The sequence below is a fragment of the Ranitomeya variabilis genome, chromosome 2 (assembly GCF_051348905.1).
Source record: "Ranitomeya variabilis isolate aRanVar5 chromosome 2, aRanVar5.hap1, whole genome shotgun sequence".
NCBI lineage: Eukaryota > Metazoa > Chordata > Amphibia > Anura > Dendrobatidae > Ranitomeya > Ranitomeya variabilis.
In genome coordinates, this window is record NC_135233.1 from 219,483,624 (window position 1) to 219,627,802 (window position 144,179).

Sequence of the window (144,179 nt, forward strand, 5' to 3'; positions counted from 1 at the left end):
TATCATATAAATAAAGGGCAAAGGTTTCTACCAAGGAAATATATGCAAGCATCAGATCAGATTTGTGTCATTCTTATCTTCTGCTTTTGTTGATGTTGTCCCAGCCACAGAAACCCAATAAATTACCACCCCAAAATATAAATACAGACTGTGAGGTCAGTCCCCTGCAGGACGTAGTATTATTAACCTATTACTGTACACTATCCTCTATAAACACAGATACCTCTAGGGTGACAAATGCCTCTTAATTTATTGACTATGGTCTTCCTGACAAGTCACTTAAGTCCCATCTTGAGATTAATTTACAACCTATAGGAGATATTCTACTCTCCAAGAAAGGCACCCAGACCAGAACCCTATCCAGTGTAATGTGAGAGCCTCTTAAAATTCCTCATCCCTAAAGTGAAAGGAAGGCTTGTCGAAAAGGTTTGGCGTCTTTTTAGGCTGATGTGTGAACTGTATATAAGTTCCTGTAACAGAACAGAATAGTTTTATCTGACTGAACATTTTAGATTTTTTGGGGAAATACTAAAACTGTAATCTGATGCATAGTCATATTTGTCAACTCTCCCGGAATTTCTCTGAGGCTCCCAGAAATAGGCGAAACCTCCCAGACCCCCAGAGAAGAAGGCTAAACTCCTGGAGAGAGAGCCGTTTCAATTTTATCCCATTCCTCAGGAAGCATATAAAAATATAATGGAGCAGAGTTATTGGCTTCGTGCTCTGTCACTTACTCTGAGAAGCTGCAGGCAGCATTAGCTCTCCGGCTCCATCCTACGACAGGTTGACAGAAACGGAGGACATCAGATGGAGCAAACATCAATTCACTGGGGGCAGAAGAGGCATTAATACTGTGATGGCACAGAGGAGACACTGCTTCTCTGTGGTCGCACAGAGGGAACATTGTTACTGTGTGCGGTCTTCAAAGGGACAATATTTTGTGGGGTCATAGAAGGGCAATATTACTGTGTGGGGTCATGGAGGGGACATTATTACAGTGTGGTGTCATTGAAGGGACATTATTACTGTGTGGTGTGATAGATGGGACATTATTACTGTGTTGGTTCAGGGAGGGAACATTACTACTGTGTGGGGTCTTGGAGGGAACATTATTACTGTGTGGGGTCAGGGAGGGGACATTATTACTGTACGGAGTTATAGAGGGGACATTATTACAGTGTGGTGTCATTGAAGGGACATAATTACTGTGTGGGGTCATAGATGGGACATTATTACTGTGTTGGTTCAGGGAGGGGACATTACTACTGTGTGGGGTCTTAGAGGGAACATTATTACTGTGTGGGGTCAGGGAGGGGACATTATTACTGTACGGAGTTAGAGAGGAGACATTATTACTGTGTGGGGTCATGGAGGGGACATTATTACTGTGTGGGTTTAGGGAGGGGACATTATTACTGTGTGGGGTCAGGGAGGCAACATTGTTACTGTGTGAGCTTAGGGAGGGGAAATTATTGCTGTGTGGGCTCACGGAGGGACATTATTACTGTGCAGGGTTAGGAAGTGACATTATTACTGTGTGTGGTCATAGATGGGACATTATTAATGTGCAGGGTCATTGAAGGGACATTATTGCTGTGTGTGGGTTCAGGGAGGGGATATTATTACTGTATGGGGTCAGGAAGGGGATATTATTACTGTATGGGGTCAGGGAGGGGATATTATTACTGTGCGGGGTTAGGGAGGGGACATTATTACTGTATGGGGTCAGGGAGTTGATATTATTACTGTGCGGGGTTAGGGAAGGGACATTATTACTGTGTTGGGTCAGGGAGGGATATTATTACTGTGTTGGGATAGGGAGGGGACATTATTACTGTGTGGGGTCAGAGAGGGACATTATTACTGTGTGGAGTCAGGGAGGGATATTATTACTGTGTTGGGATAGGGAGGGGACATTATTACTGTGTGGGGTCAGAGAGGGACATTATTACTGTGTGGGGTCAGGGAGGAACATTATTACTGTGTGGGGTTAGGGAGGGGACATTATTACTGTGTGGAGTCAGGGAGGGATATTATTACTGTGTTGGGTTAGGGAGGGGACATTATTACTGTGTGGGGTCAGAGAGGGACATTATTACTGTGTGGAGTCAGGGAGGAACATTATTACTGTGTGGGGTTAGGGAGGGGACATTATTACTGTGTGGGGTTAGGGAGGGGACATTATTACTTTGTGGGGTAAGGAGGGACATTATTACTGTGAGGGGTTAGGGAGGGGACATTATTACTGTGTGGGCTCAGGGAGGAACATTATTACTGTGTGGGGTCAGGAAGGAACATTATTACTGTGTGGGGTCAGGGAGGGGACATTATTACAGTTTTGAACCCCAGAGGGAACACCATTACTGTCTGGAGGCACAGAGGATACACTATTACCATAAGGGGTACAGAGGGAGCTCTATTATTTTGTGGATGCACATGAGGAGCCCTGTTACTGTATGGAGGCACAGAAAAGACATTATTATTTTACGGTGGCAAAGAGATGGCGCTATTATCAGTTGGATGCACAGATTGGACATTATAATTGTGTGGAGATACAAAGGGGAGCCTATTACTGTGCAGAGGCACAGAGGAGGAGCTATTACTGTATAGGGCACAGAAGGGTCACTATTATCTATGGTGACACAGAGGGGCACTATTATTGTGTAGAGACACAGAGGGGGCATATGTCCATGTAATATAAGGACTCCAAAGTCTCTAAAGTCAGATTCAATACATTATTGAAACATAGGAGCAAACCCTTTGTATCTGCAGCGCCCCAGAGTCCTGGTTGCTGCAGTAATGATATTACGTCTGATGGCACTAAAGGAGTTCATCTTTCCAGGTATCACGGCATCACAACACACTTCACACTCCAGACCACCAGGGGGAGCCATGCTCCTATCTAGTAGGGCACTCCTCACAGAAGGGTAAAACTGGTGGTTTGGATAGAAAGTTAGGGAGAAGCTGGCTGGGCTTTGCCCAGGCAACACCTGTCAGGCAGACAGGGGGCAAGGGGGAACATCTGAGCTGCAGACAGAGGGTCCCTGTCAGGGGCGGGATCCTGACAGAGGCCTAGCACGAGACAGAAAGACACGGAGATGCGCCTGCCCCACGTGCGGCAGCCTCCTAAGAAAGGACACAAAGAGAAGTGTATTGTAGAGAGTGAGAAACGAAGTCACAGCACAAGGAGAAAACACCGGGAGGAGTTCTGCCCCGAGACAGGCAGCCTCCTTCTGAGGCGCGTAGCCGGTGGCCGGAACACCGAGGGAGTAATTGACTCTACGCATTACTTCAGAGACCGGCAGGACAGTCAATTCCAAGTTGGCTGCCCGACCTTAATACCTAAGAAGACACGGTGGTGAATTGTGGGGGTCGGGGCGTCTCTAGGGTCCCTATAAACAAGCCTCAGGCAATCCCAGTCAAACGGGTTTGTCCTATCCATACCATCTGGGGGACAGAAAGGAAGACATAACATCTAGAAGATCTACAAAGGTTGTGAGGACTATCCCGTGGTGCTCAGCAGGGAAGTACTACAACACACAGACGCTAGTAGGAAGGCTACTGATTTCTACCTGGTTAAGAGAACTCTGGATTTGCCTTCTGACCGGCCGGACTCTGCCTGCCCTGTGAACGGTACTCTGGACTGTGGACGCTGAAGTCTTCAGTAAAAGGTAAAGAGACTGCAACCTTTGTGTCCTCGTTATTCATTGCGCCTTACACCGTCCACTATCACCACCTACACATCTGGGAAGCCCTGGGGACATACTTCACCTGTGGGAAGGTATGCCATCTGGCTGCCATTCCATCACCCCAGCGGACCCCTAAGCAGTGTCGGTCACCCTGACCGAACACCACAGGTGGCGTCACGAACACCAGACAAACTACACTTTTAATTGGACGCCCCTCAAAAGGGCCACGGACCGGGTCAGGCCACCGTGACATCCCCCGAACCGCCCTACTCTGGGGGCGATCCATTTTCACAACACAACCATCGGGTGGCCCCATATAGGCACCTAGACAACAAACATCTCTTGACTAAGTATCATACATTTTTTTTTTCAAAACTGGTAATATTGATCCATTCTTCTCATGATATATAGCGTCAATACAAAAAGGTACACACCAAGTCTCATGACTCACAAGTGCTTTATCCCTCGCCTTCCTGTAACAGAAAAGCATTCGTACTGATACAAATTATGCAGGGAGAACTACAAGTTCCACAAACTTACAAACAGACAGTAGTATAATAATTAAGCAGCTGGGGTTGCCATCAGTTTAATGTATAAACCCCCTGACCCCCATTTTCTTGATAATTGATTGTAAACCTCACAGTCAGAGACTCCATAAGTGGCCGATGCTGTGAGCAAAAGGAAGACAAGGGTTACACGGTCACAGATTGTGTCCCCAGAGAGGACTTGGCCATTGAGACGTTATTTAGAGTATGCCAGGACCGGGGGCCACAATAACATGACATTATCTGGCAGAGGATTAGATACTGCATATGAAGTCTGTTTTTTGCCAGGGTTTATTTTTCTGTGCAGGAATGGTTTATTTTTATATATATATATATATATATATATATATATATATATATATATATATATATACAGTATATATATATATATATATATATATATATATATATATATAAAGTGGGGCAAAAAAGTATTTAGTCAGTCAGCAATAGTGCAAGTTCCACCACTTAAAAAGATGAGAGGCGTCTGTAATTTACATCATAGGTAGACCTCAACTATGGGAGACAAACTGAGAACAAAATATCCAGAAAATCACATTGTCTGTTTTTTTTATCATTTTATTTGCATATTATGGTGGAAAATAAGTATTTGGTCAGAAACAAAATTTCATCTCAATACTTTGTAATATATCCTTTGTTGGCAATGACAGAGGTCAAACGTTTTCTTAAGTCTTCACAAGGTTGCCACACACTGTTGTTGGTATGTTGGCCCATTCCTCCATGCAGATCTCCTCTAGAGCAGTGATGTTTTTGGCTTTTCGCTTGGCAACACGGACTTTCAACTCCCTCCAAAGGTTTTCTATAGGTTTGAGATCTGGAGACTGGCTAGGCCACTCCAGGACCTTGAAATGCTTCTTACGAAGCCACTCCTTCGTTGCCCTGGCGGTGTGCTTTGGATCATTGTCATGTTGAAAGACCCAGCCACGTTTCATCTTCAATGCCCTTGCTGATGGAAGGAGGTTTGCACTCAAAATCTCACGATACATGGCCCCATTCATTCTTTCATGTACCCGGATCAGTCGTCCTGGCCCCTTTGCAGAGAAACAGCCCCAAAGCATGATGTTTCCACCACCATGCTTTACAGTAGGTATGGTGTTTGATGGATGCAACTCAGTATTCTTTTTCCTCCAAACACGACAAGTTGTGTTTCTACCAAACAGTTCCAGTTTGGTTTCATCAGACCATAGGACATTCTCCCAAAACTCCTCTGGATCATCCAAATGCTCTCTAGCAAACTTCAGACGGGCCCGGACATGTACTGGCTTAAGCAGTGGGACACGTCTGGGACTGCAGGATCTGAGTCCATGGTGGCGTAGTGTGTTACTTATGGTAGGCCTTGTTACATTGGTCCCAGCTCTCTGCAGTTCATTCACTAGGTCCCCCCGCGTGGTTCGGGGATTTTTGCTCACCGTTCTTGTGATCATTCTGACCCCACGGGGTGGGATTTTGCGTGGAGCCCCAGATCGAGGGAGATTATCAGTGGTCTCGAATGTCTTCCATTTTCTAATTATTGCTCCCACTGTTGATTTCTTCACTCCAAGCTGGTTGGCTATTGCAGATTCAGTCTTCCCAGCCTGGTGCAGGGCTACAATTTTGTTTCTGGTGTCCTTTGACAGCTCTTTGGTCTTCACCATAGTGGAGTTTGGAGTCAGACTGTTTGAGGGTGTGCACAGGTGTCTTTTTATACTGATAACAAGTTTAAACAGGTGCCATTACTACAGGTAATGAGTGGAGGAAAGAGGAGACTCTTAAAGAAGAAGTTACAGGTCTGTGAGAGCCAGAAATCTTGATTGTTTGTTTCTGACCAAATACTTATTTTCCACCATAATATGCAAATAAAATGATAAAAAAACAGACAATGTGATTTTCTGGATTTTTTTTTCTCAGTTTGTCTCCCATAGTTGAGGTCTACCTATGATGTAAATTACAGACGCCTCTCATCTTTTTAAGTGGTGGAACTTGCACTATTGCTGACTGACTAAATACTTTTTTGCCCCACTGTATATATATATATATATATTAAGCAAACAATTTTCAAGGTACGTGAACGGCACCAAGCTGTAATGTGCAATTTTTAATGGAAACACTGGATCCTATATGGGCTCATAGAGCAAGCATTTCTGCTACAATCAACGGTGGTGCTCAACATGGAAAAAATGAGCAATGTCCAAGAAAAATAAAAAGAAAATGTGGCACTCACCCAAGCAGAATGTTCAATTAGTTTCCTTTATTCGTCATACGGTAAAAAAACACATACCGATTGGAGAGGCGGCTGGGAACGGGCAAAGGTGCGGGGGGTGAAGGAGAGGACGACGGCCGTTTCGCGCCGATGCGCTTCCACGGGTCCAGGTGACCCGTGATCTCTCCAACCGGTGTGGGAAAGCCATCGTCAGAGATGTCCACTCCCCGGAGGCCTGCAGGTCACTCTTGCATCTCCGGGATTCTACGCCACCATTCCACCACGGTAAACCATACTACTGTGTTCCATCTCCTTTGGTTTGCCTTCCGAGCTGCTGGGCACGAGGGACCCCTTTTCCAAACTCCGCCCTTCTGGCTGCTCCGCCCCTACAGTTTCAACCTCCTCCGTTCTTCTGGGACCCGCATCAACAGGCGGTGTTTCTTCTTTCTTTGCCATGCCGACTGTGGGCACTGCTTACAGGGGGCTGTAACCTGGGCACAGGCCAACACCCATAAAAGATTAATTGTTTTTCTATCAGGACGTCTAAAATGGATCGAACTTTCTCCAGCTTCTGCCCCATCATCTGCCTATCTTGACCACTTCAGGGGTTCCTCTGCTTTCTCCACACGAGAACACTAAATCCTGCGCCAAGTTGTAAGGGGCGCAGGGCAGTAGTCATGGGCAAGGGGATGCTGTGTTCCCACACCCTAGCACCCCACAAGTAGATAGTGCCCCGTTCCCCTTGTGCTTTCTGCACGATCCCAGATCCAGAAACTGCTGCACATTAAACTGGAGACATTTGATCCTTTTCAAACAAATGACATTTACTGAACAAGAGTCCAAGCTCCATATTTGTCATAGCACAGTATGATGTTACATTCACATTTCTTTCAGCCTGAGTTATCCCTTTCTTGTCTGGCACTCTTGGCCCCTGAGATACTTTGTCCCGTTCCGCAGCTCTCATGGGTTCCGAACCGCCTATCTGATACGGTTCCCTGTCTGGCTTTCCCTTCTAGAAAGTGATGAAGGCACACTCCTCTGTACCTAATTTGACCAGTAGGCCCCAGACATCCAGGGAAGGTCCGCTAAAGTTAATGGCGGCCCTCTGCATGCTGTCCAAAAGTTCATACTCTCTTTCTGTGCTTTCCAGACCTCTGGCCTTGGACTTATCACACTTTCTATCTAATCGTTTCATCTAATCTGAAGCAGGAAGTGTTATCTTTTTTATAATCTAGCCCCCTCCCATTGGTTATTCTGGTCCCAACCACTTAACTGTTCCTAAACTGTGTAACTTACTTCCTAAATTTCTTGTACCAAAATCTGCACTATCCCATTCCTAAACCTATGACCTACCGTAATTTTTTACCCTAATACTTTCTCTATTCTTAGTACATTATGAGTTCCACATCATTAATTTTTAAAACATTCTATAAAATTGTTCATATTACATCCATAATATAACCAACATAAATTTGTTCACATTAGTGCCCGTGATATTCTATTCACTTGAAATATTTTGACACGCAAAAGTGCACCTGTTTTATTAGAGAGGAAAAAGAGCATGATTGTCCCTGACACACTCTTACATTCCTCCAGCCTAAAACATGGTCATCCCCGACCATGCGGAACTTGTAACACACCAAAACATTTCGATGCATACCTAAAACAGAGATGAAAAAGAGCTTGATTGCCCCTGACACACTTTTACATTTACTTGTTACTAAAAATCCTGTCCAGCCTCAAGACCTGGAGGAATTTTAATCTTATCAAGTACTGCTTGATGCCTAAATTACCAACCACCTCTTTCAGTGGAGGCTGATTTCCCAGACAAGAAGCACAGTGCTTACAAGCTATTTTCTATAGATCTTGAAAGTGCTACTCTGATGCTGGCCAGATTACTAGATCTGTCCAGCTTTAATGCTTCTGCGCTCTTCTACTTGCAGCATCAGAGAGGGCACAATATGAGCCAGGGGCGTAATGATGCCACTGGTCCGAAAAGTCAGTTTCCCAGGAGAACACCATTCCCTGCAATTAGGAAGCCGGGAGGCTGGGGAATGGAGCACTTCTAAAGACAGAATATGAGAAGATTGTTCACTACTATATTGCTGATCTATCATTATAATCAGAGCTAATTTGCTGTTCTCAGCAGTGACGGAGAGGTAGTTTCCTGCTCTGTATACCGTTTACATCCAGCTGCTGTCGGAGTTGATAATACCTATCAGTGGGTGGGCCGGGTGTCAGACCCCGCTGTATATAATATTGATGACCTGTTGTAAGGATTGGTCATGTATATAATAGTTACAAAACCCCCACATAGGCTAAGTTCACACTGGGAAGTTTTTGCAGCGTTTTATTGTTCTTTTTTATACTAATTTTCAGCTGCATTTTACAGTACCATCAAAGTCTATGAGATTTCAGAAACCTCATGCACACAGATTGGTTTCTTTGTCATCAGGATTTTGTGCTTTGCATTTTTTTTTTTGCACAGTGGAGTATGTCACTTCTTTCAGTGTTTTTTCATTTTTTCACCCATTGAAATGATTGGGTGGTAAAAAAACACACCAAAAACTATAGGAGTTTTTTTGATCACTAAACTTTATCAGCATGCACAAGAGACAAATCTAGCACGCCAAAAACGCGTCTATTGAATGCAGGTGAATCCGCATATGTTCATTGAACCGTACAGATTCACCCTGTCCAATGCATTCTTTGGGTGAAATTCCTCTTGCGGAGATTTGTGGTCTGGAAAGATGCGCCGCGTGTCAGTCTGTGGACGCACAGTGGGCATGGGATTATCCGCTATGCTGTAACATCTGCCCGCTGCAGGTCGGACGCTACATAATACGCAGCAATTACTGATCGTGGGCACATACCCTCAGCGTTTTTCCCCCATAATAATGAGTGAGGAAAAATCTGCACCAAAAACGTATGTAAAAAAAAAAAGCGCAACAAAAACGTGCCTATTATACGCAGCGTGCTTCCTGCCATCACATCGCTGCACAATTTTCCGGTGCAGATCCTGACTGTGTGCACAGAGCCTAATAATCAGGTCTAAAGAACAATCAGACATTTTTTTGTTGCCAAAAACGCTCGGAGCCGAGAAAGCGAGTGCTGAGATTTAGTGATGTGTGTGCCAGCCCCTGTGTGTGATACACCCTGTCCTCCTCCTCCTCCTCCTCCTCCTCCTCCCTGCAGCTCCCAGTGCACAAGTAACAGCTCCTGTCAGCCACACAAGTGCAGCAGTCCAGCTACATGCAGCCCTGCACTCCACACTCGCCCCTTCTAAATGGCCCTGCTCTGGAGCTAGAAGACCCTCTACACAAGCTCTTTAGGATTTTAAGCTCTCTGAACAGGAGTTGTCCTGTGCTTGGACTAATACAGCAACTGACAGATGCCAGGATAGAAGGGGGGCTACCTTACCAGCACCCATCTCAAGGTAAGGGGAGCGCCTAATTGTGTACTCAGAAATGGCTTATAGAAAACCCTAAAGCTTTGGCGGTGTTGGGGAAAATTATCCCCTATCCATTACAATCATTGCACCTAAAATAATGTAAAGTATTATTATTATTTATTTTATGTATTATTATGATTATTTTATTTATTATTATTATTATTATTATTATTATTATTATTACTAGTATTATTATGTATTTATTTTATTATTATTTAGTATTTTATTATTATTATTATTATTGAATTTATTTTAGTTTGTAATTTATTATTATTATATTTATTTTAATATTTATTTATTGTCATATTATTTATTTATTTTAATATTATTTATTATTTTTAATTATTGTATTATTATTATTATTATTATCGTATTTATTATTAGTAGTAGTATTTATGTATCTATTTTCTTAATTTACTATTATTGCATATTATCCTAATTGTTTTTATCTTTATTATTCTTATTTTAATTACCAATGTTAATAGTAGCCTTGTGCATTTCTTTATTGCGCATTATTATTTCAATTATTCATCTATTTATTATTATTTTACTATGATTACTATCGCTGTTATTATATGTTAAGTAGCATAATGCAATAATATGAAATAGTCTAATTTTTTTTTTTTATTATTGCATTATTATTGTATTTTTTTTATTAGCTCTAATAGCAGTGTCTTTATTATTTATCATTATTTTTATTATTTTCTGCTACCTCTGATATTGGTGTAATTATTATTATTTCATCAGCTCTAATATTATTGCACTTAAGTAATGCGTCGTTCTTCATGGTGCGGCACAAGACTCAATGTTTTTTTACAGCAAAAATAATATTGTCTGCAGCATTTTTTATTTTTTTTTGCACATTTACAGTATCAGAACCAAGACGGATCCCAATTAAAGTCATTTGGGTCCATAGGAATTCACCAGTATTCAGTTACAAAACAGAGCTGGCATAAACACCCATCATAGTGTGAACATAATAATATAACGATACAATTGACAACCAAGACAGCTTATGATCTAAAACAAATATATATGTACGTGCATTCATCATTTTGGAACTATTTGGCATATTTAGGGAATTGCACGATGAGCAATTGCCTATTGAATACCTAGAAAACCCCCTTAATGGGTCAGAAATGGATGAAAAATGGATGGAACATGGATGTACAAGGTCTGGCTTTCATTTTTTATCCATGTTTAATGGCCGAGTCTGATCTGCAAAAACAGATGAGGATATGGTTGTGTGTATGGATCAATGAAACTCTATGGGTCCATGTGCCGTCCGAGAAAAAAGTGGACAACACATGGATGTGTCTCACGGATGTGTGAATGTAGCCTTACAGTGATACAAATCTGCTCCGGAGGCTGGAAAAGATGGATGACCCCTGGTGTGCTTATTGCATAACGCAGTAATATTTGCTGTTACATATTGCACTGCATATGTTCATTTCCCAGGCTGCTCCCATGGGGGGAAATAATCTGATTTTCTTAATTTTTTTTTATCTCGCTGGGACCCTTGGAGATATAATCCTTCCATGTTGCGCTCAGCTGTATTTTTCCTGAACAGATCCGAAAATCTAAGTGGAAAACTTTTTCAAAAACTTTGGCTGATATTAACTTGCGGTTGCCCTTGTCATAGTGCTATAACATGGAAGCATCAAGGCTTAGCAATGCGTCCGGGGGCGGTATGGTGCCTCATTGCTTCTCAAGGAGCAGTAATAGGAACCCTTGCAGGGGTTGTGCTCTAAGGTGCTGACTTCATCTGTGCCCTGTTTCCTAAAACTTGGCATCTTTATAGAATAAGCTAAAAAAATGTTGTCAATGTTCTTCAGTTTGGCACAAATCGGCATTTGTCTGCGCCTTCTTTTACGGCTGTTTTCTATGACCTAATAATAGTTATAGAAGCATCATCTTCTTTTCCTTTTCTCTTTACTGTCATTCCTCCTCCTTATTATTATTTTCTTCTCATTATTCTTCTTTTCCTTCTTCATTCTTTTCTTCTCCTTTTTCTTCCTTGTATTATTATTCCTCTTCGTTTTCTTCTTCTTCCTCCCTTTTTCCTCTTCTTCTTATTCCTTTCTTATTCTCCTCTTCCTTCTTATCTTCTGCTTATCCTTTTTCCCCTTCTTCCTCTTCTTCATTTTCTGCATCTTCTCCTTCTTCGTTTTCTCCTTATTCGTATTATTATTCCTCCTCTTCTTCTTCCTCCTTTTTTCCTCTTCTTATTCTTCTTCTACTTCTCATTATTATTTTCTTCTCATTCTTCATCTTATCCTCCTCCTTCTTCTTCCTCTTTTCATTTTCATCTTCTCCCTTTTTAATATTTCATATTATTCCTCTTCTTCTGTTTCTTCTTTTTCCTTTCCTTATTCTTATTATTCCTGTTCTTCTACTTCTTCTTCATCTTTTTCTTCTCCTCTGAGTTTTTCTACTTATTATTGTGATTATTATTACTATTTTTACCAGTTTAGTATTTGTTATTTGCGCACAAAATACAGTGTATTATTCTGGGTCTTTTTGTGTTGACTTCTGGTGGAATTATTTTCATATTCCTTTTATTTAAAGAAATAAAGGTTAAAATCTGGTCCATCTTGAGTTGGAATTATGGCAGAATCCCCGCTACTGGTGTCTGGTTTGCACATGACATAAGGGCTGTCACGTTTGGATAAGTGGCTTGTAGACTGAAGCACGTATTGCCCAGAAATCTGAATATCACCTCCAGTTTTGAATATTTTGACTTGATCTCTAAAGCCCATGTGAGAATTATAATCAGTTTTATTAGCTTTGTAGCTAACCTATAGGTCTTGCAACTTGAAACTATAGGCAGTAAATCGGCTTTGTTTATATATGTTAAAAGCCCTATTAAAATGGCTCTTTGGCCTCATTGAGATGATGAGTTTCTAGGTGGCGTGCCACAATTTAGATTCCGCCTGTCCAAATTAGGATCGAGTATTGGCCAGGGTCACCGCTCCATGGTGAGGAGATGCTTCTGAATGTCAGTGGTGTGCCTCTCTACCTTATATAGGGCATTTAGAGACAGGGCTCGGACAGAAAACTGAATCTTTTCCAGAAGTCAAGAAATATGACCACAGAAGAACTATGGTCAGATAAGTATATTGATAAGAAGCACAACATCCAAGAAGAAGAAGGTATGGAGGGGGTAGAAGTAGAAGAGGGTAGAAGTAGAAGGGGGTATGCAGGGGGTAGAGGTAGAAAGGGTATGAAGGGGTTAGAACGTGAAGAGTGTATGGAGGGGTAGAAGAGGGTATAAGTAGAAAGGGTATGAAGGGAGTAGAAGAAGGTATGAAGGAGTAGAAGTAGAAGAGGGTACTAAGGGGGTAGAAGTCAAAAGGGGTACGAAGGTGGTATGAAGAAGGTAGAAATAGAAAGGGTATGAAGGGGTAGAAGTAGCAAAGGTATGAACGGGCAGACGTAGAAGAGGGTACAAGGCTATGAATGAGGTAGAAGTAGACGAGAGTATGAATGTAAACACCTTTTACTGTTCAGATGTATGCTCAGCTGTCAATAAGCTAAGCATAAGGTATCATAAGATAAAGTGAAGCTCTTGTTTGGAGCCTCTTCAGATTAGTCTTCATCTAGATAAGTTTAAAGGGGTTTACCACTTGCGTAATTACAATACCATTAAAAAGTTTAGGGTCGCCCAGACAATTTTGTGTTTTCCATGAAAACTCATACTTTTATTAATCAAATGAGTTGCCAAATGAATGGAAAATCTAGTCCGGACATTGACAAGGTTCGAAAAAAAGATTTTTATTTGAAATAATAATTTTCTCCTTCAAACTTTGCTTTCGTCAAAGAATGCTCCCTTTGCAGCAATTCCAGCATTGCAGACCTTTGGCATTCTAGCAGTTAATTTGCTGAGGTAATCTGGAGAAATTTCCCCCCATGCTTCCAGAAGCCCCTCCCACAAGTTGGTTTGGCTTGATGAGCACTTTTTGCACCATACGGCCAAGCTGCTCCCACAACAGCTCAATGGGGTTGAGATCTGGTGACTGCACTGGCCACTCCATTACAGAAAGAATACCAGCTGCCTGCTTCTTCCCTAAATAGTTCTTCATAGATTGGAGGTGTGCTTTGGGTCATTGTCCTGTTGTAGGGTGAAATTGGCTCCAATCAAGCGCTGTCCACAGGGTATGGCATGGCGTTGCAAAATGGAGTGATAGCCTTCCTTATTCAAAATCCCTTTTACCTTGTACAAATCTCCCACTTTACCAGCACCAAAGCAACCCCAGACCATCACATTGCCTCCACCATGCTTGACAGATGGCGTCAGACACTCTTCCAGCATCTTTTCAGTTGTTCTGTGTCTCATAAATGTTCTTCTGTGTGATCCAAGCACCTCAAACTTGGATTCGTCTGCCCATAACACTTTTTTCCAATCTTCCTCTGTCCAATGTCTGTGTTCTTTTGCCCATATTAATCTTTTCCTTTTATTAGCCAGTCTCAGATATGGCTTTTTCTTTGCCACTCTGCCCTGAAGGCCAGCATCCCGGAGTCGCCTCTTCACTGTAGACGTTGACACTGGCGTTTTGCATATACTATTTAATGAAGCTGCCAGTTGAAGACCTATGAGGCATCAATTTCTCCCACTTCTCTTTCTACTCTGGTTAGAGCCTGTTTGTGCTCTCCTCTGAAGGGAGTAGTACACACCATTGTAGGAAATCTTCAGTTGTTGGAAATTTCTCTCATGGAATAGCCTTCATTTCTAAGAACAAGAATAGACTGTCGACTTTCACATGAACGTTCTTTTTTTCTGGCCATTTTGAAAGTTTAATGGAACCAGCAAATGTAATGCTCCAGATTCTCAACTAGCTCAAAGGAAGGTCAGGTTTATAGGTTCTTTAATCAGCCAAGCTGTTTTCAGCTGTGCTAACATACTTGCTTAAGGGTTTTCAAGGGTATTCTAACCATCCATTAGCCTTCTTACACAGTTAGCAAACACAAAGTACCATAAGAACACTGGAGTGATGGTTGTTGGAAATGGGCCACTATACACCTATGAGGATATTGCATTACAAACCAGACGTTTGCGGCTAAAATAGTCATTTACCACATTAACAATGTAAAGAGTGTATTTCTGAATCATTTAATGTTAGCTTCATTGGAAAAAACTGTGCTTTTCTTTCAAAAATAAGGAAATTTCTAAGTGGCCCTAAACTTTTTAACGGTAGTGTATATTCTTTAAACATGTGCTCATTTTTATTTTTTTATTTCTTTTTAAAGTGATGACTGAATAAATATCAATTATGGTTTTGTGCCCTTTCCACCATTTTTTTTTTACAAAAAATCCAATGAGGACAACCCTCTCATCATGTGCTTGTCTGATGGCTGTAAGTTGAAGATGTGTCCAGGCATGGTAACCATCTCGTATATCTATCATTGACTTTGATAGAGAGCCAGAGTTCTCCATCTGGGATGAGTAGGGATCCAACCAATTCTACCTTTTGGCATATCTATATTCTCTATATTTATTAAATTAGGAAACTGTATTAAGCAATTGCTTAAAAAGGGCCTGGCACTTGATCAAATAATGGAGTTAAATACCTTGTCAAAATCCCTGAGCTCCCCTGATTCTGTCACTGTTTTCTATTTTATTCTGTGTCACTCCATTATTGAGATATTCACATGAGTTTCTTCTATGTGAAATCTCTGCTTACAGACCAACTGAGTGTTTCTTCAGAGTCTTCTCTGGGGGCATGCACCTTCATTCCTCCCTCCCAAATGCCTCCAATCACAGTTCGGCAGCTGATCTAGCAGTCTTAGAGGTTGCTGAGCTGTGATTGGCACCATTTAGGAGGGAGGGATGAAAGCACCCCCCTTCCCCAGAGAAGACTCTGAAGAAATGTCCAGTTGTGTTTCAAGCAGAGATTTCACATTCTGCCCACCAAAAGTAACAAATGTGAATATCTCTGCAAAGGAGCGATTCAGAAGAAAACGGGGAATCAGGAGAGCTCAGGGGTTTTTACAAAATAGCTAACTCATTTATTTAGATAGTGACATGTCCTCTTTAAAATAATAGTATTATAGGGGGTCTCTTCTTTTCCCCGCTTTGCAGAGAATGTCATCTGCGTGTATTCAGTACCTGGGGTGCCCATCTATTTTATTCTGTGTCGCTCCATTAATGAGATATTCACATGAGTTTTTTCTATTTAAAATCTCTGCTTACAGACCAACTGAGTGTTTCTTCAGAGTCTTCTCTGGGGGCATGCACCTTCACTCCTCCTTTCCAGATGCCTCCAATCACAGCTCTACAGCTGATCTAGCAAGTCTTAGAGGTTGCTGAGCTGTGATTGGCACCATTTAGGAGGGAGGGATGAAAGCACATGCCCCCAGAGAAGACTCTGAAGAAGCGTCCAGTTGTGTTCCAAGCAGAGATTTCACATTCTGCCCTCCAATAGTAACAAGTGTGAATATCTCTGCAAAGGAGCGATGCAGAAGAAAACTGAAAAGAGCAACAGAATCAGGAGAGCTCAGGGGTTTTTACAAAATAGCTAACTCTTTTATTTAGATAGTGACATGTCCTCTTTAAAGTATTAGCATTATAGGGATCTCTTCTTTTACCCACTTTGCAGAGAATGGCATCTGCGTGTATTCAGTACCTGGGGTGCCCCTCTGCCTTGGTCAGTGTATTTCAGTTTCGATACTGAAGTTTTACCCCAGGTGATGAAAGCCTAGCCACAAATCTGCTTTGCAGAGCTATTCTTGAGACAGTGAGCCTGCAGGTCCTGGACCAAGCAAATGCTCTGCAGACGCCATTATTGACAGCCTGGATTTATTGATTGGGGATAATACAGGGAATATTCTATGCGCCAACAGATTTGATAATGATAATGCTGCGTTATAGAATCGCTTATAGTGCAATTCCCTAATATATGAATTGGCCCATATCAGGGCCTCAATGGAATAAACCAGTCAGTGCTCACAGTAATGCGCAGGGCTGATACCAATATACTTTTTCTAGCCACCTGCCAAGTTATAGCATTAGTTCTCCACTTAAATCAATGGCGTACAACACCCTTGTGGCGATGCAGTCTATTCCATCTGCGTTTGCAGCCTTTAATCCTATACTTTTTCATTGCTGAAGTGTAAGAAAGGAACATGGTATGCGGTTTGCAAAGACAGAAATACTTACAGTCTAAAATAACCAGAATATAGGGAAAGACTTTGTCCAGTCACCACCATGGGGTGGTGGGGCAAAAGGGTCCGGGTATGACTTCTATGACTGCACCCCTGCCTATCTGAGCTAAGTCAATGCTTTTGGATAATTTCATGGCTGCTGTCACACTCAGATTCTTGCACTTGTCCAGCATGTCGATCCCGATCCCGCTAGGGGGTTTGCAAAGACTAGAGGTCAGGACGAAAAGGTGCTGCAGATGCCGCTTCAACTTTCAGCAATGTAATCTCTTTTCTAGCCTTAAAGGCATTTTCCTCTTTTATATAAATAAAGTTTAAAGGGATATTCCCATCTTGTTTATTTATGGCGCATTCCTAGGAAACAACATATATGTGATAGAGGCAGGTTACACAACTCAAGAACCAAACCTGATGTGCGCCAAACGGGAAATGAGATATGGCTACAAATTATTTGTAAAGGAAGAAGTTTGAAGAGTTGCTTACAAAGCTGGGGTCCGGAGTTCAAATCCCACCAATGACAACATCTGCAAGAAGTATTTATTATCGTGCCATTAATTCCATGGCACTTTACATGTGAGGAGGGGTATACATAATAAAAACAAGTACAATAATCTTGAACAGAACAAGTCAGTGATTGGTACGTAAGGAGAGAGGACCCTGCCCGCGAGGGCTCACAATCTACAAGGGATGAGTGAGGATACAGTAGGTGACGGAGAGCTGGTAGTGCAACGCTTTGGTGGAATGAGGGTTACTGCAGGTTGTAGGCTTGTCGGAAGAGGTGGGTGTTCAGGTTCTTTTTGAAGGTTTCGATGGTAGGTGAGAGTCTGATATGTTGTGGTAGAGAGTTCCAGAGTAGGGAAAAAGCTTGTATGTAATTGTGAGAAGAGATAAGAGAAGAGTAGAGAAGGAGATCTTGTGAGGATCCGAGGTTGCGTGTAGGTAAGTTCCGGGAGACGAGGTCACAGATGTATGGAGGAGACAGGTTGTGGATGGATTTGTATGTCATGGTTATGGTTTTGTACTGGAGTCTCTGGGCAATAGGGAGCCAGTGAAGGGATTGACAGAGGGGAGAGGCTGGGGAATAGCGGGGGGACAGGTGGATTAGTCGGGCAGCAGAGTTTAGAATAGATTGGAGGGGTGCGAGAGTGTTTGAGGTGAGGCCACAGAGCAGGAGGTTGCAGTACTCAAGGTGGGAGATGATGAGGGCATGGGCTAGGGTTTTTGTAGATTCTTGGTTGAGAAATGTATGTAATTGAGAAATATTTTTGAGTTGGAGTCGGCAGGAAGTGGAAAGAGCTTGGATATGTGGTTTGAAGGAGAGGTCAGAGTCAAGGTTTACCCCAAGGCAGCGAGCTTGTGGGACTGGGGAGAGTGAGCAGCCATTGACTTTAATGGATAGGTCTGTTGGGAGAGTCGAGTGAGATGGGGGAAAGATGATGAATTCTGTTTTGTCTATGTTAAGTTTTAGAAATCTAGCAGAGAAAAAGGATGAAATAGGGGACAGACATTGTGGGATTCTGGTTATTAGGGAGGTGATATCATGTCCAGAGAGGTAGATCTGTGTATCATCAGCATAGAGGTGGTACTGAAAGCCGTAGGACTCTATGAGCTGCCCCTGGCCAAAGATGTCGATGGAGAAGAGCAGGGGTCCTAAAACTGAACCTTGGGGGACACCGACAGATAGGGGGCGAGGTGAAAAGGTGGTGTGTGAGTGGGAGACGCTGAGTATCCGGTCTGTAAGGTATGACGAGATCCAAGATAGGGCCGAGTCTGATGTCAAGAGATGAGAGGGTCTGTAGTAATAGGGGGTGGTCAACTGTGTCAAAGGCAGAGGACAGGTCTAAGAGGAGGAGGACAGAGTAGCGTCACTTGGTGACTTTAGTAAGGGCAGTTTCAGTAGAAACCAGATTGTAAGTGGTCGAAGAGGGAGCAGGAAGAGAGGTGAGAGGACAGTTCGAAACGGACGTGTTGTTCCAGTAGTTTTGAGGCATAGGGGAGAAGTGAGATGGGGCGATAGGTAGACACAGAAGATGGGTCAAGAGAGGGCTTTTTGAGGATGGGTGTAATTGGAGCATGTTTAAAGCATGAGGGGAAGACGCCAGTTGTTAGTGATAGGCTGAAGAGATGGGTTAAGATTAGGATGAAGACTAGTAAGGTTTGGGATGAGTGGGGACTGGAGTTTGTATGTTCTCCCTGTGTTTTCGTGGGTTTCTTCTTGATTCTCCTCTTTCCTCCCACACTACAAAAACATACTGATAGGGACAGTGCCGATAATGTCTGTGGTATTAATATTATTATTATTATTTATTTATATAGCACCATTGATTCCATGATGCTGTACATGAGAACGGGTTACATACAAATTACAGATATCACTTACAGTAAGCAAACTAATAATGAGAGACTGATATAGAGGGGCGAGGACCCTGCCCTTGCGGGCTTACATTCTGCAGGATGGTGGGGATGGAGACAATAGGTTGAGGGTTGTAGAAGCATCGGTGTTGGTGAGGCGGTAGCTTCAGTAGTGGTGAGGAGGCAGCGGTGTCTGTGCAGGCTGTAGGCTTTCCTGAAGAGGTGGGTTTTCAGGTTCTGTCTGAAGGATCCGAATGTGGTTGATAGTCGGATGTTTTGGGGCAAAGAATACCAGAAGATGGGGGATATTCTGGAGAAGTCTTGTAGGCGGTTGGATGAGGAGCGGATAAGTGTGGAGGAGAGAAGGAGGTCTTGGGAGGACCGGAGATTACGTGAGGGAAGATATCGGGAGATTAGTTCAGAGATATATGGAGGAGACAGGTTATGGATGGCTTTGTAGGTCAGTATTAGTAATTTGAACTGGATACACTGAGGGAATGGGAGCCAGTGAAGAGATTTGCAGAGAGGGGAAGTGGAGGCGTAGCGAGGAGAGAGATGATGTTGCAGTAGTCAAGGAGGGAGATGATGAGGGCATGCACAAGCATTTTAGTAGATTGATGGTTGAGGAAAGGACAGATTCTGGAGATATTTTTGAGCTGGAGGTGACAGGAGGTGGAGAGAGCTTTGGATGTGCTGTGTGAAGGACAGGGCAGAGTCAAGGGTTACTCCGAGGCAGCGGACTTCCGGTACGGGGGAAAGCGTGATGTCATTAATTGCGATAGATAGGTCAGATATGAAAGATCTATGAGATGGAGGAAAGATGATGAGTTCAGATTTGTCCACATTGAGTTTGAGAAAGCGAGAGGGGAAGAAGGAGGATATGGCTGATAGACACTCTGGGATTCTAATAGAGCTATGTACAGTATGTGAGTAAAGTAAGTGGGTTTGACAATTTTCAGAACTCCTGAACAAATGAATTTACAGTGGTGCGCAATGGAGCCCAGTTCTTGAGAGAAATGCAGTGGGATACCGTTTAATCATCATATAGAATTCTGCAACTTTCTAATATGCGTTGAGCATCCGTTTCTCACAATTTTATCGGTGTCTGTTTGCTTTTAATGAATATAAAGGGATTGTGCAGGACTTAACAGTTGATGACGTATCAGTGGGATAAGTTATCTGTATGAGATCATTGGGGTCTGATACTAGAAAACTGCTTTGGCGGGACACCGCAGCCCCTTACGATGCTTTGTGCCTGCTGCCATCTACAGCCCTTTTTTTCCTATTCAGGGGGCAGGTGTGAGACCCCCTCCACCAATCCAAGACTTAGCACTTGATGACTTATCCCGGGGACCTGGATAACGCCTATAATATTGTTTCCATCCAGAACATACCTAATAGTATGAGAGCTGGGGCTGATACATCTTACTTGCACTGAATTCTCGGGGTAGGAAAGCGTGAACTGTTGCAGATTTATTTCGCCCAATGTGTTTAGCATTATGCTTAAACTGGATACAATAGAATCATTCTCTGGATTGTGAGAAGTATTAGGTCTGTGTGCAATTTCACCCTCGAATAAGAAAGTCCTATCCTTGATCTGCGCTTGTTTCTATTAATTTATCTTCCCGTGCGATAGTGCCCTGGGGTACAACGTGCGATGTGGATGATTAATTCCGTCTCTCTGGTGGGTTTAACCTTTCATTTCCGACTCACTCCATTATTAGGCGTTTTATTAAGCTGACTAATCCCATTTGGTAAATGCTATCACTGCGGTCAAACAAGACCAAATAATGATTTTATTATGCCAACTGGAAACAGATCGACACGAAGGTAACATAATCCTCCTATCGTGACGATCCATTATTCCAGCACTTATTGAGTCAATGTCAGTTGGCGGTAAGCCTACGTCATCTCTGCCGGGAGCATAGATATCATGTCTGTATAGAAACATGTCTATATACAAGCATATACAGCCTTTCATTGTTATATGCGTTTTCAGGCAAATCCTACATAAATTATCTTCTAATACTAAATCTCACTAATATCATCCTATTTACCCAAGTGAGCCTTTCTTCCATTAGCCTCTCCATTTTAGACCCCCGACAGTCTCACTTTTATTCTTCAGCTTTCAGTGTATGAAAGGCTCTGGTCGCTCCATTTTCTGCCCCAACTGCCTTATTTTTGATTTTGTCCTTGCAGTGTGTGAAGAAAGCCAGCTGACTGCTGCAGCCAAGCCAGCCCCCTTCTCTACCTATTAGAGAAAGAGTCCTGCTCTTATTTAAGGAAAAAAGGAGTCAGTCAGCCCCCTTCTCTATCTATTAGAGAAAGAGTCCTGCTCTTATCTAAGGAAAAAATGAGTCACACAGCCCCCTTCTCTATCTATTAGAGAAAGAGTCCTGCTCTTATCTAAGGAAAAAAGGAGTCAGCCAGCCCCCTTCTCTACCTGATAGAAAAAAAGTCCTGCTCTTATCTAAGGAAAAAAGGAGTCAACCCAGCCCCTTTCACATACAACTCCAGCTCTCCTCTCTTTTTCTATATTGGAGAAGGGGGCCAGCTTTAGTACTGAATTAAGCAGTCAGCCTGCCCCCTGTATGCACAGTTCCAGCTACTTAATTTTAGGCGAGACTGCCTTACTATTGATCTTGTGCTTGCAGTGTGTGAAGACAGCTAGCTCACTGCTGCAGCTAAGCCAGCCCCCTTCTCTGTCTAATGGAGAAGTCCTGCTTATCTAATGAAAAAAGGAGTCAGCCAACCTACTCTGTTTATCTCTTTAACTAAAGAGAAAAGGAGTCCAGAACCCCCCCTTCACATACAACTCTTGCCGAACAAGCTTCACTTTTAGTACTACGATTGCAGTGTGCAAAGGGTACTGGCTGGCTGCTTATTTAAGTACATGAGAACCCCCCTACACATAGGAAAAGGAGGGCTTCCCTACCTGTTCAAATAAGGAGCCAGATAGCCTTCTTTACACACAGCCCCAATCACGTACCTGTATGGGAAACACTGTCCGGTGTCGAGCAGAGCACAGACGTTGGCCAGTGGTGGTGTAACGTGCAGCTCGTAGGGCCCAATGCAAAATCTCCATCAAGTGCCCCCAATTATTGCAGGTCTTTAATATTAATGGTCTTCATATGGACGGAAAGGACCTTTTAGGACCCCCTTAGGCTCAGGGGCGCCGATGCAATTGCAACCACTGCACATATTCTAGTTACGTCCCTGGTGGCCATAAAATCATTAAAGAGAATTAGATAGACACTTACATGTGTAAATCAGACAGCACTTGTCCTGAGCAATGACCTAATAATAGATTGGCACAGGGCCAATTCACAGGAGAAAATCGTGGCTTGCACTACTTTGCTTTAAGTCTGAGACGAGTTTCCATTAAAAAAAATAGAACGCAACCGGAAACAAACCTGATCCAACTCCGATGGAACCTTCTACTGGTGAAGTTACATTTTCTTTGTCTGTATTTCCGTAATAAAAATGGCCCCAGCACCAGGAACATTACATTGCTGATGTTTTCTGACTTGACCCCTTAAAAAAACAATAGTAACAATTAATCATACAACCATGAAGAGTTTCCGATTCATTCCCAGGTCATGAGAATTACATTGTAGAAATCACCTACTTCTCCTTATAGAGCAAGCTCAAGCTACACGTCCCGTGTCATACACAAAAATCATTGTATCTCCATTACAAGGATGCCGGCTATAAAAGAAAAATGATCCCCGACCTCTGTCATTCCACACTGTTTACTTGTGCAGAAATGTGTTTATTCTTGATGGAAGATAAGCTCATATTACTGAAGTTATGTGACCATTTCTGGGATGGAGCGTTCCAGCGAGCCACAGGTTAATTTAGGACTGAGTGACTTACAGAGCGAATAAAATGAAAAGATATGGAGTTGGAATAACACATTACTGTCACTGCCCATAAAAATGAGCATGAGATTCAATTTAGAGTTTTACGTCCTTCCTATAAAGAACGAGAACAGATATTTGGCACTCTACAAACAGCGGCGCTCCTGTCTGTCTCCTATTCTGCACTCACCTACAGAGTAAAATGCTCAAGAAATGATCATCCGAAAATGACCTGTTGTTTAAATTAGGTTTTTGTGTTAAATGGATTTATTCATGACATTTTTTTCTGTTTTTATATATCACAATCTGTATCAAAAATAAAAATATATACATGTTGCAACTTTCCCGCTTGCCACTGTGCTTTTTTTAGTCTATAACTGTTTCCTGTTTCAGGAAACAACACATGTACCTAGCCTCAATAGTCAGACCTTGACCCTATGTTGTGTATTGAAGTATGTAATGAGCGAATGTATTTGGCAATTTTTTTTATGTTTACATATCTCATTTTGAATTCAAAGGTAAAAAAAATTAAATCTTGCAATTTTCCCACCTACCACTGAGGCTTTTCAGACTATCTATTTTTCAGGAAACAACACATGTACATAGTCATGATGGTCAGACCCTGAGCCTATCTTTTGTATTGAAGTATCTAATCAGCATGTGCAGAGGTCATTGTGAAGAGAAGGGGAGCAGGGTTGGCTGTATTGAAGTATCTAATGAGCGTGTGCAGAGGTCATTATGAAGAGAAGTGGAGCAGGGTCAGCTGTATTGAAGTATCTCATGAGCATTTTTTTCACATATCTCAATATGAGTTAAAAAGTAAAACAAATAGAAATCTTGCAACTTTCCCACCAGCCACTGTGGCTTTTTTTTACACTAACTTTATTGTTTCAGGAAACAATACATGTATATAGCCACAATGGTTAGACCCTAACCTTCCCTTGTATTGAAGTATCTAATGAGCATGTGCAGATGTCATTGTGAAGAGAGGGGGAGCTGTGACGTCACCTATTGCGATTGGTGGATCATGTGTTATCATCTGTGTACAGAGGTGTTCCCTGTCAGAGTAATCCTGCCTCTTATGATAATGAACCTGCTGAAAACTTTTTCTCAAAGGACAGGAAGTATGAGCCTAAACAACTTTAGTGGCCAGTGTGAAAATTGAAAAATTGCTAATTTTGTTTTTTTTTTTAAATGATATTAAAAATGCAATTTTTTAACAATATAACACAAAAACTTGAGGTTATTATTTTCTGATGATAGCTTCCCTTTAAGTATGACAACCATCTCCCAAAATGTATGGTGAAAAAGAGTCATGGTAAAGTCATTAGTGGTATCCAGTAAATTATGAAAATCCATCATAATGACCAAAGCTAACAAATAAAGTAGCCATTACTTTTTCAGTGGAGTAGAGGACACACTTCTCATTTTACCATAATTGAAACCTATTCCAACTTGCTATGAGCCTACCACAAAAGTTTGAAATCTTTTTTTAAAGTTTAACGTTCAATTTTATAGTTTTAAATAGAAAAGTTTTAAATTATTTAAAGTGTTAAGGTTTCCACACACATAAAAATAAAGTTTGCCAAGCCTACCGATTCAGTGGAACCATAGAATCTGTATAAAGGACTCCAACTTTCCCCTTATAGATGATGCAGAAGAAAGGTGTGATTGGGCATATTGAATTTATTCTGGTGGATAAGTCAGCAACAGATGTGTCTAGTAGCACCTTACTACATTTTCCTTATCACACACATGCACGCACCTTCCAACCAAACCTTCATACATGTGATTGGGTCGGGAGGAAAAGATGGGAGCCAAATGATCGTTTCGGGGACAGTCACCTTTGTAATATTTCTTCTGAAACTTCCTTATGTCTTTACAAAAAAATAACCCAGTCGAATTACTTCACAAAAATATTTTTAAGTTTGGCCTTAAGTCAAAATTTTCAAGAAGAATATTTATATGTGGTCAGACAGGCTGGACTGCTCCGTCTATGAACAACCATAAATATCTGGATTTTCAACAAGTTTTAGAGCCAAGCCCGGATTATGTAATGCTTTAATTTTAATATGGAATTTACATGATCTGTCAGCCTATGCAAAAATATTGGACTAAAATAACTGAGGCCTACATCTTCTAAAATCCCATTATATGTAATTACATTAATGAGGGATTTAATCTAAAGGCCCGTTATGTTCCACATCCTGTTAATCTGACGCTGTGAAAATCAATTTGTTGCTCCACAAAAGTATTTATTGTGGTAGCTCTGAAACCATAATGACAGTATTGGTCTCTTCTAATGTGGTAGAAGAGTCTTAAAGGGAACCTGTCACCACGTTTTTGGAAGATGGGATAAAAATAGCGTTAAATAGGGGCAGAGGTGGGCGTTACATTAGTGTGTGTGTTATGCGTTTATTACCCACCTAAGTTGCCGAAATAACTTTGCAAAGTCTCCGTTTTCGCCTGTCAATCAGGCTGGTCAGGTCGCATGGGCGTGGTGTCTTCACCCAGATTTGGCGTAGTTTTCCGTTGGTGGCGTAGTGGTGTGCGCATGCCCAAGGTCCCGAATCCCCTTCCAGGGGATTTAAAATAGCGCGGTGTTCGTTATTGCATTGGTGATCGGTGGGCGCGGCCATCTTCCTTTGGCCGCGCGTGCGCAGAAGCGGCGCTCTGCTGGCCGCGGCTTCAGGAAAATGGCCGCCGCGATGCCGCGCTTGCGCAGATGGATATCGCGGCGGCCATTTTCCTGAAGCCGCGGCCAGCAGAGCGCCGCTTCTGCGCACGCGCGGCCAAAGGAAGATGGCCGCGCCCACCGATCACCAATGCAATAACGAACACCGCGCTATTTTAAATCCCCTGGAAGAGGATTCGGGACCTTGGGCATGCGCACACCACTACGCCACCAACGGAAAACTACGCCAAATCTGGGTGAAGACACCACGCCCATGCGACCTGACCAGCCTGATTGACAGGCGAAAACGGAGACTTTGCAAAGTTATTTCGGCAACTTAGGTGGGTAATAAACGCATAACACACACACTAATGTAACGCCCACCTCTGCCCCTATTTAACGCTATTTTTATCCCATCTTCCAAAAACGTGGTGACAGGTTCCCTTTAAGAGATCAGAGCTGTTGGACAAACAATAGTTTGGCCAGTCATTCGTGCTACAATGTTCACTTGCAGCGCCCCAGAGTCCTGGTCGTTGCAGTACTGTGGTTCCGCCACTAAGGGGAGCTATAGTACATCTGATGGCACTGAAGGAGTTCATCTGGACAGGTATCACAGACACCAATGAATTTCACAGCCGGGCCACCAGGGGGAGCTAAGGGTTCTATTCATTAGGCCACTCCCCACCATTGTGGGTAAACTGGGGGTCAGGCAGGAAGTTAGATCAGAAAGCTGACTGGGTTGGAACCAGGCAACACCTTGTGGCAGAGGGTGTTGCGGGAGAAGATTCGGTAGGGTCCCTGTCAGGGGTGGGATCCTGACAGAGGCTTGGCAACTTGAGCGAACGTAACGGGACCGTGCCTGCTCAGTATAGCGGCGGTACCCAAGGAGGGACTGGAAGCGAGATAGATTGTGCTGAGTGAGAAACGAGATCAAAGCAACAAGGAGAATACCAGTAGGAGTCGTGCTGTAAGACCGAGGCAACATCCTACTGAGGCGCACAACCGGCGGCCGGAACGCCGAGGGAGTATTACAATATTCAGCTTCAAGCAATACTCTAAACCAATGGCAGGACAGTCAGTCTAAGGCGGGCTGTCTCATCTAAATCACCTATGCAGTCTTGGGGGGCAACTTGTGGAGAGGGGCGACTCTAGGGTCCCGGAAGAGCTCCGAGCCTACCCGTCATACGGGTGCCGTCCTAACCGTAACATCAGGGAGGGACGGAGGATTAGCAGAACATCATCTAATCGAGTTGTGAGGGAACTTAAGAAACGGACACAACAGTTGTGGGGACTTTCCGTAAGCACAGCAGGGAAGGACCACAACACATAGCGCTAGCAGGAAGGCGCAGATTTCCACCTGTTAAGAGAACTCTGGAGGTGCCATTGGACCGGCCGGACTTGCACAGCCTGGTTATCCGGACTCCGGACTGAGGACCCAGAGATCTTCAGTAAAGAGGTAAAGAGACTGCAACCTGGTGTCCTCGTTATTTACTGCACCGCACCACTACAGCATCACCACCACCATCATCTATACACATCTATTACTGTACGCCCCTCAGCAGGGTGACGGACCGGGTCTAGCCACCGTGACAACCTCAGAGCAGAGACTCGGAGGCCCGGTACCGGGTACCCCTCGGCCCTGCGGCAGTGGGGGCGCTACACACTCCCGACTCCTCCAAACACAGGAACGCTCACTTTGCCGAGCCCTCCTATGTTCTTTACGAGAGGGTCACGGTCAGACTTATTTACAAGTGGTTTATCTCACCAAAAACAAAAGGATCTGTGGTCCAAAATCAGATATGATATCATCAGTCCATACACATTTGAGCGTTGTCCGAACCCGCCAATATCAGTGGGTTCAGCTGGCGTTAGTCTTATTGGTATTAGAGCTGTCACACAGATCGCTCTCCAGCGACCAACGATGCCGAGGTCCCCGGGTAACCAGGGTAAACATCGGGTTACTAAGCGCAGGGCCGCGCTTAGTAACCCGATGTTTACCCTGGTTACCAGCGTAAAATGTAAAAAAAACAAACACTACATACTTACACTCACGTCCCCCGGCGTCCGCTTCCTGCACTGACTGAGCACCGGCCCTAACAGCAGAGCGGTGACGTCACCGCTGTGCTGTACTTTCACTTTCACTTTACGGCGCTCAGTCAGTGTGGGAAGCGGACGCCGGGGGACGCGAAGGTGAGTATGTAGTTTGTTTTTTTTACATTTTACACTGGTAACCAGGGTAAACATCGGGTTACTAAGCGCGGCCCTGCGCTTAGTAACCCGATGTTTACCCTGGTTACCAGTGTAAAACATCGCTGGTATCGTTGCTTTTGGTGTCAAACACGACGATACACGCCGGTCTGACGACCAAATAAAGTTCTGATTGAACTTTGTTCAACGACCAGCGATATCACAGCAGGATCCTGATCGCTGCTGCGTGTCAAACTAAACGATATCGCTAGCCAGGACGCTGCAACGTCACGGATCGCTAGCGATATCGTTTAGTGTGAAGGTACCTTAAGTCCTACATTGTCCTCTCCAGACCACACTAAAGGTAGCTAGATAAAACTAGACTTGAGTTGACCAAACCCAAAGATTCTAATGGGACTCTCTTACCATGGTAATTTGTGTAGGGCCTCCTATCCTAATAGATGCTTGAAGGATGAAGCAGGTTCAATTTCAACACCCTATCCTTCTGTTCCCAGGAAGAAAAGCCGCCACTGAAGATATATTAAGCTTCTCCCAATTACGAACACATGACCCAGCAACCCCAGAATTGCTGCTCGTGGCACATAAGCCAGAGTACTTTCCTCCTTTTGCACAACAGAACTCTGTCAAGACCCATAAGGTCTTGGGCAGAAGCATTGACTATCCATTCTACGATCACTGTGGCATGAAGCGAAACATATGGAGGCCTCAGTTTTATTTTTTTTTCTAAATGGCTCCCTCTATACAACTCTACAATGTACTTTGTTGCTTGGAATAAAATTAGAGCAATTCTTTGTCAAAGAAGTCAATTTCACCCCTTCATATTTACCCCTGAATGTTAAAAAGTATCAGGATTTACTCTTACTTTATTTCCTTTTCTCTTTTTGAAATCCACCATACGGTTCCTGAGATATGCTCCTTTTTATTTAGTGCTAATTTTTATCGTCTTAACCAAGTGGACGGTACTCACAGCGTAATAATACAGAGCAGCTTAAAGACACACCCTAGAGGATCCTGTGAGCCACGCCCCTATGTAAAAGATAAAAATTAGATCTAAATAAAAAGGCCCTTATCTCTGGAATCCTATAGAGGATGTAAAAGAAAAAAGAAATACTCAGATAAGAAGCAAGAGTAAAAGAAGAGCAAAAATTGCCCAGTTTTGACCTGGTGACAGGTCCTCTTTAAGTGTATTGCTTAATACAGTCCCAGAGTTATTGTAATATGTTTTATGAGACTGGTGTTTATACCATTATCACTACATCTTATCTGGGTAAAACATATAAAACATATCTTCTACTCTAATAAAAAAATTCCTGCAAGCCAATTTTGGAATAACAAAGTCTGATTCTGTCAAGTTTGATAAATTGGACGGCAGAATCCTGCAGAGTGCTTCACATATGAATACAAATGGCAGTAAAAGTGCAATGCTGTGCTTTATTCCTACCATTCATATTTTTTTGGACAGAGACACAAAGCCTCTCGACTCGGAGGCCGTAAAATCACTCTGTCTTAATAACACTAATGCAGCTTATGAACAAACCAAGGACACCCTCTTACATTGCAATAGAAGTCAATATCGGAAGTACTCGGCTTATAGGACAATGAACCAAATCATGTTAGCGGATTATAGGAGACGGAACATCCTGACATGAATTTATGAGGGGTTCTGTGGTACTAAAGGACGTAGGGAACAAATATTCTACTTACATATGTCAAGGTCAATACCAGAATTATGGTTGACACTGCGTTAACTATGTCCAGATTCCTTTGGGCTGTTAGTACAAGTTTTCTGGATGATGATCAACATGGAGATACTGTGCAGAGGGTAAACGCTAGCTGAACACACTCATGTGACAAGCAAATTGATAAAAATATTTTGAATTTTTGACTTTCATGCTCCATATCTCACCTTCCACTACAGCTTCGAACATGAAACTACCATCATTTCATAGACAATTATCTTGGTTATCTCATACATAAATTTGACTTGCAACTATTTAGCATATGATTAGTTTTGGAGATTCTTGTCATGTCACTGCATTGTTACTGTTTTGCTCCTGGCGGTGGAAAGTTTTTTTTTTCCTGAATGCTACAAAATACAACCTGTTCTCACCCAACCTGTTCTCACCTTCCCTAATAGTTCAGCATGTTATTAGGTTGATTCCCAAGTGAACGATCACTGGTTCAAATCGAGAAGCATCCTTGAAGATTTCCCATGAAAAGAGAAACAGCATCATCCAGCTCATCTATAGCGGTCTCTCGGCCAAGAAAATTGCCAAACTGCATCATGTGAGCACCAGGACAATTGAAAGAATACGAAATGAAGTCCGTTCATCCATTCAGAAGCCAAAAGGTCGACGTCCAGACAAAATATTGGAGTCAACAAGTCGGCTCATCACAAGGTCTATCAGTTCTGGTGCAACAAACATAGCAGTGAAGGTGGCTCGTATGCCTCGTAATAGTGAGATTACAGACGTCCATGCGACGCACGTTACATAAGTCTGGAATGGTGGTCTGAAAAAAGATGAAGAAGCCTTTATTTGAATATTGTCATAAGAAGCATTGGCTCGACTTTGACAGTTGAAGATAGGATACGGGCGATTTGGAGCGATGAGACGACAGTCAATAGAGTAGGTTCTGATGGGTGCAAATCGGTCTGGAAGAAACAAGGAAAAAGGGCTATCGGATCGAGAAATTGAAGGACCTGTCAAATTTGATAGAGGAAGCCTGATGATATGGGGTTGTTTCACAGCCAAAGGCTTTGGATACTTGACTAGGATCGATGGTGGTCTCAATACTGAGCTATATGTGAGTATCCTATGAGATGAGTTAGTTCATACACTCAAGTACTATGGGTATTAAAAGAATGACATAGTGTTCTAGCAGGACAACAACACAAAGCATACGTCAAGATTGGCAAAGAAATGATTCAATGACAATGAAGTAGAGGTGCTGGATTGTCCCTCACAGTCCCCAGATCTCAACTCAAACGAACACTTGTGGGCAGGAGTTGGATTCAATTTTTTAACTACAGGTTCCCTGTTTGTGTTAGGATTAGTGATGAGCGAGTGTGGTCGTTACTCGGGTTTTCCGAGCATGCTCGGGTGTTCTCCGAGTATTTTGTATGTGCTCAGAGAGTATGTTTCAGTCGCTACAGCTGCATAATTTGCGGCTGCTAGACAATCTGAATACAGTGATCACCAGTGACATTTTACACAGAAGCTCTGTATATAGTGTCAGTGTACAGGTAAAACAGTGATCACCGGTGACATGATACACAAGAGCTCTGTATATAGTGATAGTGCCCATAATTACTTACACTGCTACTATTTTCCTGTGCTCTTGTTGGTCTTCCTTCCATTAGATTTCTTCTGTCCGGTGTGCGCATGCGCCGCCTCTGTGGCGCCGGATCATTGCGTGGGCGGCTCCGGGCGCGCGGCATGCAGACTCCATCTCTATGACGGCTCTGCTTGCTTGCGTTCCATGGCCGCTTCCGCGATGGTCCCTTGGTTGCTATGGCGGCGACGCTAGCACGGGCAGTGTTTGTGTAGCGCCCCCACTGCCGCAGGGCCGAGGGGTACCCAGTACCGGGCCTCTGAGTCTCTGCTCTGGGGTTGTCACGGTGGCTAGACCCGGTCCGTGACCCTGCTGAGGGGCGTACAGCAATAGATGTGGATGGTGGTAGTGGTGCGGTGTAGTGCCGTTCGCAGTTAATAACGAGGACACAAGGTTGCAGTCTCTTTACCTCTTTACTGAAGGCTTCTGGGTCCTCAGTCCGGAATACGGTTAACCGGGCTGCGCAAGTCCGGCCGGTCCGATGGCACCTCCAGAGTTCTCGTTGCAGGTGGAAATCTGTGCCTACCTTCTAGCGCTTGTGTGTTGTGGTCCTCCCCTGCTGTGCTTACGGGATAGTCCCCACAACTGTTGTGTCTGTTCCTCGTGTTCCCTCACAACAACTCGATTCTGATGTTCTTCTTATTCTCGTCCCCCAGATCTTATGGTAGGACGCACCCGTATGACGGGAAGGCTCGGAGCTCTTCCGGGACCCTAGAGTCGCCCCTCTCCAAAGGTTGCCCCCTATGTCTGCGTAGGTGATGTAGGTGAGACAGCCAGCCTATAGCTCTCTGCCCTGCCGTTGGTTTGAAGTAATGCTTAGAGCTCTGTACTTCCTCGGCGTTCCGGCCACCGGTTATTTACGCCTCAGTAGGATGTTGCCTCGGTCTAACAGCACGACTCCTACTGGTATTTATCCCTGTTGCGTTGATCTCATTTCTCACTCAGCACAATAAATCTCGCTTCTTGTCCTTTCTTAGGGCACCGCCACTATGAAGTGCAGGCGCGGTCCCGTAGCTTTCTCTCCGTTTGCCAGGCCTCTGTCAGGATCCCACCCCTGACAGGGACCCTACCGAATCTTCCCCTACAACACCCTCTGCCACAAGGTGTTGCCTGGTTCCAACCCAGTCAGCTTTCTCCCTAACTTCCTGCCTAACCCCCAGTTTTACCAGACTGTGAGGAGTGGCCTAATGAATAGTACCCTTAGCTCCCCCTGGAGGCCAGACTGTGAAATGTATTGGTGTATGTGATACCTGGTCAGATGAACTCCTTCAGTGCCATCAGACGTACCATAGCCCCCCTTAGCGGCGGAGCCACAGTACTGCAACGACCAGGACTCTGGGGCGCTGCATTTGCACAGCTGTTTATGCATACATAATTAAGTCCAATCCCTGTATTCCTATTGGTTTGACATGATATAAATGGTTGAAACCCTCCCCCCAATGCACGCCTCCTGAGGAAGTCTCTACGAAACGTGCGTTGGGGCGGCAGGGACCAACTTGTTACTGGCACTCAGCCTTGTTATTACTTTGTAAGTATATCATGCCTCTATATTCAGCTTGATTTTGCACTTTCAGGGCTCATCTTAGCCCTCCTTACACCTGACACTATGTACTCCTTCTAAAGCTAGGAAAGCACATACATTGATATCATGGGGGATGTCTTTGGCACCATGCACCTTTTTAGAGTATGTGGTTACTGAAACTGCAATACTTTTGGATTGACATTTGTGTTTAATTATATTTTACTAAATACTTTATGGGGCATTGAATTTCTACTTAGTTGTGTTATTAGCTTTATGTGCTGGTCACTTTTTGTGTCCTGTTTATTGGTTTCCAGTTGTTCTCATTTTATCATGTTTGTCATATTTTTATTGTATGTAATAATAAATGATATTTAGGATTATACTCAGTTGCGGTGTGTTTTTCCACCTATTGTTGTTACTACAAGAGCTCTGTATATAGTGTCAATGTATAGGTATTACTGTGATCACCGGTGACACTATACACAGGAGCTCTGTATATTGAGTCATTGTACAGGTAATACAGTGATCACCAGTGACATAATACACAAGAGCTCTGTATATAGTGTATAGTATGCAGGTAATACAGTGATCACTGGTTACATTATACACTAGAGCTCTGTATGTAGCGTCAGTGTACGGGTAATGCAGGGATTACCAGTGACATTATACACAGGAGCTCTATATATATAGTGTATAGTGTACAGATAATACAGTAATCACTGGTGACATTATACACAGGAGCTCTGTATATAGTGCATAGTGTTGAGGTAATACAGTGATCACCAGTGACATGATACACAGGAGCCCTGTATATGATGTACAGTGTGCAGGTAATATAGTGATCACTGGTGACATTATACACAGGAGCTCTGTATATAGTGTATAGTGTTGAGGTAATACAGTGATCACCAGTGACATTATACACAGGAGATCTGTATAGTTTACAGTGTACAGGTAATACAGTGATCACAGTGACATTATACACAGAAGCTCTGTATATATATAGTGTCAGTGTACAGGTAATACATTGATCACTGGCAATATTATACACAGGAACTCTGTATATAGTGTACAGCTACTACAGGGATCGCCAGTGACATTATACGCAGTAGTTCTGTATATAGTGGATAGTGGATAGTGTTGAGGTAATACAGTGATCACCAGTGACATTATACACAGGAGCTCTGTATATAGTGTCAGTGTACAGGTAATACAGTGATCACTGGTGACATTATACACAGGAGCTCTGTATGTAGTGTACAGCTACTACAGGGATCGCCAGTGACATTATATGCAGTAGTTCTGTATATAGTAGATAGTGTTGAGGTAATACAGTGATCACCAGTGACATTATACACAGGAGCTCTGTATGTAGTGTCAGTGTACAGGTAATACAGTGATCACCAGTGACATTATACACAGGAGCTCTGTATATAGTGTATAGTGTTGAAGTAATACAGTCATCACCAGTGACATTATACACAGGAGATCTGTATAGTGTACAGTGTACAGGTAATACATTGATCACCAGTAACACTATACACAGGAGCTCTGAATATAGTGTCAGTGTACAGGCAATACAGTGATCACTGGTGTCATTATACACAAGAGCTCTGCATACAGTGTATAATATACAGGTCATACAGGGATCACCGGTGACATTATAACATTATACACAGGAGATATGTATATAGTGTACAGTGTACAGGCAATACAGTGATCACTGGTGACATTATACTCAAGAGCTCTGTATATAGTGTATAGTATACAGATAATACAGTGATCACTGGTTACATTATACACCAGAGTTCTGTATATAGTGTCAGTGTACAGGTAATACTGTGATATTGACATTATACACAGGAGCTCTATATATAGTGTATAGTGTTCAGGTAATACAGTGAACACCAGTGACATTATACACAGGAGCCATGTATATAGTGTAAAGTGTACACGTAATACTGTGATCACCAGTGACATTATACACAGGAGCCCTGTATATAGTGCACAGTGTTCAGGTAATACAGTGATCACCAGTGACATTATACACAGGAGCTCTGTATATATTGTCAGTTTAAAGGTAATACAAGGATCACTGGAAACATTATACACAAGCGCTCTGTATATAGTGTACAGTGTACAGCTACTACAGGGATCTCCAGTGACATTATACACAGTAGTTCTGTATATAGTGTATAGTGTACAGGTAATACAGTGTTCACCGGTGAATCTAAACCCAGGAGCTCTGTATTTAGTGTCAGTATACAGGTTATACAGGGATCACCAGTGACATTATACACAGGAGCTCTGTATATAGTGTCAGTGTACAGGTAATACAGTGATCACCAGTGACTTTATACACAGGAGCTCTGTATAAAATGTCAGTAACACACTGAGCTATTAGTGATGTCTGTAGTTGAAGTCTTTCATCTTGGCTTTTCTTCTTCATCCAGCGGAGACCATCACTTCTTCCAGCCAGGACTCGTCACTACAGAAAATATCACAGTGATCTATAGCTGAGCACTTCTAGAGCACATTGTTCACTTTTTCCCCGACTTCTACACTACACTAGATGAAGAATAAAAGCGGCATAGTGTTATCTTGCACAGTAACAGGACTCCCATTAAAAACTGTGTCCTCAAAAACAAAATACATCACACAGTAATAATATCATTTAATTAACCCCTATAGTTATAATGTCCCCTATTCTGCCCCATAATAAGTCTCCCTATCTTGGCCACATGATAAGTAGAACTTGGGAAACAATTTTCGGTATTTCCTGATGAATAAGTCTCAGTACTTTGAAACGCATTGAATAAAACCACATTTTATTTAATATACCCAGATCTTCAGTTATTCAGCATCGCAGAATAAGTCCACATTTTTTTCCCAAGTTCTGTTTATCTGGTGGCCATTACTGGACTTGTGGATCTGTTGCAGCAAATATCTCCTATAAGCTTAATTTATAGCTCCATCTGGTGAGTGCAATTTGATTGTTTTAAACCAATTGTATTTTGGATAAGACCCTATTTGCGTTATTTTCTCCAGTAGCACCTACTTGATATCTTGGCCAAATATATTAAAAGGTATAAATGTATTAATACACATAAATTATATTCAAATGATGTAACATTACAGACCAGGATCAGGTAATGATGGCTACCAATGTCCTAACACTCAAAGCTGTAATTGTATGCAGGTAAAGTGCTTAGTGCCAGAAAAAACACACTTGGGGAGTATATAACGTAATGGCCAGTACATTCCAAAGATTCATGTAAGTGCACGCTAAATCAATGGAGCCTAATACACCCCAGTGTTACAAGTGCTTACCCATAATGTAAGGAGTTAGGACTCGTGCCACGCCACCACCGACGCACGTTTCACTTCACTTTATCACCTTGACAGCGCACAGAGAGGCCATATCTGCAGAGCCTGTGATGGCTACTGTGTTGGGGAAGCTACAGTTCCGTCTGCGGGTCTGGACTATCTGAGGTGCCCTGGTCACAAGGATGGTGATCCCAGTTTGGCAGCTTCCCTGGGAACCAGGACTGACAGGAGTCAGTGTGTGGAGCAGGCGCTCCTGTAAGGTAACTCCAGATAAAGGGGGTTACGGGCAGAGAAGTATCTGCAATTGGAACAAACTGTCAGTGGTTAATGTGTTCCGTTGATGTATATAATGAATTGTATGTGATTCGGTTTATGAGTCTAAATAAACCAGAAAAGCCTGTTTTTGTGAGAAATCATGCCTCAGTGCTTTAATCCCGTTGCCAAGCGAGTGTCCCCCAACACACTATATATATATATACCATATGTACTCGAGTATAAGCCGACCCAAGTATAAGCCGACCCCCCTAATTTTGCCACAAAAAACTGGGAAAACTTAATGACTCGAGTATAAGCCTAGGGTGGGAAATGCAGCAGCTACCGGTAAATTTCAAAAGTAAAAATAGGTACCAATAAAAGTAAAATTCATTGAGACATCAGTAGGTTAAGTGTTTTTGAATATCCATATTGAATCAGGAGCCCCATATAATGCTCCATAAAGTTTGATGGGCCCAATTAGATGCTCCATATTAAAATATGCCCCATATAACCCTGCATAAAGGGTAATAAGGGCCCCATAAGATGCTCCGTACAGACACTTGCCCCATATAGTGCTGCACAGTCGTTATGGCCCCATAAGATGCTCCATACAGACACTTGCCCCTTATAGTGCTGCACAATCGTTATGGCCCCATAAGATGCTCCGTACAGTCACTGCCCTTTATAATGCTGCACAATCGTTATGGCCCCATAAGATGCTCCGTACAGTCACTGCCCTTTATAATGCTGCACAATCGTTATGGCCCCATAAGATGCTCCGTACAGTCACTGCCCCTTATAATGCTGCACAATCGTTATGGCCCCATAAGATGCTCCGTACACTCACTGCCCCTTATAATGCTGCACAATCGTTATGGCCCCATAAGATGCTCCGTACAGTCACTTGCCCCATATAGTGCTGCACAATCGTTATGGCCCCACAGATGCTCCATACAGACACATGCCCCTTATAATGCTGCACAATCGTTATGGCCCCATAAGATGCTCCGTACAGTCACTGCCCCTTATAATGCTGCACAATCGTTATGGCCCCATAAGATGCTCCGTACACTCACTGCCCCTTGTAATGCTGCACAATCGTTATGGCCCCATAAGATGCTCTGTACAGTCACTTGCCCCATATAGTGCTGCACAATCGTTATGGCCCCATAAGATGCTCCGTACAGTCACTTGCCCCATATAGTGCTGCACAATCATTATGGCCCCATACGATGCTCCATAAAGTCACTGCCCCTTAAAGTGCTGCACAATCGTTATGGCCCCATAAGATGCTCCGTACAGTCACTGCCCCTTATAATGCTGCACAATCGTTATGGCCCCATAAGATGCTCCGTACAGTCACTTGCCCCATATAGCGCTGCACAATCGTTATGGCCCCATAAGATGCTCCGTACAGTCACTGCCCCTTATAATGCTGCACAATCCTTATGGCCCCATAAGATGCTCCGTACAGTCATTGCCCCTTATAATGCTGCACAATCGTTATGGCCCCATAAGATGCTCCGTACAGTCACTGCCCCTTATAATGCTGCACAATCGTTATGGCCCCATAAGATGCTCCGTACAGTCACTTGCCCCATATAGTGCTGCACAATCGTTATGGCCCCATAAGATGTTCCGTACAGTCACTTGCCCCATATAGTGCTGCACAAGCGTTATGGCCCCATAAGATGCTCCGTACAGTCACTTGCCCCATATAGTGCTGCACAATCATTATGGCCCCATAAGATGCTCCATACAGACACTTGCCCCTTATAATGCTCCACAATCGTTATGGCCCCATAAGATGCTCCGTACAGTCACTGCCCCTTATAATGCTGCACAATCGTTATGGCCCCATAAGATGCTCCGTACAGTCACTTGCCCCATATAGTGCTGCACAAGCGTTATGGCCCCATAAGATGCTCCGTTCAGTCACTGCCCCTTATAGTGCTGCACAATCGTTATGGCCCCATACAGATGATCCGTACAGTCACTGCCCCATATGCTTTTGCTGCGATAAAAAAAAAAAATCACATACTCACTTCTCTTCGCTCAGGACCCCCGGCACTTTCAATATTTACCTGCTCCTCGTGCGGCTCCGTCTTCAGCACTGACGTTCGGCAGAGGGTGCGCACTGACTACGTCACCGCGCCCTCTGACCTGAGCGTCACAGCCAGAGGACGCTGATGACGGAGCCGCACCGGAACGAGGAGCGGTAAATATCACGCAGCGCTGTATACTCACCTACTGCTGGCGCTGTGCAGTCCCTGCTTCTTCCAGCGCTGCATCTTCTTCCTGTATTGAGCGGTCACAGTTACCGCTCATTACCGAAATGAATATGCGGCTCCACCCCTATGGGAGGTGGAGCCGCATATTCATTACTGTAATGAGCAGGACCATGTGACCGCTCTGTACAGGAAGAATATGCAGCGCTGGCAGAAGCAGGGACGCGCAGGGACCGCGCCAGCAGTAGGTGAGTATAATTAGATAGCCCCCGCCCCCCCTCCCCTGCCGACCCCCGGGTATGACTCGAGTATAAGCTGAGAGGGGGATTTTCAGCCCCAAAAAATGGGCTGAAAATCTCGGCTTATACTCGAGTATATACGGTATATATACAGTATATATATATACACACACACACATACATGTATATATATTACATAGTCTGCCTAATTATGTATATTGCAGTCCCTTATTACACATGCCCCCTCTTGCTATGTACAGCGCCATCCCTTACATATCGGATTACATAGACCGTCCTGTCTTGTTAGATGTTTAGTGCAATGATGGCTAATGGAGCATGGGAAAGCTCCTTTTCTAATGTTGGACTGGTCGTCTGGTCACCGGCTGCCCCATCGGCAGTCATTTTATATCTAACAAGAGAGGGGACTATGTAATAAGAGAGGGCGCTGTGAATAACAAAAATAACAAGAATAAGCTATGTAAGAGACAGCACTGTACATACACACGTTGTTAAAATTATTGATACCCCTCTTTTAATTACAGAAAAACCCACAATGGTCACAGAAATAACTTGAATCTGACTAAAGTAATAAAAAATAAAAGATCTATGAAAATGAACAAATGAAAGTCAGACGTTGCTTTTCAACCATGCTTCCACAGAATTTAAAAAAACCAAAAACCTCATGTAATAGGCCTGGGCAGAATTGATGGTACCCCTGAAAATAATGTAACAAAAGGGACATGTTAAATTGCGGTTTGTCCACTAACTAACATCACAGGTGTCTACAATCTTGGAATCAGTGAGTGGGCTTGTATATAGGGCTACAGATACTCACTGTGCTGTTTGGTGACACGGTGTGTATCACACTCAACATGGACCAGAGGAAGCAAAGGAAAGTTGTCTCAGGAGATTAGAAAGAAAATTATTGATAAACATGTTAAAGGTAAAAAGTTATAAGACCATCTCCAAGCAGCTTGATGTTCCTGTGAGTACAGTTGCACATATTATTCAGAAATTTAAGATCCATGGGACTGTAGCCAACCTCCCTGGACGTGGCCACAGGAGGAAAATTGATGACAAATCAAAGAGACGGATAATACAAATGGTAACAAAAGAGCCCAGAAACACTTCTAAACAGATTAAAGGTGAACATTAAGCTCAAGGAACATCAGTGTCAGATCGCACCATTCGTCGTAGTATGAGCCAAAGTGGACTTCATGGGAGACGACCAAGGAGGACAAACTACATGATGACAAGCCACAAAAGCTTCTGGGAGAATGTCCTATGGACAGATGAGACAAAAATGGAACTTTTTGGCAAGGCACATCAGCTCTATGTTCACAGACGGAAAATGAAGCATATCAAGAAAAGAACACTGTCCCTGCTGTGAAACATGGAGGAGGCTCTGTAATGTCCTGGGGCTGCATCTGTGCAGGGTACAATGAATTCTCAAGACTATCAAGGGATTATAGAGAGAAATGTGCTGCCCAGTGTCACAAAGCTTTGTCTCAGTGGCAGGTCATGGATCTTGCAACAGGATAATGACCCAAAACACACAGCTAAAAACACCCAAGAATGGCTAAGAGGAAAACATTGGACTATTCTGAAGTGACCTTCTATGACCCCTGACCTAAATCCTATTGAGCATCTTCGGAAAGAGCTGAAACATGCCGTCTGGAAAAGGCAACCTTCAGACACGAGACAACTGGAGCAGTTTGTTCTTGAGGAGTGGGCCAAAATACCTGTCGAGAGGTGTAGAAGTCTCATTGACAGTTACAGGAATCGTTTGCTGTGATTGCCTCAAAAGGTTGTGCAACAAAATATTAAGGGTTAAGGGTACCAATCATTTCTGTCCAGGCCTATTTCGTGAGTTTTATTTTTTTTTTAAATTCTGTGGAAGCATGGAGGAAAAACAAAGTCCGACTTTCATTTGTTCATTTTTATAGATTTTTTATTTATTATTACTTTTATCAGATTCAAGTTATTTCTGTGACCATTGTGGGTTTTTCTGTCATTAAACGAGGAATACCAACAATTTTGACCACATATGTAACAGCAGAGGAAGCTATATAATAAGGGACTTCACCATATATAAATAAAGAGGATGGTATGCAATAAGGGACAGTGTGATACATAATAAAAGAGGAAACTAAAGACAGTGTTATACATAAGTGAATACACTATATACTAAGGGACTGTGTGAGTACACTGTATACTAAGGGACTGTGCTATACATAATAAGTGAGTACACTATATACTAAGGGATTGTGATATACATAATAAGGCTACATCCCTGTTTCTGTGTGCAGTGTTGGTGTGCTGCCTGCTTTTACAGACGCATTGAGCATGTCCTATTCTGATCCTCAAAATCGGACGAGAAGAGGACATTCTCTGACCCTCACGGATCTCATTCTAAAATCTGTGGTTTTCATGTATGTGTGAATGGACCTATTAAAGGGACTCTGTCACCTGAATTTGGAGGGAACAACTTTCAGCCATAGAGGCGGGGTTTTCGGGTATTTGATTCACCCTTTCCTTACCCGCTGGCTGCATGCTGGCTGCAATATTGGATTGAAGTTCATTCTCTGTCCTCTGTAGTACATGCCTGCGCAAAGCAAGATTTCCTTGTGCAGGCATGTACTACGGAGGACAGAGAATGAACTTCAATCCAATATTGCAGCCAGCATGCAGCCAGCGGGTAAGGAAAGGGTGAATCAAACACTCGAAAACCCCGCCCCTATGGCTGAAAATTGTTCCCTCCAAATTCAGGTGACAGAGTCCCTTTAAACTCTAGGAGCCCGTGTGTCATCCAATAAAAAACCTGGAAGCATACAGAAATGTCACACAAATGTGAGAATGTAGAATAAGGGATTTTACCGATAACATTATTATTGCACGTCACACAGTGCAGATACAGAATATCTGGGTGGCACGGTGGCTCAGTGGTTAGCACCGTGCAGCTCTGCAGCTTTGCAGCACTGGAGTCCTGGTTTCAAATCCCACCAAGGACAACATCTGCAAGGAGTTTGTATGTTCTCCCGTGTTTGCGTGGGTTTCCCCTGGGTACTCCGGTTTCCTCCCATATTCCAAAGACATACTGATAGGGAATTTAGATTGTGATCCCCATCGGGGACAGTGATGATAATGTGTGCAAAACTGTAAAGCGCTGAGGAATATGTTAGCGCTATATAAAGATTATTATTATTATATCTACATCCAGGCACTTATCACTGACATCTCGTCTGATTAGAGCCATTTTCTGCTGTTTCTCCTCCATGTGGTCAGACCTTCATGTCGACATCTCCCAGCCACGACTCGTCTTGTCACAATGATCGTCGAAGCTCTAAAAATAACAAGGTCACATACATTGTATTCATACTTGTGTCTCCCCCGAATACAGATATGTACCACACCATTAATATACTATTAGCCCCGCACCATTAAAAGTATAAAGAGATAAGCAGCACTGTGCCCCCCATTACCTATAATCTCCGCCGTCCAATAGTGTAAATTATTCAGTCTGTGACTCCCCAATTACCTGTAAGGCTATGTGCACACGGAAAGTACTCAAGGTTTTACAGTAGAAGCAACGTGAATGAGATCCCTGAAGTCTCATGCACACGCTGCTTATTTTTTCCTTGCAGATTTGCAGCAGATTAAAATCTACATAATGTCAATTCTTGCAGCGTATTTCACCCGTACTAATGGGGAAAAATGCGTAACAAAAGCATGGCAAAAATGTGGAAAAAAAAATAATGTACTGTATTTTACGCAACTTTTTTCCTGAAAACACATTAGGACATGCAGCAGAATTTTCTCCTGCAAAGCCTTAGTCCCTGTCCTGTGTCCCCTTCATTCATTATAAGTCCTTGATAGCATCATAATGAATTTGGAAGTGGGAGAAGACGCCATCAGACACTGAGCATCCTCCTCCACCTCCCAATTCATTACAAGTCCCTGACAGCATCTTCTCCCACCTTTCAGTTCATTATAAAGTGTCTTATGCACCTTAACCCCTCCTTTCCCAATACCCAATATATTTTAAGTACCCAATAGCATCACAATGAATTGTGACATGGGGGAGGACACTTTCAGGGGCTTAGCACCTGCTTCCATTACCCAATTCACTTTACATCCATATCTTACTTCTTTCTCCACCTCCCCCTGTTCGTAAGTCTATTATAAGTCCCCCTTCCTCCCATCCCAATCCTCCACACCCCTCATTGTCCTCCTCCTCCCTGCATCCCATCATTGCTCTCTCCCCAGCTCCATCATTGCACTCTCCATCACCTCCATCATTGCCCTCTCCATCACCTCCATCATTGCCTTCTCACCACCTCCATCATTGCCCTCTCCACCACCTCCATCATTGCCCTCTGCAACACCCCCAACATTGCCCTCTCCACCACCCCGATTATTGCCCTCCCCACCACCTCCATCATTGCCCTCTCCTCCACCTCCATCATTGCCTTCTCCATCACCACCCCATCATTGCCATTTCCACCACCACCATCATTAACTTCTCCCCCACCACCCTCATCATTGCTCTTTCCACCATGTCCATCATTGCCTTCTCTCCCACTACCCCATCATTGCCCTTTCCACCACCTCTATCATTGCATTCCCCACCACAACCATTGCCCTTTCCACACCACCATTATTGCCCTTTCTACCACCTCCATCATTGCTTTCTCCCCCACCACCCCATCATTGCCTTCTCCCTCACCACCACCACCATTGCCCTTTCCACGACCTCCATCATTGCTTCCACCCCCACCACCACCATCATTGCCCTTTCCACCACCACCATCATTGCGTCCTCCTCCACCACCCCCGTCATTGCCCTCTCCATCACCCCATCATTGCCCTCTCCACCACCTCCATCATTGCCTTCTCCCCACCACCTCATTATTGCCATTTCCACCACCACCATCATTAACTTCTCCCCCACCACCCTCATCATTGCCCTTTCCACCACCTCCATCATTGCTTTCTCTCCCACCACCCCATCATTGCCCTTTCCACCACCTCTATCATTGCTTTTTTCCCCACCACCCCCATCATTGCCCTTTCCACCAACATCATTGCCCTTTCCATCACCTCCATCACAGCCTTCTCTCTCACCACCCCATCATTACCCTTTCCACCACCTCTGTCATTGCTTTCCCCCCACCATTGCCCTTTCCACCACCACCATCATTGCCCTTTCTACCACCTCCATCATTGCCTTCTCCTCCACCACCCCATCATTGCCTTCTCCCTCACCACCACCATCATTGCCCTTTCCACCACCTCCATCATTGCTTCCTCCCCCACCACCATCATTGCCCTTTCCACCACCACCATCATTGCATCCTCCTCCACTACCCCCATCATTGCCCTCTCCATCACCCCATCATTGCCCTCTCCACACACAGACACACAGCACCACTCTCCTCTCCGCACGTTCCCCGGCAGCCACAGCATCTTCATCGTTGGCAGCTTTCTCTCTGATACAGCAGTACGCTGAATGCTGATGTCATCCAGCCGCACTGCTGTATCAGACAGGAAGCATGGGCAGGGAGCAGGACAGATCCCTGCAGCCCCACTGCCATTTTCTCCCGTAGGCAGCGGAACTGCAGGGATCGCTCCCTGTCCACCGCACATGAGGACAATCTGGCAAGGGGCCCCTAGGGTCAGATTGCCCTCAGTGTTAGTCGCCCTGCAGGGGCCTCCCTCCACCGGCTGCACATACGGTGTGGCCGCCCCTGTCTCTAATGGGAAAATCTGTATATACTGAGTACAGATTAGACAGATTTTACCCTTAATTAGAAATTGGCAGATCAGTCCATGAGGAGAAAGAAGCAGATTTCTGTGATAAGATATATTACAAAGTGTGTTATTTTCATGTGTACTATTGGTTTAAGAAATAAATATTAAAACAAAACTTAATATTTATGCTATTTTACCCAAACATGAGAGGTAGTACATACAGTGCAGATTCATGGAGGCTCTGTAGTCCCTGGTAAATGAGTGTTCTGTCTTTGGTGATCTAGTAGTATATTCTATGTTGGGTCCCTACTAATTCAGTAGCAGGGGAGCGTCAGCAGGAATAGGAAGTCTTATAGGCCAGGTAAGGAAGGAAGGAAAGAAGGAGAGAAGTAGGAAAGGAGGGAAGGAAGCTGTCTATCTGGGGTCTCTTTTTTTAACAAGATTTGCTTGTTGCAAGGCTAGATAAAGGGTTAAGCAACAAACAGCGCTATAGCTTGCCGAATAAGAGGGAACCCGGGAACATTCGTTCATCTCTATTTGTAACCATGGCTACCTAAGGTCCTGAAATGCCTGCACATGAGGAACAAGACATAGCGAATCAGAAAAAACTATACATTTCTAATTGGAGGTATTTGCTAATATGATTATACCTACTACATAATAGGATAGGATCTTGGAGATGGGAATAGCACTTTAATTAGTCTCTAAAAAAAGGATTTTGTGTATGAAAAAAATATCAGAATCATCTTTATTGATTAAGAAGGACAGCAGCCATGTTATTTTTTCCCTTTTCCTGGACATCCCCTTTAATATCTTAAAATCTTTCCAATATATTACTTTATGTCAATGTAATAAGCTGTGTATCCGATTCATTTATTTTGACTTTTTGCCTAATTAATTGGTAGAAAGTAAACATCAACACGTACAGTCAGATCACGTAGGAGGCAAATGAAGCACGTGTCATGGCTGCTCATTCATGGTGTCAGAGGACAAAGTGTCTTCTGCTGCTGTTGGAGCATTGGTGGTCATCCTTGCTGTGTAGATGCTGACAGTTCCAACAGTTGCTTTCCCAGTGAGCTGTTTGTGGTGCAGTTGTTTGGTCACCTGCTGTGCTCAGACCAATAGTCGTGACTTCTACATTAAGATTTTGCATTTTTCAGCTCCTCGTTTCTTAATGGTCTTGTGTGATAGACGTGCGGGATGTGTTCCCTTATTTTATAGCGAGACAGACCATGACTTAAAGGGAGTCGTCAGCCCTAAAATCGATATGAAGTTATCTATAAAGTGATATAGTCCATTTGTCTCCTATGGCAATCATGCTAGCATTGTACATTAACTGTTACAGCACCTGATAAAATTGCTTTTAATATGCGTGCAAATGAGTGGGCTCCAGTGCACCCTTGGTGTGGCTAAAAGCTTAGTGCACCATTATGCCCTCTCATTTTGCATGTTGGGGACATCCCGCTGCTTCCGATTGACAGCAGTTGCTTCCCAGAGTGAGCGCTGTCTGAACGGTGTTGACTGGCACATACTCCTCCCTGGTTCCTCTCTGGAGACGCCGCTCTCTACACATCCGGATTTTTTTTGGTATAGTGAGGAGCATCCGTGGGGAGGAACCAATGAGGAGAACTTTTCCACCCACACCATGTGTGCAGCAGTGTGCATTCTCAGAGATTGGGCAACACTCACTGCGGGGGAAATCCCCAACATGTAAATTGAGGGGGGCGTAGCGATGCGCCATGCCAAGGGTGCACTAAATCCCCCTCATTTGCATGCAAATTAAAAGTATTTTTCCCAGGCACTGTGCCAGTAACACATACAATATTAGCGTGATTTTTATAGGGGCTAAGACCCCTATATTACTGTATGGATTGTTTAATGTTCATTTTGGGGGTGACAGACTCTAGCAATCATTAATACCTGCAATGCAAGTAATACTGTGTACTAGTTGATCAATTAAGTTGTGGCACGTGATTCATTACTGGGGGAAAGATTGTAGATGTTCCAGACTCATCTACATTCCTCACACTTATCGTTAATCACATACAGCGTCTCATTACTTTGCATTTGCAGATTGCAGCTTGGAAACACTTGCACATTTTTCAGTGGGGGTTTAAAAGCTTATTAGCTGAAATTAAGTTCCTATCTCTATAACACCACCAGAAAATCTCTCCTCGTGTAGCATCAGCTGCATCCGATAAGCTTTTCAAATATCCGTAACTTTTAAGCTCATTTCAACTCTAAGCACAGAAGATCAGCGGGCATAATCTAATGTAGGACATTGCAGAGCATTCCTCTCCATGGGTGAGTGGTAACATGTGAAAAATGTAATCTCCAGAAGGACATGTTAACAAATAAAGCATGTGGCATCTGGTGCTTAATGTCAGAGCAGTGTTTTCTCCCAGGGTTCCATCTAAGGTTTGCATCTCCTGGTGAGGCTCGGATAATAGGGAGGGATACTGGAGAAATTACCCTCGGGCTTCTACCCACTGAAGGTCTCTTTCAAGTTCTTTACAAACTTGCTCCAGTCCTGGACATAGTAAATCATTGCACTGGTGCCCCTCCACTATACAATAAAATATGAGCTAATAACTTTAATCCACAAAGCTCTTCGTAGTGCTGCACTACACTACATCTCCACCCTCACCATGCTCATGCTCTCCACGGTGCTGCACCGCCATACTTCTTCTCCCTATTTCTCTATTTATAACCCTATCTATGCTCTCCATATTGACATACTGTCCTACATCTCCTCTTTATCTCTGTTTAATACCCTGCCTGTGCTTTCCATAGTGCTGCACTTCCTACATCTCCTTCCTCGCCTCTGTCTACCACTTTACTGTACAGGTTCTCTAAACATTCATGTACCGCCCTACATCACTTCAATCATCTCTGTCTAAAACTCTATGTCTGTGCTCTCCACAGTGCTACACCATCCTATATTTCCTGCCGCATCTCTATCTATAACCCTCCCAATGCTTTCCACATTGATTCACCACACTACATCTCCACCATCATCTCTGTCTAAAACTCTACGAATGCTCTTCACATTGCTGCACCGTTCTACATCTCCTCCTCATCTCTGTTTACCACCATACCTGTGCTTTTCATCTCCTCCCTCATCTTTGTCTATAACCCTACCTGTGCTCTCCACATTGAAGTACCACCCTATATGTCATCTCTTCAGACAAGGTGGCTGGCAGCACTCACTATGTAGGACACACGTTCATATTGACCAAGGAACCCACTTGTTAATATATGCAGCAAACGAAAAAAGTGTAGACAGCATCCAATCCAGGGTGAAATTTAAAAAAAATCTGAAGTTTTATTCCGTCATAGCAAATGCTATATATATACTGTATATATATATATATATATATATATATATATATATATATATATATATATATATATATCATCTCTGTCTATTACCCTGCCTGTGCTCTCCACAGTACTGCACCATCCTATCTCTCCTCCCCCATTCCTGTCTACCACCCTACCTGTGCTCTCCACAGTGCTGCACCACCCTACATCTCCTCCTCATCTCTGTCTTATTACCCTGCCTGTGCTCTCCACAGTGCTGCACCACCCTACATCTCCTCCTCATCTCTGTCTTATTACCCTGCCTGTGCTCTCCACAGTGCTGCACCACCCTACATCTCCTCCTCATCTCTGTCTTATTACCCTGCCTGTGCTCTCCACAGTGCTGCACCACTCTACATCTCCTCATCTCTATCTTATTACTCTGCCTGTGCTCTCCAAAATGCTGCACCATCCCACAGCTCCTCCTCATCTCTGTCTTATTACCCTGCCTGTGCTCTCCACAGTGCTGCACCACCCTACATCTCCTCCTCATTTATGTATATCACCATACCCATGCTCTCCACAGTGCTGCACCACCCTACAGCTCTTCCTCATCTCTATCTTATTACTCTGCCTGTGCTCTCCAAAATGCTGCACCATCCCACAGCTCCTCCTCATCTCTGTCTTATTACCCTGCCTGTGCTTTCCACAGTGGTATGCCTCCCTAAATTCCCTCCTTCATCTCTGTGTACCATCCTGCTCATTCCCCCAGTTCTTCGAATGATCTAAAATTCACCATACATACTGTATATGACAGCTGTTGGCCAAACATTTATTAGGCACATAGCTGTTTCTCCCTAAGCCCCAATATACATTAACACTCCTATAAGCCAAGTGATCATGTGTTTTCAATGAAGAGAGAGAGAGGATCAGGCATGTCAATTACTGATCCTTCTTTTCCCAAATACATTTGTGAGAGAAAAGTTGGGAAGCCCCTTATCACATAAGATCCCTGAAATCATCAGGTTTGGCCAATTTTCATCTATTGTGTATGGAAGCTGTTATGCCCAACTGTGGCGCATGTGGATTGTGAGCCCACTGGGCATACCCAGGAAGGGGCATAACAATGCAGCTACCTTGGTGTTCATTGGAGCCTCTAGTGTAGAGGTCAGACTTGTGCAGCAGGTAGCCGCCAGCTACCACTCCTGGGCATAACCCGATACTGCAGCTGCTGACCCCCAGGGTCAGGTATGCAGACACTGAATTAGGGCTTAGGATACTGGATCAGGGTTTGGCCACCCATGAATTGGGGGATAATGTTTATGCATTGGCCGCTCTGGGACCAGGGTACTTCGAGAACTGGACTAGCCGCACCAGGACCAAGGGATTTTGGGTACAGGACTGGCCACACCAGGACCAGGGACAATGTTCAGGAACTGGCTGTTTCAGAATCAGGTGACGAGGTTCAGGCATTGGCCACTCCGGGACCAGAGGTATATGGATACAGGACTGGCCACACCAAGATCAGGGGATAACGTTCAGGCTCTGGCCAAATCGGGACCTCACAACTCACTAGCAGTGCACATTACTAATGATTCACTACGTTGCTTGGCGACTCCCTAGGGGAGAGGGTCTTTTATACAAGATGCCTCCGAGCTATTGGCTGACAGCCATCTTGCAGGTGTACTACTCATGCTAAATACCTCTCAGCAAGAAGGTGAGAGCATTTAGTAAAATGCGCACGCTGCTCCTTCAAGAACAGGAAAGTGTGCGCAACAGTGTGCTAGGTGCGCCGCCGGGGCTGCGGCACATACAGGAATCAGAGAGCAGGATAGACCATGCCAAGGATCGGGGCAATGAGTAAGCCGGCGTATGGAGAGAGAAGGGGACACCATGCAGGGACACCCGTAGCAGCAATACAGAAGCCATTAGAGCAACACCCTCATCATGCAAATCTCCCACACCCTCCCTCTAGACTTTCCTCAAGCTGCACCTCTTTTCTAGGATGCGCTACCCCAGACAATCAAGATTTTTTTTCATTACTAATATTGCCGATTTTGTTTTGTCCTAAAAACACAATCTTTTTAGGTGTGCTAAGCACATTCTCTAATCAATCTCTTTTGTTTGTATCCTTCTCCATTCTAAATTAATCCTCAAAACATGGTCACTTACATATACATGAATACTGACATGTGACAGGCTCATACTTCATTACTTGTGTACCCTTATTATACCTTTTTTACTTTTTGTGTCACCCTCATATCATCGTGGATTATAACCTCTTGGGAGCCTACTGTATTTATTTTTTATCAATTTGTTTTACTCTGTAATGTTATCATTTTTATTTCTACAGCACTAACATATTGCAGCACTTTACAATTCCGAGAATTCTCGTACAAACAATCAGTATATGAATCCCCGGAATTCTAAAGTGCTGTTGAATATGTTAGTGCCATAGAAATAACAATTATGCATATTATTACCGTTCTTAATAGCATTGGACATGTGTGGGCACATTAAGATTTTTTTTATTTCTGGAAACTTTATTACATTGTCAGATTAAATTATTAGTTTATGAACCTGTTTATCACCCAGAGCATTGACATCTGACAACTTCTTGAACATCTGTTGTGCTTCAAAAGTCTAGTTCCTTGAAGAACTTTTTTTTTTCTAAAGATCAGAGGGTTCTCCTGAAATGTCTATTCTAGTATATAATTGCATTCCATGAAATAATCTTTTATTTTTATATTCCGTAGCGCTTTACAGTTTGCACACATTATCATCGCTGTCCCCAATGGGGCTCACAATCTGAAAAAAAAGTTGTGTTGTACTGTTCCTTTGTTATTCCTACTAGAAGTGTATGTATAAATTGATTGTTTTGATATTATGCAATCAGTGCTGACAGCTTGATGGGTGAACTCACAGATAGCTGTGATCAGGGAAATTTCTAGGTGATGCTACCACTGACCACTTTAGGTTATCCGAAAATACAGTTTTTAATATATTAAATTAACGGGTAATGTTCTTTGAAGGGAAGCATTCGTCAGAAAATGACCTTTTGTTTAAATCAAGTTTTTATGATAAATACACCGTATTTTTAATAAATTTTGGCCATTTTTTTTTTCATTTTCATATTATGTTCTTTAATACGTAAATAAAATCAGAAATTTTCCAAGTTTAACATTGGCCTCTGGGGCTTTTTTATATCTTTAGTTAGGAATAGTTTTCAGCTTACTCATTATCATCAAAGACAGAATTGCAATAACTGACAGCACCTGTAAACACAGCTGATAACAGGGAATCCACCAATCACAGCAGCTTACCCTACTCTTTCTCCTTTCACGATGATCTTTGCACACGCTCATTGGATTATTCAATACAGAAGATAGGGTGAGAGTCTGTCTATGGCTTCTAATGTGCATGTGAATTTTCTAAAACAACAGAAATGGAAGAGTCTAAAATGTGAAAATGGCAAGATTTCTATTTCTTATTTTTAATAATGATTGTGAAATAGAGTAGTAAAAGAAAACATTGCATGCTCCCTATAATCAGAGACAGGGAACACCTGTCTACACAGCTGATAACAAAGAATTCTCCAATCACAATAGGTAATGTCACAGCTCTTCACAAATGACTTGTGCACACGTTCATAACCTGCTTCAGTACCAAAGGCAGAGTCGGGGTCTAACCATTGTGGCTATGTACATGTGTTGTTTCCTGAAACAATAAAAAGATAGAGATTTAAAAAGCCAGTGGCCAGTGTGAAAACTGCAAGAAGGTATTGCCTCACCATATATCTACAAAACCTTGCACCATTATTAAATATTCAACATAAAGCATAAATGCTGCCAAGCTCGGTGGATAAATGTGGCTTTCTCCAGTAGGAAAGCATTGTTTTCTTGGTATTCATGACATGAGAAGAGCACGGAGGTCAACAAGTTGGTGGCTTTAGGATTCTTGGTTATGAATAATTTCAACATACTTTAATAGTGCCCTCATAAAGGCGGACATGCCAGATTTTCACCTTGGAGATTTCAGAATCGTCCCTTCTGAAATTGCTCCTATGACCCCAAATTTATTTCAGCCATGACGGCTCGAGTTGAGAAATGTTAAACTTTTTTAGATAATGCAAATCTTCCCTTGCTCGCTGCTTAGGTTGAGCCTGACAAGCAGAACATATTTGTGATTTATGACATATCAGAGCAATTCCCACCAAATGTTTTTCTCAGGCTGAAGAATTTGAGAAGGAAAAAAAAAAAAGATCAACTGTTCGAAACATAACTACATCACAAAGGATGGTTTTGTTATTAACATAGTCGGAAGCAAATTTTTGGTGTCCATACAAATACTGAAAGATGTTTAGAATTGAGAGTCCTCAGTGGTTGATACCTTTTACCACCGAGGACTCTCAATTCTAAACATCATTCTATCTACTGGCTAACAAGGTACCAAGAAATATATCTTTCCTGCATACAAATACTGTGCATTGGTTAGGACATTTTCAATGGGGAGGATGAATGGAAAAGAACTGATGATTATTGTAAGGGAGGACACAGTCGCTATACAGTATACCTACATGTGCGCAGCAGGTTTGGTCAACTTCACATTTGTTTTAACTGCATATAGACCTCGTCATTGCCACGTAGATGAGTAGTCAGAATGAAAAAAAGAGAAGTTGTCCCATGAATAATACCCTTTCCATGAGGGCATGTGGGCATCAAAGGAGGGAAAGTAATACAACATGTGCAGGGGACACGATGGCTGCACCAGTATTTTATGCTCTACCGCAAAATACATGGCAAGGCTTTCCTTCCACTAGGGCAATAATTCTGTATAAATGTCTTCGTCAACCTTGTAGTCATTATTTTATCACACTACCCCCAGGGGTAGAATCGTAGAACCCAGTCCAGCAGCCAATCAGTAATATCTAGATGCTGGATGGGAACCTTGACCACTTCCTTAGTTGCTGGTATCCATTGTTCGTCTTCTGATTAGTCGACCTAGCACGGCGTGAAACATGCATCACACCATAACAATACATTTTTGCCAGGCTGGCTAATCACAAGAAGAGCTGTGGATGACGGAAGGTAACAGCCGGTTCTCAGGGCTCCTGTCCACAGAACATTGATTTGGCTGCTGGACTTGGTAATATGAATCGATTTGTACCAACTCTACCCAGGACACATCAACACCTAAGCCAGTGATCCCAAACCTTTCTTACGTCGAGAGTAAGGGTACTGTCACACAGTGCAATTTTGATCACTATGACGGTACGATTCGTGACGTTCTAGCGATATCCATACGATATCGCAGTGTCTGACACGCAGCAGCGATCAGGGACCCTGCTGAGAATCGTACGTCGTAGCAGATCGTTTGGAACTTTCTTTCGTCGCTTGATCACCCGCTGACATCGCTGGATCGTTGTGTGTGACACCGATCCAGCGATGTGTTCGCTTGTAACCAGGGTAAACATCGGGTAACTAAGCGCAGGGCCGCGCTTAGTAACCCGATGTTTACCCTGGTTACCAGCGTAAACGTAAAAAAAAAAACCAGTACATACTCACATTCCGGTGTCTGTCCTCCGGCGTCTCAGCTTCTCTGCACTGTGAGCGCCTGCCGGCCGGAAAGCGAGCACAGCGGTGACGCGGTGACGTCACCGCTCTGCTTTCCGGCTATGGTGCTTACACAGTGGAGAGAAGCAGAACGCCGGGGGACAGACACCGGAATGTGAGTATGTACTGTTTGGTTTTTTTACGTTTACGCTGGTAACCAGGGTAAACATCGGGTTACTAAGCGCGGCCCTGCGCTTAGTAACCCGATGTTTACCCTGGTTACCCGGGGACTTCGGCATCGCTCCAGCGCCGTGATTGCAACGTGTGACCGCAGTCTACGACGCTGGAGCGATAATCATACGACGCTGCGACGTCACGGATCGTGCCGTCGTAGCGATCAAAATTGCACTGTGTGACAGTACCCTTACACTTGGCTCGCGAGTCATATCCAAAGCCCCACCAAATAGTGACACTCAGCTACTGCCTCCCACACAGTAGTGACACCCAGAGCCCTCAATATCGGTATAATGAAGCCAAGGATTCCACATAGAAATCATATCGAGGCAGTATACTTACATCTAAGTATTACTACCTTACCCTCAGTCAGTTTTCTTGTGTCATGCCATCCAATCACGCTATCGCGTCCAGCTTCAAGCAGCCCCTCTATCTTTCTATGTCCAGCTTAGAATTTACTTAATTCATCTCTCCAATCCCAAGCCAAGTATGTACACATCCAGATCTGCTCTTCTGTATGGGGCTACTCAAAAAAGTCACAATCTGGAAACCTGCTCTTCATAGCTGTTTGCTAGTTCTAGTGCTAATGCATCAAGCTGGCAGACAGACACAAGCCACATATCATGGTCCTATGAGCCACATGTGTCCCAAGTCATAGGCTGGAGATCCCTGATCTAAGCTCTTCTCTTGACCAAATTCTGGTTTTATTTGGAGCCAATTTCCCTTCTCTATTTCCAATGTGAAATATTTTCAGTAACCACAGCAGCTCATTAGGTTAGAAGAGCAGACTCTTTGGTCACTGAGACTGATGCAGAACTTACCAGGTTAATTGTTTTACGCTTGGTGTTTATGAATATTTTATAGTTTGCGAGTCTTTATCGAACAGTCTTTATCGACATCTAATGTTCTTTACCCTGATAAGTAGATGAAATTAAGAGGACAAATGGGTAAACCAATTGCATGAGACTTTACAGCTCTTGGTCACATGTAAAGTGAGCTCCATGTTTAGAAATGTGCTTACTATGATGTGCCTTCTGGATACTTGAAGTGAATCTTGGATCTTGTAGAGATCAATACATTGATAAGATGAATATAAACTCTATTGGTGGTGAAGTATTCTAGACTGGATGTGAGCTGGTTTATGACTCAAGAATGATGTAGAGGGAGGATATTCCTACCCCAGACTATGCCACCTAATTAGACTATCAAAGCTTAGGAGGTAGACCGTCAACCAATATCTGAAGTTACTGATAGAGTGAGGAAAAAAAAGTATTTAGTCAGCCACCAATTGTGCAAGTTCTCACACTTAAAAAGATGAGAGAGGCCTGTAATTGATATCATAGGTAGACCACAACTATGAGAGTCAAAATGAGAAAACAAATCCAGAATATCACCTGGTCTGATTTGGCAAGAATTATTTTGCACATTATGGTGGAAAATAAGTATTTGGTCACATAAAAAACAGGCAAGATTTCTGGCTCTCACAGACCTGTAACTTCTTCTTTAAGAGGTTCCTCTGTCCTCCACTCATTACCTGTAGTAATGGCATCTGTTTGAACTTGTTATCAGTATAAAAGACACCTGTCCACAAACTCAAACAGTCACACTCCAAACGCCACTATGGTGAAGACCAAAAAGCTATCGAAAGACACCACAAACAGAATTGTAGCCCTGCACCAGGCTGGGAAGACTGAATCTGCAATAAGTAAGCAGCTTGGTGGGACCTAGTGAATGACCTGCATAGAGCTGATACCATCGTAACAAAGGCTACCATCAGTAACACACTATGTCGCCAGGGACTCAGATCCTGCAGTGCCAGACATGTCCCCCTGCTTAAGCCAGTACATGTCGGGGCCCTTCTGAAGTTTGCTAGAGAACATTTGGATTATCCAGAAGAGTATTGGGAGAATGTCATATGGTCTGATGAATCCAAAGTAAAACTGGTAGAAATAAAACTCGTCGTGTTTGGAGGAGACAGAATGCTGAGTTGCATCCAAAGAATACCATACCTACTGTGAAGCATGGGGGTGGCAACATCATACTTTGGGGCTGTTTATCTGCAAAGGGACCAGGATGACTGAAACGTGGATGGGTCTTTCAGCATGATAATGATCCCAAGCACACCGCCAGGGCAACGAAGGTGTGGCTTCGTAAGAATCTGTCATTGCTAACAAAGGATATGTAACAAAATATTGAGATGAACTTTTGTTAATGACCAAATACTTATTTTCCACCATAATTTGCAAAATAAATCTTGCCAAGTCAGACAAGGTGATTTTCTGGATTTGTTTTCTCATTTTGACTCTCATAGTTGAGGTCTACCTATGATGTCAATTACAGGCCTCTCTCATCTTTTTAAGTGCGAGAACTTACACAATTGGTGGCTCACTAAATACTTTTTTTCCCCACTGCATATCTTGTGTGTGGGGCATATTAGGTTATTAATTAACCATTGAAAGAAAGAAATGGTGGTGATTAGATTTTGAAGAACCATTGTGGGCAGCACGGTGGCTCAGTGGGTAGCACTGCAGTCTTGCAGCGCTGGAGTTCTAGTTTCAAATCCCATCAAGGACAACATCTGCAAGGAGTTTGAATGTTCTCCCCGTGTTTGCGGGGTTTCCTCTGGGTTCTCCAGTTTCCTCCCACATTCCAAAGACATACTGATAGGGAATTTCGATTGTGAGCCCCATTGGGGACTGCGATGATAATGTGTGCAAACTGTAAAGCGCTGCGGAATATGTTAGCGCTATATAAAAATAAAGACTATTATTTATTTATCGGCAAATATAAGTTTGCAGGAGCCCTATATGCCATGGATGGGTATTCACGGTGCCTCCTCATGATATTATTTTGCAGCATTTCATATATACCTTAATGATTATTAGGCTTATTTAGAATCCAGTATCTACAAGGCTAAAGATCTTCAGGAAACAGTATCTTCTTTTCAATGTAGAGCTATAATTTATGCACAGATCTATGGAGTATTACATAAAACAGACTCATTTTTTAATAGTAGTGTGTACATTGATATGGACAATCTCACCTTCAATATGACCAGGCGGAGACATGACAAAACATCAATTCAGTGTGAAGAATCAAAAAGGGCATCTAGTGGACACACTTTGAAAAGCTGGAATTTCACCAATGGAGATCCCATGGGATGGTGAGGTATTGAGCTTTATTTTTTCAAATTAAACCCAATCTGAGATTTGGTCGATAGTAATTTATCAAAAGAATTATGTAATGAAGAAGGACATTTGCGGACATGTCTTACCATTAAGTAGATATTGGACTCTGGAGAAGAACAATAGTCAATTTGAGGTCAATTAAGAAATGCAATTATTGGTCCTAAATTGTATATGAAGATCTCCCTGGTTCCTGCAAAGCAATGAAAGCATTATCTTCATATATCTGATGTTGGAGATTCTTAGTTTCATAGTTTTTAAGGTTGAAGGTAGACATAAGTCTAACGAGTTCCCCCTATGGCCCCCTTGTGCTATGTGCATTCTTAACAGATTGATTCTGGTAAGTTGGAGAATAGTGTCTTGGCGGAATTTCCTCATAGACCTGGATCACAACATCATGGGCTCCTGTACTGTCTGCGGCACTATTTAGCAGCATTGGACGCTTGGTAAAGGGGACATTTTATTTTTATTTTTTTTCAATGTCAGTCAACTTGTATAGTGCTGAGCTGTGGACACATGTCCCACTATAGGACATCCTATGCCATCCTGATTGAGACTGTCTCTAACAGTTTGCTCAGAAACATGGACACTAGTAGTCTCCTTGAGGTCATTTTGTGGGACTCTGAAGCAGATATCGGAACTGTCACGATTCACACCGTGACTGTCAAGATCCCTTAGCCGCTGCCCACAATTTGTCACGGATTGGGGTGACTTTAGACCAACAGACGGCTATCACATGTGCAGGGGCTTATCCTAGTTATCCCTCCACTGCCACAATGTGATGAAAAAACACACACGAGGCTATTGACCTCTTAGGTTACAGCAGGGGCTTATTTTAGGTATCCCACTGCTCTTCAATATACCATGAACTGCAGGGATTTGTGTATATCCCACTTACAGTTCCACTTAAACCTTGCAGCTCTCTGGCGCCCCCCCTTTCTGTCAGGTCAGATTAGGTACTGCACCTAGGGTGATTAGTCGCCAGAAACGCTGCCTGCTATGTACTGGCTATTGGGCACGCTGCAGCGACGCGATAACTACTCCCACTCAGGCAGGAACAATAATTATCAAGCCGCAGTCGCTGAAACAACACCCAAAAGCCTGCACACGGTCGCTGCCACCAGCTCCGATTAAACGGGTCCGGAGCTAACCCAAAACAGTAGCGTAATTTCCCTTCAAGAGACAGGGTACGTTTTTAGAGCATAAAGAACGAACTAGTATTAAATATTATACTCCAGAAAGGTTAGGCAGTGCTTTATCAAAATATGTTACAAAGATATTACAAATGAGACAATTGCAAATATGTACAAGGTAATTATGAAAAGAAAAGGATTAAATGAAGAAAAGATAACACTCACATATTCTCAGATCATTGCATTGCAGGCAACCATACGTCCCAGCTCATTGGACGTGCTGAGGGCACTTCAGGAAAAGACAAGAAGACTCCAATCTGCTCTCTTGGACGCCTGCCAGCACTTAAATCCTACAGTCTGTGACCTCACAGAAAGGGCTGGCTTTTCCAACCCCTCCTACTTCTTCTGCTAACTGATTTTTCCCTAACCTATATCTAATTTCTATAACTCCGCTACACAACATGTCATAGTTGTGACAAACCCAGCATTCATCTGGGATTAACGTGGGCTTTCTAATGAGATCAAATATGTCCTATTATTTACAGAGCAATCCCTACTTATTCATCCGATGGAGTTAGACGTCTGTGTTTAGAGTGATGGGTAGATGCTTCGATGGAGATCAAGGATATGTATTTATCATTCTCCTATCTTAAATAGTTTGCCTAATATCTCACAATAACAGAACAAAGGACTTTCAGATTCTAGAAGTTTCTAATCCAGTTAAAGCTGGGCACTTTCTACTACAGGAAATGCCGGTCGTAAATACCTTAGTGCGGGGGATGAGGGCTTGTGAGCTGAAAGTCAGGCATTTGCAGCCACAAGCTGTTACAGAATCACTCCAAGAAGGGGGCTTAGCCCACAGCAGGCTAGCAAGAGAACTAAACTTATATGATATTTCCTACCATATCGTGACAGGAATAGTGTTGAGCGATACCGTCCGATACTTGAAAGTATCGGTATCGGAAAGTATCGGCCGATACCGGCAAAGTATCGGATCCAATCCGATACCGATACCCGATACCAATACAAGTCAATGGGACTCAAGTATCGGACGGTATTCCTGATGGTTCCCAGGGTCTGAAGGAGAGGAAACTCTCCTTCAGGCCCTGGGAACCATATAAATGTGTAAAAGAAAGAATTAAAATAAAAAATATCGCTATACTTTACCTCTCCGACGCAGCCGGGACCTCAGCGCAGGAACCGGCAGCGTTGTTTGTTTAAAATTCCCGCTTTTACTTGGTTACGCGAACTCCCGGCTTGTGATTGGTCAGGGCGCCCATGTTGCCGGGCCGCGGACCAATCACAGCAAGCCGTGACGAAAATACGTCACGGCTTGCTGTGATTGGTCCGCGTCCCGGCAACATGGCCGCCATTAACCAATCACAAGCCGTGACGTCACGGGAGGCTGGACTTGCGCGCTTTTGAAAAAGCGCGCGTGTCCAGCCTCCAGTGACGTCCCGGCTTATGATTGGTCACGGCGCCATGTTGCCGGGACGCGGACCAATCACAGCAAGCCGTGACGAAAATACGTCACGGCTTGCTGTGATTGGTCCGCGGCCCGGCAACATGGCCGCCATTAACCAATCACAAGCCGTGACGTCACGGGAGGCAGGACAAGCGCGCATTTTAAAATTGCGCGCGTGTCCAGCCTCCCGGCTTGTGATTGGTTGATCGCGGCGCAACCAATCATAAGCCGGGACGTCACTGGAGGCTGGACACGCGCGCTTTTTCAAAAGCGCGCAAGTCCAGCCTCCCGTGACGTCACGGCTTGTGATTGGTTAATGGCGGCCATGTTGCCGGGACGCGGACCAATCACAGCAAGCCGTGACGTATTTTCGTCACGGCTTGCTGTGATTGGTCCGCGGCCCGGCAACATGGGCGCCCTGACCAATCACAAGCCGGGAGTTCGCGTAACCATGTAAAAGCGGGAATTTTAAACAAACAACGCTGCCGGTTCCTGCGCTGAGGTCCCGGCTGCGTCGGACAGGTGAGTATAGCGATATTTTTTATTTTAATTCTCTCTTTTACACATTTTAACAATGTTAAAATGTGTAAAAGAGAGAATTAAAATAAAATGTTGTTCCGATACCCGATACCACAAGAGTATCGGAATCCCGGTATCGGAATTCCGATACAGCAAGTATCGGCCGATACCCGATACTTGCAGCATCGGAATGCTCAACACTAGACAGGAACCTTCTACTGGGTTGATGCCCATCGATGGCCACGTCCGACTCTTCTCATGTATCAACCTTGTCCTGGTTTCTGCTCCTTGCTCTTGAGACTATGCTGGGAGATGTAGATAATCTTCTTGGGATAGCACATATGAATGTACCATACTTGAGGAATGGATGGCCTATAAATTGGCAGCAGGTACCACTTTATGATACAAGTAGTGACAAGGACACCAGCAAAATGCAAAGTGAGAGCAGAATCGGGAAAAATTAGAAGAAGGAGGGAAGAGAGAAATTATCCATGGACACCACCTATAAAACCATTCCCTTTTTGAGGATTGAGGATTGCGACATCGATCACAATCATTTCTGTTTCCCAATTTGAAGTATATTGCTATGATATGCAAGGGGTCCTGTATTTATTTTTAGCTGTGTATATCAGAGGTACCTAACAACATACACGAAGTAGGCCTCAGGGCAACTACAGTGCAGGTTACAAAGGAAATTGTAAAATATTTTAAGTACAAAGTCATCTTAGTTTCCAAATATTACAATTCCCATGGCTTCTTTTACCACTTGTCATTTCTGCAGTGCAAAACATTTAAAAGTTTTTGCCACTAGAGTTCTAGTCCTCTTCCTCTCTGAAGAGACATATTTTATTTCCCAGTAGAGCATTCCATGACTTATAAGTCTCCTCACTCTGACATGCCAGGCTTGGATTGTTACTCTCCTCAATGAGAAATGTTACCCCTTAGACCTCAGTCCAAAGCCTCTCACCTAGCCAAATCATATTTCATACTTTGCACTGATGAGGAGCAACACCCCGAAACATGTGTCCGAAAATTGAGATTCTGGTTTGGCTTTTATCTCAAGTCATATCGCAAGGCTTGTTACAAGGTCGATATTGACTTTTAGGTTGCTGCTTTCAATAGGTGGTGCTAGAGTTCCTGTACTCTTTGTCTTTGAAGTGACAATTTGCATATTTAATTTACCAGAGGAGCATGCATGCCTTACAAGTCTCCTTACTCTGACATGTCAGGTTTGGCTTGTCACTCTTCACAAGGAGAAGAGATCAGGATAGCCTGATTCCATTGCACCTGATAACAGTTGCATGTAGACTTGACATGACAAAAATGTAATTTCAGTACATGATAACCCACCTTAACACATTATCTGAATATTAATGAAACACTTTTTTGTCATGTAACTGTCTCTCTGATGTCTCAATTTGAATTTTTCGAGACTTGGGGAAGTTTTAGTATGTCCCACCTTGGTGAATTATTGTTCTGCATTTTTATGATGCAGGGGAACCTATCATGCAATTCAAGCTGCCCAAAAAGCGGGCAGCCAGATATATTATTCCCCGAAATGCTCCGGTATTTCAGAGAAATCATAAACTGATTATCTGGAGATGATACTGGTCTGACGCTGCCTTTTCCGGCTATTCTCAGCACTGGTTCAAGTGATTGACAAGTCTCTCTCTCTTTTGTAGACCGGCGCTGAGAAGAGACTAGCTGGAGACAAGGCTAGTCCGGTGGTGCCCCCAGAGGCTCTCTCTCTCATGTGTAGACCAGCACTGAGAAGAGACTAGCCGGAGACAAGGATAGCCCGGTGTTGCCCCCGTGGGATTTTCAAAGCCACTATTCTCTGAAATGCTCTGGCGTTTCAGAGAATAATATATGTGGCTGCAGTCATGCAGCCAGTCTTCAATTCATGCTGCGTGTAGTTTGGGCAGCATGAATCGCCTAACAGGTTCACTTTAATGATATTTCCTTCTGTTGTACATGTATGAAACTACTTGAAAATAAATCCAAAATTAAGGTTAAAATTTTCAGTTTATGGTGGTGCACCCCCCACGGAAAAGGACTGGTGTGCTAACGATATGAGGGATTTGAAAGTCCAATACTAACTGGTCTAATTTGTCTTCTTGGAAAATAGATCTGCCATGGTTTGGCTTAACCCATACAGAAAAGATTTAAAGGTTTCAGTACCGTAACCTTTGACCAAAATTGAAATGATAGCCATTACATTCTTCTGGAAGATAGCTGTTCCACTCAGGTGTCATTTATGTCATTGGAGAGGTAGCTACAAAGACATGCATTTGTCCAACTTCCTGGGCCTCCTCCTATTTCATCGTGAAAGATTTCCTCTTTAAGTCTTTCCAGAGCAGATCACTGTATGAAATATAACAATATCAAGGCTACTCCAATCTAGCGTCTTCCAATACAATATCGATTGCCAACGAAAAGTCTAAGACTTGATTAAAACTCTCTTTTGGTGTCTTGTTGACATGATAGTTTCTGAGTCTATATGAAGACCATATGTCTAGTTTCCAGAGCCAAGGGCGGCAAACAATTAGAAGATTATTTACACTTTCTTGACAAGTGAAGTGCATTGGGAGCACGACGATTTGATTTGAACTGAGAAAGAATTACATGGTTCTAGGAAATCTGGAATAGATGGAGCCCAAAGGCTCAGTGGACATATATATCTCAGTAGCTCTCACTTCAGGCCACCCATGGTGACACATTACAGTTAAAGGATAGACTGAAAGAAGTTTTTATACCTTTATTTATGCATGCATTCAAATATATTTTGGATATAGTAAATGGTCAACTTCTGTACTCTGTGGTGTGCAGGTCATATATCTTGTTTAGTGGAAAAACAGGCTAGATTTTTAGCTCCTGGCTGTGGAACATCTAGTTTTTTTTTTGTCAAGTGGGAAACGATGTGCGATTCTGAGCTCATAGATGTTGGTGGACAGCAGATGTGTTCTCTGGAAAACAATGTAGTTAATGCTGAAAGCCTAGAGGGCAGACATAGCAGAGGCCCATGACCAGTGTGTCACACTTTCATTGCTTGATTATGCTAATTGATGGTTTTCTCTGGATGCATCCAATCCAATATAAAAGACAAAAAAAATTCTAAACAGTTTGGAAATAAATTAATTTTCATTTATTACACCAAATCATCTCCAGTATAAACAAAATTTTAGGGCTCTCCTGGTGAAGTGGTTGCATGAAGCTACAGGTCAAGTTGAACACACAGACCATGTGTGATGGCACAGTGGGCAGGACTTAACGGTTGTCATGTGGTATAGCGAGGACCAGGACAACAGTGTAGCAGGCAGGCAAGAAGAGCAGAAGAAACCAGAAGACACAGAGCCAAGGGTATAGGCAAGCAGAAGAAGTGAAAAGAGTTTGTTACTCTTACAGCAGGTGAAGGGTTAATTAGCAAACCAATGGAGCAGAAGCAAATTGCTTTCTAGAGAAGATACACTCTGATGAAGTGTGCAGAAGTCCATAACAATTTGTTATGCTTACAGCAGACGAAGGTTTAACCAGCAGGTCTGAGCCAGGAAATAAATGAAGGTTGTAAAAGCCACAGAAGTTTGCAGAGATGATTGCAGCAGAGAGAACTGGTTGGTGGCAAACTCCAAAGCACAATGTATCTGAAACTTGCTTAATACTCAGACATATATATGAGTCTCTTAGTCGGCCTGAAATCTCCTTGAAGGATAGTCTCACTGAAGTTTGCCAGGCAATTTGTTAAATCCAATGTGGAGCACAGCAAATGGCAGCAGCCATTTGGGAAGGGAGCAGAGCCCAGACCTGGAGCCAAGACTGGTGCATAGCACAAAACATTATCAAAAACTTACAAAACCCTAAAGAATGTTTTGCTTTAGTACATAGCAATGGATTTAAATTTGGAACATGATCGATAAGATCATCATGACCCAGCTCCAAAGTTGTCACCTATGCCTGCACAAGTATCTCTCCTATGGTTTTTAGATACCGTACATTAAATCCTACTTTTGAAGGTAATAATGTTATGTTCATGGTTGTTGGAATAACTAGAAACTTGGTTAAAGCTCAGTGAAACAGCCGTAGAGCGATGCCTAAGTCAACTTGTCAACCAATTGAGAGAACAAGAGAAAAAAACATTGAGATCTTTAGCCTAGTCAACTCAACCAAAAGCACAAAAAACTTCTTTGGGTTTGAATATTTTGCTGTATGGTGTATCCGTCCATTTCAGGACTGAACATGCCCTATACTCAGATGAAGCACTAAAGATTTTGTGTTTCTATTCTTCTTCTCTCAAGGATGTAAGAGTCAGAGGTTGAAAAAGAAAAATTGATCCTAAGAAGAGATAGGATATTAGATGAAAATGTCCTCATTCCTCTATTTTGGTTTCATATTATGACATCCATACGTGAAGATATTAATCAGGATATTTAAGGGTCATGGAGAGAATGCCTGTCTTATATTTATCAAGGTATACCTTTGCAGCGCCCCAGAGTCCTGGTCGTTGCAGTACTGATGCTCCGCCGCTAAGGGGGGCTATGGTACGTCTGATGGCACTGAAGGAGTTCACCTGACCAGGTATCACAGACACCAATACACTTCACAGTCTGGCCTCCAGGGGGAGCTAAGGGTGCTATGTATTAGGCCACTCCTCACAATCTGGTAAAACTGGGGGTTGGATAGGAAGTTAGGGAGAAGCTGACTGGGTTGGAACCAGGCAACATCCTGTGGCAGAGGGTGTTGCAGGGGAAGATTCAAGGGGGTCCCTGTCAGGGGTGGGATCCTGACGGAGGCCTAGCGAACAGAGAGAACGTTACGGGACCGCGCCTGCACGAGATAGCGGCGGTACCCTAAGAAAGGACAAGAAGCGAGGTTTATTGTGCTGAGTGAGAAACGAGATCAACGCAACAAGGAGAAACACCAGTAGGAGTCGTGCTGTAAGATGAGGCAACATCCTACTGAGGCGCGCAGCCGGTGGCCGGAACGCCGAGGAAGTATAGAGCTCCAGGCCTAACTTCAAACCTACGGCAGGACAGTCAGTTATAGGCGGGCTGTCTCACCCAAATCACCTAGGAAGACATAGGGGGCAACAATAGGAGAGGGGCGACACTAGGGTCCCGGAAGAGCTCCGAGCCTACCCGTCATACGGGTGCGTCCTAGCCATATCATCTGGGGGACGAAGAAGAACATCAGAATCGAGTTGTGAGGGAACACGAGAAACAGACACAACAGTTGTGGGGACTATCCCGTAAGCACAGCAGGGGAGGACCACAACACACAAGCGCTAGAAGGTAGGCACAGATTTCCACCTGCAAAGGGAACCCTGGAGGTGCCATCGGACCGGCCGGACTTGCGCAGCCTGGTTAACCGTATTCCGGACTGAGGACCCTGAAGCCTTCAGTAAAGAGGTAAAGAGACTGCAACCTGGTGTCCTCGTTATTGACTGTGACCTGCACCGCACCATAACATCATCACTATCCACACCTTTTATTGGGCGCCCCTCAGCAGGGTCACGGGCCGGGTCTAGCCACCGTGACAACCCCAGAGCAGAGACTCAGAGGCCCGGTACCGGGTACCCCTCGGCCCTGCGGCAGTGGGGGCGCTACACCTTCATATGGGAGAGGACAAGCTTCTAATAACTGAGGTAGACATGAACCTAATCCTTCGACACTCATCTCTATCCCATGGACATGATGGACATATTTCATATCTTGAGAAATTGTGTCAAGTAACTGAAGACATTGTAAATTCCCAACGCCAATAACTCATCCCTAAGTGAATCTCCAGACGCTGGGAACATTGCAACTTCACGTTCGCAGACATAGAAACAAATATAAAGGTCAGAGAAGTATTGATCCCTTACATTTCATACATTTGCAGTATAATTTACTGCAGTCATCTGTTTCTGTGGGGGAAAGGGATTTAGAGGGAAAAACATGCACGTCAAACAAAAATTGCAAGGAACATGGCTGTGCATGTAAGTCAACATGTACAAATGTGGAAATTATGGGGTTTGCTGCACATCTAGTACAGAAGGAGATGTCTTCAGTTAAGCTTGGAACCTCTACAGAATGTTACGAGAGTCTTGTATTACTTTGGTTTTAGTTTAGAAAAGATGGTAACTAAATATATTGACAGCCATATTACTAGGCAAAGTAAGCTGTTGCATAGGGCACCACTGGAGAGCAATCAGTCTGTGGATCAAAAGCAATGGTAGTCTTGTACAATTCCTTGTACAACTGATTTTATGTATTGTGTAGGTGCTTGAATAGTTTTGCTGCGCTAAAGGAGTCCAATTTAATAAAGACTTTGCTTTAGAGAAGAAACCTTACCCAAAATAGTTGGAGCCAGGTAGCAGTTTATAATAGGAAGTTGTGGGATGGGATTGGGGCCATAGCTGAAGCTGAAGGACCTCATGGGCACAATAAATGGAACTGAATATTTGTTGATGCAACGTGAGAGTAAAATATTTGGAATAGGGACCATAAAATGGATTATTGTTCTTCTGACAACTTTTGGGACTAGGGTAGTGAGTAGCCTGATATTTTCTTTAGCCACCAAATCCCTCCTCTCTTATTCTTGTATGGACTTACAGACTGGATCTCCAAGATTTGCAATCAATGTGTACGTGAAAGTATCTATATCTTATTAATGCACCACATAAACCAATCCATAGTATTCCTTTTCAATCGATTTAGGATTTTACCCAAATTATTTAAACATTTCCCATAAACATGGAGCTCAGCTAAACACATCAAAGATGGTAAACAAATGGAAATGGGTAGAGAATGACTTGGAAACAATTACCGTAAGGAACAGTTTGAGACACATTGTGTATTGAAAACACATAAAGCTGATAAGATTTATATGTTTCTCACCAAGATGTAAAAATATTGTGGATTTTTTTGTTAAAGGGCCCCAGGGCGTGTTTATTTTATCTTGTCAATTATACTAGAACTAGATTGCAGAAGCTAAGTTCAAAGATGTTCCACAACCTGTCAAGAGACAGACTAGAAGTTTTGCTACCTGAGAAGATACAATAAACTTCATTCTTCACAGTTTTCAGCACCTCTACCAGTTTCCCACCCTTGCCAACAAAACTTTAGCTCTTGAAGGCATGACACCTCGGAGGTGGGTTGATTCCGGTAGACCATAGTTGAGTTGGTAGGACTTAGCAACCACACAACTATGTAACAAAACTGACCCTAAAATGATAATGAATGGACCTTTCTGAGAAGACATTTGATGGAACTAAAGGTAATTTGGGTTTTAGAGGGAATGCTCCTCGAGAGTGTACATGAATAAACAGCCACTTTAGATAGTATTAGACCTTGAGTTTGGTAGGTGGCCACAATTTAACAAAATTGCAGTATCAGAAGGTAGGACACATCAACGTCCTTCATTTAGGAAGACCTTAGTTGAGTTTGTAGAACTGTAGCTACAATGAACATCTAGCAGGAGCTCAATGCAGTATAATACTAGCTTTGGAGATCTAGAGTGATGAAACTGAACTCAAAATGATGATGGATGGCAAATCATGAAATGTTTGGGAAGAATTAAATTTAGTTTAGGATTGTCATGAAACCATGTTTGGGGTAGAATTAAGGGTAGTTGGTAATTTAGGGTTTAGAGTGGAGACCTCGTGGACAGTGAACATGAATAAAGATCAACTTTGGATAGTATCAGACCTTTGCCAGGTAACCACTTTTTCACAAAGTTGCAGTATCAGAATGTATGACACATTAACGTCTTTCTTTTAGATAGACCTTAGTTGTGTTTGTAGAACTTAAAACACACACATCTAAGCAGGAACTCTGAGCTCTATATTGCTAATTCTGTAGCTCTAGATTGATAGAACTGAACCTTGAAATAATAGTGGGTAACATATCATGGGAGGAACTAAATCTGGTTTTTGGACCATCATGAAAAGATGTTTGATCGGAAGTAAAGGTAGTTGAGAGTTTGGGTTTAGAGTGCAGATTCTTGTTGAGTGACCATGAATAAAGATCAACATTTGGAAGAGGTCCTATTTTAGATAGTTGAAGTATCAGAAGGTATGATACATTAATGTCCTCCATTTAGGTAGACCTTAGTTACATTTGTAGAACTGAAGCCACCACACACATCTGCCAAAAGTTCCGGGATGTATAATATTACAGAAGGTATACCAGTTCAGTCGGAGATTGTTTCAGGTACACTTTAGTTGAGTTGGTAGATCTAAGTCACAACTGAAGCCACCACACACATGTCGGAAGCTCTATGGTGTATAACACTAGTTTTTGCAATGCAGACTGATAGACATGAATCCAAAATTATGTTGCATGGACCATAATGAGGTATTAGAAATTAGAAACTAAATTTAGTTTATAACCATCATGAAAACATATTTGGGAGCAGGTAAGGATAATTTATTTTTTACAGTGTGGATTTCCAACAATTGTCCATCTTTAGATAGACCTCTTCTGATAGCTTCAAGTCATCTGGAAAGTCACCATAATGAAATAAAACTTCAACAACAGAGAGGATAATCAAAAAAAGAGGTTATCGTAGACTTAGGTTGGGTTTGGTAGAAATTACACCACATTGTCATCAAGAGTTTGGGGTTTTAGTTGTTTAGGCACAGTTTGATAGAACTGCACCCAAAATAATAATGTATGGAACATCATAAGAAGACAAAGCTAATTGTACAGTTCTGGAAAGTGATTACGAGAAGTTTCTTTGGCTAGTTTTAGACTTCACATTTATGCAAATTGTCTCTTCACAGAGGAAGAGGATTTGAACTCTAGAGCCACCTGGTAGCAATCCTAAAAGTCAGTATCTGCCAAATGAGATCTTCTGAACTGAGGAGGGGGCAGCACCTCAAAACTGAACCTGTGTCTGAAAATTGAAATTCTGATTGGCTTTTATCCTAATCATGTGACAAGGCTCGTTAAAGAGTCGATATTGACTTTTAGGATTGTTACTTAGAATAGGCAGCACTAGACTCCCCTTTCTCTCTGAAAAAGCAATTTGCATATTTAATTTCCCAGAGGAGCATTGCATGGCCTATAAGTCTCCTTACACTGGCATGTCAGGCTTGTCACTCTACACAAGGAGAGAAGTTACTCCTTACACCTCATATTTGTAAGATGTCACAAGTGCATTACACCAGAATTATCGGCTATAGTGTATGTTACATAACGACATGTTGGCTGTTTCTTGCTTCTCTCCACACAATGAGGTGCATTTATGTCCCTGTCATGGAAATACATGGTGGTAGGACACTGGGGCAGGTTAGAAGCGCTGCTTTCTCTGCTGTGACTATACTATATGGTGACACAGGTCTTCGCTTCTGTTTATAGCTGTTAATGGGAAGATCCTTTCTTTTCTCATCTCATGGGGGATCTTCAATGTGAATTATTGACATTAAAACTAACTTTGGCCATGGGTGGCTAACATACACATAGCACATACAACCCCTGTAGTTAGCGATGTCCTGTGCCCTAAATAATCTATGTATCAATGCATAGGATTGAAAGGTAAATGTCATGGTGTTTGAGGAATAAAGTGTTGATTATATACACACTGCTCAAAAAAATAAAGGGAACACTTAACCCCTTTCTGACCTCGGACGGGTTAGTACGTCTGAGGTCAGAAGCCCCGCTTTGACGCGGGCTCCGGCGGTGAGCCCGCATCAAAGCCGGGACATGTCAGCTGTTTTGAACCGCGATCTGCCCGCGCCTATTAACTAGTTAAATGCCGCTGTCAAACGCAGACAGTGGCATTTAACTACCGCTTCCGGCCGGGCGGCCGGAAATGATCGTATCGCCGACCCCCGTCACATGATCGGAGGTCGGCGATGCTTCAGAATAGTAACCATAGAGGTCCTTGAGACCTCTATGGTTACTGATCCCCGGCAGCTGTGAGCGCCACCCTGTGGTCGGCGCTCACAGCACACCTGCAATTCTACTACATAGCAGCGAACATCAGATCGCTGCTATGTAGCTGAGGCGATCATGTTGTGCCAGCTTCTAGCCTCCTATGGAGGCTATTGAAGCATGGCTAAAGTTAAAAAAAGCAAAAAAAAATGTGAAAAAAATAAAAAAAATATAAAAGTTTAAATCACCCCCCTTTCGCCCCAATCAAAATAAATCAATAAAAAAAAAATCAAATCTACACATATTTGGTATCGCCGCGTTCAGAATCGCCCAATCTATCAATAAAAAAAAACATTAACCTGATCGCTAAACGGCGTAGCGAGAAAAAAATCGAAACACCAGAATTACGTTTTTTTGGTCGCCGCGACATTGTATTAAAATGCAATAACGGGCGATCAAAAGAATGTATCTGCACCGAAAAGGTATCATTAAAAACGCCAGCTCAGAACGCAAAAAATAAGCCCTCAACCGACTCCAGATCATGAAAAATGGAGACGCTACGAGTAGTGTTGAGCATTCCGATACCGCAAGTATCGGGTATCGGCCGATACTTGCGGGTATTGGAATTCCGATACCGAGATCCGATACTTTCGTGGTATCGAGTATCGGTATCGAAACAACATTAATGTGTAAAAGAAAGAATTAAAATAAAAAATATTGCTATACTCACCTCTCCGACGCAGCCTGGACCTTACCGAGGGAACCGGCAGCGTTCTTTGCTTAAAATGCGCGCGTTGACTGCCTTCCGTGACGTCACGGCTTGTGATTGGTCGCGTGCCGCCCATGTGGCCGCGACGCGACCAATCACAGCAAGCCGTGACGTAATTTTCAGGTCCTGAATGCAGAATTAGGCATTCAGGACCTGAAATTACGTCACGGCTTGCTGTGATTGGTCGCGTCGCGGTCACATGGGCGGCACGCAACCAATCACAAGCCGTGACGTAATTTTAAAATGCGCGCGTTTCCTGCCTCCCGTGACGTCACGGCTTGTGATTGGTTGCGTCGCCCATGTGACCGCGACGCGACCAATCACAAGCCGTAACGTAATTTTCAAATCCTGAATGCCTAGAATTAGGCATTCAGGACCTGAAAATTACGTCACGGCTTGCTGTGATTGGTCACGTCGCGGCCACATGGGCGGCACGCGACCAATCACAAGCCGTGACGTCACGGAAGGCAGTAAACGCGCACATTTTAAGCAAAGAACGCTGCCGGTTCCCTCGGTAAGGTCCAGGCTGCGTCGGAGAGGTGAGTATAGCAATATTTTTTATTTTAATTCTTTCTTTTACACATTAATATGGTTCCCAGGGCCTGAAGGAGAGTTTCCTCTCCTTCAGACCCTGGGAACCATCAGGGATACCGTCCGATACTTGAGTCCCATTGACTTGTATTGGTATCGGGTATCGGTATGGGATTAGATCCGATACTTTGCCGGTATCGGCCGATACTTTCCGATACCGATACTTTCAAGTATCGGACGGTATCGCTCAACACTAGCTACGAGTATTGGAAAATGTCGCAATTTTTTTTTTTTTCTGCAAAGTTTGGAATTTTTTTCACCACTTAGATAAAAAATAACATAGTCATGTTAGGTGTCTATAAACTCTTAGTGACCTGGAGAATCATAATGGCAGGTCAGTTTTAGCATTTAGTGTACCTAGCAAAAAAGCCAAACAAAAGACAAGTGTGGAACTGCACTTTTTTTGCAATTTCACCGCACTTGGAATTTTTTTCCCGTTTTCTAGTACACGACATGGTAAAAACAATGATGTCGTTCAAAATTACAACTCGTCCCGCAAAAAATAAGCCCTCAGATGGCCAAATTGACGGAAAAATAAAAAAGTTATGGCTCTGGGAAGGAGGGGAGCGAAAAACGAACACGGAAAAACGGAAAATCCCAATGTCATGAAGGGGTTAAACACAAGAATATAACTCCAAGTAAATCAAACTTCTGTGAAATCAAACTGTCCACTTAGGAAGTAACACTGATTGACAATCAGTTTCACATGCTGTTGTGCAAATGGAATAGACAACATGGAAATTATTGGCAATTATCAAGACCCCCTCAATAAAGGAGTGGTTCTGCAGGTGGGGACCACAGACCATCTCAGTACCAATGCTTTCTGGCTGATGTTTTGGTCACTTTTGAATGTTGGTTGTGCTTTCACACTCGGGGTAGCATGAAATGGACTCTACAACCCACACAAGTGGCTCAGGTAGCATAATTTCCTTGTCTTGAGGCATCTCCACTGAAGTTGGATCAGCCTGTAACTTAATTTTCCACTTTGATTTTGAGCATCATTCCAACTCCAGATCTCCGTGGGATATTAGTTGTGATTTACTTTGATCATTTTTAGGTTTTATTGTTCTGAACACATTCCACTATGTAATGAATAAAGATTTACAACTGGAATATTTCATTCAGTGATATCTAGGATGTGGGATTTTAGTGTTCCCTTTATTTTTTTTGAGCAGTGTAGTTTTCTACTATGTAATGAACTATTTTAATTACTGGAATAACAGCTTCTAGTAGCACGATTGTTTGACAGGTTTTTGCCACCCCCTCTAAGCAGCATGATGTAGGGACAGAGACCCTGATTCCAACGATGTATCACTTACTAGGCTTATTGCTGTGGTTTTCTCATCTGCACATGTAGCAGTTCTTTAAATGCTGAGCTGTGTATAACCCCGCCCACACCTCGGATTGGCAGCTTTCTATGTACACTGTGCATAGGCAGAAAGCTGCCAATCAATGATGGGGGCGTGGTTATACAGAGCTTATGAGTATGGAGGAGCAGGTGTACTAGTTTTCTAGTGATAATATCCTGCTGATAAAACTGTGATTTTATCAATATAAGCGCAAGCAGCCCAGTAAGTGACACATCGCTGGACTCAGAGTCTCTGCCCCTACATTGTGCATCTCTCAGATTAGGTAGCAAAATCCTGGTGATAGATTCCCTTTAAGTTATCATAAACTTTTTGTATGTAACCAGTTCTGAAGAAACCACCACGCATTCTCCCAACATGAGTAATACCCTTGAACCTACACTGGCAATTTATAGAAAAGGTTATATAAAACTTCTCTTCAACCTATTTAATGCTACACATGTTTATGGCTATTGACGCTGGTGAATGCTTAGTTGTATAGGGGGATGAATAGCTTGTGTCTGCACAAACCACATATGTTTTCTTATATTCTGAGCACAGCCACTTTATCTAAGAGTTGAAAAAACAAGAAATCCAATGTCACATCCTGCGTGTCCTTTTAGGTATTATACCGTGACGTTCGTCTTCCCGGAGTTTCCTGCACACAACATCGAGAACAGTTTAACCTCCACGACTTCAAAGTGTCCTTGAAAATTGTTTTCAAATGTTGGCAAATGCGAAAAGCGAGAATGAAATGATGGGTTTTATGGGCGTCCGGTCGGCAGAGAGCTTAGCAAGCTGACGACACAGAAAATACGAGCTGTCACTACAGGGGGGTCTCATATTCATATTTCATGACATTTACCCAAATTCAGGCTTGGATCCCACCTGGAGTAACACATCAAAGGAAGCAGGAAGCTAGCAGGTGTAATCTCTGAGCAAGAGACACAACATCATAAAATCTCTAAGGGGACAGCTGAAAGTACGAGGGAGGGTGGCCTGGTGCGAGGGAGGGTGACCGGTGCGAGAGAGGGTGGCCGGTGCGAGGGAGGGTGGCCAAGTGCAAGGGAGGGTGGCCGGTGCGAGAGAGGGTGGCCGGTGCAAGGGAGGGTGGCCAAGTGCAAGGGAGGGTGGCCGGTGCGAGAAAGGGTGGCCAAGTGCAAGGGAGGGTGGCCGGTGTGAGAAAGGGTGGCCGGGTGTGAGGGAGGGTGACCAGGTGCGAGGGAGGGTGGCCGGTGCGAGGGAGGGTGGCCGGTGCGAGGGAGGGTGGCCAGTGCGAGGGAGGGTGGCCAGTGCGAGGGAGGGTGGCCAAGTGCAAGGGAGGGTGGCCGGTGCGAGAAAGGGTGGCCAAGTGCAAGGGAGGGTGGCCGGTGTGAGAAAGGGTGGCCGGGTGTGAGGGAGGGTGACCAGGTGTGAGGGAGGGTGGCGGTGTGAGGGAGGGTGGCCGGTGCGAGGGAGGGTGGCCGGTGCGAGGGAGGGTGGCCAGTGCGAGGGAGGGTTGTCTGGTCCAAGGGAGGGTGGCCGGTGCGAGGGTGGGTGACCAGGTGTGAGGGAGGGTGGCCGAGTGTGAGGGAGGGTGGCCGAGTGTGAGGGAGGGTAGCCTGGTGCGGGGCTCACTCTATCAGATAAAGAAAATTGTGCAACAGTGCCGGCTGGGAGAGGTGGGCTCTCAGGGCAAGCCTTGGCACTGGAATTAGAGGGACACGTCACTCCTTTATGTGGAATACTGCTTGGTTAACGCTTCTAATGCTTCATTAGGACATTGGGAATTTTTTAATTTTTGCACATTTTTTCGACAAGAGGACAAGGGTAGATAAAAAATGATACGGAAATACATATGTCTATAACTATGGAAACACAATGAGACATGTTCTGAAGAATGACGATGATGATGATGATGATGATGATGATGATGATGATGAATCTTCTCGATGGTGATCAGGCTTCCAAAGGTCCAAAAAGTCAAAGACGTCAGATTATTGTACCATTTATTAGTCATTCTCAGGCGGTAAAAGCTTTTTTTTCCAATACAGCACCACCCCTTCCAGTACTATAAACCATCCCCCAAGCATTGGAATGAAGGGTCTTCATTGCCTAATTCTTTCACTAATTTTCCCGGCAAAGATCCTCCCAATTTCCACCACGTTCACAACAAAGGCAGTTCTCCTACATGTCATGTCCTCCTGTTATGTAGAAGAGCTACTGGCACAGGGACATCTGTCTCAATGTATTAGTGATTATGGGGGTCCTAAATTTCAGTTAACCCTCATAAGGACGAGATTTTAATTACTGACATGTACTGCGCCTTTTTCACCGTACCCTGGATCTTCGCTGCTAATTCTGGTGTCTGTTATTGTCTACAGGGCTGACGTACCATCAACAGCGCTGCAGGCAATCCGAGACGCTTGTGTGCTGTAGACAATAACAGACACCGGGAGCAGGGCAGTCTCAGTGCCGGACCCGGTGAGGATGAGTAAAGCTTACAGGGATTTTCCAAAATTAGACATTTTCTATAAAGGGGTCGTCCTATTAGCAACATATACTACCTATCCACAGAATTTGAGAGTCCCTAGTGTGAATGGAGCGGTTTTGGTGCAGTGGTCACAATGCTCACTACCTCTCCATTCGCGCCAGGACCTGTGGGACCCCCATTCTTGTAATTGGGGGGGACCCAGTGATCATGTATCCTGTGGATAGATAATAACTGCTGTTTACGTGACACATGAGTAACTCAAGGGATTGTTTGTTCTTTCTTAACCAAGGGAAAGTCCATGGGATTTGTAGGATCCCTAATTTGTAAGGCAGATGTAAAACAATGAGCGTTAATGATCAGCCATTCGACTAATGTTTGTTTCCAGACATCAAATTGCCATTATCTGAGACGTGATGATGGCAGATTGTAAAATGAATTTCATCATTATTCATTTATTTAGGAGAACGATGCGAGTAATTGACATTTTCCTATTGTAATTTACAATACAAAACAGATACCTAATTATTGCATCGGGCTAGAACTACAGCGACCTTAACGTTTACATTGGATTCTGTTCTAATAAACTCACCCTAAATTCCGTAAAAAAAAAAGAGGCGACGCCATTTTGGGGGAAAAAAGAGCTGAGGGTCCTCACCTTGTCCCTACATGCCCAAATTCATGTTTTCTTACCTTTACATCTACAAAGCAATGATACAACCATAAAGTGGAGATGCCTCCAGTAACTTCTTTACTCACCCTCCCAAGGTTCAGTACTTAATCTCTGAGGGGTCCAGCGGGTTAGAGTATTTTTGATCAACAAATGTTTGTTACCATTGTTAAAAAAAAATGATTCTCAATTGGACAAATCCTGTCTTTATACCCTAGTAAGTCATTTCAGTATCAGTTTCCTAAGGAGCTTTGCATGGCCTATAAGTCTCCCTACACTAATCTACACCATCTCTTTAAGGAGACATTTTAGACCCCCATCAAAGCCAACCAATAGTTTGCACTAATGAAGGGAAAAAAAAACTGCTGAATGCAAATGGACATTCTGGTTTCAGTGTCCTGTTTGTCATGGGTATATAACTATTTTTTATTTAAATTTTTTTTTAACAGGGATATGGTGCCCACACATATATATACGTATGGCGCTATATACTACATGGGCTGTGTTATATACTGCATGGGCTCTGTTATATGCTACGTGGGCTGTGTTATATACTACGCGGGCTGTATTATATACTGCCTGGCTCCTATATACTACATGGGCAGTGTTATATACTATGTGGGCTGTGCTATATACTACGTGGGCTGTACTATACACTACATGGGTAGTGTTATATACTGCGTGGGCTGTGTTATATACTACGTTGGCTGTGTTATATACTGCCTGGCTGCTATATGCTACATGGGCAGTGTTATATACTGTGTGGGCTGTGCTATATATTACGTGGGCTGTGTTATATACTGCCTGGCTGCTATATACTACGTGGGCAGTGTTATATACTGTGTGGGCTCTGCTATATATTACATGGGCTGTGTTATATACTGCCTGGCTGCTATATACTACGTGGGCTGTGTTACATACTGCGTGGGCTGTGTTATATACTGCGTGGGCTGTGCTATATATTACGTGGGCTGTGCTATATATTACGTGGGCTGTGTTATATACTACGTGGCTGCTATATACTTCGTGGCTGCTATATACTACGTGGCTGTCTGTGTTACGTGGCCTGTGCTATATACTATATGGCTGCTATATACTATGTGGCTGCTATATACTATGTGGCTGTGCTATATACTACGTGGCTGTGCTATATACTACGTGACTGTGCTATATACTACGTGGCTGTCTGTGTTATATACTACGTGGCTGTGTTATATCCTACATGGCTGTGTTATATACTACGTGGCTGTGCTATATACTACGTGGCTGTCTGTGTTATATACTACGTGGCTGCCTGTGTTATATACTACGTGGCTGTGTTATATACTACGTGGCTGTGTTATATACTACGTGGCTGTGCTATATACTACTATACATATTCTAGAATACCCAATGCATTAGAATCGAGCCACCATCTAGTGTGAAATATACCTTAGATCAAGGTCTGGAGGTTACAGGAGGCAATGTTGCTCCTCTGCCCTGGTATTACCTGACCATTTAGCATAACAAGCATACTTTCTGGGATTATCCATCTACAGCGCAGTCACCGATACCTCGGACACATACCTCTCTCATCAATCATCTCATTCACCACAGAGGGGAGATAATGAAGGGAGCCTGTCTGCTAAACATGGGATTCTGCTTGGTGGGTGAAGGTGATAATCTCTGCATCTTTATAGAAGAGAATTGTACAAATTAGATCATTGATGTATGGCTGAGATTTCTGCAAGTCAACTACCGGTGACCAGACTGTTAGCTATAGAGCATTTTAGGGTTATAGGGTTACTAGTCCTTTAGTCATGGACACAGGTGTCGCAAAGATTAATTATTAGGTTTTTTTTTAACCTGGTGTAAATGCTGCTGTTTTCCTGATTCCGGCGTTATTTTTCTTTTCTTCCTGCTCCTCTCCGTTCCTGAGATATGGTCCCTTATATATAAATCTAGTCTTGTTACCAACTGGGTGTGGTTCACAAGAAGACGCCAACCACAAAGAAGATTTGAGAACCACACCCACTTAATCAAACAGACTAGATTGTATACAAAAAAGAAAGGGCCATATCTCATGAAAGAAGAGGCGCAAGAAGAAAAGAAAAACAACGCCGGATTCAGGAGAACAGTGGCATTTACACCAGGTAAAGAATATTACTTATATATATCAAGTGTCAGGACCCCTTTAACTCTAGTGAAAATGTATTTTTCTTCTTTTATAATATGTTATATATTTGACTTTCTATTGAAGTGAATGAGGGTGAGTTTCAGTACCAGATGCAGCCATGGACAGGAGTGGTCCTGTTTCTAATATATCTATATATATGTGTGTGTATATATGTATATATATATATATATATATATATATATATATATATATATATATATACATATATGTATATATATATTATACACTAGATGGTGGCCTGATTCTAACGCATCGGGTATTCTAGAATATGCATGTCCACGTAGTATATTGCACAGCCCACGTAGTATATTGCTCAGCCACGTAGTATAATGCCCAGTCACGTAGTATATTGCCCAGTCACGTAGTATATTGCCCAGTCACGTAGTATATTGCCCAGTGACATAGTATATTGCCCAGCCACGTAGTTTATTGCCCAGTGACATAGTATATTGCCCAGCCACGTAGTATATTGCCCAGTCACGTAGTATATTGCCCAGCCACGTAGTTTATTGCCCAGTGACATAGTATATTGCCCAGCCATGTAGTATATTGCCCAGCCACGTAGTATATTGCCCAGCCACATAGTATATTGCCCAGCGACATAGTATATTGCTCAGTGACATAGTATATTGCCCAGTCACGTAGTATATTGCCCAGCCATGTAGTATATTGCCCAGCCACGTAGTATGTTGCCCAGCCATGTAGTATATTGCCCAGCCATGTAGTATATTGCCCAGTGATGTAGTATATTGCCCAGCCACATAGTATATTGCCCAGCCACATAGTATATTGCCCAGTCACGTAGTATATTGCACAGCCCATGTAGTATATTGCCCAGTCACGTAGTATATTGCACAGCCCACGTAGTATATTGCCCAGCCATGTAGTATATTGCCCAGCAACATAGTATATTGCCCAGTGACATAGTATATTGCCCAGCCATGTAGTATATTGCCCAGCCACGTAGTATATCGCCCAGCCACGTAGTATATTGCCCAGTTACGTAGTATATTGCCCAGCGACGTAGTATATTGCCCAGTCACATAGTATATTGCCCAGCGATGTAGTATATTGCCCAGCCACGTAGTATATTGAAGTATATTGCCCAGCCACGTAGTATATTGCCCAGCAACATAGTATATTGCCCAGTCACGTAGTATATTGCCCAGCGACGTAGTATATTGCCCAGTCACGTAGTATATTGCCCAGCGACGTAGTATATTGCCCAGCCACGTAGTATATTGCCCAGCAACGTAGTATATTGCCCAGCCACGTAGTATATTGCCCAGCCACGTAGTATATTGCCCAGTAACGTAGTATATTGCCCAGTTATGCAGTATATTGCCCAGTCACGTAGTATATTGCCCAGCGACGTAGTGTATTGCCCAGCCACGTAGTAAGCCACGTAGTATATTGCCCAGCCACGTAGTATATTGCCCAGTGACGTAGTATATTGCCCAGTGACGTAAAATAAAAAATAAACATATACTCACCTTCCGAAGTGCCGTTGAAGTCCTGGCGCCTGTGTACGGTGCACGCGGCAGCTTCCGGTCCCAGGGTTAGTATGAGCGCAGGACCTGTGATGACGTCGCGGTCACATGACCGTGACGTCATGGCAGCTCCTTCTCACGCAGGCGCGCAGGACCTGTGGTGATGTCGCGGTCACATGTCATGGCAGGTCCTTCTCGCATAGCATCCTTGGCACCCGAACCTGCCGCTTTCACTGCCGAGGACACCGCGCCACATCGGAGGGTGAGAATAACCCTTTTTTTTAATTATTATTATTTGTAACAGATCTTTTTACTATTGATGCTGTATAGGCAGCATCAATAGTAGAAAATTGGTCACACAGGGTTAATAGCTGCGTTAATGGAGTGCGTTACACCGCGGTCCATTAACGCTGGCATTAACCCTGTGTGAGTGCTGACTGGAGGGGAGTATGGAGCGGGCACTGACTTCGGGGAGGAAAGAGCGGCCATGTTGCCGCCGGACTGTGCCCGTCGCTGATTGGTCGTGGCAATGGTCATGGGCGTTTTGTCACGACCAATCAGCGACTTGGATTTCCATGACAGACAGAGGCCGCGACCAATGAATATCTGTGACAGACAGAAAGAAAGACAGACAGAAGGACAGACAGAAAGACAGAAGTGACCCTTAGACAATTATATAGTAGATCCTTTTTTCTTAATCCCCCACTCCTTTACAGGGATTTTATTTTCCAAGCTTTTTCACCTGAAACCCCTGTGTGGCCACACAATTGCAGCTTCACAGCATGTGCTGTGTCACCCAAAAAAAACATTTTTTTAGGCTAGCCATAGGAGTCCCACTCCTCCCCACCAATTACAAATGAGACCGTTCGTAATGACCCCAGAAAAGCCCTTTTAAGATATTATAGTAGAGTAGGGTTGAGCGACTTTTGCTTTTTTAGGATCGAGTCGGGTTTCGTGAAACCCGACTTTCTCGAAAATCGGATCGTGTGAAATCGGCCGATTATTGTGAAAAGTCGGGGGGCCGACCGAAACACGAAACCCAATGTAAGTCAATGGGGATGATTTTTTTCTTTTTTTTTCTCTCTCTCTCTCTCTCCTCGGACAGAGTGTAAATCAGTACATTCCTCGGACTGTGTAAATCGCTACATCCAAAACGGTAAGATGGCGTTTATACCCCCACCCCCTGTGACGCCGCAGAAAGCAAGACAAGACCTATGTCATCACGCTGCCCACACTCCTTCATTGGCTGAAAAAATGGCGGTTAAAGCGTCATACGAAACGCGACTTTGGCGCGAAGATCGCCGACCGCATGGCCGATCCCACGCTGGGATCGGCTGGGGTTTCACGAAACCCGACTTTGACGAAAGTCGGCGACTTATGAAATTGACCGATCCGTTTCGCTCAACCCTATAGTAGAGTATGTATCTGCAGTCCTATGTAAAACCACAGATTATATATTGGGATATGATTGTGAGTGCTGCCAAACTCAGCACTGCTACATGTATATACCAGATATGTCTCCATAGCATTTTTTAGTTGTCCATATGTTGAATATCATCTCTTCCAATCTTGCCAAATTTGATATTATTGACTTGACGTGTACGAGATGACATCTCTCCAGAGCACATTCATTCTTCCCATCCCCATGCGATCATTTATTTGATAGGATTCCTGAGCTTTTCTCTACAAGTTTGTCTGGTTCCGCCATCATGTAAAAGGTCACCTCTATGAATTTGCCTGAGGTCGATACATTGCTGCAGAGAGAAATATCTCTGCCAAGTGCTCAGGTGTAGCACACTCCGGTGTCTGCACAGACAGGTGATGTCCCCTGCCCGTAAGCAAGGAAGAACAGTTTGCAATCTTCTCTCATAGGACGTTGCTGCTATCTGTTGGACATCTCTAGTACTTCAAAGCGGAAATTTACTTCTTCAGCTCAGGCGTTCGCTGTATAATTCCACGAAATCTGATAACATTAATTTTCCATTTTGTGCATTCCCACAGAGAAAAAAAAAGTTCATCGTTGCCTGGAATAACCTTATCTTCTTTATCTCCCAGATATAAAGATGCAAACTGGTTCCTTTTATTGGCATTATGAAAGAGCGAACATTTTACAAGTTTGGTTTACTTCTTCACTTGGTGTAGCCAATATCTGGTGGCTTATCAGGCTAGTGCTCTGGTGACCAATCCCTAGCAATCAAAGGTCACCAAGTGTGATCCAAACTTGCCTACTTGGGCAAAACCAATTCTCTAATGTGTATGGTGACTGTCCCATTTACCGATAGATGCTGGGGTTAGAAGTATTGAGCATGTTTGATTTCAATATGTCTGATTCTTTGTGCTGAAAGGAGATAAGAAGGGTCTGGCAGGCGTATGGCAGGTTCAGAAGGAAAACGTGTTGAGCCGACAACTATCCAAGGTTGGGTGGCCATCTTAATTAGAAGTTATCATGACTCTGTTGTCGGGTGTCCCAGGACTAGGGGCTCCTTCCCTGTTCCTAATGCTACATGCGCCCTAGGTCGCCCTCTTCCCCAGATTACTTCTGATGGTGAAGACACAGAGGCCACGCACCTTGCTTTAGCACTTGAATCGACCCTCAGTCTGTACCCTTCCCCCACCCAGTGAAGAGGGGAGTAGTGGTGCACCGTAATACACCAACCAGACTAACAAGGTAATATGAACAGGGATAAAGGAAAATACCAATCATGCAAATATACTCATACAAACAACTGAGGAATGCACCATTGAGCGTAGGATGGGTAAAAACCAAAGTAGGAAAAGAAGGGGAATTAGAGCACACCAAAAACCTAGCAACAGTCACAGATAAATCCACCAAACATCTTCTTAATTAACAACCACCAACAACCTCCTGCCATGCAACATAAGGCCCCTTTCACACATCAGTTTTTTGCCATCAGTTGCAATCCGTCGAATTTTGAAAAAAAAAATGGTCCGGCGACTGATGCCGCCGGATCAGTTTTTTTCTCATAGACTTGTATTAGAGACGGATTGCGATGGATGGCCTCACTTTTCATCCATCATTCGCTGCATCCGTCGAAAACTGTTTGTCTGGCGGCTGGAGAAAGTAACTTTTTTGTGCGTCAAAAAACCGGACAGCGACGGATCCGTTTTTTTTTTAACTGAGCATGCTCCTATCCAATTAGCCGGATCCGTCCAAAAAACAGATCCGTCGCATCAGTTTTTCACAATCTGTGATGGATCCGTCGACTGTCGACCTTTGAGCCAACGGACTGTGACTGACGGCAAAAAACTGATGTGTGAAAGGGGCCTAAGCTACCTCTGACAATGAGTGCTAGCCAGGTCCCAGTTTATATAGGAGATGGGAGTGGCTAATAGCACACAGCTGAGAGCCTTAATGCAGGAAAGCTTCCAGGAGCTCTCAAATGAGCAGATTAACTCCTGCACTGCTAAAATAAATGTGCACTGTTTAATATGAAGGTAAAATGCTTCTAATTAGTGCAGGAGTAGGAGAAATCAGATGATGGAGTCTTCTAGTCTTCTGGTTAATGTAAGAGACGACTACCACCAGGGGCCAGTTTACACTATCATCAAAAACGGATCTATTGCTTATATTTATTTATTATATAACAATTAAATTTCCAGCTTTTTACAGACACTGTCCCTTTAGGGCTGACAATCTAAATTCCCCATTGGTATGTCTTTAAAGGGAACCTGTCAGGTCCCCCTTGTCCAAAGAACCACCAGAGTTGTGTCTACATATATATTAGGCAGGTATTTACAGTATAGCAGACCCTTTATTACAATACACACATAAACAGATTTTTAGAAAAAGTTTTTCTAAAGTCAGTTTATAATATGTAAATGAGGCATTTGTGTAGTTGATGGGGTGTTAGGGTCCCCAAACTAGTCGGCCCACTTAGCATGTTATGACGTTCTTGTGGGCATAATAATATGGCTTACAAGCGCCGGCGTCAGTGGCAGCGCTATACATACCTCTTCTTTCACTCACAGCATTGATGCTACAAGGCCGCATGTACGCATGCCGGCTCCAGAGAGGCACACATTCTTCTGCACGTTGTTGTCCTGATGAAGAAGCAGTATGCTTTGAAACACACTGACCACTGAACCACTTACTACTGTACTGGCATCCTCCATTCTTTCACTACAGCGCAGAACAACCCATGAGCTCCTTCTTTTAATTACGTAGAACAGACATTTCATAGGATCGCAACTAGTTCTTATGATCTTGTATCACTATGTACTGTCCTTGGTGATCTAATACTATGTTGCCTTGAAGTGGTGATCCAATGATGCAGTGGCCAGGACCAAATTACCTAGTACTTTAGTGTCCTTCTTTTCCTAACAATATAATAGTTTCTGATTACAAACAGTCCTCGCTGATACAGTGGGGCAAAAAAGTATTTAGTCAGTCAGCAATAGTGCAAGTTCCACCACTTAAAAAGATGAGAGGCGTCTGTAATTTACATCATAGGTAGACCTCAACTATGGGAGACAAACTGAGAAAAAAAAATCCAGAAAATCACATTGACTGTTTTTTTATCATTTTATTTGCATTTTATGGTGGAAAATAAGTATTTGGTCAGAAACAAAATTTCATCTTAATACTTTGTAATATAGCCTTTGTTGGCAATGACAGAGGTCAAACATTTTCTGTAAGTCTTCACAAGGTTGCCACACACTGTTGTTGGTATTTTGGCCCATTCCTCCATGCAGATCTCCTCTAGAGCAGTGATGTTTTTGGCTTTTCGTTGGGCAACACGGACTTTCAACTCCCTCCAAAGGTTTTCTATAGGGTTGAGATCTGGAGACTGGCTAGGCCACTCCAGGACCTTGAAATGCTTCTTACGAAGCCACTCCTTCGTTGCCCTGGCGGTGTGCTTTGGATCATTGTCATGTTGAAAGACCCAGCTACGTTTCATCTTCAATGCCCTTGCTGATGGAAGGAGGTTTGCACTCAAAATCTCACGATACATGGCCCCATTCATTCTTTCATGTACCCGGATCAGTCGTCCTGGCCCCTTTGCAGAGAAACAGCCCCAAAGCATGATGTTTCCACCACCATGCTTTACAGTAGGTATGGTGTTTGATGGATGCAACTCAGTATTCTTTTTCCTCCAAACACGACAAGTTGTGTTTCTACCAAACAGTTCCAGTTTGGTTTCATCAGACCATAGGACATTCTCCCAAAACTCCTCTGGATCATCCAAATGCTCTCTAGCCAACTTCAGACGGGCCCGGACATGTACTGGCTTAAGCAGTGGGACACGTCTGGCACTGCAGGATCTGAGTCCATGGTGGCGTAGTGTGTTACTTATGGTAGGCCTTGTTACATTGGTCCCAGCTCTCTGCAGTTCATTCACTAGGTCCCCCCCGCGTGGTTCTGGGATTTTTGCTCACCGTTCTTGTGATCATTCTGACCCCACGGGGTGGGATTTTGCGTGGAGCCCCAGATCGAGGGAGATTATCGGTGGTCTTGTATGTCTTCCATTTTCTAATTATTGCTCCCACTGTTGATTTCTTCACTCCAAGCTGGTTGGCTATTGCAGATTCAGTCTTCCCAGCCTGGTGCAGGGCTACAATTTTGTTTCTGGTGTCCTTTGACAGCTCTTTGGTCTTCACCATAGTGGAGTTTGGAGTCAGACTGTTTGAGGGTGTGCACAGGTGTCTTTTTATACTGATAACAAGTTTAAACAGGTGCCATTACTACAGGTAAGGAGTGGAGGAAAGAGGAGACTCTTAAAGAAGAAGTTACAGGTCTGTGAGAGCCAGAAATCTTGATTGTTTGTTTCCGACCAAATACTTATTTTCCACCATAAAATGCAAATTAAATGTTAAAAAAACAGACAATGTGATTTTCTGGATTTTTTTTTCTCAGTTTGTCTCCCGTAGTTGAGGTCTACCTATGATGTAAATTACAGACGCCTCTCATCTTTTTAAGTGGTGGAACTTGCACTATTGCTGACTGACTAAATACTTTTTTGCCCCACTGTATAATCAATGGAGATTATCAGCGTCGGACTGGAGCACCTTGGGCCCACCAGAGAAAATCATTCTTGGAGCCCACTATGTAGCTACATAGAAATAGATACAATACCACCAATTGTGCGGTAAAAAGCGCTAATATCAGGGTATAATATAAGGTAGTTCACGTCTTAGTTATGTACAAGGGTTGGGGTAGCCCCCTCACAGAATATAATGTAGCCCCCTCATAAAATATAATGCAGCCTTCTCTCATAGAATATAATGCAGCACCCCACAAAATATAATGCAACCCCCTCAGGTATAACGCAGTCCCCAACATAGAATATAATGTAGCACGCTCATAGGGTATAATGCAGCCCCCCTCATATAGTATAATGCAGCCCACCACAGAATATAATGGAGTGCCCTGAGAGAATGCAGCCCCACAACAGAATATAATGCAGCCCCCATAGAGTATACTGTAGCCCCCTCATATAGTATGATGTAGCCCCCCATAATATAATGTAGTCCCCTGAGAGAATAATGCAGCCCCACCACAGAATATAATGCAGCCCCCCATAGAGTATACTGTAACCCCTCATAAGTATGATGTAGCCCCCATAACATAATTTAGTACCCTGAGAATAATGCAGTCCCCCCACAGAATATAATGTAGCCCCCTCATAAAGTATAATGCAGCCGCTCTCCACCCCCATCATTGTCCTCATCACCACCTCCATCATTGCCTATCAACTCCATTGCCCATCACCTCCATCATTGCCCATCACCTCCATCATTGCCCATCACCTCCATCATTGCCCATCACCTCCATCATTGCCTCCCCCACCACCCTCATTGCCCATCACCTCCATCATTGCCTCCCCACCATCATTGCCTATCACCTCCATCATTGCCTCCCCACCATCATTGCCTATCACCTCCATCATTGCCCATCACCTCCATCATAGCCTCCCCCACCACCATCATTGCCCATTACTTTCATCATTGCCTCCCGACCATCATTGCCTATCACCTCCATTGCCTATCACCTCCATCAATGCCCATCACCTCCATCACTGCCCATCACCTCCATCATTGTCTCCCCCCACCAATATCATTGTCCTTCACCACCACACACACACACCTCACCGCAGCAGCAGCTCATCACACACACAGGCACACACACTCTCACACACACACACAGGCACACATGCAGGCACAGGCACACACGCAGGCACACACACGCAGGCAGGCACACAGCACAGCTCATCTCCCCACAGCAGCAGCTCATCCCAGCAGCCTCTTCCTCGCTGGAAGCTTTCTGACTGAGACAGCACGCTGGATGATGACGTCATCCAGCTGGGCTGTCTCAGACAGGAAGCAGGATGCCGGGAGGTGAGCTACTCTGTGTGAGTCTGTGTGCCTGCATGTGCGTGTGTGTGGTGCAGTGCTTTGTGCGTGTGTGTGGTGCGGCTTTACATGCGGGCAGTGTTAGCTGCACCCTGCGGCTAAAGCTGCCCGCTATTAAAGAGAAATGGTATTCACGCCTCTCCACGCCCATAGGGGCGTGGGGAAGCGTGAATATTCATTTTGCTTTAGCAGCGGGGACAGTATCCTGTCTCCAGCTGCTGCTACTGGCACAGAGCGGGCCCCCTTGACTCAGGGGCCCCATAGCCACTGGCTGGGGGCCCCTGAAGCAGTGGGGGCCTTAGGCAGCTGCTGGCCAGTATGCTAGCAGGTGACAGTGCCTGGAGATTATTAATCCTTGTAATCTGGATTTTCTGAGTGATTTGGAATCATCGAAAAAAAAGTCCAAACACAAAAACTTAGAAATGGAATCAAAGAGGTGAAACCATCTACAGAGCCAAGGAGAACAACAGAGCTCTGCTGTTCTAGCCGGAAGAACACTGTTTCTTCCGCTCAGATGTGCTGTGAACACTGCAGACGATCATCAGCCTCTGATTGGCTGTAGTGCTTAGGTGATGCCCCCAGGGTAATGGCAGAGAATACAGAGCTGGGTATGGAGGAGCAGAACCATAAAAAACAAGGACCCCTAAAATATAACTTTTATTAGGTAGAGCTAAAACATGTTCAATATAGACAGGTAAAAATATACACACAAAAAAAAAACACAAAAAAGAGGGTAAATATCAATCAGGGAAGGAACAAATTATAATATATGTCCTAATGATCCCTAATAGGTCACTATACTGGACCCTGCCTGACAGCGGAGGTTGGCACCCTTAGTTTCTGCGGTATGGCGCCCCCACTCAGCGGCGGCTTTCCCTGATAACCCTAATGATCCTTATCGAAAAAATGTGTCCCAATATACCCTGCAACCCAAGAAAAATAGGGGAAAAAAATGTTCACTCTCATGACAGGTAACATATGGCTACCGAATATATGATCGTTCTATGTGGGCTCATCATGGCCTGAATAGTGTAGACTGCCTCCTCCTGATGGGGAGGCAAATAATTATTTCCTAGAAAAAGTTTGCATTTTACCATAATAGATGACGGCACACTTTTTTTCTAATTTGTGCTCATCTAAGCAATCTTCTGATCTGGGATCCTGAAGCTAGAATCCATATTTGGCAATGATGAAATCTAAAAAGTGAGGAACAGTAGTGTGACAGATACAAGGACAGCGCTGCACTTGGTTCTATATCTATGTGGTACAGATAGTGTTTTTTTAACCCATTATCTACCTATGTCATTTTTTTGGGACGCCTAATCTTTAGCTTCTAGCAACTAAGATATTATAATTTTTATAATTAGGTCCAATTTTTTGTGTTGTGTTTGTAAAATGAATGTTTACAGAATAGGAAATCATGTCATTGTCATTTTTAATTAAATATTGGGATGCCCTTTTCTGAAAAATCCATACCTGAAAAAATTTTGCAAATTATGTTTCTGATTCATTAGGACCCAAATCATTAAAAATCTGTTATTAAAAAAAAAAAAAAATGAAAATTGCTAATTTGCTTAGTAATTTGTTAACAACGAGGATCAAGTGTAAATGTTACCTCTAAATCAGCTCTTATAAATGAGAAACTAATGTTTACATAGTGATTTACTGCAAAAAAAGATTTATTAGAGTAAAATTTCTAACAGAATCACAGCCTGGTCTACATAGATATACAGTCTTGGGCACTGTTTATAGCATGCCATGGCTAAACGTTGCAGGTATACATCAGGATTATTCTCTGATGTATGCCTCTGATGTGTAACCTTACCATTTTATATGTCAGCCATTGGCCAGAAAGTTAAAGGGTAACTAAACTTTTTTTGATAATTTTGTCCAGCAGCATGGGAAGTTATGAAAGTTTGCAAATCACTTTGTTAGATGATTTGTCTTCATTCCTTATTTTCCCCAGACACTCTGCCTGCCTATACTGTACATGCATTGATATCAGAACAGAATCATTTGGAGTACTGATGCTGGCAGTGATTGTATTTGGGGCTAAAAATCATTTTTGCAATTTGGTTTCATTAAAAAAATTTCATTGTTTAACTTCTAAAGGCCCTTTGTTTCCTTGTACATTCAGCTTTGATGTAGTCATAAATCAGCTGAGAGGAGCTGAAAAAAGGACAGATAAAGGAGTTAGAAACTCTCCCATTGGACCCTTAGAATGAGCTTGCAGGTTCTTTTTTTTTTTGCATATTCAACATTGATTTGGTCTGTGGTCAGAGGAGCTCAGAAAAAGACAGATAAAAGAGTTACAAACTCTACCGTCAGAGCAGGAGCGGACACAGACAGAAAACGGCCCCTGTGCACAATTCCATCTGCACTGGAGGTGGAAGTAGGCCCCCTTGCTCTTGGGCCCCTGTGTATCCAATGATATGTCGGCCCTTGCGCCAAACCATTAGAATGAGCTCGCTGATGGATTTTTCTAAGTTAATTCATTCTGCAGCCAGCACACAGAAGTCAAACGGTGTAAAAAATTTTATGAAACCCAATTGCAACAATGATTATTTGCTGTAAATACATGCATTTAAATAAAAAAAAAAATGAGTGACCCTTTACATGATGTATATCAAATAAAGTGCAACACGGCCAGACAAAGGCAATTAAAGCAGTCACCCAAGAAGCGCCGCAGCTGCCACTACTGTGCATACACTGCGCTACCCGGTCTAATGGTTTCACTGTCTCCTGAGTGCTTCATATTCGTCTGTCACAGCTCCGCCATGTCCTGAATGTAACTTCTCGCAGAGTTTTGGAAACGTGCCACATCCTCTGGCTGCTGCGGGCAGTGGGGTGTCACCACAGATAAGAGCTGGAATCATGTATCGAGACAGATAAATAACAGAGCTGGATGTTATGTAAGAGATTTATGATCTTCAGTGACAAGTAGAAGGACACCATTCCAAGAAGATAGTAAGGGTACACAGATCTCCTGCACATTGAGTGGTCTTGGTGACTTTAAGAAATATGCCTCATATGACCAAGCCTTCACCTGCTCCCCAACCTAATGGCTGCTAATCACCAGAGAACGCATAACAGTGCCAGCCACAATGCCTCCAGAAGAGATCCTGGCCACCGAAAAAAGTTATATTAGCCCTGTGCGAGTCATATCCATAGTGCCACCGATTGGTGCCCCTACATCAGTGCCCTCTGTATTACTGCTACCATTTACATGTGTCCATATAATATTTACAGCCACCGTGCCCACTATATTAGTCCTAGCCACAGGGCAAATATATAAGTGCTAATAAAAGTGCCTCCTTAATGCCAACCACATTGCACTATACTGTATGTGGAGGGAACTGTGGGAGCATTATACTATATGTGAGGGGAACTGTGGGGGCATTATACTGTATGTGGGGGGAACTGTGGGGGCATTATACTGTATATGGGGGGAACTGTGGGGGCAATATACTGTATGTGGGGGGAACTGTGGGGGCATCATACTGTATGTGGGGGAACTGTGGGGGCATCATACTGTATGTGGGGGGAACTGTGGGGGCATTATACTGTATGTGGGGGGAACTGTGGGGGCATCATACTGTATGTGGGGGAACTGTGGGGGCATCACACTGTATGTGGGGGGAACTGTGGGGGCATTATACTCTATGTGGGGGGAACTGTGGGGGCATCATACTGTATGTAGGGTGAAGTGTGTGGGCATCATACTGTATGCAAGGGGAACTGTGGGGGCATCATACTGTATGTGGAGGGAACTGTGGGGACATTATACTGTATGTGGGTGTTACTGTGGTGGAATTATACAGTGTGTGGAGGGAACTATGGGGACATTATACTGTATAAGGAACTGTGTGGGCGTCATACTGTATGTAGGGGGAACTGTATGGGCATCATACTGTATGTAGGGAGAACTGTGGGGGCATTATACTGTATGTAAGGGGAACTATGGGGGCATTATACTGCATGTAGGGGGAACTGCGGGGGCATCATACTGTATGTGGAGGGAACTGTGGGGACATTATACTGTATGCGGGTGTTACTGTGGGGGAATCATACAGTGTGTGGAGGGAACTATGGGGGCATCATACTGTGTGTGGGGGCCACTATACTGTATGTGGATGGAACTGTGGGGCATCATACTATGTGTGGGGGAAACTGTGGGGGCATCATGCTGTGTGTGTGTGAGGGCATCATTTTGTGTGTGAGGTAAACTGGGGACACTATACTGTATGTGATAGGAACTGTGGGGGCATCTTACTATGGTTGAGATAAACTCTCAGGGCATTATGCAGTATGTGGGGGAACTGTCAGCACCATACTGTGTGTACGAGGAACTGTGGGGGCACCATGAAGTATATGGAAGAAATGTGGGGCACCATACTGTGTGTAGAGGGAACGGTGGGGGCACTATATTGTATGTGGGCTGATCTATGCGGGCACCATACTGTGTGAGGGGTAAACAGTAGGGACACCATACTGTGGTTGGGATAAATTCTGAGGGCATTATGCTGTATGTGGGGGGAACTGTGTCAGAATCATACTGTGCATGGAGGGAACTGTGGGGGCACTATAATGAGTGAAGGGGTAATATGGGTGCGTCACTAAGAGGCTTTACTGGGAACACTATATCTGTTTGGGAGAACAAAAAGAACTGGGCAGGGCTATAAATGCACAATACTTGTCCCTCTTTATTATCATTCATATTTGGGGGGTACGCTCATTCCTTTATGCTCACATTTTGGTCACACTGATAGGAAGACACTTGGTTGCTATGCAACCTGAAGTCACTCAGTATGGGATGCTGAGAGTATAGGCCTTGTTGCCTGAAGCAACCAATCACTAACAAGAAATAAATCAAAGCTGAACTAAATTTGGTTGCTAGGGACACTAGGGCAGGGTTTTTGATGGTTTTGATAACTGAGGCCTATTTTCCATGTAGGCTTTGGGCACAGCAGAGGTTAACGACACCAAGTGTCCTTACATGTGTAACATTTATGTGAGGGGTTTGTTCATTGACAACACATTCCACTAATAAATGTTTGCAGCGCTATGGTATTGAGGGGAGACGGAATCTCTGTGGTATAGTATCAATGGTGGTAGGTTATGTCAGCAGCAGACGCCATTATAAATTCAGGCCCTCACACTGACCCGTTCATGACCAGTGGGGGAAGACGAGGTGCTTTTAGCACATAGATATGCAGATTTCCCCATTGTTAGGGTTATTAGTGACATTTGTTGCTGTGCAAAGTGTTAATCTTACATAGAAATGCATCAAAACAGAATATAGGTATAAGGGAAAAAAACAAATCTATAATTGTGGGTGTAACCTGACCACAAATGGGGCGTAAAATGACCCTTTTCCTGCTGCATCCTGACGTTGTAGCAAAATTTGAGCCTCTGGTAGGTGCTACGATCCGCGGGAGGGTCAGTCGGATCCAAAAGCCTAAGTATTATTGATCCATGAGCACTTATCTTTTTGATAAAACTATTTGTGGGCTAGTGTGACCTTATACAGGGCTTCCAGTCCTTAAAAGGGCATTGAGTGACATCCATCAAACGAGAAGTCCACCAGCCAAGGGATAACGTTACTACTCTCCTCTACAAGAAATGAGTTAGTTACAAGAAGACCCCATGTACCTTTTATGACTATCAAACAAATAAAAAGCCATTTTTTCCCCCCCACCTCCTTGCAGATGTTGTCCTTGGTGGGATTTGAACCACTAAGCACTGAGCCACCATGCTACCCCATAAAAAGATTGGTCCTTTTTACCCTAATAATTTCCTTCCTCGCCATCACCGAAACCTGGCTCACCCCTTCTGACACAGCCTCCCCTGCTGCACTCTCTTACGGTGGCTTCCACCTTTCTCACACACCCCGCCCCAGCAGCAAGCATGGCGGAGGAGTTGGTTTTCTCTTGTCAGATAACTGCTCCTTCACCCCAATCCCACTGCCATCCTCTGTTACCCTCCCTTCTTTTGAGGTGCACTCTGTGCTCATCTACTCCCCCTCCAACCTCCAACTGGCTGCCATTTACCGCCCCCCAGGGCCAGCCACTACCTTCTTTGACCACTTCACCACCTGGCTACTTCATTTCCTTTCTGCAGACATCCCCACTATCATCATGGGCGCTTTCAACATCCCCATTGACACTTCCCTCTCAGCTGCCACTAAACTTCTATCTCTCACTTCCTCCTTTGGCCTCACTCAATGGTCTTCTGCAGCCACTCACAAAGATGGTCACACACTGGACCTCATCTTCACCCGCCTCTGCTCCCTATCTAACCTCTCTAACTCACCTCTTCCACTCTCTGACCACAACCTTCTCACATTCTCATCTCTCTCCACTCCATGTCTACAATCCCCACCCCACAAACTTTCACATCCTCGCAGAAATCTTAAACATCTTGACCTACATTCATTCTCGGAATCCCTCCTCCCTCTCACAGACATAAGTTCCATACACAATGCGGATGACGCTGCCGCTCTATATAACACCACAATAGCTGTAGCTTTGGAATCTGCTGCCCCACTTACACATACCAAAGCTCGCAAAATCAACAGACAGCCCTGGCACACCAGCCTGACCAAAGAACTGAGGCGAGCTTCCAGGGCTGCTGAGCGCAGATGGAAAAGATCCCAATCCAACGACCACTTTATCGCATTCAAACAGTCCCTCACTACTTTGAAGACCACACTCGCCACAGCTAAACAAACCTACTTCTCATCTCTCATATCCTCCCTGTCTCACAACCCTAAACAGTTATTTAACACCTTCAATTCTCTCCTCCGTCCCCCTGCACCTCCTCCCTCCCCACTTATCTCCGCTGAAGACTTTGCCTCATTCTTCAAGCAGAAGATTGATAGCATCAGAGACAGTTTTGGTCAACAAGCCCCAGAGCCCTTCCTCCCGACTTCTCTGCCCTCCACCTCCAAAACCAACTTCTCCACCATTACAGAAGATCAACTCTCCACTCTACTCTCAAGATCGCATCTCACCACCTGTGCGCTTGACCCGCTCCCATCCCACCTCATCCCAAACCTAACCACAGTCTTCATCCCAACCCTAACCCATCTCTTCAACCTATCACTAACTACTGGTGTTTTCCCCTCAAGCTTTAAACATGCCTCCATCACACCTATCCTCAAAAAGCCCTCTCCTGACCCATCCTCTGTATCTAGCTATCGTCCTATATCACTTCTCCCTTATGTCTCCAAACTACTGGAACAACACGTCTACCTTAAACTGTCCTCCCATCTCTCTTCTTGCTCCCTCTTTGACCGCTTACAATCTGGCTTCCGGTCACACCATTCCACTGAAACTGCCCTAACTAAGGTCACCAACGACCTCTTAACCGCCAAGAGCAAGCGACACTACTCTGTTCTCCTCCTCCTCGACCTGTCGGCTGCCTTTGACACAGTGGACCATTCCCTATTATTACAGATCCTCTCATCCCTTGGCATCACAGACTTGGCCCTATCCTGGATCTCATCATACCTAACAGACCGGACATTCAGCGTCTCCCACTCACACACCACCTCCTCACCTCACCCCCTATCTGTCGGAGTCCCACAAGGTTCAGTCCTTGGGCCCCTGCTCTTCTCCATTTACACCTTTGGCCTGGGACAGCTCATAGAATCTCATGGCTTTCAGTATCACCTCTATGCTGATGACACACAGATCTACATCTCTGGACCAGATATCACCTCCCTACTAACCAGAATCCCTCAATGTCTGTCCACTATTTCATCCTTCTTCTCCGCTAGATTTCTGAAACTTAACATGGACAAAACAGAACTCATCATCTTTCCCCCATCTCACGTGACCCCCCCAACGAACCTAACCATTACAGTAAATGGCTGCCCACTCTCCCCAGTCCCACAAGCTCGCTGCCTCGGGGTAATCCTTGACGCTGATCTCTCCTTCAAACCACATATCCAAACCCTTTCCACTTCCTGCCGACTTCAACTCAAAAATATTTCACGAATCCGTTCATTCCTCAACCAAGAATCTGCAAAAACCCTAGTCCATGCCCTCATCATCTCTCGCCTTGACTACTGCAACCTCCTGCTCTGTGGCCTCCCCTCGAACACTCTCGCACCCCTCCAATCTATTCTAAACTCTGCTGCCCGACTAATCCACCTGTCCCCCCGCTATTCCCCTGCCTCTCCCCTCTGTCAATCCCTTCTGTTGTGAATTCCGTTCTCGGGCTCCCTCCTGTGGTCGTGAGCGGTACTGTGTGAGTTTGTTCTAGGGCTCCCTCTGGTGGCCTTTAGCGATATGGCTGGTCTTGGCTGGGCTCTGCTGATTCATTTCCTGCTATGCTGGGCCTGTTTAATTCACCTGGCCCTTCATTTGTTGCCTGCTGTCGGTGTATTCAGTCCTGTTTCTGAGTTCTCCTGAATATTCCTTGTGACCAGTCTCCTGCTGGAGAAGCTAAGTTTGTTTGCTCATTATTTCCTTGAAAACGTTTCTCAGTATATAATGAGTTCAGTCCAGCTTGCTTTTATGTGATTTTTGCTTGCTGGTTAGTTCTGCGGTGCAGAGTGCGCCCCTCACATCGTGAGTCAGTGTGGGGGTTCTTGCATTCTCTACGTGGTTTATTTTTGATAGTTTTTGTACTGACCGCACAGACTCCTATCTATTTTCTGTCTATCTAGTATTAGCGGGCCTCATTTGCTTAACCTGTTTCATTTCTACGTTTGTCTTTTCCCCTTAACTCACCGTTATTATTTGTGGGGGCTATCTATAACTTTGGGGTTATTTCTCTGAGGCAAGTGAGGTCTTTGCTTTCTCTCTAGGGGTAGTCAGTTTCTCAGGCTGTGAACGTGGCGTCTAGGATTTTAGGAACGCTCCACGGCTGCCTTTAGTGTGTGTGGATAGGATCAGGATTGTGGTCAATATAGCTGCCACATCCCCAGAACTTGTCCTATATTCCGGTCATATGTGTCAGGTCAGTTTTGAGGTCCTACCACCGGACCATAACACCCCTCACTGGCTCCCCATTGCCCAGAGACTCCAGTACAAAACCCTAACCATGACGTACAAAGCCATCCACAACCTGTCTCCTCCATACATATGTGACCTCGTCTCCCGGTACTTACCTACATGCAACCTCCGATCCTCACAAGATCTCCTTCTCTACTCCCCTCTTATCTCCTCTTCCCACAATCGCATACAAGATTTCTCTCGCGTATCACCCCTACTCTGGAACCCTCTACCACAACACATCAGACTCTCGCCTACCATCGAAATCTTCAAAAAGAACCTGAAGACCCACCTCTTCCGACAAGCCTACAACCTGCAGTAACCACCGATCAACCAAACCGCTGCATGACCAGCTCTATCCTCACCTACTGTATTCTCACCCATCCCTTGTAGATTGTGAGCCTTCGCGGGCAGGGTCCTCACTCCTCCTGTACCAGTTATGACTTGTATTGTTTAAGATTATTGTACTTGTTTTTATTATGTATACCCCTCCTCACATGTAAAGCGCCATGGAATAAATGGCACTATAACAATAAATAATAATAATAATAATAATAATAATAAGATCAGAGTAGATTTAAGATGCCAACATACGCATTACAAAGTCAATAGTTCCACTAAAATCGGGAGGTTTGGACCACTTTACTGTAAAGGCCTCCTATGTATATTAAATATCTCTGCCTCCCCCAACTCCCACCAACTCCTCTATACACAAGAACTCTCAAGCTCCTATGTTCTCTGGTCACTTATCGACAGAGAGAAAAAAGGATTGACCACTGACATTCACCATGCCGGATCTTTCTCTTCCCTCAAAATCAATTGTTGGGGGAAAGTAAGAAGACCCTCATACATACACATTAGTTTATCAGCCGACAGATCGGCAGGCCCATCCAACTTTAATGTGTTTGGCCACCTTAACGCAGCTACTGTTCTCCAGATGTTTTTTAATTAATTGATGAGATGAATTTGTCTTGAAGATGGAATTTTTAAGTTAAAAAGAGTACCTCCTCCAATTAGTGCTGCTCTTCTAATTCTGGAATAGTTTCTACTTTTTTTGTGCCCCTCCCTCTATTCTAAAGTTATGCTCCCCACACCAGAAACCAAAAGGCAAATTGTTTCAGCCAACTGGGCATCTACCATAAAATGTCTTTGTAGGTTTATCTGTGTTTTGATTGGCCAGCATCAGAGGAGAAAAAGCAAATGTCCATTGATATTTAGTATATTTCCTCTTGGTTAAATGGAGAATTTGAGGCTTTATTACAAGAGGACATAACTTTGAGATGAGGGGCACTGAAGAATCAGGGCAGCAATTGAATTGGAGGAGGTTGTCAGTCTAAATTTAAAAATTCCAGAAAAAGGTCCTCTTTAATATGCAAACTTATTACCATGAATTGACAATGAATCATGAAAAAGATACTCGATGTGCAGAAAATCCACAACACAAGTAGCACAATGCATGGTGAAGCACCATAGACCTCCTCATTCTGGTGATTGATGATGGTCCCAGCTCACAATTCCCACTAATCCTTTCTTCTGATATAAAACAGGAGCTTTATTTCTAAAGGAGAATGAATATGTAAATTAATATGTCAAGAGAAATAAAGTACAGAAGGAAAAGAGTACCTAGAAATAGTGGGAGTAGAAATGAGGTCAGTGGTGGTGACAGAGATGGGTGGAGACAGAGTTAAGTCTTGGTGTGGACGTATTGCTACATGAAGCAGGGTTACATCAGTTGGAAGAGCAGGATTTGCATTTTATGTAATGACACCTGGGGACAAATGCAAAATCGACTGTAGAGGTATGAGGAGAAGATAAGGAAGAAAGAATGAAGGTAAGCACGTAGATAGAACCCATGTCAACAACGTTCTCATCAGTAGTGGGATATTCTAATGAATGTGTCAAGTTAACTGCCTTACTGTACATATATCATTTATAGGACATGATTTGGAATTACACTGTTCCAGATGTGTGCTCCGTAACTGCACTAAATGTATGAATTTAGGAGTGTATCCTAAGCTGAGGATATCTTATACTATGTAGTTTGTAATACAAAAGACAGTCTACCTCATAGGTAACCTGATGAATGTCCAGCTTGTATGGATTCTAAAGTACGGCGTTCTATATAGAAGTAATAGAATATCTAGAAATATGGGGATTGTCTATTAGCGTCCATTTCCAACAATGCTGTTTGTTTTTGGTTACAATGCTTGTCACTGTTGTAGCATCTGGGCCATGTACAATACAATGAAACCTCTTCAAAAGACCACTTTTCGGGATGATTTTTTTCTTTTTCTCACTTTATACCGTGATATATTTTTAGTTAGTATTATGCACACTGGGCAACTTCTCTGAGAAGACAACCCAACTAGAAATTTGGGTGATCATCTCAAAGAGGTTTCTCTATATTCAGTTCTGATTGGGGCAATATCGGCATGGAATTTCAAAGTACTTTTCTCTTAGTTATCCAACGTTCTTTCATATTCTTAGGTCACTTAGTTTTGTTGCATTTTAAATATCTGGGCCGTTACTATGACATCTGGCAGCAACGTGATCTCATTATGTCAAGTTTCTTCTCATTTCTTATTTCTTCCTATGTTTCCTCCAAAGATAATCATCTTAAAATTACCTTCGAGAGACTATAGCACCTCTAGGGAGTCGAAAGATAAGACCTTACAAACATTCTTGTGCCTTTTGAGGGTTCCTATTGGGTCCGTTGTTTCCAACTACTTGGTGCTACTACGGCATTTTTCTTAGGCGTCCTTGCCTTGATGAGTCAGGACATTTTCATCTGTGTTAACTTGTGGTCATTAAAGGTCACTCTACCATGTAGCCTAGGTTTACTCTATAAGCAATATATTGCTTCTCATGACTTTGTATAGTTGTCCTGACCCTAGAATATTTGTTCACCCTCTTGAGTTAGGAGTAATAAGATCCTACTGGTGAGAGTAAAGGAAGAAAAAATTTTGCTCTGGTATATAGATGTACTGTAGTTTGTTGGTACTGGATTTTAGCGTGTATTCCTTAAATGGCTTAAGTCATTGAACATCTTTTTTGGAACGACTTGCAACCCATAACTGTGTTCTTTGAAACTAAACCTTATGAATCTTCCTCATAAGCTAACACACTGAAACTGGTTTTATAAGCTCAGGTTCTAGTAAACTTTTGTTTTATACTCCTTTCCAGTGATTTGAAGTAAGAGTTGTCAAACTGCGCCTAAGGAAATGTTTTAAAATGTAGTAAAATCTGGTATCTCAGAAGGAACATCTCAAAACTCCCCTACAGTGTGGCCACCAGAACAAACGCAAGGTTTCTAAATCTGCAATATTAAAAGTCCCCATGTTGTATCTGTAAAATTTTCCCCAAGTCTTCTCATGTCTATAAATGTATGCCAAGTATTTCCTTATGCATATAAAAATTTTAAGAATTTGCCTGTTGATAAAAATCTACAAAGTGCTTAAAAAGGTTTACAGAGTAGCCATGTGTGTATGTTAATTTCCGATCAAAACTGACCACATTCTAATTATTCCCCAAATTCTTCATGGGTTTCCTCCAAATATCCCAGACCAACCATCTAATGTCTGGACCGGTTCCACAAAGATGGAAAAAAATGAAAGATTTTCCATCATTCTTTATGGACCAATACTTGCAAAGACAAGCAGAATTCAATATGGGGCTGTCTGCACAAAAAATAACATATAAGAGTGCTAATGTAAAAGGAATTTCTAATAAAGGAACCATTGTGGAGCAAACAGCGCAGGTATCTGAGGAGGTCCAATAGCCCCTGGGCCACGTGAACCAATAAAATGTGATTATAAGAAAAATTATATGATAGTTGATGGACAGGGGCCATTAGCGTTGATCTTAAGAATGAATAATTTAGTACCTGGTGACCGGAGCCTTGTTTTCTCCTACAAACCACATCTGACACATAATGGAGTCATTCTAGAAAATATAGAAATCCAGAAGCTGTGACGAAGAACGTAAGAGCTATGGGACATGTGTCAAAAATGGATAAATGACCGCCTGCTCCTCACCTTCTTTGGTTCTTTCTTGTGTCTGGTTCTGGTTCACCAAAGAGACTTGTGACCCTCAGGCAGCTTTCCTCTTGTTCTGATTTCTAATGTGGTGTTCCCTGTGCATAAGGGGGCTCGTGCAGGCTTATACCATCTATTGATATGAAAATGGGGCTACGTGAATTGAGACTGCTATCTTTATGGGCTCTTTTAGATTCTTCTGTGATTATATGGTCATATTTATTGGGCTCTTTTTCTGCTGTCATTTTAGACCTCTACCTCTACGTGTAAAATACTTTATGGAGGTGTTGTTACAGAATTTACGATGACTACTGACGTGATCATGTTTGGTCATTTCTAGAACATCCTTGGTGCCTGCAAACAACTTTTGGACTATTTTTTCCTGCATATGATTATGTTCATTATATTTATTTTGGGTATTGGGTTTCTATTGGTAACCACTCTTAGGCTACTTTCACACTAGCGTCGGGCTCGGCCCGTCGCTGTGCATCGGGCCGACGTTCCCGACGCTAGCGTTGTCTCCACCGCACAACGGGGGCAGCGGATGCATTTTTCCAGCGCATCCGCTGCCCCATTGTGAGGTGCAGGGAAGTGCGGAGAGGTGGGGGCGGAGTTCCAGCCGCGCATGCGCGGTCGGAAAAAGCGGACCGTCGTGAGCAAAAAACGTTACATGTAGCGTTTTTTGCTCCCGACGGTCCGCCACTGCACGATGCATCCGTCGCACGACGGGTGCGACGTGTGGCAATCCGTCACAATGCGTCGCTTAATATTAATCAATGGTGAAAAAACGCATCCTGCAAACACTTTTGCAGGATGCGTTTTTTCGGCAAAACGACGCATTGTGACGGAATGCAGTTAACGCTAGTGTGAAAGTAGCCTTAGTGACCATTACTGGACTCGTAGGCTGACGGTACGTAATTTGACTTTTTTCCGGAATGATTTCTAGTACAGTATGAAAGTTTTTTCCCATAACTACAGCCCTGTTTCCTCTACACCCTGTTTCCTTCCCCCCTGAAAGTGCAATTGGAAGACGGACTCTGTTCAATGATGCAGTATCCTAGCATCACTCACTAGAAATACCCAGAATCTCAGCTTTGCGGGAGGTTTCAGAAGGCTCCAGTGTGCCCATAAGAGATTCACCAACTCTTCCAGGAGACTGTGAAGTATCTGCTCCCGGGAGAGTCAGTAAATATGGATTACCTGGGTCTGCGGTCACGTTAAGGTCTGAGCTGGACACCAACTTAAAGATGTTGTCTTGTCAACTTGTTAGGTTATAGGTTGAACTCAATGGACTTGTCTTCTTTCAACATTAAAACTATGAAACCTTTCTTAAACTCTTTTAAACTATTTCAAACATTTATTTTCATTTATTAGTAATAAAACCAAACCAGAGTCCTGAATTAAGATCAGACCCCAAAATTATTAAGACCCCTAAACTTATTCAGACCCTTAAACTTACTTAGAACCCTAACCAAACCTCAATTCCCAAACCTTCTCAAACATATATTTATCACTCGCATATCCTGTTCATATTTCGAGACTACTACAAGTAACCTTCTGATGCTGAAATTATCATATCCCGTTTTCTCAAAGTACATGTACTGTAGTATAGCTTTTTGCACTAATGGATGATGCTAGTAAGAACCTACGTCACTTCTGACTTTACATCTGACATGTTATCTTCTTTTATAAGTCATTAAGTCAAAATTACAAAATGTAATTTGTTGTGGGGGCATGACTTGGTGGCACTTTATATTATGTAAGTGCAGCGCCCCCCCCCCCCCCCCCGTAGGGCAGCGGTGTACTCGGTACTGGGTCCTTCGGTATTCTGCGGGGATGTCACGGTGGCTGACCCGGTCCGTGGCCCTAGGGGGAAACGTCCGTGATAATTGGGGGAAAGGTCTTTAAAGGGATAGTGTTCGTGACGCCACCTGTGGTATTCGGTCAGGGTGACCGACGCTGCTTAGGGGTCCGCTGGGGTGATGTATTGGCAGCTAGATGGTATACCTTCCCACAGGTGAATTGTATCCCCAGGGCTTCCCAGAGTGTAGATGGCGGATTGTGTGAGGCGCAGTGAATAACGAGGACACAAGGTTGCAGTCTCTTTACCTTTACTGAAGGCTTCAGTGTCCACAGTCCAGGTTACGGACCACAGGGTAGGCAGAGTCTGGCCGGTCTGAAGGCAAATCCAGAGTCCCCTTATCCAGGTGGAATTCAATAGCCTTCCTCTAGCGCCTGGGTGTTGTAGTACCTCCCTGCTGAGCTTCACGGTAAGGTCCTCACAACTATTGGAGATGTTAAGTCTCTTTCTCTCTGTCCCCTGATGGATAGGATAGGACAAAACCCGTATGACTGGTGGCCTGAGGCTTTTTACAGGGACCCTACGACGCTCCGGCCCCCACAAGTTGCCACCGTGCCTCTTGGGTATAAGGTCGGGCAGCTAACGTGGAATTAACTGTCCTGCCGGTCTCTGAAGTAAAGCGTAGAGATCCTTACTCCCTCGGTATTCTGGCCACCGGGATTCCTGCGCCTCAGAAGGAGGCAGCCTTTCCCAGGGCAGAACTCCTTCTGGTTTCCTCTCCTTTTGCTATGACTTAGTTTCTCACTCACTGCAATACACTTCTCTTCAATGTCTCTTTCTTAGGATGCTGCCGCACGTGGGGCAGGCGCAGCTCCATGGACCCTCGTCCTCCTCAGACCGCAGTCTGGATCTGGCTGAAGCTCACTCCAGCCAGCTTCTGCCAAACTCCGTCGGGTTCTAACTGGGTGAAGCCCAGTCAACTTCTGACTAACTTCCTAACCAAACCACCAGTTTTACCTAACTGTGAGGAGTGCCCTAATACAGTTATATGAAAAAGTTTGGGCACCCCTATTAATCTTAAGCTTAATGTTTTATAAAAATTGTTTTTTTTGCAACAGCTATTTCAGTTTCATATATCTAATAACTGTTGGACACAATAATGTTTCTGCCTTGAAATGAGGTTTATTGTACTAACAGAAAATGTGCAATCTGCATTCAAACAAAATTTGACAGGTGCATAAGTATGGGCACCTCAGCAGAAAAAGTGACATTAATATTTAGTAGATCCTCCTTTTGCAAAAATAACAGCCTCTAGTCACTTCCTGTAGCTTTTAATGAGTTCCTGGATCCTGGATGAAGGTATTTTTGACCATTCCTCTTTACAAAACAATTCCAGTTCAGTTAAGTTTGATGGTCGCCGAGCATGGACAGCCCTCTTCAAATGATCCCACAGATGTTCAATGATATTCAGGTCTGGGGACTGGGATGGCCATTCCAGAACAGTGTAATTGTTCCTCTGCATGAATGCCTGAGTAGATTTGGAGCGGTGTTTTGGATCATTGTCTTGCTGAAAGATTCATCCCCTGCGTAACTTCAACTTTGTCACTGATTCATGAACATTATTGTCAAGAATCTGCTGATACAGAGAGGAATCCATGCGTCCCTCAACTTTAACAAGATTCCCGGTGCCGGCATTGGCCACACAGCCCCAAAGCATGATGGAACCTCCACCAAATTTTACAGTGGGTAGCAAGTGTTTTTCTTGGAATGCTGTGTTTTTTTGCCGCCATGCATAATGCCTTTTTGTATGACCAAACAACTCAATCTTGGTTTCATCAGTCCACAGGACCTGCTTCCAAAAAGAAATTGGCTTCTCCAAATGTGCTTTTGCATACCTCAGCTGACTCTGTTTGTGGTGTGCTTGCAGAAACGGCTTCTTTCGCATCACTCTCCCATACAGCTTCTCCTTGTACAAAGTGCGTTGTATAGTTGACCGATGCACAGTGACACCATCTGCAGCAAGTTGATGCTGCAGCTCTCTGGAGGTGGTCTGAGGATTGTCCTTGACTGATCTCACCATTCTTCTTCTCTGCCTTTCTGATGTTTTTCTTTGCCTGCCACTTCCTTCTGGCCTTAACAAGAACTGTACCTGTGTTCTTCCATTTCCTTACTATGTTCCTCACAGTGGAAATTGACAGGTTAAATCTCTGAGACAGCTTTTTGTATCCTTCCCCTGAACAACTATGTTGAATAATCTTTGTTTTCATATCATTTGACAGTTGTTTTGAGGAGCCCATGATGCCACTCTTGAGAGGAGATTCAAACAGGAGAACAACTTGCAAGTGGCCACTTTAAGTAGCTTTTCTCATGATTGCATACACCTGGCTATGAAGTTCAAAGCTCAATGAGGTTACAAAACCAAAAAAAGTGCTTTAGTAAGTCAGTAAAAAGTAGGTAGGAGTATTAAAAACAAGAAAATGATAAGGGTGCCCATACTTATGCACCTGTCAAATTTTGTTTGAATGCAGATTGCACATTTTCTGTTAGTACAATAAACCTCATTTCAAGGCAGAAATATTACTGTGTCCAACAGTTATTAGATATATGAAACTGAAATAGCTGTTGCAAAAAAACAATTTTTATAAAATATTAAGCTTAAGATTAATAGGGGTGCCCAAAATTTTTCATATAACTGTAGATAGAAGTGTAGCCTGTTATGATCCTTAGTGGTTGAGGATCACAAATACTCCAGCTAAGTAACAAACATAGGACAAGCTCTAGGGAGGTGGCAAACTGGACTGACCGCAAATCTGAACCTATCCAAACACACTAGAAGTAGCCGGTGAACGTGCCTAAAAATCCTAGACGTCTCGAGCCAGCCTAAGGAACTAACTACACCTAGAGAGAAAGAAAAGATCTCTCTTGCCTCCAGAGAAATAATCCCCAAAGATATAGAAGCCCCCAACAAATAATAACGGTGAGGTAAGAGGAAGGCACATACACAGGGGTGAAAGCAGATTCAGCAAATGAGGCCCACTAATACTAGATAGCAGAAAATAGAAAAGGGAATCTATGCGGTCAGTAAAAAACCCTTACAAAATATCCACTCTGAGATTTCAAGAACCCCCACACCAACTAACGGTGTGGGGGAGAAACTCAGTCCCCTAGAGCAACCAGCAAGCGAGGAAATCACATTTTAGCAAGCTGGACAAGAAACATAATGAATGCTGATAATCAAAAAATGAACAAACAAAAACTTAGCTTGTCTTGGAGAGACTGGGAGCAAGGTAGTCACAAGGAATCTGAAGAGCACTGAATACATTGATAGCAGGCAAGGAACTGAGTCTCCAGGTGAGCTAAATAGGAAACCAACCAAGGATAACGAACCAGCTGATGCTGCCAACCTGCAGAAAGACAACACTACACAGTACCGCTTGTGACCACTAGAGGGAGCCCAAAAATAGAGTTCACAACAGTAGCCCCCCCTGGCGGCCTGGAGTGTGAAGTGTGGTTTGTGATACCTGGTAAAGAGATCTCCTTTATTGCCTTCAGACGTAATATCACTCCCCCTGGTGGAAGAATGACATTACTGCAACGACCAGGACTCTGGGGCGCTGCATAAGCATTACAGGTCCTCCTACACCTTCCTTACAGACTGCACAGGTCACCTCCCCACAAAATGACTGCTGGTGGAGGAGCACAGATGTGTCCTTCATCTTCTTCCAATTGAAAAACAGCTTTCTCATATACCATGTTTCTCAACTGGAAGAGGCTGATGGACAGGTCTGGTCACATACTCCTCCACCAGCAGCTCTTTGGAGAATTGTAAGGAAGGCGGTATTAAAAAGTGTACAACGAGAACTTGTGAAACTTATCAAGTAATAAGTGTCATAAGATCATCTCCTCAACCCAACTTGTTGAAATGAAGTTAATGTCAATAACCCCTTTATCTGAAAACCTGAAACATCCAAAATGTTGCCTTAAATTAGTAACCCACATACCCTTCATGTACATAGATGTGCAATGATATATTGCTATGGATCCAGAACTAAGTAAGATTTATCATGAGTGAGAAATGCAGCATCTGTGGCCTCCTGGGACAAAATGATTCTATATATCATACAATGTAGAGAGGTTTGGGGGCAGTGGATAGATTCGGGTCACAGCGAGGGAAGTAATGAACCTATATGAAATCTAGTTAATAGTAGATAATGATATACAGATGTTGCCCAAATGTTAGCTTTCACCTGGTCAGATTAGATATGGTAATAATTATAATACAGAAATAGAAATTCACTCTTGGAATGCATAAGACACTTGGTTCTGATGGTGGCGTATACTACTCCCGTCAGTGTTTATAGGGAAGGTAAAAATGCAGCTTATAAATAGATATACTGCATGTAATAGGCACCTGCAGAGGATTCATGAAGCACCCAGAGGAGATGCCTGATTCCAGGATAATTACACAGGTGGAGATGCAACCTCTCCCTCATAGGCGGATCATAGAGTGTCACGGAGATATTTTGTGTCGTCGTAACCTTCTCAAAACAGGAAAAAAACATTGACATGAAAATACCTATCCAAATATGCTGAATCCTTCAAAGTGGATGCCAATGAGTTGCTATGATGAAGATGAGTATGGAGTGTGAGCCAAGTGTATCTAATGTTACACTGATTTGCAATTTTGCATTCTTGATGGGTGGCATACATTATAAGAGCTTTCACAATTACGATGCATGACAGCAATGATCAAAGATTTAACCTCTAGCATATTTAATCAAAACAGCAGCACAGACTTCAGTCAGGGGTGGAAAACCTCCTAGAGCAGGAGCCATGAAAATTCTCTGAATGTACCAAAAAATGGAAGCCCTCAATGTGTCCAAGTGAAATAAAAATGTGGTGCAAGACTTAGATGGTTGATTAAAACTTGAATGCTCCCTTCATGACCCTGGTAATGTCGAGCCGTTGGGGTAGAGAATAAAAACCCACCCCCACCCACCGAATGACTTTCCCAATGTCCCATACCCTTGACCTGAAATAAAAACAGCATACAATAATTATTTGGAATAATATCGGCCACAGTAGCCTTTTTATTTAATACAAACAAAACATATATGAAATAAACATCCCATAACTTTAAACTAGGAGGAGTCCTTGGAGCTCCCAAGAATCTGGTGATCAAAACCCTGCATAGCGTGAACGTTAACAAAACCAACATTACTCCCAGCCGATACCACCTGGCTCGGGAGCACCAAAAACCCCAGAGGGTTCACTGTTCACGCCACACTTTCCGGGGAACCGACCACCTCTGCCGGAACCCCCCACCAATTCACCAGATCCAAAACCAGTTTACCACTAAATCCAGAGGAGCCATAAGCCAATGGATCCCCCAACCCAATTTCCACCAACTCCAAGGACTCCACCCAGCCACCACGGCCACAATGACCCCTGAACACTTAAAATACCGTCAACCCAAAACCCCACAATCCCAAAAGAAAAACCGTAAACAAATAGGGCGGGAGGGCGGGACACCAGTTGCCCAGAGAGCGGGAACTGACCAGGCCACTCCCCTCCACCACCATTTAACCTTTAAATTTCTACCCATAACCCCTTGCACAGTTAACCCTAACCCCTCCCTCCATCCCACGGTCATGCTGTCCTACACTTACGCCGCGGGGGGGAGGGGCGGCTCAGCTCCGGCCATTACTTGACCCTGGTAATGTCGAGCCGTTGGGGTAGAGAATAAAAACCCACCCCCACCCACCGAATGACTTTCCCAATGTCCCATACCCTTGACCTGAAATAAAAACAGCATACAATAATTATTTGGAATAATATCGGCCACAGCAGCCTTTTTATTTAATACAAACAAAACATATATGAAATAAACATCCCATAACTTTAAACTAGGAGGAGTCCTTGGAGCTCCCAAGAATCTGGTGATCAAAACCCTGCATAGCGTGAACGTTAACAAAACCAACATTACTCCCAGCCGATACCACCTGGCTCGGGAGCACCAAAAACCCCAGAGGGTTCACTGTTCACGCCACACTTTCCGGGGAACCGACCACCTCTGCCGGAACCCCCCACCAATTCACCAGATCCAAAACCAGTTTACCACTAAATCCAGAGGAGCCATAAGCCAATGGATCCCCCAACCCAATTTCCACCAACTCCAAGGACTCCACCCAGCCACCACAATGAGGGACTTTGAATACCTCAAAGACCCGAGACCCCACCAGAACGAAACGCTATGGCCTTCTCTACGCCTTCCTGCAGACCAAGCGCCCAAAAATCCATTCCAACAGCGTTCAAATGCACTCCGTCTGCCAACCAGAACGCCCCAACCCCTTTTTCCAACTCGAAATGCCTCACGGCAACTCCACCATTCCTGGTCACAAAAGCCGACACAGCCCTATTAACCTTAATCCTCGCCTTGTTAATTTTATCCAGTGACCGCATATGCCTCCAGCGTTTACGCGGTACTATCTCTGACCAAACTACCGACAATCCAGGATATAAAACCCACAACCGCAACATGTCTTGCTTTATATCCTTAATTAATTCTCGAAAGGGGCGTATCCCCAAGTCATTACCTCCCACGTGCAATACCAAAACATCAGGCGACTTGTCTAAAATTACCGCAGCATGAATTTCCTTCAGGACCCTGTTCCATGCCATGCCCCGAAAGCCAAGCCACCGAACCACCGCCACTGACCGATCGAAACCCAGTTGCCTACCCTCCGACCGTACGTCAGCTCGCAGGGCTCCCCAATGCACATAGGAATGACCGAAAATCCACACCAGTAAAGGTGGAAAACCTGAAAAATACAAACACAAGTAATCAAATCCCCACCGAATCACAAAACAAATAACCATAACACCGGACCGTACCAAATGACGTAATCATACCCCACTAACACCTCACATAACTACGGTATCTATTTGACTTCCATCTGCCAATACGTTTAATCACTTCCGCATCCAAACCACCCGCAGCCGCGTCAGTTGCCGCCCCAATCCGAAACGAATGAGGAGTAAAGCGCGACCCATCCAACCCCAATTCATTAATCGCCTTTTTGAAAATCATGCAAAACTGATACCTTGACAAAGAGGAACCATCCTCGTGACAGAGCAACGATCCAGCCCTGAGAGGCATGAGCCCCCAAAAAACTGTTAAACAAGTAACTGGGCACATACGCGAGCCGGCGACTACACCTAGCACCACCTTCTTACCGCGGCCCACCTGGTCAGTCTTTGAGCGACGTAACCAGAACTCCACCCTATCCTCCGACAATAACACATCACGCGCCAAAATCCCTCCCACCACTTTTTTGGTAGGAGACACCAACTCACCAATCCTCAGCGCACCGAAAAAGGCGAAGGAAAATGCCAAACGGAATAAACAATGCTCAAAAGCCGACACACAGCACTTCCCCAATGCCTCACCCAACCGTTCCAACATAGCAAAAGACACAGGACGCCGCGAGTCCAACCCCCCGCATCGCCTACGGAAACCTTTAACTGCTTGCCTCACCAAAAACACTTTGGACAAATCCCGTTGCCCTCTTAACTTAAAACCAAAAGCCAGAGCAGCCAGCAAGCGCGATACCTTCGTCCACGACCAACCTTCCGAAAAACCTCGACTTAACCAAGACAGCAGAACACCCACTTGATCATCCGAACTAACTACACCCGGGCAAGCTGTTAACATCCCCTCCCAAGACAACCAAACCGCTTGATACGCCTCCCATGTTTTGGGAGCCAACGATGACCGTATCAAATCTTCAGCGTCCCAGATGCCACAATCCAAAGGTCCGCAGGGCAATCCAAGCCGACGGTCTCTGCTTCTGGAGCCAATACCCGAAAACGCTCGAACTGAAAACGAGAAAGAGAATCCGCTATTGAATTACGCACCCCAGGCACATGAGTTGCCGTAACCTGTGAATTCAACTCCAAACAAGCTAACACCAGTCGGCGAAGAACTCGCACCACGGGAGGTGACGACGCCGTGAGTCCATTCACAGCACACACGACCCCCATATTGTCACAGTTAAAACGAATGCGCCTGTTACGGAATTCATCCTTCCACAAATGAACCGCGACCAGAATCGGAAAAATTTCCAACAACGCAATGTTACGAACTAGCCCCGCCGCGATCCACTCAGCAGGCCAAGGTGCCGCACACCACTGCCCCTTGAAATAAGCTCCAAAACCACTACCACCAGCTGCATCCGTAAACAAATCAAGCGAATCATTGTCAATCGCCTTTTCCATCAACAACGACCGACAATTATACGAACCCAAAAAGGAGCTCCAAACTGCCAAGTCCTCTTTCAGCTCAGATGACAAGCGAATAAAATGGTGCGGTGCCCGAACTCCGGCCGTAGCACTCGCTAATCTCCTGGAGAACACTCTCCCCATCGGCATCACCCGACAAGCAAAATTGAGTTTACCAAGCAACGATTGCAACTCACGCAAAGTCAACTTCTTCAATCGCTGCGCACGCGCCAAATCTTCACGCAATCCCTCAATCTTGTCCACCGGCAGCCGAAACTCCCACTCAACCGTATCGATGACAATACCCAAAAAACTCAAACACGTACTCGGGCCTTCCGTCTTTCCAGGCGCCAGGGGAACCCCAAAACGCTCACAAACCCATTCAACAGCCCGCAAAAGCCGATAACAACGATCAGACCCAGCCGGGCCTACACACAGGAAATCATCCAAATAGTGCATAATTGAATCGCAATCCGAAACATCCTTAACAACCCACTCTAAAAATGAACTGAATGTCTCAAACAACGCGCACGATAAGGAACAACCCATAGGCAAACACCTATCAACATAGAAACCCCCCTCCCAAAAACAACCCAACAGACGAACACTATCAGGATGCACCGGTAACAACCGAAACGCCGCCTCAATATCCGTTTTGGCCAACAAGGCCCCTCGTCCGAACTTACATACCCACGCAACAGCTTCGTCAAAAGACGCGTAAACCACCGAGCAAAGCTCCGGCGCGATACCGTCGTTAATAGACAACCCACGTGGATAAGACAAATGGTGTATCAAACGAAATTTTCCCGCTTCCTTCTTGGGAACCACACCAAGTGGGGAAACAACCAAGTCCTCAACTGGAGGAGACTCAAAGGGGCCAGACATCCGCCCCAACGCCACTTCCTTCTTCAATTTCTCTGACACCACCCCCCCATGTAATACTGCTGACTGCAAATTCTTCAACACCCGAGGAACCACAAACGGAGGGGCAGGAATCACAAAACCATCCCGAAAACCATGATACAACAAAACCGACGCCTCTGCCTTGGGATACCTATCTAGATAGGGGACCATCTTTTCCAGCCTCACCGGCGTCACCCCCATGAGAATTCCCGTCCCCAGACTTCGACTTGGCTTTTTTAAAGCATTTTGAAGCCCCGTGAGAGGACCCGCTGCAATGGGAACACAAATGTTTAAATTTGCAGTTAACCCCAAACTTGCATTGCCCATCGTTGAACTGCCAACACAATCCCGCTTTTTGACCCCCTGACTGACTGGACTGTCCCGACATTCCCGCCGAACTGGACCGACCGCTCTGACCGGAACCACCGGTCCCCCCCTGAAAGGAATGACCAAACTTATACTGCGCCATCACCCGAAGCCAGAGCCCAATATCCTTTTGGTCCCACCGAAGAGTCGGACGTATAGCCTTCCGCTGCCGGAATTGCTCGTCGTACCTCAGCCAAGCCTGCCCACCATAAACCCTATGAGCCTCCCCAATAGAGTCCATATAGCAAAACAAGCCCGAACAATTCTCCGGCGCCTTTTCGCCAATTACACTTGCTAGAATGGCGAACGCCTGCAACCAATTTATGAAAGTTTGAGGAATCAAACGCCACCTGCGTTTTTCCTCCTCCTCCTTCTTACTGTCCTCTTTCTTCCCCTTATCGAGGTTAAACTTTTCCAACGGAAGTAGTGAAAATATTTCCACATACTCATCTTTAACAATCTTCTCCCTCACTTCCTTCTTAAGATGCGCCCCCAAAGGTCCCTCAAAACAGACATACACCTCCCCGTGAGCCCTATCATCCAAATGTATACGACACTCCTTCTCTTTCTCCGTCTGAACCGAAACCGAAACTGGAGCCCAGGGGCCTACCGCCACATCCGTAACACCCCCAATCCCCCTTTGTGACCCAACCCACGCCGCCAAATGCCGTTGATCACTCATACCCCTCTCTAACCTAGCCAATAAATCCTTCACACTAGCTAACACAGCACCAACCCCACCCACATCAGCCGCACCCGGCACACTCATCCCAACCACGGGCCCCGAATCATCCTGTAACCCAGAAACTACAGGAGAAGAGAAAATCTGAGAAGATAACAAAGACACACACTCACCAGGCTGCGAGGGAGCTGTGATCCCTCCAGCCGGATTCCCAGGGTCCTGACGCCGCTGTCCACGTAAGTCCATGCCATCCTGCGAAAACTGCCACCGGGAGGCCTGAGAAGGATCCTGCTGCGCTGTAGAAGCCGGGGAAGGGGACACCGCCGACTGCTGAACTCCATACGGCTGCTGCAACTGTGGTGCTGCTGTCCAAGCGCCCGGGCTCACATCCCCGCCTGGGGACACCGCCGCCACATCCAAAACTCCAGTTGCGGGATCAGACCCTGCCGTAGTAAACATGGCCGACCCAGCCCCGGATCCTGCTGGGCCGCCCGATCCACCGCTGCTCCCTCTCCTGTTCACAGGCGGTGAAGAGGCAGGCCGCGCGGCAGGGACATCACCGCCGCGGCCCCCCGCTGCATTAGGCCTCGCACGCTGACCAGCTCGTCTAGGCTCCGCCCCCACGCCAGCGCGAGGCGAAGGCCTAGCAGCCGCCGACGGACCCCGCCGGGCAGTAGGATTCCTCCCAGGCCGGGGCACGCTGGCACGGCGACTCGGAGGCGCCCGGCCTGGAGGGTCCCTTGAGGGGCTCCTGCGCCGTCGGGGGGCCCGCGGAGCTAAGTCGGGCGACAGGCGTTCCGGAGGCCTAGTCCGACGCGAACGCCTCACCGGGGACGCCGGCCCCGCCACTGACCCTCCGCTCCCCACGATGCCAGCAACTTGCTGTTCGAGCCAGCCTGGAGGGTGCACAGCCGCTGCAGCCCTCAGGCTCTCCAGGAGTCGATCCACGGTGGACATAGTAAGTACAGTACACACCAGTTGCCCAGAGAGCGGGAACTGACCAGGCCACTCCCCTCCACCACCATTTAACCTTTAAATTTCTACCCATAACCCCTTGCACAGTTAACCCTAACCCCTCCCTCCATCCCACGGTCATGCTGTCCTACACTTACGCCGCGGGGGGGAGGGGCGGCTCAGCTCCGGCCATTACTTTTTTGGAAATTTTTTTGTACGCGATCCAACATCAATATTTCAAGATGGTTTTGAGATATATTGAATAATAAGACATTTTGGGAGAATTCTTTAAACAAATCCCTCCAACAGAGATTTACGTGTTTGAGAATGAAGATGATTGGAGCTGATGGACAAGTTATACTGAAGAAAAGTGAACTGTAGAGGTCCTTCAGTTTGCTATCCAAAAATGCAGATCCAAGTTGAGTTAATCCTTTTCCTCCTTCCTTACAATGGTGCACATGGTTTCCCATGTTTACCAATATTTAGAATGCAAAATTCAAGACATTTAAGGTACATTCCAGGTATGTCCGAAAACACAGAACTGATGGGTTTCCCAATTACAAGCAAAGGGAAAAAAAGAACTAACTCATGATTTATTATGTCATTCTGAACCTCTTTGCTCTCCCAACCTGGGCTCAAAAGAGAGAGGTAGCAGCAAACAAGGGAGATGAGAACTGGCTGAAAGATCATGTGGTCTTTCTCTACAAATAATGAGAGGTACGTGGAAGAAACAAGCTGAGTGTCCCCCTAACCAAGCCTAGAAACAATGTATTGGTACCAAACAAGGTAGTAGAGGACTGACCCTAAGTTCATGAGGTCTTTATCTACAAATAATGAGAATGAAAATGCTCCTAAAACTAAAAAAAAGTATGGAGGTGAAAACAAACTTTGCACAAGAAGCTCTATTTTGATATTTGCTAAGATCGGTGAGATATTGGGGCAAACGTTATTGCTATTGCTTGACCATGGAAGCTGACTTGGTACTTTTTTTTCAAGAGTTCTGTTTCTCCATCAAAACATTGTTATAGCCAGTACTTTTACCCTATATTTTATCCTAAAGGCATCAATATACAGTACAGACCAAAAGTTTGGACACACCTTCTCATTCAAAGATTTTTCTGTATTTTCATGGCTATGAAAATTGTAAATTCACACTGAAGGCATTAAAACTATGAATTAACACATGTGGAATTATGTACTTAACAAAAAAGTGTGAAACAACTGAAAATATGTCTTATATTCTAGGTTCTTCAAAGTAGCCACCTTTGCTTTGATGGCTGCTTTGCACACTCTTGGCATTCTCTTGATGAGCTTCAAGAGGTAGTCACCAGGAATGGTTTTCACTTCACAGGTGTGCCCTGTCAGGTTTAATAAGTGGGATTTCTTGCCTTATAAATAGGGTTGGAACCATCAGTTGTGTTAATATTTGAAGACATATTAAAGAAGTTGTCCAGAGGGTTAAAAATATTTGTAATAGGGCTCAGACCACTATAAAAAATAAACAAAATAATACTTACTTTAGCCCTTATCTTCCGCAGCTACCGTTCCCGTGTTTATCAGGTCGGCGCTGGTCCGTGCATTTCGACATGCCCGAAATGCTCACTAAGGCAATCACTGGCCACAGTGATAACCCGCCTCAGCCAGTGACCATTTCTAGTGAAGGGAGAAACTAGTGGGAACTGAAATGTGTTACTTCTTTATTTTTCTTATACAAGTCCGTACCCTTTTACAAACAATCTTATCCCTTACATCCTTTTGAAGTATGAATGTTCCCTTTGTGCTGTAAATTGACCATATTTCTTGTCTTTTTTCTTGGTAGATGTCTGTGACACACAGCCCTTTTTCAAGTATTAGTGCCAATGTGACCAGTGGCGACGTGGACAAAAAAAACCCATATGTGGCACAATGGAACATTGCTCTTCTCACCATTGTTTTTGGCCTCGCCACCTTTGGAAACTGTTTGATCCTGTTCACTCTTCTGAGAAGACGGAAGCACAATGCTCTTATGCACACCTTCATGATTCACTTATGCTTGGCGGACTTAGTGGTGGCTTTTTTCCAAGTTTTACCTCAACTCATTTGGGACATCACTGATCGTTTTCAAGGCCCAGATTTCCTTTGCAGGTCTGTTAGGTACTTCCAGGTTGTTGGAATGTTTGCATCTTCATATATGATCGTGGCCATGACTTTCGATAGGCATCAAGCAATTTGCAGACCCATGATGACTTTTAAAAAGGGATCTGCCCGGTGGAACATCCCTGTCTGCTTGGCATGGGTGGCATCTGGCATCCTCAGTCTTCCACAGATTTTTATATTCTCAAGAACAGAGGTCCATCCAGGTGTGCACGACTGTTGGGCAAATTTTGTGCAGCCATGGGGCCTTAAAGCTTATGTGACTTGGATAACCCTGGCGGTCCTCATCCTTCCTGCATTTTTTATTACAACGTGCCAAGTGCTGATCTTCAGAGAGATCCACAATAGTTTATATTTAGGAACAGAAAGATCACCTGGGTCAAGAAGAAAAGAAAAACTGATGAATGGAACGAATGGAGTGCCACCAGTTTCAGACACAGGGGTGACCAAAGCCATGTCCAAGACTGTGCGGATGACTCTTGCTATCGTGCTGATCTATGTGGTTTGTTGGACACCATTTTTTATCGCACAGTTGTGGAATGTCTGGAATGTAAAGTCAGGAACAAGTCGTAAGTTGCTTTTTTAGACTATTTTTGTTGCAATATGTGATCCACTGCCATAAAGCTGTATGTAATGATGGGTTCAAAGAGCAGTATCATTAAACAGGTATTAGGACTTAATATACAAGCAAATATATGTTAATTGACTTAGGATGTGTTCACACTTAGTTATTTTTTTTAGTTTTTGACGTGAAAACTCAACATTTTTGAGTAGCTTTGCGTTTTTGAGGAAGATTTGGGGAGTTTCTGCTTCAAAAACTCAGTAAAAAAGACATAAAGTCTGTTAAGATGGACCAACCAGTGGTAAATTACGACCCCCGATCAGTAGACTATAACAGATCGGCAGTCGTTTGAGTGCCTGTTCATATAGGCAGACCAAAGTAAACGTGTATTGAGCAATTCATACTATACAGCATGATAACCCCTAAGGGCCCCATACACATTATGATGGGACCAACAAAGCCACCACTCACAGTAACATGCCCCAACACACCGTAACATGCACACACCGTAACATGCCCCACTCACTATAACATGCCCCCACACACTATAACATGCCCCCACACACCGAAACACACCCCAAAACACCAAAACATGCCCCCACACGCAGTAATATGCCCCCACACACAGTAACATGCCCCCAAACACTGTAACATGGCCCTACGCACAGTAACATGCCCCAACGCACAGTAACATGCACCTACAGACCATAGCATGTCCCCACACACAGTAACATGCCCTCACACATCGTAACATGCCCACACACCGTAACATGCCCTCACACACAGTAACATGCCCCAACACACAGTAACATGCCCCCACACACCGTAACATGCCCTCACACACTATAACATGCCCTCACACACCGTAACATGCCCACACACCGTAACATGCCCTCACAGTAACATGCCCCCACACATCGTAACATGCCCCCACACACCGTAACATGCCCCCACACACAGTAACATGCCCCCACACACCATAACATGCCCCCACACACAGTAACATGCCCCAACACACAGTAACATGCACCTACACACCATAGCATGCCACCACACACAGTAATATGCCCTCACGCACCGTAACATGCCCCCAGACACTATAACATGCCGCAACACACAGTAACATGCCTTTACACACCGTAACATGCCCCCACATACAGTAACATGCCCCCACACACCGTAACATGCCCCCACACACCGTAACATGCCCCCAAACACAGTAACATGCCCCCACACACCGTAACATGCCCCCATACACCGTAACATGCCCCTACACACCATAACATGCCGCCACACACAGTAACATACCCCTACACACCATAACATGCCCCCCACACAGTAACATGCCCCCACACACCGTAACATGCCCCCACACACCATAACATGCCCCCACACACAGTTACATGCCCGCACACAGAGTTACATGCCCCCACACATGGTACAATGCTCCAACCCTTGTAGTTGGGCTAGTAAACGAGTGCGATATATCACCAATGTCTACTCTGAGATAACAATATAAAGGTGATAAGCACGTTCAACTATAAATTTCCATCCTGCAATGAATGAGTGCCCTTTAAAAATCTCAGTTTTTCTCAACCATTCTTATGGAGAGAAAAAAATTCCACACCCAGAAATGCTTTTACTGTGGTGTGAACCTTAAAATCCCCAATAAACAAGCACGGCCTTCTCCAAACACTCTGCAGGTGCTTCTGTTGGATTTGGCTGTTGGTGTGAATAGCCCAGAGGTGTAAATTTTCTCCTATAAGACCGACCCTGGAACGATAAGCACCGCTCTCTGCATTGTATTGATCCTGAAAGGGACTACATTGCGGAGTTCCAGATTCTCTGGGGTCTTTCTGCTCCTCAGAAACACTGGCTCTGGGATGTTTGCTCATGGGGCTGATCATATGTATTATTGTGTGGGATTGTGGGAAGATTTTTGCTGGCAGGGCATCACCAGAGGATGCCGTCCAATTTATGAGATGTGACAAGACAGAAAGCAGGAATATGATAAGACATTCTAGGACAGGGCATCCTTCCAGTAAGGAGACTGACCGAGGGGTTACGACCCACTTTGATAAGCATATTTGGTATAATCTACAATATACTATTAATATGGAAATAAATTCCTGGAAACTTTATAACCGAGTTCTCACAGTGTAATAATTAATGTATGAAAGACATGTTCCCCTCAATGTTTTTGGAGCTTCTGTCATGGTTACCCGTTCTAGTCTGAAGGTTTGGACCTCTGGATTTGTAATCTAGATGTATGCAAATGAGGAATAGCACTATTTTTGACCATAAGATGACTTCTAACCTGCATTTTTAACCATTTTCCTATATCCTAATTTTGAATAAACTCTGAGCTAGTGTGTGGAGGAGACCTGTTACCATAATGTCTACCATACACTGGATTATGCTGGATTCACAGTTACACTGCTCTGTCCTGCTGTACAGTGTCATCCTTGCTGATGATTATTTTTCCACATTTCCTATATAGAAAGAAGAAAGTAGGAATCCCTTATATATGTGTAGATTCCTGCTTTCTTGTCTCTGTGTAGCAAATGTTCAAAATCAACAACAGCTCAGGGAAGTGTAGCTGTGTATCCAGCACTGCGATGAGATAAAAACTCACTAGATAACTGCAGCATTATCCATCTCTGTCTCCCTTTGGTTGTTCACTCACTTTATTCCTTTTCCCTTCCATAGACTTCAATGGGCAACTGTAATCTGGTCCCTCAGTGAGCTGGCAGTCTGTTTTAACCATTAGATACCCATACATTTTCATTTAATTTATGTTATAAATTTATTTTCTTTTTGTCCTCCCATTCCTCAGACTCTGCCATACAAATCCTGATGATACTAGCAAGTCTAAACAGCTGCACAAACCCTTGGATCTACACCATCTTCAGTAGCAGTGTCTCGAAGGATGTACAAGCCATCTTGTGTTGTGGCTGCAAGAAGAGGCAACGGAAGAACTCTCTGCCTGAAGACTCCTGCTTTACTGGCTCCACCACCATACCTAAGGAGTCTCTGTACTAAATAGAGCTTGGCCATCTTGTGTACCAAGCATGAACAGTCACAGGCTGATAGGACAGACATGGATTTTGTGCCAACAAGGAGGAATAATGGCGGCATTACATCTACACAAGTTTAGTCTTGTTGAAGGCATCATCAGAACTTCATTTTTCTGTGAAACAATCTTAATGCACTGCACCTTATATGCCGGCATCTAATCAGAGCCAATGTTTATGAAGATGGGTTAGGTTCCTAACATACTCGATCTACAATAACATCTATGTATTGTTAGGACATGCACATCATGTGTTAAAAATATATATTGTACAGAGCTATCTATTGTAAATATGATAATGGACCCAATATTGCACCTTTCTGTCCAAGGGAATGGAACTTTTTTTTAAGAACAATAAATACGTTTTGAGGGACTTTTTGGGACTCTAGAAGAGTCCTACAATAATCACTACAAACTTCTTCTGTCACCACCATGTAAAAAAAAACAAAAAAAAACACACAAACTTTTGTTATATTTCTGTACTGAAAAGAGATGACAATATTGTTGATGTCTGTGTATTTGGAGCTGGATTACAGCTCTCTGTGATGCTGTGAACATTAAGTGGACTTGGTGAGAGATTTTCATATTTTCTATCACAAATGGTCTAGACAATTAAATCTGCTAAGTATGTGCAGTGTACAGTCAGTGGTTAACATGTTCAGAATAAATTAATTTAAAGAAAGTCGTTGATCGCTGTTGGTTGCTAGAAAAACCTATCTCAAAAGCTAAAAATCTTTGGTTGTCAAGGGTTCTACACTTTTTCTAATCCTTCTTTAAAAAAATAAAATTATCACAATGCCTCTTGAAATTGGACTTCCCAATAGTCAGCAGTAATCGATGGAGGACACCAGCAGCCCTTGTAGGGGAAATAAGGCATGACATAGTCTCCAACAAAATAAATATACAATATCCTCTAGTTAAATTCGTTTGTCGTAGATGCTCTCTACTCTGGTTTTCTAAAACATATAAAAACAAATTCTTACTTAGTAAAAGAGATGATAAAATTGACAGGGACGAAACAAGGCACTCCTAGGTCTTTTAATAACTGGATTCAGTCTTTCTCAATCTATGCGGCTGTTCTAGGTGAGAAGTTATGTAGTGGAATGTTTCAGCATGTGGATACCATATTAGAGGCTTACCGGAATTTCGGAGGCATAGCGTAGTATTTATATGATGAGGCATTTAGACAGAAGGTCTCGGTTCATTCAAATATGAAATGGGGATCTAAGGACATCAGTTTGTGACTAAATTTGATGCTTCCACTTAATTTGCAAACAAGTTGCAGGACCTATCAATAAAAGAGGTGTTTGTTTTGCCTTCAATTAAACTGCCTGCAAATGGATGAGAACTGGATTTTTGGACTATAAGATGCACTGGACCATAGGATGCGCTTAGGTTTTAGAGAAGGAAATTAAGAAAAAAAATGTAAGCAAAAAATTTGGTCAATTCTGTACTTAATATCCCTTATTCTGGTATATATGGTCCCATCATCACTATCTTGGTATGCATGGCCCCCTCATCCCTACCATGGTATGCATGCCCCCCTCATCCCTATCCTGGTGTGCATGGCCTCCTCATCCTTACCCTGGTATGCATGGATCCCTCATCCCTATACTGGTATGCATGGCCTTCTCATCTCTATGCTGGTATGAATAGTCCCCCTCATCCCTATCCTGGCAGGTATGACTGCCCTCATCCCTATTCAAGCATGCATGGCCCCATCCCTATCTTGGTATGCAGGGCCCCCAACTCATCCTAGTATGCAGGGCCCCCATCTCGTCTTAGTATGCATGGCTCTATCCCTATCCTGGTATTCAGGGCCCCCATCTCGTCTTAATATACATGGTCCTGGTCCTGGTATGCATTACCAAATCCTTATAATTGGCCCCCACCCGAATCCTGCTATGCATTGCCCATCAGAAAACATTAAAAAAAATTACACTTACCTTCCCAGTGCTCCCTTGCAGCATCCTGCTCTGCTGCCACCAGCTGCTTTATTCTTGTAAGCAGCGCATGGCAGGGACATCAAGCGCTGCTCACAAGCAGAGCACAGCTGCCGGAATACTAACTGCTCTGCACGCCAGGACTGTGCGCGCAGAGAGCAGTGAGTATTCAATGCTCTTCAGTAGCATGCACAGTGTCAGCCACCGGTTCCCTCTTGGCATGGAGAGAGGTGAATATTAATTTCTCGTAAGTAGCGGCACACATGACCTCTGGTAGCAGCAGAAAGCCAGTGGCTGACACTATGCACGCTACTGAAGAGCAATGAATACTCACTGCTCTCTGCACGCATAGTCCTGGCGTGCAGAGCAGTTAGCATTCCAGCAGCTGTGCTCTGCTTGTGAGCAGCGCTTGATGTCCCTGCCATGTGATGCTTACAAGAATAAAGCAGCTACTGGCAACAGAGCAAGACGCTGCGAGGGAGCGCTGGGAAGGTAAGTATAATGGGGTTTTTTATATTTTTTAATGGTGCCATGCATACCAGGATACTATTATTAAAGAGAAATTAATATTCTTTGCCCTCCACACCCATGGGCATGGAATGCAGTGAATATTCATTTCGCTTTAGCAGCGGGCACAAGAGTTAGCCGCAGCTGCCGGCTTCAGCCTCCTGTGACCAGCTGCTTTGCTGATACTGCTCCCCCACCTCCCCACCACAGCCAGAGCCGGTACATCCGGACTATAAGACGCACCCCCAATTTTCCTCCACATTTTTGGAGGAAGAAAGTGCATCTTATAGTCTGAAAAATATGTTAATTGTCATTTTTGACATGAATGTGCTTTCTGTGGAGGAACTCACCCGATGATGTCAAAATGCTTCAGAAGAAATACTCAAAACATGCTACATCAGCCTGTCACAAGAGAGCAAGTTCTTAAAAGCTTTGATGCCAGTGAAACTGGAAAACATGCGTCCATGGCTCGATCTGTACCCAGACAAACGGAGCAGACAAATAATTACACTGGTCAACGCAATTTTTCTGTCAAAAGGTTTTAAAACATATTTTAAGTCAATTTTGGCTGCTGATTACGAATATGAACTCCATTTTTGGCTATCACATCAGGATTTCGAGATTTTCAATTATTGATGAAAATTACGCCTATCTAATGTTTTATGATAAAAACACATGATTTTCGATACTACACTGTATATTTTTAATCAAGGAATAACAAAGATTACAAAGTCTATGTACAGCTGTTAGGAGTCGAGCTCCCGCTGCTGCACAGGGGGAATCTCGAGCCGTGTCTGCTGCGGTCTCCCATTCTGCATCGGCCGCAGTGGAGCCTGCTCAGCGGAGACGTCGGTCCCAGCGTCTCACTGAGTCTGATATTGTGCAAAGGGTTACTGCTGCCTCTCCAGGCTCTGCTATTGTACCCTGCACTGATCTGCGGCGAGCAGACTTTTCTGGGACTAAGTCCTGCTTTGCACACACTGAGCATGCCCAGGGTAAGATCTCTCAGTGGAGATCAAGGGTCACATGCTCAGGTACTGCAGCAACTTCCATTGGTCCTCCAGGAAGGTCCTGTACCTGATCAAGTTCTGTGGCAGCCTTCCATTGGTCCTTCTTGGAAGGTCCTGTAGGTTCTGCAGATATATAAGGTTCTCATGACCGCACGGCCATGCGCTAGTGTCAAATATGTACGATCTCAGTGCCAGTGTGGTCGTGTGTGTGGTCAGGGACCCGGCTGAAATAAGCCCCTAGAATGCTGGCACCTCCGGCGAGGAGTTTATGTGTGAATTCAGGGCTGACTATTAGCCGATAGAATTTTGGCTCCACCGGAGAGGAGCTGCGTGTTGGTTGGACTGCATGACCACTGTCGGCTCTACACAGTAGCTGTGTCCCCTGTGAGCTAAACAGGGCACAGCGTTCTCTTTACTACGGGCTCTGTGAAGTAACAGAGTTCGTTTATTCTATTTTGCTTCGCCGCAGGTTCTTTCCTGCACGGTGGATCCCGGGTTGCGAACGTACCTATCCCATCTAATAAATATATTCGGTGCGTTCCGCCAACCCTAACAACAGCAAATCAAATAAACTTACAGAATTAAACTACAAAATATAAAAACACATATATATGGCACACAGATGAATGACAAATGGCAGTTATTTGAACTTTCTTTTCTTGGCTGATCTGTGATGTACAGCTTCTGGGTTGTCTCCCATCAAGCTCCAGCAATAGTCAGCCAACATATGTGAGTCCCACCAGCCTTGATACCGTTCTTCCATTGTTTTAATCTCCTGATGAAAATGCTCCCCTTGTTCCTCGCTCACATCCTCAAGGTTCTCTGGAAAAAAGTCCAAATGACTGTGTATATAGTGAATCTTGATACTCATTCTACATCCAAGATTTCGCAGACTCATTAGTATCGCTTCCACAATCTCTCCATAGTTGTCTGCTTTCTTATTCTCTAGAAAATTCTGCACCACATTACAAAATGCATTCCAAGCTCTTTCTTCTGTCTCATTCATTGATGTGATAAAATTTGGGTCTCTCATAAGTGTGCTTATTTGAGGTCCATCAAATATTCCAGCCTTTTTCTTCTCTTCACCAAGACCAGGAAAAGTTGAACATATATAGTTAAAGCATTCTCCACTGTGATTGAGAGCTTTGATGAACTGCTTCATCAATCCAAGTTTTATGTGTAAGGGAGGAAAGACAATATTCTTCCTATCCACTAGAGGATCATGGATGACATTCTTATTGCCAGATGCCAAGCTCTGTCGCTGAGGCCATTCAGTTTTCACCCAATGCTCTGCTGTAGCTCTACTGTCCCAGTAGCATAGAAAACAAGGGTATTATCATAACAAATGGGAATTATGCATGTTCAAAGAAAACAAAGATATTCTCACATGTATTGGGAGACTAAATGAAAACTAAATTTACCTTAGTGAACTGTATAAACCGGCACTTTTCATACACTACTTATATTTATCATGGAATTCTTGAAAATGGGCTATATACCTATAGCGCAAAAACGCGATGTGATAGAGAAATTATAAGATCAGATTTGAATTCAGTACCCTCAAATTAGTCTAAAACTGTTCTTAAAGTCCATGCCAGAAAAATGTGGGGTTTTTTTGTAGACCAGTGTTATTGAAGGTTTTGTTTTTATATGTTTTTTTTTTTGTCCCGTCATTTAAAGGGTGAGGTTGCTGTTGGTCCAAAATTGAAAATCTTTATATGTATTTAAAGATGCAGCAAACAAAAATCGCGAAGGAATTATTAGCTAACAGGATTGCTGGCCCTTTTACATCTCCTCCGTTTGTGAATTTTAGAGTGTCTCTGTTAGGCCTAGTTTCTAAAAAAGATCCTTGGATCATTTAGATTAATTCATTTGTCCCATCCCCAGGGATCATCATTAAATGATGAAATTGATAAATCAGTTGCTTCTGTTAAGTATTCTTCTTTTGATGGGGCAATTGATCTACTTAGATCCCAGGGTAAAAAATCTCTGTTAGCAATATCTGACATAAAATCAGCTTTTAGACTGTTACCTGTCAATCCGTCAGGTTTTAACTCTTTAGGTTTTTTCGAAGGGGAATTTTATTTTGACAGGTGTTTACCTATGGGATTTTCCCTTTCATGTCATTATTTTGAAAGCTTTTCTTCATTTATTCAATGGGTAGTTGAGTTAGCTAGTTCCCTACATTATTTAGATGATTTCTTATTTATTGGGCCAGCAGAATCTAACATATGTTTAAAACTACTGAATACATTTCTAGCTATAACTGAGCATTTTGGAGTTCCTATAGCAAAAGAGAAAATGTTTTTTCCTTGTCATAGAATACAATTTTTAGGTATAGTCATCGACTCCCAGAAGACGGAGTGTAGCCTTCCTTACAATAAGCTAGAAAAGCTTATAGTTCTTTTGAAAAGTTTTTTTAGCTAAAGATAAAGTTTTGTTAAAGGTGTTACAGTCTCTTCTAGGTTTATTGAATTTCGCCTTGTGAATAATTCCGATAGGTAGAATATTTTCTAGACATCTTATGACTCCACGAAAGGCTATAACTCTCCTAGGTCTCACATTAGATTATGCAAAGAAGTAAAAGAGGATATAGCTATTTGGCTGGAATTGTTATGTAAATTTAGTGATCGTTCCTGTTGGCAGGATGAGTTTATTTCAGCAGATACATTACCTTTAGTGTGTGCTTCAGCACCTAGTGTCCGTTACGGAGTGTATTATAATGGCCATTGGTCGGCGGGTCAATGGCCTGAATTTTTGACTCTATCCGGAGCGGTTAGGAATACTATTATGCTTGGGGCGTGGTTTGCCAGGGGAGAGGAGTGGACGTGTCCTGCGGAGCTCCTGCTAATCCCCTATTTCATGCTACTTAAGCATACTTAAACGTGGATTAAAAGACTCTACAACTTATAGGAACATGCCAGGAATGAGATATGAGAAGAAAAAGGCTGGCACACCAAAGAAATCTCCTATACTGGGGCAGAGAAGTTCCCGGGAGAAGCCTAATGGAGGCCTGCTTCCCTCTGGGGGAGGAGCACATAGTCTTGTGCCACAAAGAAACCAAGCACAGTGCCAAAGAAAGACAGTTCAGCAGCCCCGAAAAACACAGCTGATCGACCGGTCGGTGGCTGCAGAGACCCCTGCTACAACTAATGTCCTGGTGCCGGCGGCCAGGAATCCGGTAAGAGGCCGAGTGGACGCGGGGGATTATTTTACAGCGACGCGGCGGAAGGATCTCACCAATAGATCTACAACCCCAGCGATCCCAGCAACATGAATCCCCGCTCCTGCCAAAGCATCGGTGCCGGACGGTGAGGAGAGAATGGTGCGCCGAAGGACCAACACCATTCCATATGCCAGGCAGCTGCGGGAGGAATCAGAAGACGAATCACCGGCATCACCGCCGCACAGCGGCAGAGGGATCTTCCCGATGCTACGGATACCAAGAGGTGGACTCAGGTATAACACGCCTGTGTTCATACCAGGAAGTAAAGAGGGAGAGGGGGCCCAGACAGGAGTAGCGGTGGAGGGAGAGAGGGGCGCAGTGCAGCGGCGGCCCCTGTTGGGACTACCTCATTCAGGACACACCGGTGTAGAGCATTCCATGCAAAGGAACAAAGAGGGCAACTCCTTCTCAGCTAAAAAGAATGACAGCAACTGGGGGACATGGGATGGGGACAGTCTCTCAGATGAGGGGTCAGAATCAGTCTCACAGCAGGGACATTCACTTGAAGACAACCCCTTACTATAACAATAAAGCATTTTAAAAAAGGTATAAAGAACATGGACTTTAAGTCCTTCCCTCACACTATCAAAACCAGCAACACAGAGGAGAGTGAGGAGATGCCAGTAAAATAGTCAACTGGATCTCCTGAATATGATGACCAAATCATTATGAACCAATTAAATGGGTCCCTCAGCTATCTGAAGCAACCAGAGAGTATTCGTTCTGAAGAATATACTGGGGAGGTGGACTCTTGTGACTATGGTGACGGCTTTTCCTCAGAAGAGAGTAAGCCTTGAGAATGCTTCATCATCATCATCATCATCACCACCAATAGCACCGTCATGCTCTGGGTCCGCTTTGGACAACACAATAAGCCATGATGGTTCTATGACCACAGAGATACGTTCACAAAAAGACCTACAAGGGCAACGTATTTTAAAGAACCCACTGATAGACAAAATATTTGCTTCTGACGACCACACATCAGAAAGATTTATTGCTAATCTGTGCAAAGCTCTTTTAATCTCTGTGGTCACTAACAACCCTTACAAGGAATCTAGAGCTGAAACATAGTGTGTTGACTTTACATATTTAAACGGATCTAAAGCATCGGAAAAATTAATCAAGAAGCTTTTCAAAGACACCTTTTCATATATAATTGATGTCCCACCTTCAAACTCTATTGTGGGCCCTGATAAACCTCTCTACGCTCCAAAAAATCTGGACTCTCCACACGAAAATCAAGAGACGCCTTATCCCACAGAAGTGAGGAGCGTTTCTACGCTTTCGGACTCATTGGAAAATTTAAAGCATGACATAGCCTCATTCAAGAACAGTTTAGCCAACTTCGAGAACTTCAAAAGAAAGAACAACTTGAAAATCCGTGGGATCCTGGAGTCGGTACAAGCCTCTCAATTGGGAGAATATGTCTCCTCCATGATCACCAATCTGTTCCCCGATGCTCAAGGAAAAAATCTGGTTGAAAAGTCATTCAGGATACGCAAACCTTCCTCTCTACCGTCAGACACAGCCGCAGATGTCATTGTTTCATTTTACCCCAACTGGCTAAGAAATTCTCTGCTTAGCATTGCAAGTGAACCAAGGTTCCTCTCTTCCCCATACGGCCACCTAGCCTTTTATAAGGACCTATGTAAAGACACCCTACAAAGGTGGAAATTGTTTCAACACTCTACACGCAGGCTTCAACAGGCCAGCATACCGTATACCTGTTACCAACACTCTAATTTGAGGGTGAAATTTGCATCAAAATGGTTTACCTTTCCTTCTCTGGCGGAGGCAGAAGTCTTCTTAAACCGTGCGGGTATAATCTTCCCGGACCTTCTTCTGGCCACACTTCTATACTGAATCATGTTTATTAAAAAATTTTCAGGTTACACAGATAAACACAACAATTCCGCAAACAGAGCAGAGTAGATTATTAATACAATAAGAAAACAGACATACCAACGCAAGGGAGGGGGGGGTACACATAGGTATACAACTGTAGATTATTTAGATCAAAGGTCTAAACATAAACTAACCTACTGAAATACAGGTTCCTGAAAGTCAAAGCGACATATAAACTATACAGCTAGGCACAGTGCAAGATTTTCACGTGCCGGGAGTATCAGATCCCGGACCACAGTAGGACAAGCGTCTTCACGCTGGGATAAAGGAAAACCGGCTATCAAGCCACGGTTCCCAGATCTGAGACTTTTTTGTTTTTGATGACGCAGATAACACCAGTGCCCGTTCGTATTGGCAATGAAGGTTCATCCTATCAATCACAGATTGTATGGTCGGTGCGCTAGTCACTCTCCATTTGGAAGCCACTGCCAGTCTAGCGGCTATAAACAAATGTGAGAACACACCTCTCAGCCCATGTGGGATCTCATCCAAACCAATATGCAATAAAACCATACTAGGTCGCAGGGCCACCCGAATCTCAGTCACCTCCGCTATTCTGGCCACACTTCTGAACTTAAACCAAACTTTCGTTGAAATTCTTAAAAATATTTTTCTTCTCTTCTCAATATGCGCCACATTACAGCATGTGATTGAACCGAACTTTCCGCCCGTCAAAGTCTGAGGGTCATCTGGAGATGATCCGGACTCGACAGGCCATAATATATTCCCTACACATATGTGAAATAATGGTTATATCAGTGCTTTATAGGGCTTGTTACGTTCAGTTTTATCTATATTACTATGTAAGTCACTTCATATAGCTTCAGATGCTGATTTAACCCCTTACTGACATCGGACGGGATAGTACGTCCGATGTCAGCTCCCCTGCTTTGATGCAGGGCTCCGCGGTGAGCCCGCATCAAAGCCGGGACATATCAGCTGTTTTGAACAGCTGACATGTGCCCGCAATAGCGGCGGGTGAATCGCGATTCACCCGCCGCTATTAACTAGTTAAATGCCGCTGTCAAACGCAGACAGCGGCATTTAACTACCGCATCCGGCCGGGCGGCCGGAAATGACGGCATCACAACCCCCGTCACATGATCGGAGGTCGGCGATGCTTCTCCATTGTAACCATAGAGGTCCTTGAGACCTCTATGGTTACTGATCGCCGGTAGCTGTGAGCGCCACCCTGTGGACGGCGCTCACAGCACACCTGATTTTCTACTACATAGCAGCGAACAGCAGATCGCTGCTATGTAGCAGAGGCGATCGTGCTGTGCCTGCTTCTAGCCTCCCATGGTGGCTATTGAAGCATGGCAAAAGTAAAAAAAAAAAGTTTAAAAAAAATTTGAAAAAAATAAAAAAAATATAGAAGTTTAAATCACCCCCCTTTCGCCCCAATCAAAATAAATCAATAAAAAAAATCAAATCTACACATATTTGGTATCACCACGTTCAGAATCGCCCGATCTATCAATAAAAAAAGCATTAACCTGATCGCTAAACGGCGTAACGAGAAAAAAAATCAAAACGCCAGAATTATGTTTTTTTTGGTCGCCGCGACATTGCATTAAAATGCTATAACGGGCGATCAAAAGAACGTATCTGCACCGAATTGGAATCATTAAAAACGCCCGCACGCAAAAAATAAGCCCTCAACCGACCCCAGATCATGAAAAATGGAGACGCTACGAGTATCGGAAAATGGCGCAATTTTTTTTTTTTTTTTTTTTTTTTTTTAGCAAAGTTTGGAAATTTTTTTCACCACTTAGGTAAAAAATAATCTAGTCATGTTAGGTGTCTATGAACTCATAATGACCTGGAGAATCATAATGGCAGGTCAGTTTTAGCATTTAGTGAACCTACCAAAAAAGCCAAGCAAAAAACAGGTGTGGGATTGCACTTTTTTTGCAATTTCACCGCACTTGGAATTTTTTTCCCGTTTTCTAGTACACGACATGGTAAAACCAATGATGTCGTTCAAAAGTACAACTTGTCCCGCAAAAAATAAGCCCTCACATGGCCAAATTGACGGAAAAATAAAAAAGTTATGGCTCTGGGAAGGAGGGGAGTGAAAAACGAACACGGAAAAACGAAAAATCCCACGGGCATGAAGGGGTTAAAATTCATAACTTACTACGTCACTCCATGATATGTAGCATTCTCAGATTTCGATATGGGCAAGCTTATAAGAGCAAACCCTTTTAGGTACTACATTTAAGCTTCTGCTATTGTATTTGGATCGCCCCCAGGCGCAGGGCAATGGGGTACTCGGTACCGGGTCCCTTCTGTCTCGGTTCTGGGGATGTCACGGTGGCCCGACCCGGTCCGTGGCCCTGCTAAGGGGCGTCCAATTAAAGGGGTGATGAATTTGTCAAGTGTTCGTGACGCCACCTGTGGTATTCGGTCAGGGTGACCGACGCTGCTTAGGGGTCCACTGGGGTGATGGAATGGCAGCTAGATGGTATACCTTCCCACAGGTGAAGTATGTCCCCAGGGCTTCCCAGTAAGGTAGATGATGATGGTGTAGGTCGCAGTAAATAACGAGGACACAGGGTTGCAGTCTCTTTACCTTTTACTGTAGACTTCAGCATCCACAATCCAGAGTACTGCTAACAGGGCTGGCTGAATCCGGCCGGTCCAAAGGCACATCCAGAGTTCCCTTTGCAGGTGGAAATCAGTAGCCTTCCTACTTGCGCCTGTGTGTTGTAGTACTTCCCTGCTGAGCACCACGGGATAGTCCTCACAACTGTCGTGTATGTTTCTGATATTCTCTTTCTACGTCCCCCAGATGATATGGATAGGACGACCCGTATGATGGGGTAGGCCTGGAGCTATTTTATAGGGACCCTAGAGACGCCCCTCTCCCACAATTTGCCTTCGTTGTCTTCATTAGGTTAAAGGTTGGACAGCCAACTTGGAATTAACTGCCCTGCCGTAGTTTGAAGTAATGCGTAGAGCCTATTACTCCCTCGGTGTTCCGGCAACTGGCTACGCGCCTCAGAAGGATGTTGCCAATCTTAAGGCAGAACTCCTCCTGGTATTGTCACCTTGTGCTGTGATCTCGCTTCTCACTTCTCCACAATATACTCCGCTTCTTGTCCTTTCTTAGGATGCTGCCGCAATGAGGTGCAGGCGCAGCTCCGTAACGTTCTATCTCTCGCTCAGTCTCTGCCAGGATCCCACCCCTGACAGGGACCTCTGTCTGCAGCTCAGATGTTCCTCCTTCTCTCCCTGTCTGCCTGACAGGTCTTTCCTGGGTCTCACCCAGTAGCGTTCTCTCACTTCCTATCCAACCCCCAGTTTTACCCGAGTGTGAGGAGTGGCCTAATAGATAGAACCCTTTTGCTCCCCCTGGTGGCCGTAGTGTGAAGTGTATTGTGTGACTGTGATACCTGGTCAGGTGAACTCCTTTAGAGCCATCAGACGTACCATCACTCCCCCTGGTGGAAGAGCGACAATACTGCAGCGACCAGGACTCTGGGGCGCTGCACACACCACCACCCCCCCCCCCCGTTAAATCCAGTACTCCCGGACTGGGAAAAGAAGAACAACAATTCATGTTAGCAAAAGACATACAAAAATTTTTAGAATGCTGTAAACAATTAAATATAACAGTGCTTCCCTTTATGGGAGGTGAGAACACTTGAACGTTACAAATAAAAACATATTTACATTGTGCTTAAGATTTTAAATAACACTTATTAAATAACTAGCTATAAATGACTATTATTACCCAGCCGGGCATACTATCTATGAAGTGCAAACACAAAACAGTACTTTTCCTTTAAAAGCCTATACCCACTAAATGCATGCTATAAAATTCACAAGTGCAAATTAACATTTTCTTTATTTCTCGCTTTTACTTTCACATATACAGGACTATCTGTCTACCCCTCCGGGCCTACTGCATCTCTCTTCAGCTTTTCTCTCATAAAATTCTAATATTACTTTAACTTCAGTTTTATTCAAAGAACATTATCAACATTTCTATTCCTTATCACTATCTTTCTAACTACATACTACTACTATGTAAGAACATTATTACCTATCTATCTATTTAAGGCAACATTATCATGTTTTAAGCTAAGTGCAACAATTGAACATTCCCTCTAAGAGGAAACCAAGTCTCTTCCGAGGTAGTGCAAACTATCAATTTGCAAGTCAGTTTAAAAGCAAGAAGTTTTGCGCTGTAATCAGGAACAGTCTCTTCAAAAAGCTCTTCTTTTTGTAAAACCAGTAGGGAGCACCTTTAAGAAGGTGCAAACTATATACAGCGACAGTTTGTGAATCATTCACCGTCCATGATTCGGCAGTCTTTGATAAACGTATAAAACTTGTGCAAAAACATAAAACAATAGGAATCCCGCGTCAACAAAGGGATCCCTTTAAGAATTAACCCTAGACGGGTTTAGCAGCAAAGCAGAAAAACAAACAGTTAACTATTTACATACTCAGGTTTCTGAGGTTCATCCTCATAGTAGGTTGCAAGGCATCAGTTGGTAGGGAACACTTCCTGACTGGGGAAGCTGCGGTTCTATGTTCTCGTCTGATGCGGTGTCGGTGTCATTGGTTCGTCTCTCAAGTGCAGCCGGGTCACCAGGAGTCTGGATTCGAATGTCAGCTTTGGTAGCAAGTTCAGTAGCGGCAAAAATGCACACAGTGGTGGTAGTAGTAGGATTTGTCAATTCGGAGTTAGTCGTGGTCAGGACGACAGGCGGCGCTACAGTAGGTTCACATCGCTTAACATTCCGAGCGCACCAGCCTTGCGCACTCCGATGGCGAGTTTAGGTCGCCTGTCCCCTCTGTGTAAGATCCGGTTCCGATATCCATCGCGGTATTGGACCTCTACGTCATAGCTGGTAACAAAGACTTCGGTCGGTAGTCCCGGTTCCTGTATAAAGCCCCAACGCCGTTTCGGGTGAAAGGCTAGTACAGTTCCCTGTTTTACCAAGTTCTTAGTACCGCGTTCGGTCTTTGGTTTTTGTACTCTCGGTGGGTCTCGTTGTTCTGTCTCTTTTCGTTTTTTTCAGTGTGAAATTAGGCATTATTGGTACTGCTCCCAAGTGAGCGCAGCAATATAGATCCCTTCTCGGGACCCATCTGGTCTAGTCCTTGGCGCATCCCATTGGAAGATCACCCCCTCGGAGCTCACGTCTAGTGGTTCTCCCATAGCTGTTGGTAACGGAGGCACTGTCTTCTCCAAGGCATCAGGAGGTACCACGATGAGCTCAGCGGCGGGGAATCGATTACTGTCGGGCCGGGGAGCGGTCACAGGAGCAGGATCGGTCGGTGGAGCAAGGGCGCTTTCCATACCTGCGTCTGATATGGTTCCACCGATGCCGATCTGCTCCATTGATGAGGACACTGGAATCGGCTGCAGCTCGGACCATGGGTCTTCCAATGCGACCCTCTGACACGGCTCCGACTTCCATTGCTTCACATCTGCTGGCTCCTCGTTCGGGATAGGTTGACTCGGCTCCTTCACCTGCGGCTCCGGGAGGCTCGGATCCTCCAGCTGCGGTGGGCTCGGATCCGCCTCCGGTCGGCGGGGACAGTCCGGGATCACTTCGTCGTCGTTCAGGTACTTGCTGGTCGTCCTCGCTGTTTCGAGGTCGGCGATCGCACATACACATGGCTCCGCCATTATCAGGGGCCCTTCCTCCTTCTTGTTCTGGTTCCCGCCGTTGCAAATCAGGGGGCGGTTCTCCTCTACTTCGGGGCACGTCGTCATCTTGCAGCAGTAGTCGGAGGGGGCGGTCGTCACTTTCGGTGCCACTTTGGTAGTTCCCTCCCATGGCACGCCCTTCGTCTTCTCCTGCGCTCCTCGTGGCGCTGTAATGGCGGCAGTTTTGGCGGGAATTTTTGGCGGCAAGTGGCAATACACAGTCTTTGCAATAAATCACAGTTCTAATACAGTTCTGACACAGTTCTTAGGCACACATGACCTGATTTTCAGGCTTAAGTAGATCCTGTTCGTGACGCCAAAGTTCGATCGCCCCCAGACGCAGGGCAATGGGGTACTCGGTACCGGGTCCCTTCTGTCTCGGTTCTGGGGATGTCACGGTGGCCCGACCCGGTCCGTGGCCCTGCTAAGGGGCGTCCAATTAAAGGGGTGATGAATTTGTCAAGTGTTCGTGAGTCGTGACGCCACCTGTGGTATTCGGTCAGGGTGACCGACGCTGCTTAGGGGTCCACTAGGGTGATGGAATGGCAGCCAGATGGTATACCTTCCCACAGGTGAAGTATGTCCCCAGGGCTTCCCAGTAAGGTAGATGATGATGGTGTAGGTCGCAGTAAATAACAAGGACACAGGGTTGCAGTCTCTTTACCTTTTACTGTAGACTTCAGTATCCACAATCCAGAGAACTGCTAACAGTGCTGGTTGAATCCGGCCGGTCCGAAGGCACATCCAGAGTTCCCTTTGCAGGTGGAAATCAGTAGCCTTCCTACTTGCGCCTGTGTGTTGTAGTACTTCCCTGCTGAGCACCACGGGATAGTCCTCACAACTGTCGTGTATGTTTCTGATATTCTCTTTCTACATCCCCCAGATGATATGGATAGGACGACCTGTATGACGGGGTAGGCCTGGAGCTATTTTATAGGGACCCTAGAGATGCCCCTCTCCCACAATTTGCCTCCGTTGTCTTCATTAGGTTAAAGGTTGGACAGCCAACTTGGAATTAACTGCCCTGCCATAGTTTGAAGTAATGCGTAGAGCCTATTACTCCCTTGGTGTTCCGGCCACCGTCTACGCGCCTCAGAAGGATGTTGCCGATCTTAAGGCAGTCTCTGCCAGGATCCCACCCCTGACAGGGACCTCTGTCTGCAGCTCAGATGTTCCTCCTTCTCTCCCTGTCTGCCTGACAGGTCTTTCCTGGGTCTCACCCAGTAGCATTCTCTCACTATCTTCCTATCCAACCCCCAGTTTTACCCGAGTGTGAGGAGTGGCCTAATAGATAGAACCCTTTTGCTCCCCCTGGTGGCCGGAGTGTGAAGTGTAGTGTGTGACTGTGATATCTGGTCAGGTGAACTCCTTTAGTGCCATCAGACGTACCATCACTCCCCCTGGTGGAAGAGCGACAATACTGCAATGACCAGGACTCTGGGGCGCTGCACATTTATACCAAAGTATTATACGATTCACAATCTGCTACGTCACTTCATGATTTGTAACATTATCTAAGTGTAGACACACCATATTCTGCTATTATATTTATACCAAAGTATTATATGATTGCTTGTCGCCCCTATTATCATAAGTGTTTATTCTTCCTTCACTCATATCCCACCCCTTCCCCTCCTCCCTATCCTTATCTATCCTTACCGGTTAAAAAGTTCAACATTTCAATAAAAATGTTTGAAACAGGAATACTATTATGCTTGAGTTATTTTCGATTTTAGTAGCTTTGGCTATTTGGGATTCTTGTCTAGTGAATAAATTAATTTTGCTTTCTTTCACGAACCAAGGTGTAATGTTAGCAATTAGTACATTATCTTAAAAAAATAACCGGGCTTCTAAAATTTTATGACATTTAGTGCTATATTGCTTAAAATGGAATATTTGGTTGAAAGCTCAATTCAGAAACAGTAGACTTAACGCAATTGCTTCTACCCCTTCTCGCCATCAGTGGTCGGCTTTTCATCAATTAGTCCCAGAAGCAGAAAAAGAAGGGTTAGCTTGACCGAATCATCTTTGGGATCTATTAAGGGAATAATCCTGTATTACATCGAAAAGTCAATTTCAAGTAGAACATGGGCTGATTATTCAGCTTCATGGTGGCAATGAACCAATTTCTGTAAAAGAAACAGTTTTTGATTATTTTAAAACTAGTGCAGAGTCTGCTTTACATTTTGCATACTCGTTAATAGATAAAGGTTCCTCATATTCAGCCATGTCTAAAGCATTAGCGGGGATAACTTTCTTTTTGCAATTTCTGGTTCTAGAATTTGTCCAGTGGGTAATTTAAAGGAATGGTTACAGTTATAAAAGGCCTTTCTTTTTCTTCACTTAAATAGTGAACCTGCTACGAAATATCAGTTCAATGCTATTCTCAAAAAATGCTTGTCTATGCTCAGTAAATCAGATTTAAAAATCTCTTCACATTCCTTTAGAATCGGCGCAGCAGCGGAAGCAGCTCGGATCGGTTCGTGTGACAAAAAGATAATTAAGATTAGCCGATGGGATTCCAAACGCTGTAAGCTGTACGTCATAGCGGATCTGATGTTTCACTAATGCTTTTTAAATTCATATTTTAGGTCCTTACATTGTGTGGATCTTAGGACATTCTTTCATATACTGGGCTCAAAAGAATGTTAGAAACCTCACGAAGAATTTATCATTTGACCCAGCAAAATTGCAAGTCTGGTGGCAAAGTATGAGGGGAATGAGATGGTCTAACCTGTTAGAAGAAATGGAGAAATCATCGGTCATTTGGCCAGTACCAGACTTTGTTATAATTCATCTAGGTGGTAATGATTGATTTAGGTAAAATGGGCAATTTAGATTTGTTGGCATTAAAGAAAAAAGACTCCTCATTGTTGAAATGTCATTTTCATTCCAGCTATTTTGTTTTCTCTGAAATCATCCTCAAGTTGATCTGGTCTAATCCAATTCTTTTGTTCATGGATCGAATAAGGAAAAGAATAAATTAATAAAGCAATGTCAAAATTCATGCATTCATTAGAAGGTTTTTCATTTAGGCATCTCGACCTGGAGGGTTTTACACCAGGACTATAAAGAAGGGACTGTGTCCACTTATTGGACATTGGTCTTGATATTGTTAACCTAGATTTTCAGACAATGATAGAGAATTGGCTTTTTTTTTAGATGTGGCATGTGGAAAATCGCCCAGCCTGGCTGGGTGGATTTGGTCTTATGGTTATGATATAATTGTGGTTATTTATTCATTTATGGTTATTTATTAAAAATGTATTACGTTACTCTTAATGAACATCATTGCCTTTTCTCTATCCAACATTGGTTTCCTGGTGTATTCTTTCCGTCGGGTATGTCTGAATGGGTTTTGTGTTACCATGCTGGTACCTTCCATCCTTTGGTGATCATCACCATCGAAAACCTAATCAGATAAGAGTGATGTTTGACTCCATTGCTCAGTATGAAGGCATCACTTTCAATAAACTGCTCCTCACTGGGCCCAACGTAAGCAACAACTTTATAGAAGTACTGTTTCTCTCGTGTAACACAGCCTTGGCCTGCTATGGGACAATAAACAGCACACATTCCAAGTATAAGTCTGAAATAAACCCTGCAGTAAACAAGGAGTTTTGTTAGTCTTGAACAGCATATACATATGTCCCTCTTGGGTTTATAACACCCATCACCATTCAAGGCAAAATACTGCTGAGAGAGTTTACCACTGAGAACACAGATTGGGACACACTACTACCGACCCAGAAACAACAAAGGTGGGAGACATGGAAGTATCTAAATGCTGTAGAACATGTCCAAATCCCATCTCTCCCAATCTCTTTATAGCCCTGGTGCTGTCTGACGCGCACGGTACCTTTTCACTGTCTGCTAACATGCCGCGGGACGGTGCCGACTTCCGTGTACCAGGTTGCTTGGTGACGGCCAGGCGCCGGCTGCCCCATGTGACCTGGGTCCGGATTCTTGGTGCCGCTGTGCGGTGATGGGCAGCGATGCGACGGTGCGCGCCCAGCTTATTCCTATTGGTGCCTTCTGACCATGTGATCAGTTCGGACGCATATAAATACTGAGACACTTTCTAGTAATAGCCACGCCCCCTGAGGAAGGTCATTCGTACTGAAACGTACGTCGGGGAGAGTCCCAGCCGCCCTGCACTACACCATGACGGGTAATGTTATGTGACTTCACATGTATATTTATTATCTTTCTTTGTCAGCTGATATACTTTTGCCGCTGGAGTTTGTTAGTTTGGTACACTTTAATGGGTGGATATGCTTTATAAATCAGCCGCTGGTAGCTGGTTGCACCTGTGAGCCTGATTATGACAGTTACTCTGTCCACCCTAAGCTATACTAACTAGTCACTATCCAGTGTTTTGTTTTTCTTTTTATGTGACAATTAAGATTTTACATCCCTAGTTGTGCTGCAGGTCCGCTGGCACTCACTATCTTGGGCGATATTTTGTCACTAACCCAATATACATTTACTGGCCTATATTTGATTGCTCTATACGTTGCTTCTTTTAAACATTATTTTTGTATGGTGTGTTTAATTTGTATTTAATAAAATTTGGTATCTATTTTCTATTTATCTAGCTATGACTCTTTTCCTTTTTTTGTATAATATGCAGCTCCTGAGTCGCTTATGTTCACAATATGCAATTGGCATATAGATGTTAGGTAAACATCGCAATATATATGGTAAATTATGATTTGGAGAGGTTTTTTTCTACACATTCCAAGTATAAGTCTGAAATAAACCCTGCAGTAAACAAGGAGTTTTGTTAGTCTTGAACAGCATATACATATGTCCCTCTTGGGTTTATAACACCCATCACCATTCAAGGCAAAATACTGCTGAGAGAGTTTACCACTGAGAACACAGATTGGGACACACTACTACCGACCCAGAAACAACAAAGGTGGGAGACATGGAAGTATCTAAATGCTGTAGAACATGTCCAAATCCCACATTGTTATACCTTAGAGTCCCTATAAGTTGCTGTCAGAAGAGAAGTCCACATCTTCTGTGATGTATCTTCAGAAGCTATAGCTGCAGTAGTCTATCTGAAGACCTCAGAAGCCAACAACAAGGTACATTGTGGTTTTGTCCAGGGTAACGCCAAGTTAACCCCATAATCTGCACACTTTGTACCAAGAATTGGACTTTGTGCTGCTGCACTAGTATTGGAAATCACGGAAGTTTCTCCTGAGGAGTGGAACCACATATCCAGTGACCTGGTCCCATCTAATCAAAGAACAGGTCTCACAACTACACCTAGCCTTAGCAATGACATGTGGCTCTTGCCTCCAAATTTCCTATGGCAGGATCCTTGATCTATTGATGCCAGCAGTGCCTATGAGTTTGCGGAACTGGAGTCCGACGGGGAGATCACACCAGCCATCACTACAGGTTGCACATCAGTCGTACCAAGGTTGAAGCTGAGGTCTCATTGCTTTGGGCTCCATTTGAGCTGATCACCTGTCATGCAGGCTGTTGATCATTTGACGTACATCACCAAGTTCTTCATAAGAGAAGGCATCACATGAAGTAGGATACTACTGCTGGACATAGCTTACGGCAGGGAGCACATCTCCATGCTCTCAGCTATGTTAGAACTTCAAACCTTCAACATTTAGATTATTGGGGTGAAGGAATTGTTTGCAAGGTGTGACTTTCCCAATCCGAAGATGGGTTTCTATCTGAAATTTGGACTTATCCTATTGTTGTGGACTATAGGCCAGAATATATACATATATTTCGACATTACAGTTGTTTATAGTTTGATTGTTGCATGTCTCTGTTTTATTTTTCAGGTTCCAAGAACAGGGGCGGACATCATCGAAGGACATTGTGTCAAGATTGGGTCATCGTGAAATCTAAAGATTTCAGACAGGGAGTGTCATGTCCCACTACTTGGGAATCATAGAGTATTGTATTGTCATTGTACTGTTGTTGTTTCACTGCTATTCAATAAGGTTTGCCGCCTCTTCTACAAATTTGTCCTTTCCCACTCCCAGCTCTGATAAGATCAGTTTACTGATGCTTATACATGCACAGTTTCTGGACATTTGCTTGACGGAGCTGGGTCCATAAGATTTCTTACTGCATGAATGGCGTCTAAAAAAAAAGGACAGGGCGACAAACCATCAGTTATGATGAGACAAAAAAAATTCCATTAAGACTCATTTTAAAATGAAGTTGTCATAGTAAATTCATGTTTGCTAGCTGGGTACAGACATTAGAAGAGTTTATGTACATTGGCTTCCTAGAAGGGTTTACCGGGACTAATTAACCTGCTCTGACCCTTCGCATCTCCCAGCAACTTTGAGCAAACACATGACATCCGTCAGTGCGCCAGAAGAGGACACAGGTGAAGAAAATGATTATCTGACTGCAAAGTGGAGCCACATTATGAGTAATAATGTGTAATATTTGCACTCACTAATAGTTTTGCTCAGTGTGCAGTCTAGATGAATAGGCTGGCACCTTAAAATGTACCTGTTGTATCAGATGACTTTCCAGAATAAGTTGCTATGTATACATACATGATAAAAACCTCCATAATATCTTCAAGATTTATAGTCATTTTATGACTTGCATTCTGCATTTTTCCCTTGTGCAGGCTCTAGGTTTCAGCTGTCCTAGATCCTAGTGGGTTGGCACTAGCTTTTATGGTGTTGACTTTGTTGTATGTGTTCAAAACAAGCAGCAGCATGAAGGTTTTTATACAGCAGTCCTGAGGAGTGTAACTGTTAATCCAGCTCTGAGGTGAGAAAAAACACCTACTAGAAAGCAGCAGCACTGATCTGCCACTATGACTCCCTCAAATAACTCCTCGCCTTTCATTTGCAGCATGTAATCTCATGCGTCAGTGAGATGTCAGTTCATCTTATTTTGATTATTTTAGTAGTTTTTCAGGGTGAATGATGAGCTTAGGAGGTAAAAAAAAATTGGGGAGAAGTGGCTCATAACTGGAAAAAGAAGTATTTGATACATTGCCAATTTTGCAAGTTTTCCCACCTACAAAGAATGGAGAGGTCTGTCATTTTTATCGTAGGTACACGTAAACTGTGAAAGACAGAATATTTAAAAAGAAATCCAGAATATCACATTGTATGTTTTTTTACATAATTAATTTGCATTTTATTATTACTAAGGAAAGAAGGTTGTTGGCCAAAATCTCACAATACATGACTTTATCCATCCTTCCTTTAATAAGGTGCAGTCGTCCTGTCCAATTTGTAGAAAAACAGCCCCAAAGTATGATGCTTCCCCCACCTTGCTTCACAGTTGGGACAGTGTTCTTGAAGGTGGAGGGGGGCCCTGCAGGGTGGCTAATAATGACGTCAATCTGGCCTTTCTCCAGCTCTGGGGGGCCATGGCCAGATTGCCCTCATGTTCAATGGCAGGGAGTGATCCCTGCAGCTCCGCTGCCAACAGTAGGGAATGGCAGCAGAGTGGAGGTTCAGTGATCCATCCTCTGCTTCCTGCCCGGCGCTTGCACGCTGGTGTGTCAGACAGAAAGATGCCAGCCATGATGATGCTACGGTGAGAGGGAACGTGCAGAGAGGTGAGAGTTGTGTTTGTTTTTTTGTTTTTTTTTTAACAATACATTGGGGGTGGAGAGGGCAATAATGGAGGAGGTGGTGGAGAGGGCAATGATGTAGGTGGTAGTAGACAAGGCAATGATGGAGGTGGTGGGAGAGGGTAATGATGGAGGTGGTGGTGGAGAGGGCAATGATGGAGGTGATGGGGCAGAGGGCAATGGTGGAGATGGTGGGAGAGGGCAATGATGGAGGTGGTGGGAGAGAGGGCAATGATGGAGGTGGTGGAGAGGGCAATGATGGGGGTGGTGGAGAGGGCAATGATGGGGCGGTGGAGAGGGCAATGATGGAGGTGGTGGAGAGGGCAATGATGGATGTGGTGGAGAGGGCAATGATGGAGGTGGTGGAGAGGGACATGATGGGGTAGTAGAGAGCAATAATGGGGTGGTGGAGAGAGTAATGATGGAGGTGGGGAAGAACAATGATTAGGGTGGTGGAGAGGGCAATGATAGAGGTGGTGGAGAGCGCAATAATGGAGGTTTGAGGAGAGGACATTAAGGGATATGTGGGATTGGGATGGGAGGAAGTGGGATTTATAATGGACTTAGAGGGGGGGAGGAGGACATTAGATATGGATGTGAAATGAATTGGGTGGTGGAGTAGGGTGGTAAGCCCCTGATAGTGTTCTCCATCTCACAATTCATTGTGATGCTATCGGGGACTTAAAATTTATTGGGGAGTGGGAAAGGAGGGGGTAAGGTGCATAGAACCTTTAATAATGAGCTGAAAGGTGGGAGAAGATGCTGTCAGGGACTTGGATTTACTTGGGAGGTGGCGGCGGATGCTCAGTACCTGATAATGTCTTCTCCCATCCCCTAATTCATTATGATGCTATCAAGGACTTATAATGAATGGGGGGTGCACACGTTCAGGATTTGAAGGAGAAAACTCTGCTGCATGTCCTAATGTTTTGGCAGGAAGAACCATGTGTAAAATACATTTATTTTTTTGCAATGTTTTTGACATTCTTTTGTTGCTTATTTTCGACCACTCATTAGTACGGGTGAAATATGCTGCAAGACTTGACATTATGCAAATTTGAATCTGCTGCAAATCTGCAAGGAAAAAAAAAGAAGCGTGTGCACGAGACTTCACTTTGCTTGCACTGTAAAACCTTGCATATATTCCGTGTGCACATAGCCTTACAGGTAATTGGGGAGAATCACAGACTGAATAATGTAAATAATTAGGCAGGAGAGATTATTGTTAATGGGGGGCACAGTGCTGCTTATCACTTTATATGTTTTATGGTGCATGGCTAATAGTATATTAATGGTTTGGTACATATCTGTATTCGGGGGGAGACATGTATGTATACAATGTATGTAACCTTTCTATTTTAAGGGCTGCGATGATCATTGTGACGAGTCGTGGCTGGGAGATGTCGACATGAAGGTCTGACCAGATGGAGAAGAAACAGCAGAAAACCGCACTAATCAGACGAGACGTCGGCGGTAAGTGCCTGGATGTAGATATTATTCTGCATCTGCACTATGTGACGTGGAGTGATAATGTTATCTGTAAAATCCCTTATTCTACATTCTCATATTTGTGTGAAATGTCCGTGTGCTTCCAGATTTTTTTATCAGACGGCACACGGACCCGTAGTTTTATAGGTCCATTCATACATCCGTGAAAATCACCTGATCTGAGAATGAAATCCGTGAGGGTCAGAGAATGTTCTGTTCTGATCTGATTTTGAGGTTCAGCATATGACATGCTCAATGTGTCTGTAAAAGCTCTCAGCACACCGACACTGCACACGGATACAGGAATGTAGCCTTATGTATAGCACAGTCTCTTAGTATATAGTTTACTCAATTATTATGTATAGCACAGTCCCTTAGTATATAGTGTACTCACTTATTACTTATAGCAGAGTCCCTTAGTATGTAGTGTCTCACTTATTGTATATAACATCATCCTTAGTTACATAGTTTCCTTTTTTTTATGTATAACACCGTCACTTATTATGCACCATCCTCTCTAGTTATAGAGAGGAGAGTTATAGTATATCTGCTTCTCTACTCCCCTCTTATCTCCTCTTCCCACAATCACATACAAGATTTCTCTCTCTCGCGCATCCCCCTACTCTGGAACTCTCTACCACAACATATCAGACTCTCGCCTACCATCGAAACCTTCAAAAAGAACCTGAAGACCCACCTCTTCCGACAAGCCTACAACCTGCAGTAACCACCGATCCACCAAACCACTGCACAACCAGCTCTATCCTCACCTACTGTATCCTCACCCATCCCTTGTAGATTGTGAGCCCTCGCGGGCAGGGTCCTCTCTCCTCCTGTACCAGTTGTGACTTGTATTGTTCAAGATTATTGTACCTGTTTTTATTATGTATACCCCTCCTCACATGTAAAGCGCCATGGAATAAATGGCGCTATAATAATAATAAATAATAATAATAATAATAGTTATATATGGTGCCGCCCTTTATTATATAGTTACTTCTGCTGTTATGTACAGTGCTGTCTCTTACATAGCGTATTCTTGCTGTTTTTATTATACACAGTGCCCTCTCTTGTTGCATAGTCCCCTCTCTTGTTAGATTTAAAATGGCTGCTGATGGAGCAGTTGGTGACCAGATGACCAGTCCATCAGCTCCTCCATTAGAAAAGAAGCTTTCCCGTGCTTCATCAGCCGTCATTGCATTGCATATCTAACAAGACGGGACAGACTATAATAAAGACGGGGCTATAAAAAATCTGATATGTAAGGGACGGAGCTCTACATATCAAGAGAAGGCACTGTGTAATAAGGGACAGCAATATACATAATAGAGGAGACTATGTAAGATATATACATGTATGTGCGTGTGGGTATATACAGTATATGTAGCTTTGTCACCATAAAACGAGGAGGGCCCCGATGCCTTTTTTTCACAGGGGCCCCAAGCTGTCAATGTCCACTCCTGGCCTCCACCATGTGTTACAGATGATGTGCTGTGCTTTGGATCATGAGCGTTCCAAGACTTCTCCATACTTTCTTCTTCCCATCATTCTGGCACAGGTTGATCTTAGTTTTGCTTTTCCACTACTGGGAGACTTCGTTAGATGTTTTTTTGGCAAAGTCTAATCTGGCCTTTCTATTTTTAAAGCTGATTAATGGTTTGCACCTTGTGGTGAACCCTCTGTATTTGCCCTTATAAAGTATTCTCTTTACGGTAGACTTAGATACAGAAGCTCTTACTTCCTGGAGACTGTTCTGCACTTGGGTGAATGTTGTTGAAGGGTGCTTCTCTTCACCATGGAAAGGATTCTGTGATCATCCACAACTTTTGTCTTCCACGGATGTTGATTTAGCCACTCCTAACCTTTCTGCTATCTCTCTGAAGGATTTCTTCTTTTTCAGCCTAATCTGTATCTTTTCCACTGAGACTTCCTTTGATGGCTTATTGTGGGTTCATATCAACAGTTTCTAAATGCAAATGCAAAACCTGAAATCAGCTCCAGACCTTTTACCTACTTAACTGTATGCAGTATTACTGAGGGAATAGCCCACGCAGCCTATTAAAGAGCTTTTGAGATAATCGTCCAAATACTTTTGATACTTTTAAAGAGGAAGCTACATATTGATATA

At 43.9% G+C, this 144,179-nt stretch overlaps 1 protein-coding gene and 1 long non-coding RNA gene across 3 annotated transcripts; one reads left to right on the top strand and one right to left on the bottom strand.

Moving 5' to 3' along the window:
- Positions 1–9,580: 9,580 nt before the first annotated feature.
- Positions 9,581–119,389, top strand: AVPR2 (arginine vasopressin receptor 2). Its single transcript, XM_077283643.1, has 3 exons — positions 9,581–9,870; positions 114,759–115,641; positions 118,471–119,389. Exons 2-3 carry the CDS (start codon positions 114,759–114,761, stop codon positions 118,674–118,676), a joined length of 1,089 nt encoding a protein of 362 aa, XP_077139758.1. The 5' UTR covers positions 9,581–9,870; the 3' UTR covers positions 118,677–119,389.
- LOC143809260 (uncharacterized) lies at positions 22,499–51,527 on the bottom strand. 2 transcript variants are annotated; one of them, XR_013222187.1, is made up of 4 exons: positions 51,419–51,527; positions 42,277–42,384; positions 22,809–22,929; positions 22,499–22,611 (listed from the first exon to the last, which is right to left on the bottom strand). It is a non-coding gene; the product is annotated as an uncharacterized LOC143809260 (long non-coding RNA). The 2 variants fall into 2 exon arrangements; XR_013222186.1 differs by lacking the exon at positions 22,499–22,611 and having other exon boundaries at positions 22,701–22,929.
- Positions 119,390–144,179: the final 24,790 nt, after the last annotated feature.

Bases quoted from the DNA above. Each gene is read 5' to 3' on its own strand.
- AVPR2 (XM_077283643.1), top strand. From the start codon at position 114,759: ATGTCTGTGACACACAGCCCTTTTTCAAGTATTAGTGCCAATGTGACC. The intron at 115,642-118,470 runs GTAAGTTGCTTT...CCCATTCCTCAG, and splicing joins TGTAAAGTCAGGAACAAGTC to ACTCTGCCATACAAATCCTG.